This window comes from Pinus tabuliformis, chromosome 9, assembly GCF_031772625.1.
Source record: "Pinus tabuliformis cultivar Carrire ecotype Pingquan chromosome 9, CPIR1, whole genome shotgun sequence".
Classification (NCBI taxonomy): Eukaryota; Viridiplantae; Streptophyta; class Pinopsida; order Pinales; family Pinaceae; genus Pinus; species Pinus tabuliformis.
Window position 1 is genome coordinate 1,359,479,960 of NC_142307.1, and position 144,179 is coordinate 1,359,624,138.

Sequence of the window (144,179 nt, forward strand, 5' to 3'; positions counted from 1 at the left end):
GTATTCGTGTCTATGATGTAGCGCATCAGTTGTTCGGTCGCCAGGTGTGGGAACTTATCATGGTCTGCCAAGTCCCAATCTTCAAGCTTCAGTATCGGCACCCGTGCCAAACATGAACCGTCGAAAGCAATTTCATCTGGTAGCAGAGGGGTTTGCAGGGGATTTTATGGCCTTGCCCTTCTCCTGTGCAATGGGTTTTGGTGGGTTTTTCCTTGGCGAGGTGCGCACCAGTATGGCAGGCTACTTGCCCTTCTTGTCCTTCCCGGTTTCCTTGGTTGGGTTGGCTTCGTTCTCGGTGACTTAGGGACCTTTTTCAATACTTCAGCCACTTTCAGAGCAGCTACTTCTACCTCTATGTCCATTTCCTGTGTCGGATCCTCTACTACTTGTTCGGTATTTATAATTTCAGGGGGTGCTGACATGATCTTTTGTAAGAATTCCTGTGTTTTCATCGGCAAAGTCTCAAATACCCCAGTAGCTATCAGAAGCTCGTATTTCTCACAATTCATATGTGCCTCAGAGCTCAACAAATTAATTCTAAAAATGCCAAGTGTTTCTTGCTAGACAACCACTTGTAATTTATAGGGCATTTTGAATTTAAATCCGACCGTTCCCCCCAAATTCGGTTCATTAATGCCGAATTGGCGATAGATTTTCAAGGATCTGAGCCATAAATTTCATCTTAAATGTCAGTCACCCACTCCATTTGGCCTTACTTCTATCGTCAAATCATGAACAGTGACTTCAACGGTCACTTTCCCGCTGACCTGCGCGATTTCTCCCTGGGTAGCGCAGCTCCCTCTGCGTTACCACGGACCTTGTGACACTTCCTTCCTTCGCACCATCCTCCAATCATGCAACTCCCCAACCCATGCAATGTAGTTTATAGTCCCACGCCTCCTTTCAGCTGCCTGGAGTGCTAAGACTGTGCAACCTTCATTTAGTCACATGGCCGGACCGCCAGTGTATGGCTTCAAGCAACTGCCATTCACCTTTCCTGGGAAGGGTTCTCCATTTAATTTGACTAGTTGTATTGCTCCTCCATCGATAATTTCCTTAATGATATAGGGCCCTAACTAGTGCATTCAGAATTTTCTTGGAAATTTATCAAACTTACTATCATATAGCAAAACTAGGTCATTTACCTTAAATGTGTGCAGCTTAATATGTCGATCATGCCATGCCTTTTCGCGTTGCTTTTGGACCTGTTGGTGAAATCCAGCTAGAAATATCTCTTCCTCCAGTTCATCCAGCTATGTGAGCCTCTCCTCTAGGGCTTCGTGATCCATCATACCTGTGAGCATGGTTATGCAGAGACTAGGCACAATATACTCCATAGGCATTACTGCTTCAACCCCATAGACGAGCCTAAAGGGGGTTTGTCCAGTCAACTTCTTGCATGTCGTTCAATAAGCCCATAGTACTGCAGGTATGCGTAGGTCCCAATCACTTCATTGAGCATTGTAAACCTTGTTCAGTGCATTTTCAAGCACATTGTTGAATGCCTCCACTGTCCCATTAGCTTGTGGGTGATAAGGTGTCCTCTTCTGGTGGTATACCTGAAATTCCTCCGTCGGCGCGCTGATCGTCTCATTTAGGAAGTGCATACCGCGATCACTCATCAAGATCTTTGGACAACCAAATTGCGTCAATACACACTCAAAGTGGAACTTTGCAGTAGTCGCACCTGTGTAATCCTTCACAGGTTGTGCCTCCACCCAACGAGTCAAATACTCCATCACGGTGATAATGTACCTTGCTCCTGTCTTTCCTTGGGGCTGAATGGGTCCATGAAATCTATCGCCCACTTCTCAAAGGGTTGCAACGTCATATATGGATTCAAAGGCATCTCATCCCTCTGCGATGGCCTGCCAGTCCTTTGACACACATCACATGCCTTGCAATATGCTTTTGAGTCCTAATGGAGGGTTGGCCACAACAACCTTGCACATAGAATCTTCTGCGTGGTTGCTCTTCCTGCATAATGTCCTCCCGCAGCACCCCCATGAGCATCCGCGAGGATGCTGCTTCTTTCGAATTCAGGTACATATCGTTGCAATATCTCATCAGTCCCCATCTTGTACAGATGCCCAGCAATGACAAAGAAATCTGTCGCGCACACCACTAATTCCTTCTTTTGATGGACAGTGTATCCTTCCAGAGTAGTTCTTATTGTTAGGAAGTGCATTATATCCTCAAAATGGCCATCCACGATGCCCACTGCAAATAGCTATGTGTCAGGCAATCCTTCTTCCAAGTTAGTGGGTTCCTCCCCTGTTTAGATGTGCGACATATGGTCTGGTCCCATGTTCAATCGTCCAGGCTTTACAACAACTTCAAAATCATACTCCTAGAACAATAAGAGCCACCTGCAGATTCTCCCCCCCAACACAGGCTTATTGACCAGGTACTTCAGCACGGAGTGATCTGTATACATTTTAAAATGGCCTCCTAGCAAGTAGTGCCTAAACCTTTAGAGCGCATACACCATAGCTAACCCTTTGTGTTTGGTGGTGGAGTAGTTCTTCTCTGCTTTGGATAATCTTCGGCTTGTGAACGCGATAGGATGGTCCAAGCCTTCTCCGCTAGCCTGTGTCAATACTACTCCCAGCGCTATACATGACGCGTCGACTTATACATGAAACTCCTTCTTCCAATCCGGGAAGACTAGAATCGGCGCGATGACTATCATTTATTTTAATATATCCAAGCTCTTCTTACAATCCTCATTCCAGCAGAATGTGACATCCCTCTTCAACAATTTCTCCATAGGCGCAGTGATCTGGGCATAACCTTTGTTAAACTTTCTGTAATATCCCATATGTCCCAAGGTAGCACGAAGCTGCTTCACACTCCTTGGCACTTCCAAGTTCAATATCACTGCTATCTTTGCGGGATCTACCATCAGTCCCTGTATGCAAACCACATGCCCCAACAGGTTCCCAAAAGGAACACAAAACAAGCACTTCTTGAGATTGAGCGCGATCTGGTATCTTTGAAAAGTATCTAGCATCAGGCGCACGCTTTCTACATGGTGTTTTACCAGTCCAAATACAGTCCAATCATCAAAATATACCTCCAAGAACTTATGAATAAATTCTTTGAATGCAACAACAACTACGCGCGAGAATATCGCAGGCACATTCTTCAATCCAAACAACATTACAGTGTACTAAAAACAACCCCACTCAATCGCGAAGGTTGTCTTGCTCCTATCTTCCGGTGCGATTTTGATCTGGTCGTACCCAGAGAACCCATCAGTGAAGGAATATGCTTCCTGGCCACCTACATTGTCCAACACTTCATCAGTGAACAGAGTCGGGAAAGGATCATGCACACAAGCATCTTTCAGCTTTTTGAGATCCACGCATATCCTTATTTCATCCTTTTTCTTCTTCTCCTGTACCACCATTGGGCTTACCCAGTCAGATTCTTCCACAGGCTCAATGATGATTGCCACAAGCATCTTGTCTAGCTCTGAGCAGACCTTCTCCTTATATTTCGGATTGAGATGGTAAGGTCTTTTCTTAACTGGCTTCGCCTTGGGCTTCAACGTTATCTTCATCATTCCTAGGTCCCCGACTATCCCCTTCAGATCCATGAACTTGGTGGGGAATAAATCCTGGTATTTGCGGAGCAATTTAGTGACCTTATCCACCATCACGTCATCCCAATAGTCTCCAATCTTCGTGAATTTGGGTTTTGCCTTCATACCAATGTTTACTTGTTTTGTTTTCAACGGCATGGTTATATTAGGGTTCTCAATTTGTGGTGCGGTGACCTTCTATTTTTGGAATGTTAATCCTCCGTGGATCCTTATCTTCTTCTTCAACGGTCACATTATAGCATTCCAGCGTGTGACTTAGCTGAGTAGTGCACTCAAGCTGAATCAGGTCCAAAGGATCTTGTGGTATCTGAAAGATAACTGCTTTTACTTCTTGTAGTGCCTCATCAATATAGTCAAACCCATCTTCAAAACTGAATGTCATCACAAAGCCCTCGCGCAGAACATCCCATTCACCTGTACCATGGCGGAGCTCAGTTTCTACGTACCAATTCATTGGGACAACATCCAGGGTATGACAGAACAAGTGCACCCATTCAGGTTGGGGCTTTTCTCCATAAGCCTAGGTCCATTTAGCCAAATGTGTGTGTGGATCATCCTGCCTATCATACTTGTCTGCCATTTGTATCTTAGGCTTCCCAAATCGTGTTCTCATCATCCTCCTACATTTGTGCCAATCATCAAACCTTCCTTTATGCGTACCCCACCATCTTGCAGGCACAACGCGTAGTGCCCAATCCAACGCCTGGAAGCGCTACTTTTCTGGTACCTCTCTTTCAAATGCATCCAAAATGATATCTACCTCATTTAGGCCATCATAAGTAGGCATATTTCTCACCTCTGAGGACACATAGTGCAGCGATCGGGTCATCATATTGAAGTTCAGTGTAGTCACTTTGGGTAATCGATTCTTCTAGTGTTCTAACTCTTCATCGGAGTTCGAAGTACAGAAACTCTCGCGATCCCATGTAATTCATCCATCCACGGTGGGATTCACCCAATCTTGATCTTGCACTGTTATCTTATAGATACAGTCCAGATCGTCATCGCTCTCATAATTGCGAACTGGTTCAATACAGTGCGATCCTTCAGCCGGATCTAGGGTACTATTATGCGCAGTGATTTCTTCTCAAATATCATCTTTCTCTTCTTTAGGTTGACTACCCTGTTCATATCAGTAGCCCAGTCAATTCCTAGGAGAACAAGATAGGGATTGCTATCATCCACTATCTCTATTACTTAAAAATTAGCTAGCACGGTCGCACCTTCAATATCCATAGTCACCCCCTGTAGCTATCCCATGGGGATGATCTTCTGTTGATTCCCCATCCTCAGCTGAATCAAAGACCATTACAGCACGAGTCTCCCCATCAGTTCCCAAGTTTGCTTTGGTAGGACGTTTGCGTCTGACCACAGGTCCAAAATGACCTGATCCATCTCATACTCTCATATCTGTGCGGTCAGCCTCATCTCCCATCCTGTCCTTGTCTTATGTTTGTCAATGTTTTGTAAAACGCACGACTCACCTGGTGCAATTCCAGCAAATCTATTGATGAGCTCTTGTAACCCTTTCACAACCTTACTATCACGCTGTAACTTCATACAGGTCTCTAGGAAAGTTGTGAGAATAGAGGGGTCCATCTCTTGGTCAGGTTTATCCTTACTTCCTGAGGTGGAGGCCTCAACGAAGCTCTTCTTAACTTCCATGAAGGTTTCGCGTGCACGCTTCAAATCGAACTCAGCCTCCTTTGCCAAAGCATTGTGGACCCACGCACTATCTTTTGGTTGTTTCCCTTTGTCATCTCCCGTCATGATTCCACTTCTAAGCACTATATTTACATTTGGATCTTCTTCGCGTGGCTCAGACCTCATCATCGATAGGTTCTAAGTTGGCAGAGGTGGTAGCACCCCTTTGTCACGTATCCTAGCTATCAGTGTAGGACAGTCTTCCGTTTCATGGTCAAATAGCATGCAATACTTGCACGACAAACATGTTGGGTTAGTGCAATCACGGTCATAGTGTCTTGGTCTTCCGCAAATGTAGCAGATCAATTGTCCTCGACCTCTGCCAAGTCCTCCTCTACTTCGGCCTCGTCTACGCCCCTGAAATCCTGTTCACGCCATCCCTGTGCTCTGGTCAGGGCGTCATGTTTCGGCCTGAGCCCTATAAGCGGTAGTTCTATCCATCATCAATTCATAACTCCTGCAATTACACTCATCATGCCTACCAACCTACAAAATTTGTAGAACAGTTGTTGCATTGTCTGTACAAACTTCTGCGCAAATGATAGTTATCTATGGCATGTTTTCCTACTACCTGACATATGGCACACCACAATGCAGAACCAAAGATAGGTCCTACTTGAGCTTCCGGCCTCAAAGGCATCGGTCCTCCTCCTGCAATATAGTTCACAAAGACTGGGATATGGTCCTTGTCATGACCCTAACTCTTGCATTTCAAGCACCATACCTCCTTGCACACCTCTGGTCGAACTGTCTTGTCCTGCTTCAGACTTTGCATCTCAAGGCATAGATTCTTTAGCTGTGCATGGATCTGCTAAAACCCCAGGTTTGGATCTTGCATCGGATTTTCATGTAATCTCATGGCAATCTCCAAGGCCTCTGCCTGAGTCGTTATCTCCTATTGTGACAACACAACCCTTAAGTGTGGTAGTAGTGAAGCCATAAACCATTCGTGATGTTGTCCATCTATCAAATTCATGTTGGCTTTGAAGATTGTACACTTCAAACTCTAATCTAGTTCCCAAGGTGTTATAGACATTTTTGTGCCTTACAGCATGAAGCATGAAATGTCAACAATCTGAGGGATCCAAAGTCCCTAAACATGTTGTTCCTACCCCTAGAGGAACAAGGTCAGCAAACCACAGCACTAAATATCAGTTCTCCACCTGAAAACACTCAAAAACAAGCTAATTCTGGATCATGTCAACTGCTCCACTGAGCATCTGCGCTGAATGTCAACTGCTCCACTCTGTACCTGCGCTGAATGTCAACTTTAATGAAGGCTACCTGCGCTGGGCGAGATTGGCCAAGTGGCACAGTCATTCCTCAAGGTGTCAATGCCCAGGAAGCTTCCAAAATGACACTTGGATCAGGGAATTCGCCTAGTGATGAGTAAGAGGGTCTAGATCTCCAAGTGGAAGCAAGAACCTCCAAGTGGACTCAAGAACTGAAGAATAACTGAAGTGGGAGAGGACACTAGTCAGCTCCATGCCAAGCTCAAGCTGACTCATCCTTTCTCCAAAACTCCTATATATAGAGCTCTCTCATGAGGTCTAAGGGGGCTGGAATCTTGTGAATGTAAGGAAGTGCTGTTGGTTTGAGTATAGAACTATTGGGTGATTTGCTTGAAGGAGGTGAAGAGGAGATTTCTTTCTGCTGGGAGGTGATGCTGGATTGGGCCTTTTATGGTTGTATCACTTCCTGAACTTTACTTCTTCCATTAATAAAGCATTTGAAGTTCTTCTATATGCATGTGTCTTAATGGCGTATTGATACTTGTATATTTGATTTATTCTAATCCTTGAATCAATTATGAATGTATGCTTCTTGTAGTTTCCCTCTCTTGTCATTTTGCAGGATCTTGGTGTAGCTGGACCAGTGAAAGAGAAAGGAGCTGGGAGCAAGCAGCAAAGAGAGAAGATTGGATCAATCATTAGCGGAAGACAACGGTTAGTGGATCCCTTTCTCCCCTCTCTTACATCTCATAAAGAAGTAATCTCGAATAGCTTTGCTTTGATTGTTGCTGAGGTACTATCACCCTTAGAGTGGGATAGGGTCATTCCGTATTGGATACTTTTCCCAACAAAAATTGGCGACTCCGCTGGGGAGCGTATCTTGTTGGTTGTTTGTGTTTTTGCTATTCATTTCATAAACACAGGGAGTACCGAATCGAACTGCATTTGGATCTTTCAAATGCAAAGTAGAGGGCAGCTACTCTAGCTCAGTTTCTGGGCATGTTCATCATTTGAAGAGCTAATCCACAAGGACTCTAATAAGCTCTTAGTGATAGCTTTTCATCCTCCTTGTCATCCCTTAGTGTGTACTTGACTGATAGCTTCTGATTTGGCCAAAAACTGTGAATTTTTGAGCAATCTGTGACCCGGAAACCAAGAGAAACGAAAGTTTCGTTCTTCAGTGCAGGCTGTGTGAAGGCTGTCTGCATTTCAGCGCAGTTCCCGAAGGGGCTACCTGCACTGAATGTCAAACTGACAGTGTACTACCTGCGCTGAACCAGTCTTGCCTTGTGCTACTGGGGTTTCCTGCTGTTTCTTGCCCTGTTTTCACCCTTGTTTTTGCAGCCTGTTACCAGTCAATGTACCTATCTGAAACCAACTTTCCTTGCCACTATTCCGCCTCGGTTGTATAAAGAAACTGTGTTTGTTCTTTGTGTATTTCTTATATCATTTACAGTTTCCCATAACGAAAGTGAACTAGTCTTGCTGTGGCCTCTTAGATCTAGACCTGTGATAAGTGTCGTTTTGATCTTAAGAGTTAGTTTATTTGCTGTTCATAGCTGATTGAGCTTTTGCTTTCGTCATATGGTTTGAATTTATATATTTCTAGTGTCGAAACAAGTAAATCTTAAGGTGTCTTTTGATTTTGGACAAGCTTGTTTGCTTTCACTTGAAATTAAATTCAAAATTATACAACAACTTTCTTTTTGTATTGCATCAACATTAAGAAAGAGAAAAGAAATACCTGCATTTTGCATCTTTGCATTTGATAAGTTTGTATGTTGATTTAGGGAAAAAGTGCATTAGTGTGTGCTCTTTGATCTGTGTGAAAAGATGTTGTCTTTCTTTTCCCTCAGTAGTTAAGATTTTCATAAGTCGAAAAGATTGAAAAAGCTTGCTTCTCATCTTAGACTGCATTTAGGAATTTGTATCAAAACATCTCGTGGTGAACCTTGGAAGGCAAACTTTAAAAAGATCAACTTAAAATATATTGAATGAACCTAACAACGCTTTGAAACATAACGCAAACACATAGAGGTCTAAGCTAGAGACGTGTTCCGGCGTCGTTAAACGTAGTGACTGTCGATCTCGACGAAGGTGGGTGATTCCTCCTGAGAGTCGGTGGCACTAATACGGACTTGTGCTCCCACGTACCGTCGCGTATATATTGGGAGACCCCTATAGGCATATATCTTTTATCCATAGGAAGCCGTGTCGGCCGCCCTACTGATCGCAATGCAGTGAACACAGCATTCACGAAGATCGACCACCCGTACCGTAAAACGTATTCTGTGGTTTTGCGAAAGGTTTGGCACACCCTCTGCCTAGATCTCCAGAGCAGTTTCTTTTGGCCTTTTTCAAACTCTATAACTGAAAAAGTCCAACCGAGCATTTGTCACTTCGGGCTCGTTAATACATCGAAGGAGACTAGAGTCATCTTTAGCTTTTTCTCGACTCTTAAAAAGTGAAAAAGCAAGTTGTGTCTAAAAGCGTCTAATAAAATTCATTCAATTCGAAAACACAAATTTCCCCTTTTAATATTTTGGTTGATCGAGTAATCCGCAATCGTGGAAGAAAGTCAATTGAAACCCCGTCGTTCGCGGAGGCTTACGAGTCAACCGTCTTTGTCTCCGGAATCGAAAAAAGTACGGACAAAGCGAACTCGTTTAACCGGTTCAAAATCTCCTATAAAAGTTAGAACAAGTGTTCCAACTACATCTGAGGTTCCGGTTACTCCTAACATTTCTGGAAACCCTGCCTCTATAGAAGAAGTTCAACAGCCACAGAAGGACAGTAATATTGATCCTAGTCTGGGGGCAAATACTTGTGTAACTGAACCAGTTCCATCTGTAACCGGTCCAGAGAGTTTTGTGCCTCAAACAACTGTCGTTGTCGAAGCAACCACTTCTTTGGCACCAGAAATATTTTACGGACCTGACGGTCTTCCTCTTCCACCGGGTTTGGTTGCGATAGAGGAAATTGCAGAGGATCCGCAAGCAAGTACTCCAACTCATTTTGGAGTCGGGGTCACTCTATTTCCTTCATCAGAAGTTAATCCACCACAAGTGGAAGTTCCTGTAGAATCGCTAGGCAATCTATTGGATAGATTTAAAATGTCTGAACAACCGTCATCATCTAGGACTGTGTCAAATGACACAGCGACAGCAGAAGCCCCTGCCGTCACTCCGACAATGTTTGCCGGCATACCAGCTGTCCCGACTAGCTCTCAACCGCTAGAAGGAGTCCACCAAGGGACTATTTCGACAGTGTGGTCTGTTCCAGTTTGTTCATCCGGAGTAATACCCGGCCACTCTTATGTTGAGACTCGCCAAATTGATCCATTTGGAGGTCAATCTAGGCAATCAATCCCCTTGAGTTCTGGATTGATACCGTATGGGGGGCAGTATGCCCTTTCATTACCCCCTCCGGGAGGGTACCCATACGTGAGTTCACAACAATGTTCAGGTTATACTGGAATTGCATCAAGTAGTTGGGTACCTATGCTACCTCAACAACCAAGGGTTGTATATTCTATGCAACAGTGTGTACCCGTGACGAACATCCCAACCACACCGGCTATTGTAACCGTGTCACAAGTTCAAGCGATACCTGTTACATGTCAACCTCAGATTTCTCAGGTTGTAATGCAACAGCATCTTGAACATGGGTCACAACCACAATCGCCAACTGGTGGGGCGACACAGGTCCAAACGGGTACAATTACCCCACACCTCGGTCCAATAGTTAGCATAGCACAACAGAACATGGCGTCACAACCGTGGCTTGTGCAATACCAGCAACCGCAATTCCAGCAAGTATACCAAGGTTCTGAGCAGCAGATATTTGCGAACAGTGGACAACCGTATATCCAAAACGGTCAAAACCAACCACTTTACAGTGGTCAAGTCCACCAACCGTATCAGTCATACCAACATCAATTACATTATGTTGGTATGCAAAGGCCCACTGCTCAAGCAATTCCATCGTACCCTGGTTACGCTTCGCCTAACCTGAATCAACAGTTACCATTCGTGGCAACTTTAGAGTTACCCGATTTACACCGGTTAACCAACGATCCGATTGCTTATGCCCCTTGGTGGCCAACGATTCCTCATAAACTTCCATCTGACATTCCTAAATTCAATGGAAATCCAGGTGAAGACCCATCGAATCACGTGATGACTTTTCATCTGTGGTGTTCGTCGAACACCCTAAACGACGATTCGATAAGGCTTCGCCTTTTTCAGAGGACATTGACAGGTCCAGCGGCTAAATGGTATATTGAATTGCCAAGAGCCTCTTTTGACAATTTTAGTTCCCTAGCTACGACCTTCTTAACCCATTTTCAATTACCGATAAGGTATGAAACGGGAACAGAAATATTAACCAACTTCAAGCAGACAACTGCCACTCATATATCTGATCATATACATGAGTGGCGTCGTCGTCGTAGGATGGTGAAAACGTACGTTCCCGATCAGCTATTAGCTGAATGGTTTATAAAGTCGTTACTTCCGGCTATTACGGAAGATGTGGCCAAGGGGGGAGTCGTAACAGAGGAGCAAGTGATTGCTCGTGCGCAATATTTGGACTTAGTTTATACTCAGTCCGGCACACTCTATGACAAAATACCTGACGCCCCTAGACAAGAGTTTTCAATTCCTCCCCCTCCTAAATCAAATAGTGACTCTCATGCCGGTGACGGTGTGATTGGCACGGCAAATGCGAAATCGATAAAGGCTTCGTCAAAGAAAGCCCGTAAGAATTCGGATCAAAATGCAAAAGAAGAAATTCTTGCTTCGGAAGTAAATGCTGTATCGGAAGATAAAGGCAAAGAAACCAATCAACCAGGAAGCAAGAAGAAACAAAACAGAGAGAAGAAGAAGAAACAGGGTGAGTCATCTCCTGGAAAGAATTCTTCGAACTCTCCCAGGAAAGGAAAACCAAAAAGTCCATGTTTTATATGTGACGAGGATCATTGGACAGCAGACTGTCCATACAAAGCTGAGATAAAAAGATTCTTTAAGAGTCCGAAAAATCCAGCTGTGTTGACTGATCCGTTTCCCAATCCAGGTCAAAATCTGGTTGATAGTGGAAATGCTTCCCGGTGCCAGGTGCTAATGTTGTCGACCTCTGAGCAACAGGATGATGCTTTGATTTCGACAAGAAGCAAAGATTGCGGGGATCCGCAGTTGTCGAACGGCAAAGGAAAAGATCAACCAAGCAGATCGACGACAACTTCGGCAGAAGTTATCACACCATTCATTACAGGAAGCATTCCAAAGATCCATAGAAGCAATCATCCTCTCCAAAATATCGGAGTCATTTTCCTAAAAGACCCTACTTTGATGGGTACTTTTGCCTTACCGCCTCCAAGTAATCTGGTGGAAATGGCCGCAGTGGAATATGAAACCTTCTATTTCTAATGGATCTAAAACTTCGAGGATAGTTCCTATCTCATGTCAACCTCGTTAAAAAATGAAATAAAGAATCAAGAGGATAGTTCTTTACTGTGTCAACCTCATTAAAAAATGAAGCGACCCCCTAGAGCCTAGGGGGCATGTGCCTCGTTTGCATTATTATGCTGGGGGCATACAAAATATGATCGAGCAGTTTTACCGCGGAATTTATGCTCGTTAAAAAATAGAAAAGCGAGATCCGAGCAGTTTTAGCACATAGTTCATGCTCGTTAAAAAATAAACATAAGATTGAGCAGTGTTTTGGCGCATTCAAGCTCTTTAAAAAATGAACCCAGTACCGGTAAATAACCATTGTGATCGTAAATTTATTAGCCATAAAAAGCCTTGGTCGTGTTTGCACCTGCCACCTCCATTTCATTTGGCCAATCGTTCACCTCCATATGATTGTTTACCCATTTTGAGGAACAGCTGCGAAGAGTGATTTCACCTAGCCATCCTTGTGACACTGCCGTGATTGGAAAATTCCAACTTGTACCTGGAATCTGCTGCTATCCCTGTTTATCACTTGTTCCTCAAAAGACGAGTCTTCTTTGAGCTCTTTTCTCCTGACTCGTAAAATATGAAAAGTTTGCCAAGTTTTGGCCTTCCAGCTCGTTAAAGTGACCGGAAGAGCTATCCCTCCTCTAGATTTTAATCTTTTTGGACCGGAGCGCTTGTTTTATTCGACTCGTTAAAGTTATCGAAAACTCATCCCTTCTGTATTGTTTTATACTTTTTCGGACTTAAGGGATTAGATGACGAAAAAGGAATTTTGGAGTTAACTTTCTGTACCTTTTCAGACTCTCTAAAAATGAAAAGGACCGAGTTTTCCTTGTCGTTAGACTTGTTAAAATGATTAAATAGCGACAAACTTGTCTTTAGACGAGAACGAGTTTCCCTATCGCTAAGCTCGTTAAAACATAGCGATGGGCTTGCCTGAAGGGCAGGTTATAGAACAAGCATATGTTATCCTCCTCAAGCTTGACAAAAATAAAGAGGTACTGGTCAGAAATGACTGGGGAAAAATTGGGAGAACCTCAAAGCTTAATGGTAGCAAGTCGCTCTTGAACATGACACTTTTCCTCCGTATCACATCGGGTTGGGTTGTTTCATTCACCGGTCTCATCACCATGGTCTTCGCCAAACCATCCACATTTGGGGTAATGCTACCGATCCATCGCATCAGTGTCGTTATATGTTCAAGAGATGTTGTTCAGAAAGAGTCAACCGTGTCCCATCCACTGCCATACATTATCCTTCATCCATCCATGATCGCCACCCTGAATCATATTTCACAGATTGTTTTCACCTCCACTAAAATCATTACCTCCGTTCCGTGTCACTGATGTGGGATTCATTAAGGCCCTCCTTTGACGGATCGCTTCTTGTCGACTTCAGCTCATTATCCAAGAAGTTGATCTAGGAACACCCCCCTCAGTACTTTGAAGCTTGCATGCCTCAATGGCAAGTTTCTCACTTCCGGCGACAGGTATACATCAATGACCTTCGACCGGAAGATTTTGCGTGGTGTTCGACGCCAAGTCCTTTATTCACACCACGTGAATTGTACTTCAGTACCTTGAGGATCATTATCATTATCGGTGATTCCTCTCGCGCTTGTTAACGGTTTACATTATTGACCGGTAATCAAGCGATGTCTCTCCATGTTCGACTTCAGCGCAATTCTCACATGGATCGACTTGTACTTAGAGTGAAGATCGAACGAGTTTGAAGACCCCGGATCTAGTTTCATCCATCCGGGCTGCGATATATATTCAGGATATAAAAACATTTGACATGTACATCATTGCAGCAGATGATCATCCTACTCAAAGGATGATAATTTCAGCAGAGAATTATCAGTCTACCATCAGACGATCGTCTGTTCTATGTACCAAAATGAATTTATAAAGCTGAGCATGGGAATGCCCGCCTCAGCTAGATCATGAAAGCAGAATGAAAAATAACGTATTGTATTGTATTTTATTATAGGTCACCTCTCAGCGATTGAATGAACTTCGGATCCTCCTGATAAAGCATTTCACCCGATAAACGACCTCATACTTTAGGGGGCAACTGTTATAGACATTTTTGTGCCTTACAGCATGAAGCATGAAATGTCAACAATCTGAGGGATCCAAAGTCCCTAAACATGTTGTTCCTACCCCTAGAGGAACAAGGTCAGCAAACCACAGCACTAAATATCAGTTCTCCACCTGAAAACACTCAAAAACAAGCTAATTCTGGATCATGTCAACTGCTCCACTGAGCATCTGCACTGAATGTCAACTGCTCCACTCTGTACCTACGCTGAATGTCAACTTTAATGAAGGCTACCTGCGCTGGGCGAGATTGGCCAAGTGGCACAGTCATTCCTCAAGGTGTCAATGCCCAGGAAGCTTCCAAAATGACACTTGGATCAGGGAATTCGCCTAGTGATGAGTAAGAGGGTCTAGATCTCCAAGTGGAAGCAAGAACCTCCAAGTGGACTCAAGAACTGAAGAATAACTGAAGTGGGAGAGGACACTAGTCAGCTCCATGCCAAGCTCAAGCTGACTCATCCTTTCTCCAAAACTCCTATATATAGAGCTCTCTCATGAGGTCTAAGGGGGCTGGAATCTTGTGAATGTAAGGAAGTGCTGTTGGTTTGAGTATAGAACTATTGGGTGATTTGCTTGAAGGAGGTGAAGAGGAGATTTCTTTCTGCTGGGAGGTGATGCTGGATTGGGCCTTTTATGGTTGTATCACTTCCTAAACTTTACTTCTTCCATTAATAAAGCATTTGAAGTTATTCTATATGCATGTGTCTTAATGGCGTATTGATACTTGTATATTTGATTTATTCTAATCCTTGAATCAATTATGAATGTATGCTTCTTGTAGTTTCCCTCTCTTGTCATTTTGCAGGATCTTGGTGTAGCTGGACCAGTGAAAGAGCAAGGAGCTAGGAGCAAGCAGCAAAGAGAGAAGATTGGATCAATCATTAGCGGAAGACAATGGTTAGTGGATCCCTTTCTCCCCTCTCTTGCATCTCATAAAGAAGTAATCTCGAATAGCTTTGCTTTGATTGTTGCTGAGGTAATATCACCCTTAGAGTGGGATAGGGTCATTCCGTATTGGATACTTTTCCCAACAACACAAGGCGTCTTGCCTGGTTGCATCGTGATCTCCTTGAATCCCACAATCGACTGCGCCTCAGATTTAGGCCTACTGAACTCTCTCTTCAGTGTTGTCTGGATGTCTTCCACTCCAACATTTGGGTTATCATTAGAGTACTTGATATACAAGGTTAGTGCGTGATCTTGCAGAGCACTAACCAGTGTCGCCTTCTTTATATGATCATCTGTAACACCTTGAGCTTCCCATACAACTTTCACAACGAACCAGAATTGGTCCAGGTCCTCAATTCCCAAGCCTTTGAACAAAGGAAGCTTCATTGAATTTGCCATACTAAACTGCGGTGGAGGTGGAGGTGGTATGGGTGGAGTTGGAGGTGATGGTGGTGAAGTTTGAGGTGGTGTGGACAGAGGTGGTATTGTCGGGAATCCTTGTCATATTAACTGAATAGCACTTCGCGGAGAAACCTTTTCTATCCCTTCCTTGTCACCTCGTGGAGGTGAAATCAATGGGCTATATTCAAGGCCCTTTTGTCCTTCATTCTTGTAAGTTTTTTTGCTTCACACATTTTTGAACATCAAGGTAGTTGTATAACCCATTTTTTTCACAATAACATTTTAATCCAGGTATTCAAAGATTTCACGTACTTACCTTGCGGTCCTTTGAAAAATCATTGCTCCGCGTCGTTGTAGCTGACTGAGTTGTGGACCGTGAATTCAGTCACAAATCCTCCTATGACACAATCGAGTTAGTGATCGACATCGTGGGCGATCTTGTCCTCAGATGCTTCCAATTTTTGTATTAGCTCTAGGGTCCAAACAATAGGACTATCAAGTTTCCACCTTCCTTGGCTGTATGTTAGCTTCGCGATCCACTCATATAGATCAATTGGGAAGGAGCATAAAAAGATCTCATGGATCTTGGTATACAAGTATCTGTACAACCATTGTTCCTTTTTCAGTTGTGGGTTTCTGTTCTCTTATGTTGCGAATCCGTGGATCTTCCTATCCAACCAGTCTCCGATCTCTTTCTTAGTAGGATTCTAGTGATATGACATCACACATCTCTTATGCATATTCTAGTACCAGCAAGGGAACAATTTGTTGGCTTGAGGGGGCCTGACCCAGGTTTAGCGTAAATTAGCCAAACAAATCCCTACACTACTGGCCCTTTCGGCATCAGCCTGCAGAGTGCAGACCGAAGTCTTACCCGAAGCAGTATGCGGGGATGCTGGAACCAAGTTTTTGCACCCTGAGATGGTTGTGATGTCATTTGATTCCCTTTATCCCTGCCTTCGCACAAGTTGCTTCACTCTAGGGCTTGTGAGACAAGCCATCTATTCCAGCCTTCAATACCTCCATGAAAGGGTACAATCGACCTTTGCACAGCCCTAACTGGCTACCCAGGTACTTTCGCGCTGCTATGGCAAGGTGCCATGGAGATTCCCTAATTAATCTAGGACACTTTCTTATCTTATCAAACAACTATAGTTAACACCACGTAAACAAATATTCGTAAATACATTCAATTATTCAATGTAATTTTAGTCATTCGCGCATCATATAAGCATAATAAAGGAAGTTCATACATAAAATATCCAGATGTATCAACAGAACAAAGACACAAAAATTACATAATATCTTTCTTTATTAATATCTTCCAAGTCTTTACAGACTTTGTCCACCCTGTGCACACAGCTGCAAGGGTCAGCGCACTCAGCTGCAGACTTCTACCCTAGGCCTCTGCGCACTCAGCTGTAGAGCCTCTACCTATGCTACGACCCAAGACTTAGACCCTTTTCTTTAGAGCTACAACTCCCTTACCTAATTCGTCCTTCTATATCTCTAAAACTACTTAGAGCTTAGCTCTTTTTAAACAATCCCATGGTATGTGGACCATGGGTAGATCTCTTACAACTGACTTTACTTTACAAAAATAAATGTGGACTACCCTTTTTGACACATGACACCTTCGTGCTCCACGACCAAAAAATGCGAAGTCTTTACAATTTTATTACAAAATTTGACTCAAACATGGGCTTTTAGCCCCAAAACTGCCCTTGGGGGATCCTGCTCCCAACACCACCCTTCAACAATATATAATCTACATTTAGGAAAGGGATAATTAAATTCAAAACATGAATGACAAAAGTGTGATCTAACAATGGGTTCGGTGTCATCCCATGTATTGATTTGAATTATTAATTTGTTAATAATCACCATCAAGTATGCTATGTCTTGTGATTTCATGGAAAATATTTTATGCTAAGGTCCATGTTATCTAAAACCATCACCCCTTGTTCCAAAGCCACACCTTTGTTAGCAAAAGAATCCAACTCAGAGTTTAGATGGAAAAATTTCAACATTTTCAAATTGTTGAATTTGAAGGAGAAACCTTGCCTCTAGAGGAGAAGAAAGAACTTTATAGTGACAATAAATCTCCCACATCTACTAGACAACAATCATTGAGTCACCAAAAAATTGTTATTTATTCAATTTTATATTCAATTTCCAAGTGTAGACCTTACCAAATCACTAGGAACACAACTTGATTATTTCTTGCCACTCTGAATCCCCATGTGAATTGTATCACTATTTGTCCTTCGGGCCAACAATCACCCCTCCCACTCCAGGCCACCCCTAGAATAATTCAATTTTTCAAACCTTGAAATATGGAGATTTATTCTATGTAGAATGTGAGCTTGGAACTCATCATAAGTCTCATTGCGGCTTTTGAATCGGCTGGATAGCAATCATTGAATCCCAAAATACCATTAAATGACGAATAAGCTGGTCAATCCCAATTCTAGTCCTTTCCATAATGCTACATATTCCGCTTGGTTATTATTTTAAGCCCATAATCCCCAAGAAAAATGAATCTCCCTTTCTTCATTGGGGCGAAAGATAACACCTCTCGCTCTTGCCACCCCAGGATTTTGTTTTATATATTAATGGCATAGGGAAAACATATATATTTTTTTATATAAAAATAGTATTAATGGTGAATAACACTAATATTAGATTACACGATATATATTATAAATTCCCTATTAATATCCTAAAATATATATTAATAGGGTATAGGGAAGGAGAATCATTTCCTCTAGAGGAGAAAAGGGCTCTTTAGAGTGAGAATAAATCTCCCACATCTACCAAATTACAATCATTGAGCCACCAAAAATAATGACTTCTTGAATTTTCTGTTCAATTGCTAGGTGTAAACCTTTCCAGAGTGTGAGGAAAACAAATTGATTATTTGTTGTGACTCCCAATCCCCATGTGAATTGTATCACTATTTTTCCTTTGGGGCCAAGAATCACCCATCCCGCTCCTGCCACCCCTGGAAAAAATCAATGTTTTCAAACCTTGAAATCTAGATATTTATTTTTTGTAGAATGGGATCTTTGAACTGATCAAAAGCCTCCTTGAGTTTTTGCACCTACTGGATAACAATCATTGAATCCCAAAGACCCTTAAATGATAAATACACATGGCCAATGCCAATTCAAGTCCTTGCCATAGTGCCAAGTATTTTGCTTGGTTATTAGTCGAAGCCCCTAACCCCCAAGGAAAATTAATTCCCCTTTCTTCATCGGGGCGAAAGATAACCCCTCCTGTTCTTGCGACCCCAAGATTTTTTCTTATATATTAGTGGCTAGGGAAAACAAATTTTGTTTTATAAAACTAGTATTAATGGTGAATAAAATTAATATTAGATTACATAGTATATATTAGAAATTCCTTATTAATGTCCTACAATAGATATTAATAGGGCATAGGGAAAGCAAATTTTGTTTTTATATATATCAATTGCTTTACAAAACTATAATATTATATCTAGTTACTCAACCACTCAGTTTTATCACATAATCATCACATATTTTTTTTGTGGCTGGGAAGAATGTAAAAAAGATTAGACGAGGATATAACCGTCCAGGGGTCGATGATGGGAAATTTTGTTGTCCTTGAACTCTTTGTAGATGCATACATCCACGAATAATTTCATATGTTACCTCTGGTAAACATTGTAGGAAGAATGGGCACATTAAAGGGGGGAACAAATATCGTCCGATGATATGCTATTTATGAATCATTATATATATTTTATTTATATTAATTCTATTTTTAAAAAAAATTATTTTTATAATATTTTTTTGCATACTAATTTCATATTATTGTTTGTAATGATTACAAAGTCAAGGTTCCCCTTAGGTCCTATGACCCGAATGTGCCAAGTGGTGGTACTAGAAATGATGTTCTACAAGTTGAGGAACATGGAGTGAATATTTAAGATCATGATAATGATCCTATGGAAGAATATGACAATAATAATATAGTTCAAGATTATGGGACAAATGAATTGATTCAAGACATGTTCAACAATGATAATGATGATGTTATTTTTCATGCACCTGTGCTAGAGAAGGCAAGGACACCACTTTATGAAGGCTCAAAAGAAAATATTCTCTCTGCTATATTATTGTTGGCAAACTTAAGGGTTCTGAATGATTTGGCAAACACTTGTATGACACATATCCAAGGTGCAATGTAATATTTTTCATCACATGAAAGGTTGATTTTTTTCCCTTTTTAGTGTTAATTAATGTGTAAAATAAGAATGAAATATTTATGATTAATATTATTTATACTAACTAGTGATTTTTTATGTTGTACTAGATTTTTAGGTGAATTTATGTTACCATCGTCAAATAATTTACCTCACACATATCGATATTTATATATATGTTTGATTCTTATTATGTTTCTTTCAAATAGTTTATGGTAGATAATTGAGTATTGGGAATATTGAGAGTAATGTGGTGGGGGGGCGGGGGGGAGGGTGGAGGGGCCATATGAGCTTCCACCTTCACGTGGTTGCCCTTATTCAGTGGAGAATATTGTATTATTCTTGAAACCAAGAGAAGATCATTATTTTCACCGATCCCAATCTTGTTGACAATATGGGAGGGTTTTGAGACTCAAATACGACTCACAGAAATAATTCAACAATCAAAAAACAAAATTATAACAGAAATGTCAAGGAGATGAAATTATTTATTACTATTTATCATTTGCTGGACTACCCTGACTAAGGACCAATACACCATTTAAAATTTACAAATAATTAGTGGCCAAAATGATGCTCTAATTAAATGACCTTGCACATAGTGACCTATGAATGGAGCCAACATTGAATGTTTTTCAATTTGTGCTCATACACACTAAAATTTGACATGGCTATAATATATTCATGCATTGATGGCGTGGGAGGCTTTCAAGACTCAAATATGACTCATAGAAAGAATTCAACAATCAAGCGAGATCACCCACATTTCGCCATTGTGCTTCACCATGAACAAGGAGAAAGAGGTATTTGCAGAGATTTGTCAAATCTGAAAGTGTTATCAGTTGATTGTATACTTTATTATTTTTCATTCTCTCTATTCTCTTCAACTTTCAATGAGTCGATTTCCAAAGGTCTACAGAAGTCTCATGAGATGGTCATGGTGTGACCTGTGTAAATTTTAATCCTTATGAAATATACACTCTATTTTCAAAATTTCAACTCCAAACCACACAAACTATACCTACTATGCCTCCTAATGAAAAAATGTTATAACCCATAACCCTTATATCCCTTAATTATTATCTACATTTACCCACATCTTATAATCAATCATCTTGAAAACTTGTAATGTTTAATGATTGTAATAACCTATATCCACTCTAAAAGCTATCCTATAACCCCTATAACTACTAACTAACAATATATATAAGCCATAACCCATTTACATCCTAACAATGTATATAACCCATAACTACTAACTAACAATGTATATAACCCATATGACATTTAATGATTGTAATCACCTTTTACCATTCATAGATGTCCTCCCACCATTATCATATATCCCCTAATCTTGTAACCATTAATCCTTATCCCTTAAACCCTAACTAGTAATACGTATAACCCTTAATCACCATCAATCCTTTATCATTATCACCCCTAACCATAATACAACTAACACATAGCCTTATCACCACTATGCCCTAACCCCTAGCCAATGTAATCCTTATATTTAAACCCTTATAACCCATCACTCTTATAATATTTGGTTCATTTTAACCTAAATCCACTGCCTTAGATAACACCTTAACCACTATAACCCTCCAAAACATATAATTCTTGACCCTTATAGCACCAAATCCATGATGTCATTATCACAATCCTTGAACCTTTAACCATTGTAAGATTTACCAACTATAAGCTCTAATTTGTGTTATTATTAACCATTATAACCCCCCAACCCCTATAAATTAACCAAACCACTATATCCCCTACAACTCCTAAATCCTAACACCTAATGACTATATCCCCAAATCCCTAATACTTGTAGCCCATACTCCTATTACCTAACCCCTTAAACCTAAACAACATAAAACTTAGTCCAATAACACTTGAACTCTAACTATTATAGATTTTATAACCCCTAATCCTAATATTTATAAGCCATAATCCATATCAACCCTAGTCACTTAGCCAAAAAACTTAACCATTATTACTTCTATAGACCCTCATCACAATAATCCATTAACCCCATATTCTTAAAACGTCTAACTCATATGGACCCTAACCTATATAACCCATGTTATCCTTGATCTCTAACCATTATATGGCATAATTAATAACCCTTCCCTTCCTTTCATGATCTCTAAAGCTTATAAATCCCTCTATAAGCCTTAAGTAGTGGAAACTTGTTGATGGTGTTGGACCCGCCAACATTCAGGGGATCTCCCTGATATGAAGTCCCAACTAGACCTCACAAGAGTTTGGTGTAGTATTCCCACCCAGTACGATGGCTTGGTTTCCATTATCTTAGAGATTTTCCTTAGCTCTTGTTGTTCAGCACATGACAATGTTATTCTTGTAACTTCAAGAAAGTGAGGTGAGTGTGCCTGGTGGGTGCTTAATGTAACTATGTGTTTGAGTTCTCTTATTATCAAAAGGGGGGGGTAAAGTGAGCCTCTTGATGAGACGAAATATTCCCAACCCAGGAAGAAACACATGCAAACAACAACAAGGATCTGTCCAACATCCAGCAGAATAGTCCACAACGGATGTGGCAGTCATGAAAACCAAAGTTCAAGGGAAACACATACACCATCCAACGGAATAGTCTACATGGGATGATGGTCATTAAAACCAAGAAAACACAAAGATGTTCTATCTAATGTTTGACGGAGTAGTCCACACAGACGGGACAATAGTGATAAATGATACAACATATATTCAACAATATGAGTACTAAAATAACCGAAGTAGTTCAACTATCTTAGTAAAGGTTAAGAAAACATGCATTACAAACATTTAAAGAATAATATTACAAACGGATACAAAACATGTGTGAAAACATGCTAGCCTGAGACAGGCTTCTGAATTAAGCAAAAGATCCAAGACACATATGTACACCATACATCACTAGTTCCAGTAGTGGTACATTGGAGACATTGCTCGCTCCTCAAAGAAAATACTACAAACTCTCAAGGCTATGTAGGAGGAGCCAAGGTGAAAAGTCTTTTGCTCATACAATGAGGGGGTATATATAGCCAAGGGGGGTCAACTAACCCTTGTGACTCTTTGACTTCCCTCATGACTGTTTGAATTCCTATGACCTTTCGACTTTACATGAATCTTCAACTTCATATTTGGGCCTCTTGAACTTCCACTTTACATCATTGATTACAACAAGTATGACCCATATTAGTGATGTGGCCGAGACATGACACAACTCGACATGACACTACTAACATGTATTGGTTGATTGTGGTGCCTATGTCGAGTTTTTGTGCTGTTGAGTGATGGTATTCTCTCGGTGTAACATGTCTTCACCTCCACATGGCAAAGTGCACGTGGTATTTGATGGTCTGGGTCTCTGCTTGGTGGTGCATGTGTATGTGTTCCTTTCACTCGCTACTCGATGTGCTTCATGTGTTCATTCAACTGAGAGTAAGTATTCTAGCATGTGCTCATTCTCCATCTCGTTTGTATTTGTGCCATGTCTCATCGATGTACCTGTTCCTACAATCACTCATGATGAGACGACATCAAATCCAACAATCTCCTAGTCTAACATGATGCATTGTTTTATGTTTTAGTGTAGGTGACCGGGAGAGGGACAAGGCATTGAAATTGCGCAGAGCATAACTCAGGTTGGGGTGTGAGGATTTGAAGCACTGTCGGGAAAAATTGTGCAAATGTCATTGTGAGGCATATTTGTGCAATCTAGGACAATAGTGACAGCTGTGGGGAAAAACCTAGCTGGGAGGCAGAATCGTGCAGTTTCTGGGAGGAAAACTAGGTAGGGTGTCAAGGAATTGCTAGGCCAATCTATGCAATTTTCAAGGGAAGCACTGGGCAGGTCATCCCACTGGGATCTGCACAATTTCTCTGAGGAAGATAGTGCGGGTAGTAGGAAGCACTGGTAGGAAAATATGCGTAGTTTTTTAGAGGAGGACATGATCGAGATGCAGGAGCTGTTGATAAACATTGCGCAATTCTGGGAGACAGTTCGGGCCCGGATATAACTGGGCAATTTATGGGTTGATTGTAGAGCGGGGCAGAAGGGTAGGTGATAGACAAGTTTGCGCAATTTTCTGAGGGTGAAAAAAGCATGCCAATAGGGAAGCTGACCTGTTAGATCTGCGCAATTTCCCAGGACAATGTAGTGACAGGCAACAAAGGCCTTTCCCACATGTCTGCGTTGTTTCTGTAGGTAGTGCAGGGTAGTTAGGTTGGACAAGTTCTATACATTTTTGGATATTAGTGCAGTCGTGGGTCACAACTCAAGTCATTTTTTCTGGTTGATCAGCGGGAGGCTTGATGGGAGATCTTGTGGGAAGCACAGACTTGATTGGGTTCTGGGAAAACTTCTGCACATTTCTGGGAGACAGTCAGTTGGATCATTTCTAAAATTTCACAACGGAGTTTTCCCAGAGGACAACCTCAAGCTCAAGATCGGGGTCTAGTTGAACGAGGGTTGTCCGATTGACAGGTTTTCAGGAAAATGACTAAGTGTGAAAGAAAGTGTACTTGTCCATACATGACAATATGGTCACACACTTAGCACGACTCGATGAAATGACACCTCAAACCAACAAGACAAACATGTTCTCAATGAGATTGACTCAAAGGTTAAGAGCGATAAGTGCGAAAATTGAGATATGTCTTCAAACGACCGTGACAACACTAGCACAATAGTGCTTACAACTTTGTGTTTGAGTGTGACCAATGTCGACAGAGAGAAAACAACTCATGCACACAAAGACAAACCTTCAAAAATGCCAGAGAAAAATCGCAAGCATGACATAATGATCAACATGCCAAAAGATGACAGGTGGTCGATTAAGGAAAAAGGGTGTGAAGACTCAACAAGAGCTCATGGGATGAGCTTGAGTGTTTGTGACCATCAAGGGAAAAACCAAGGAAGGGTCTGAAATTTGGATGCAGGCTAAAATTTTGGAGGGTGTTGTAGCCGCTACAACACTTGGCAACACACTGGTTGAATACTAACTTCTCTGTTTCGGTTCATTTACAGCACAGAGCCTTGACCTTTCAGGAAGAATTGATTCATTGTGTAGGTTACTTTGGCTTCCCCACTTACCCCATGGACAGACACAATTCACCTTGTACCAACTCAGTCAAACACGACAAATTTTCAGCTAGATCACAATGTTTCAAAATCAAAAAGGGTAGTTTGGTTCGCGAGCTTAATATTTGCAGAGTATAATTTTTCATCTTTGGTGTTGCTCCACTGCCAACAGGTCTGGACAGTGCCCGAATAGAGTCACGCAGGAACAAATGCATTGTTTCACTGCCAATGATCCTGGTCAGTACCCCAGTGGAGTTGCATGCTTCACCTCTCTGTGTAGGAAGCCTTTCTCTTCTTTCACCTTTGTATTTTTTGAAAGAGGACTGTGCATAGGAAATTATTTATTTTTGGGGTGGAAGAGGGATCCCGAATTATTGAGAGCAAAAGAGGTTGTTCCTTCAGAGAAGCATGTAAGACCTTTGATTTAGGTTTGCTTGTTTAGATTTGTCCCCTTCTCCATTTCTACTAGTTGGATTAAGCTTGAACACACAAAGCAGAACACTGAGTACATGCATGGGGTTTCCCAGTTTGGACACAGGTTCATGGTTTGACCAAAACTTCCCTTACAGATGGATCATATTTTTTTTGTCCATGCTTCATCGACCAAAAGTTACAACCACGCAGAGAGAAGATGGACACACTAGCCAAGTGTTGCAGTGTCATAAGACTCTTTAAATTTAGCCACATACTTATTCAAAACTCAGAACACAGTATAGGAAAACACTTATTCACAAAACAAAATGATGAGATAACCAAACAAAGCAAAAACAACAAAGAAGAACAACAAAACAAAATAAGCATGCTATGTACATAGGCGAGGTGCGACCTTAGATCAATTAAAATAAAACTTTAAATCTTGGCCATTGACATGAAGGTTGTCAATCCTCTTGTTAAGTGATTGAAAGTGATACGTGTGTTGGCCAAGTTTTTTGTGAACCATGTACGAACCAATCCAGAAGGACTGGAACTTTGTATGTTTGCCTTTGTCTTCGTGGGGTTTATCCCACTTTAAGACTAAGTCACCCACAGTGAAGCTAGCGTTCCTTGCAGATTTATGATTGAACCATCTCTTGATACGGTTCTGGTGGAGTGAAACTTTTTCTTTTGCTTTCATCCGTTCTTCCTGTAACTTGTGTAATGTGTCCATCCTACACTGAATCAATAGACATAGCTTGTCTCAGTATTCTTAGGATAACTGGAGAGCAGGAAAGTATATATTGGGTGGAAGGATGGCTTCTTTTCCGTATATAAGGAAGTATGAATATGTGTTGAGAGAGGGCTTCGGTGTAACTCGGTCAGTCCAAAGTGCATTCACCAGAGCAGAATGCCAGTTTCTCTGCTAAGAGTAAATGGTCTTTTTTATGATTCGAATGAGATTCTTGTTTGTAGATTCAACAAGACCATTTCCCTGCGGGTAGTATTTAGATGAATGTTTAAGCACAATACCATATTTCAATGCAAAATCATAAAGTTTTAACAAAGAGAAGTAATTTTCATTGTCAAAAACAAGTGATACAAGAACGCCAAACCTTGAAATGATGTTTTGTTGAAGGAAGTTGATGACTTCTTGGTTATTCACTTGTTTGAGCAAAACTTCTTCCATCCACTGCGTGAAGTAATCTGTAGAATTCATAATGTAGCGGTGTTGCTTTGATGAATTTGGGAAGATTTCCCAATGATGTCTAAGCCCCATTGTTGGAATGGTTCGTCCACTACAACAGGCTACAATGGGGCTACTGACCTTCGAGTTCTGTCGGCGCATCGCTGACAAATCGGGCACTTGCGGGCATAAGCGTGGGAATATTTAAACATTGTGGACTAGTAAAAACTAGCTCTCATGATTTTATGCGTAGTTGTGTTACCCGCGAAGTGACCTCTAGCTGGTACATCATGCATGTCACGTAACACTATCTTTGAATCTTGTGCCTCCAGGCACTTGAGAAAAATTCCATTGTTGTGCTTTCTGTAAATCACTTTTTGCACCAACTAATAAGATAAGGCTTTGAGGTTTAGTGTCCTCTTCTGTCCCATGGAAAATTGAGAGGGAATGGTGTCATTCTCAAGGAACTAGCGCACTTCTTCATACCAAGAGTTTCCATGAAAAGTGGGTGGTGCTCGCTCTATATTGTTCATGTCCATTTCTTGCTCCCAACTGACGAGCTCTTGTTCTTCCTCTTGCACGTGTACTTCTTCTGCTGCAATTCTACAAAGACCGTGACCCTTGATAGTGTGAACTGGCTTGATATCAAGATCATACTCTTGCAATCCTATCATCCAGTTGGCACGTGTTTCACCCAGCTCTTGTTGAACGAGAAGCGCTATGATTGTTGGGTGTGACACAGAGACTATGCAATGATTTTTCAGCGCGAAGGGTCTAAAATGTTTCACCGCTTATATACAACATATGCTTGCTTATCCATAGTGAGATAGTTGATTTCAGGTCCCTGCATGCTCACTCTCATGAATGAGATGGGATGTTCGTTGTTCAACTCATCCTTATGTGTGATCACTACAATGAGTGAGTTGTCGGAAGTGAATGTATAAAGAAAGAAATCTTTGCTGAAATTTGGGTTGTACAACGCAAGTGCATCTGCTATTTCCTACTTGATATGGGCGAACACATCCTTTTCCTTCTTCCCCCAGTTGTAGACTACATCCTTCTTGATCATGTCTTGGATAGGTTTGACAATCTGCGCATAATCTGAGATGAACTTCTAGAGGAATTTGATCTTCCCCAAGAAGGACTGCATAGCTTGTTGACTGGGTGAGGAATCTATGTGATAGTCCAAACTCAGTCCAAATCAACCTTGATCCTACTCTTGGCAATGATATGCCCAAGGAGGTTCCCCTCAGAAAATGCGAATATGCTCTTCTTGGGATTCAAGGATATCATGTAATTTCGACATCGCTCAAAGATCTTCTTGAGATGGTTCAGGTGGTTTGATCCCTTTCTGGAAAAGACTGTCACATCGTCAACATAGACCACCATGCTCTGTCCGATGAGCCCACATAAGGCGATGTCCATAGTGCGCTAAAAATTTCACCTGCGTTTACCCGCCTAAATGGAATTCTTCAGTAAGAGAACATTCCCCACTTGGTACGGAATGTAGTCTTAAGTCTATCAAGTTCTACTACCAGAGCCTGGTTATATTCGAAAAATCCATCAAGGAGAGAGAACATTTCAACTCCGGATACTATCTGCAAGATGTGCTCCATAGATGGCACATGGTAGTTATCTTTTTCCGAGGCCCTATTAGGATTTCGGAAATCTACGCACAAGAGGATATCCCCATACTTCTTCCTTATTGGAACTAAGTTTGAAACCCAAGTAGAATGATGAACCTTGTATATGATCCAATCATCCAACAACTTAGTCAATTCCTTTTGTATGAGGGTTTCAAGTGACAGATGGAATTTTTTGAGCTTGTGTTGAGACGACTTGACCCCTTCTTTAATCGGAATGATGTGTTGGCGTGTCATACATTTTCAAGTCATCGTATTTCCACGTGAATACATCATGATACTATCTAAACAGGTGGACAAAGGATTTTCGCTCCTCTCGTGTGCAACACATACCGAGATTTACAAACTTCGGATATCTTTGTATTGCCAAGTTAATATTTTCATGCATCAGTGTATAACTGTGGGTTTTGGTGTTCTTGGGCCCTTTAAAGCGGTTCTATAAGTCATAGAATTTCTCAAGCGAAACCACACCCTTGGGGATGGGTTTTCCTTTGCTGTCATCAGTTATGTCTTGCAGAGACTACTCATGCACATCTTCACCTATCACTGTTTCTTTGAAGACTTCAGTGTTGGCCATGAAATGTAGTATCTGTTCATCATCATCAAAAACACACAAATTAGTGATGTTGTCAGGGATAGATGGTTTATACAAAATTTCAACCATCAATCTATCCCTAAGTGGTGTCATCCTAGCAATTGCATTTGCTAGAACATCTACAACCACATTGCACATTTTTGGTATAGATATGATATTAAAAGCTTGGAAATTAGAAATAAGTTGCCATACCTCTTCTTGGTAACTCTTAAGACAAGGTGAGACATAGTGTATAGTGTTACATACCTGCCATACCACAATATTTGGATCACCTACCACTTTCAACATAGAAATGTTGAGGTTGAGGGATTTTTGAAAACTCAAGACGAGTGCCTCATATTCAACAGTGTTGTTTGTGAACTCAAACTCCAAGCGGGTTGAGACTAAATGTTTTCTTTTCCTTGGGCCGATAAAAACACACCTAGTTCCAGAGCCATCCTGTGTTTTGGGTCCATCAAAATACAAGGTCCACAATTCATTTGTACAAGGACCGCTTGCCATACTAGTACTGCTAATACTATTACTACTATTGTTACAAAGTGCTTTACAAGTTTCATTTTCACCAGTTGGGCAAGGAAGGAGACCCAACTGTGTATCTGGTGGGGTGGGACTCAGCTATGCAAGATAACACCTCAGCTACGTTTCCATAGAGAAATTGCATAATAGAAGTTATGTGAAATCCAACGGTTCATTCTGACCATTCAAGGGAGTAACATTGTGTTTCATGTATCTCTATAACAACACTCGAATCTGGTTGTTTCTGTCTTGGTATGGAAGCCATAAGTGTGACCAGTTTGTAGCAAAATATCCTTGCAGCTTGCTGGACTAGTCTCTGCTGAGCAGTAAGCCATATGCTTTCAGGATGTCCATGATCACAATGTTGATGCACATTGAACTCATCCATTGAACAATAACCGGATGATCACATCCCAGAGTTCACCAATGGATGGTACACATGTTTGGTTAAGTTGGATGATCTGCACAAATGTATTGCTACATTGTGCACTGATCTGTTTAGCAATGGAGAGTGACATGACATTGACTGATGCATCGAAATCAACCAAATAGTTGTGGACATTGAAGTTGAATATTTCGAATGATAACAAAAATGGTGGGAAGAGGGAGTTCGCTTCTTCCATGCGAAGCATGTTGAGTATAGATGCGAGTGGTCCGAGAGACTTACTTGGTCCCTTGATAGAAGAGGCAACATTGTCTGTGGAGGCTTTCCCTAGTGTGCACAAAAGAATATCCCACAAACCTATGAGTTTGGTAAGCTCATACAGAGAGATTTTCACATGGGTCTTCTTCATGTCTTCAATAATATTGTAATCCAAAGCGGGAAGACTCACCGAGTTTTCCAGGGGAAGACTTGTGTTTGTATTGTCCAATGGAGTGTTTTGAAGTGTGCTGCTCATGGATGTATCACTCGTTGGAGTTGTCTTCCCATACTTTCTTTGTGTTTTCTCTATTGAGGATGCCTATGGATCAATTTTTCTTAGCATTTGGTTAAATTTCTCTTTCGATATCTCAATCATAGTACGATCGCCTTGACTTCTCACGTTTTATCGACCATTCTATTTTGGGGGCTCCTTCTTGGTGGTTCTTTTCTTCTGGGCAGCATTTATACATTGATAAATGTTAATCATGTGCCCAAAACTTGGAACTTCATCAAATGCAATATCCTCTTCATCATCTTCATATTACGGCTGAAACTGCTCACTAGAATTAAAATGATCATTCATCCTTGAAGCCACAAATCTGATAACTCGGTTCCAATCTCCATAGCTCTTCTCTGAATGTCGTGCTCAGTGGAATTCATAGAAGCTATCCATCACAATTAGGTCCATTTGGAACACAACATTTTAACTCTGCGCAGCTTAGCCGAGTGGCTATTGCTGCTACCTAATGTCACATTCTTCCTGTGCACAAAACTAGAAGGCATGTTGCTCATTGTTGTCTCGGTTGTCCATTGCTTGAGTTCTTCTACTTCAGTTGTCAAGGACTTGAGGAGACGAGTAAGGGTCTCAATTTCACATGTTTCCTTTTCCTTTACCTTACCCACAACAGTTTGAGAACTCCTGCCTACGTCTTTGGATTCCTTATCTATTTCATCATCTACAATGACTCTGATCCCATGCAGGTCTTTCTCCACATCAATTTCTTGGAAATTTTCAGAAAGTTTTGGTTTCACAGCTCGCTTGAATAACTGTGCAATGCTAGTCAACAGTGAGGACATGTAGTAGTCAACTGTGATGGAGTCATGAGTCTTAGTTTATGTTGTGAACTTGTTCAGGATATGGTTAAACCTCTGGCTAAATTCTTTCACTTTCTCTTTCGACTCCATCTTAAGACTACCCAATTCTTTCTTCAACATGACGGGGTTTTGTCATCAGAAAATTTCTCAAGGAATATTATCTTGAACATCCCTCAGTTCTGAATGGGGTTGACAGGAAGGTTGTGGTACCACACAGCTGTTATGTCATCCAAGGTACATGGAAATAGCCTACATGCAACATCATCACAACGTACCTCGAGTGTTTGCAGGTGTAGGTAGAATGTGTCTCTATGGTCTTCTTCCTTCACTACTCTGTTAGGGTCATACTTCATTAACAACTTCTCGTGCCTTGGAATCTTGTGCAAGGCACCTTGGAGTGCCAATGGAACCTGTGTCATTTATTCTAGATTTTGATCAGCCATATTGTCTTCTTCTTCGTACTCTTCCTCTTCTTCTGAATCAGACAGTTCAACATCTGAACTTTTTGGTTCGTCTCAACCTCTGCTTCCTCCACTACCTTCCCCTCTGCTGCCTCCGCTAGAACCTGAGCCCAAGAGTGTATTGTTAACTCCTTCGCCTTGTAGGGAAAAAAGAGGTTCCTCTTCATTCTCAACAACTTTTGCCATCTCTTCAAGAGTGGAAAGGATTACTTCTTCAACATACGAGACTACCACTCCTATGGGTGTAGTATTTTGCTTCCTCTGCGAAGAGGGAAGATTGTGTACTCCTGAGATCAGTCCAACATCTTTGGAAAAATGACGGGTGATGGGACAGACAGAGTGAAGGTGATGATATGAAATTTCTTGTTCGGCTCTGGGAGGCGAGGAGTAACCAACTTTAGAGTTGCGCATGGGAGAGAGGGAGTTCGTGTTACTACCTTGACCATATGATGGATACGTGGGGTTGAGTGGACATTCAGCCATAAACAAATGGAGACCCTCCTTCTAGCGCTAAAAAATGTTGATGGTGCTGGACCCACCAATATTCATGGGATCTCCCTAGTATGAAGTCCCAACTAAACCTCACATAATTTCACGTAGGCGTCCCATCCGATACAATGGACCAGTTGCCATTATCTTATAGATTTTCCTTATCTCTTGTTGTTCAGCACATGAGAGTGTTATTCTTGTAACTTCAAGAAAGCGAGGTGAGTGTGCCCAGTGGGTGCTTAATGTAACTCTATGTCCGGGTTCTCTTACTATCAAAAGGGGGAGGTTAAGTGAGCCTCTTGATGAGAGGGAATAGTCCCAACCTAGGAAGAAACACATGTGAACAACAACAAGGGTCTGTCTAGCATCTAGCGGAATAGTCCACAGTGGATGCAACAGTTGTGAAAACAAAATTTCAAGGGAAACACGTACACCGTCTAGTGGAATAGTCCACACTGTGTGACGATCGTTAAAACCAAGAAAACACAAATATTGTTAGTCTAATTTCCCGCAGAGTATTCCACACAAATGGGATAACAATGATAAACAATACAACACATCTTCAATAATATGAGTACTAAAATAACCGAAGTAGTTCAACTATATTAGTACGGGTTAAGCAAACATGCATTACAAATGTTTAAAGAATAGTCTTACAAACAGATACAAAACATGCGTGAAAACGTGTTGGCCTGAGATAGGCTTCTGAATTAAGAAAAAGATCCAAGACACATATGTACACCATACATCACTAGTCCTAGTAGTGGGACGTTGGAGCCACTGCTCACTCCTCAAAGAACAAACTACAAAATCTCAAGGCTATGCGGGAGGAGCCAAGTTGAAAAGTCCTTTTCTCATACAATTAGGGGGTATATATAGCCAAGGGGGTCTACTTGACCCTTGTGACTCTTCAACTTCCCTCATGACTATTTTCCTTCCTATGACTTTTTGACTTTACCTGACTCTTCAACTTCATATGTGGGTCTCTTAGACTTCCACTTTACATTACATTGATTACAACAAGTATGGCCCATAGTAGTGATGTGGCTGAGACAACTCATAACACAACTCGACATGACATTGTTGATATGTATTGGTTGATTGTCATTCCCATGTCGAGATGCTATGTTGTTGAGTGATGGTATTCTCTCAGTGTAACATGTATTCACCTCTGCAATGCAAAGTGTGTGGGGTCTTCGATGGTATTGGTATTTGCTTGGAGGTGCATTCTTATGTGTTCCTTTTTCTCGCTGCTCGATGTGCTTCATGCTTTCGTTCAGCTACGAGCAAGTATTCTAGCATGCACTCCTTCTCCATCCCATTCATCGTCACACCTTTTTTTCATCGATGTACCTATTCCTGCAATCACTCATGAGGAGACAAATCAAATCCAACAATCTCCTAATCTAACATGATGCATTATTTTCTGTTTTGGTGCAGGTGACCGGGAGAGGGACAAGGCACTAAAACTACACAAAGCACAACTCGGGCTGGGATGCGAGGCTTCGGAGCACTGTCAGGAAAAACTGCGCAGATTTCACTAAGAGGTAGATTTGCGCAATTTGGGATAGTAGTGACAGTTATGGGGCAAAACCCTACTGGGAGGCATAATTACGTAGCTTCTAGGAGGAAGACCAGGTAGGGTGTTGGGGAACTGCTGGGCCAATCTACACAATTTTCAAGGGGAGAACTGGGCAGGTCATCCAACTGGGATCTACAAAATTTCTCCCGGGAAGACAGTGTGGGCACCAAGAAGCACTGGCAAGAAAATATACGTAATTTTCCAGAGGAGAATACGATAGAGCTGCAGGAGTTGCTGATCAACATTGCGCAATTCTGGGAGACAGTCCAGGCCTGGATATAACTGCACAATTTGTGGGATGATTGTAGAACAGGGTAGAAGGACATGTGACAAATAAATCTGCACAATTTTCTGAGGGAGAAAAGAACAGGCCAGCAGGGAAGCATGCTTGTCAGATCTGCACAATTCCTGGGATGGTGCAGTGACAAGCAGCAGAGGCCTGCCCCACATGTCTACACAGTTTCTGTAGGTAGTGAAGGGCAGTCAAGCTTGATAAGTTTTGTGAATATCAATGCAGCCCTGGGTCACAACTTAAGTCATTTTTTCCAGTTGACCAGTGAGAGGCTTGATGTGAGATCTTGTGGGAAGCGCAAACTGGATCAGGTTCTGGGACAACTTTTGCACAGTTCTGGGAGATAGTTAGCTGGCTCATTTCTGGCATTACACAATGAAAGCTGCCCAGAGGTCAACCTCAAGCTCTACGTAATTCTGAGAAGTAGTGCAAGGTCACTGAGATTGAGGTCTAGTTGGAGGAGGTTTGTCTAGTCGATAGGTTTTCAGGAAAATGACTAATTATGAAAGCAAGTGTACTTGTGAATACATGACAATGTGATCACACACTTAACATGAATTGATGATAATACACCTCAAATCAACAAGACAAACATGTGCTCACTGAGACTGTCTCAAAAGTTAAGAGTGACAAGTGCGACAGTTGAGATATGTCTTCGAACGACTGTGACAACACTTGCGCGTCAATGCTTACAAATTTTTGTGTGAGTGTGACCGATGTCAACAGAGTGAAAACAACTCATTCACACAAAGACAAAACTTCAAAAATGACAGAGAACAAACTTGCAAGCATGAAATAGCAATCAATATGCCAAAATATGACCGGTGGTCGATCAAGCAAAAAGCGTGTGAAGACTCAACAAGAGGTCATGGGAAGAGCCCGAGTGTTTGCGACCATCAAGGGAAAAACCAAGGAAGACTCTGAAATTTGGATGCAGACCAAAATTTTGGAGGGTGTTGAAGCCACTACAACACAACTATAGTTAAAATACATAATCTTTATAAATCCATATACCTAAAAATAAAAAAAATTATTTCAAATTGTAACTATAAAACTAAAATAAAAATTATGATTTTTATTTAAATTTTAAATATTAATCCTATGATCGTAAGATGGATTTAATGCAAAAATTCATATGGTCTCTTTGAATGAAGCTCATGGTAATTGGAACAATGGAAATAAATGAAGGGTTCCAGGTGGAATTCCACTTCCCTAAAAATGTCTTCTCAAATATCCATCCATGTGGTTTCTATGAACTCTCCACGTTACATCCCTTGCATGGAAATGACATTAGTTGGTACAAAAGTCCAGGAGGGAGGTGTTTTTTTAATGAAAATTTGACTCTTCACCTTATGTTGAGAATATGTATAAATTCCTCGGAAGCTATGAATATTAATTCTCTAGAGCAATCCCCCTGCACGAAGATACTCTGTATGGCAATGGAGGATGATTGTAGATTTCATTTGAGGGTAGAATTGATGTTTTCTTCTCTAGGGTTTTCATCGATGACAAGCGCAATAAATTTGAAATTGCTCCATCTCCTTCTGGACCTCTACATTAGTTTGTTTTCTAAGTAGTTGGATAGTTGACATGGCTACTGCAAAGAGCTAGGATGCAGAAGGGAAATTTTCCCGCTAGAATAAATCGGTGGAGAGGCTATTCAAAATTCTGATGGGAATGTATGAACCTACCATCAAAAGGCTGGAGTTCATGGAGTGGGAAAGGAAGGAGAGGTCTAAGCTTATGGACATGTTGATAGTGCTAGACGCCACCAACATGTAAGGTGATCTCCCCGATGTGAAGTCCCAATTAGACCTCACACTGTTTGGTATAGGATGTTGAGAATAGCAAAAATAAATGCTAAAAATAGCATTGGGTATATTCCAATTTTAATTTGTCCTTGAAATAAAATTGAGAATTAAAATTCGAATTTAGTCTTACCAGTTGCTTGAAAAATAATTAATTAATTCATCTTGAGTTAATTAGTTGGAGAAATTCGAGCTAGAAGTATTTGTGAAGTCATGCAACAGTTATCCCTTAAATTAAGGAAGTTATACCTTAATTAAGGAGATAAGGATGAGTTGTATTTGAGTTGTAATTAGTTAGCTCAGTTAACTGAGTTAAGTCCAGTTAAACTAGTTCCAAATAGTTTGAGGAACTAATTGTGAGTTCAGTCAGTTATTGCATGCATGCATGTAACTAGTGTACTCTAGATAACTGAGGATTCTCTCATAAATAACTCATGCATATCAGTTCAGACAAAGACTTAGTTGAGATTAAAGACAGGGACATTGTACTATCAGTTGGAGGAATTTTCCTATAAAGGAAACTCATCCATGCAAAAGGAATAAGGTTCCTTGAGGATTACGCAGTTTTACAGGGTGTGAGATCAGTGTGAGTGATCGGTGTTACACTTGGTACCAATAGGATCACCCAGGAGAAACAACGCAAGGAAATAGGAGGCTTGGAGGGTAGAGGAGAAAGCTTGTGAGAAGCTTTGTTTACTTATGAGCATCCAAGAGGATTGTACTGAGAGCTGGTTAGCTATGGGAGCTAAAGCTTTGTGTAATCTTGATGTATTTCCACCTTGTATGATAATACAGATAGCATGGTTTTTTAGCTGAGGCTTTCCCCAGAGTATTCTTCTATGTTTCATGTGCATTGATTCTTCTTTTGGTTATATGTGTTTTGCTTGATCTTGCTCAAATCTATTAATCTTCTGCAAGTTTTATTGTGGAAGTAGATTAAAGTATTTTACTTTAGTTATATTGCATTATCAGGTTAATCTACAGTGAGAATTTCTACATGGTATTAGAGCAAAGGTGATCGAAGTTGTGAACAGTATACTGAGAAGGGAAATTCGAAGTTTGAAGTTCAATATTGAAGGTACAAACGAATTCATCTCATACTTCAGGTTGGTCAATGGTGTTCTATGGCTTGAGACTCGAGTATGCCTTGGATGGCAGCTCGAATTACATAGCATGGAAATATCGCATGGAAGCTGTATTAGAAGACTATGGTTTGAAGGATCTCATTGATCAAGAAATCCCAAAGCCGGGTTCAACTAATGCACAAGAGTTTTCTGAATGGAAGAAGTGTGTGGCGAGGGTGAGACAGATCATCCTTGAGGGAGTTCGAGACCATATTTTCTCGAGTCTCCATGGGAAGGAGACTTCATTTTCAATGTGGAAGACATTGAAGGACCTATATCAGAACAGTAGCGACCAGAGTAAATTGGTGCTCAAGGATAAGCTTCAAAGAATCAAGATGGAGAATCGTGATACTATTTCCACATATCTGAACAAGCTCACCACCTGTGGAGATGAGCTTGGAAGTGTGGGAATAACTATTTCTGATGATGACATGGTGAGCCTCACTCTCCTTGGCCTTCCAAAGAGCTGGCATAGCTACTAGGACTCTGTGAATGGAAGGGAGAAACTAACGGATTGGGAACGAGTGTCGTCGGATCTCATGCAGGAGGATATCAGGAGGAGCACATGAGATGGTTCTTCATCTAAGGAGGATGAAGAAAATATGGCCTTAGCGAGTAAGGCAAGGAAAGGTAAGGAGAAGGATTCTCATCCAAAATTGAATTCTTCTCATGGAGGGAAGAAAGGTGACAAATCTAAAGTGAGATGCTTTAATTGGCATGATATGGGTAATTATGCGACTAATTGCCCAACAAAGAAATCCAAGAAGGGATCCTAGGAAGGATCTGAAGGTGAGGCATTAGCCTCTCAGTTCGAAATAGACTTCACCCTCATCGCATGCATGGTGTCTTCGATGATGGATTATGGTTGGTTTCTTGACAGTGGAGCCTCATTCCACATGACAGGTGATAAAAAAATATTTAGTACCTTGGAGGAGAAAGACCTTAAGATACTCATAGAGATGGGTGACGATGAAAGGTATAGTTTTTCAGGAGTGGGCATGGTTTCTTTTCAAAGGGAGAATGGAGCTCTTATCACCTTGAAATATGTGAAGTATGTCCCTAGACTGAAGAAGAACTTGGTATCGATCATGATGTTGTAGGAAAAAGGCTACGACGTTGTCTTCAGTAAGGGAAAGGTTTTCCTTAGACACATCACCACGAGACAGGTGAAACATATCGGTTCAAGAGTTAAGAACCTGTATGATCTTGAGGTTCAAGATGGATGCAAAGCCTTGAGGAGTAAGGCTAGTGTTAGAGACTTGGTGGTTGAGACGGGGAGTAAATTACCTCTCAACATGCAGCCCCAGAAGAAGTCTCAGACAATTGTGGAGGAGCCACAATTGGAGATGTTGAGAGGAGACCGAGTGGAGGCATCCACTCATGCAAAGACCTCCAGTAGGGGGGAATTTTGAGCCAAGTGGGCAAAGGGAGCACATGAAGCCATACCTCCAGGTGTGAGGTGGGGCGATGTGAAGTGATAGTCACAAGAAGGATGAAATTGGGTAGGGTTCATTGAGAGGTTTTATCTCATGGATGATACCTTGCTACGGGAGCCCAAAGTAAATAGTAGAGGGAGGAATCAGTGGGATTGATGCAATCAGAGATCAAAGTGGTAGAGGCTAGAGCAGTCAGATACTGAAGAGTGCATAGAAGGATTGACAATAGTGTAGAAAGGCAGAGTCAGCAGAAGCGCAGAGTTTTCAGTTGACAAAGGCAATAGTAGTCAGAGAATTTGATGACAAATGAATCATTCTGATTCAGGTTGGATATTTTTTGTTTCTGGAGTTTCCGGAGCAACAACACTAGGGAGAAGTGTTGCATGTAGAACATTCCAAAGGTTCAGGATTAGGATCGAGTTGAATTCCTTTCTTGCTGAGAGGGAGTGTTGAGAATAGCAACAAGAAATGCTAAAAATAGCATTCAATATATTCCAATTTTAATTTGTCCTTGAATTAAAATTGAGAATTAAAAATCGAATTTAGTCTCACCAGCTACTTGAAAAATAATTAATTAATTCATCTTGAGTTAATTAGTTGGAGAAATTCAAGCTAGAAGTCTTTGTGAAGTCATGCAACAATTATCCCTTAAATTAAGGAAGTTATCCCTTAATTAAGTAGATAAGGATGAGTTGTATTTGAGTTGTAATTAGTTAGCTCAGTTAACTGAGTTAAGTCCAGCTAAATTAGTTCCAAATAGTTTGAGGAACTAATTGTGAGTTCATTCAGTTAATGCATGCATGCATGTAACTAGTGTACTCCAGATAATTGAGGATTCTCTCATAAATAACTCATGCATGTCAGTTCAAACAAAGACCCAGTTGAGATTAAAGACGGGGACATTGTACTATCAGTTAGAGGAATTTTCCTATAAAGGAAACTCATCCATGCAGAAAGAATAAGGTTCCTTGAGGATTGCGTAGATTTACAGGGTGTGAGATCAATGTGAGTGATCAGTGTTACACTTGGTAACAGTAGGATCAGCCAGGAGAAATAGTGCAAGGAAATAGGAGGGTTGGAGGGCAGAGGAGAAGGCTTGTGAGAAGCTTTGTTTGCCTGTGAGCATCCAAGAGGATTGTACTAAGAGCTGGTTAGCTATGGGAGCTAAAGCTTTGTGTAATATTGATGTATTTCCACCTTGTATGATAATACAGATAGCGGATTTTTTTAGCTGAGGCTTTCCCCAGAGTATTCTTCTGTGTTTCATGTGCATTGATTCTTCTTCTGGTTGTACATGTTTTGCTTGATCTTGCTTAAATCTATTAAGCTTCTACAAGTTTGATTGTAGAAGTAGATTAAAGTATTTTGCTTTAGTTATATTGCATTATCAAGTTAATCTACAGTGAGAATTTCTACGTAGGAATCCCATCCAACTATACATTCTGGCCACTATTCGAAAGGTTTCAAAGATATTCCTTGGTTACACACACAAGAGATCACAACAACGCTCTAGGAAGCAAGTATGTAATCTTTGTGAGACACCCAATGTAAGGTGCATGGGGTAACTTCCACGGCTGGGGAAGGAAAATGAGCTTCCAGTTAGAAAAGTAATAGTATTATCCTAAAGGGGACTCGAGAACGAAGAGAAAGGATTATTGATTACCTACAGATTATTCCACATAATAAACAACAGTCATGAAAGCATAACAAAATCTATTCAATAACAACCATATCTAAGTAACAAAATATTTCATTAGCCTTAGTATGTAATTAAACCAACACATACTATAAACATAAGAAGAATAGTACTACTACATCCAAAATACATGTATGAAGAGATGTTGGTTCATAGAGGTTTTGATTATGAATGAATGATCCCATGTACACCGTTACATAGATCAAAGACTAAATCTAGTAGTGGAACATGAAGACACAACTTGCTTCTCCAAAAAATGATCTATCTCCTATGCACTACAAGAGAAGCCAAGGCAAGACTCCAATAATCCAATCCCTTAATGTGAGTTATGAGGAACTATTTCTAACTAATGAAAACAACATTTGAGCTTCCCCATGACTCTTAAACTTCTATGAATGTTCATATCTTATGACTCTTTACATTCCATATGTGTCTATTCACATTCCACATGTGTCTCTTGGACTTCATTACATACCATTTATTACAAAAGACAAATTACATATGAGACGGTGGCTATATAAGACAAGACTGATAATATAAAAAAGTCTTATCAAATTGAAAAATCATTTGCTTCCTCATGGAGCTCATTAGTGATGTATGTACGCCATGCTCTAAACTCCATAGAGATGGCTTTGACCTGAATTGGCAAGTCCCCTGCATAGTGCATCTTCACCTCCAGTGCCTTTGTCAAAATCATCTTTGAGCTTGACTGTATATTATTCCATAGTCATGAGAGTTTCATATGAACTTTGACTGGTGCGATGGAATATTGTAGAATAATGCCTTTGGTGATCTCCAGGCCTTCCTACTCTGATACTTGCTTGATATATTCTATGTACTACCTGATCTCCTGGAAGATGATTTCCTTGCCTTTGACTTATTCAAGTGATCCTATTAAGGAAATCCCATGTTTCTGTGCTAGAGACTCAAAACCATTATGTTGTCAATTATAAGTGGAAGTAGTGCTAATCAATTGTTATCCAAGACGCATGTAGTTCTGATGGTGGAGCCTCAACTGAAATTTGTTTATCTCAACAGAAATCCTATCCTTTCTTTCCAAATTCTGGGGGGCATCCAAATACTTGGTCCCCCATTCCTGATTTTGGTCAATCGATCTATTTTCCACTTTTAGGAGTTTTACCACTTCTTATTATTTCCTCTAAATGCCAACGAGAGGAGCCACCACTTGTTGTAGAAGTAATATCTCATCATATAACCGTGCCAAGGTGTCCTCCATTGGCCCCAGTTCCTCTTTCATGGCTGACTTCCATTCTAGAGTCTTTAATTTATGTGAATATATCCATTGGTTCTCTTCCACAAGGTGTTCCACCTGTTGCTTCACCATATCTAGTTCTTTCCTTAATCTCGTATTCGGATTCAACAAATATTTAGACTTTTTCTCCACTACTGTAGAAAAAACAAAATTTTCCACCATGATTCCTTGGGATTCCTTTTGGTATTGGTAGTTATCACTTTCTCTGTGGATATTGAGATTACGCTCTGAGGATCATTTGAGAAGTATCTTCGTCTCTACTGCATGATCCTCTTCTTGTGTTGATCAAACGTAACATTTCACACATCCATGACTTTGTGTTCAGGTGGAGGTGTGATTCCTATTTCTCCAAGTAGAATATGATTAACAGTAAGAGGAGGTTCTTCTGGAGAGATTTTTTCATCATCCATTGGTTGGATGGTATCCTCTTCCTCCAGCTCTTCTTCTATATTTTGATTAAACTATTCTTTTTCCAGTCTTTGTGCCGCTTCTTCCTCCTCGGACTTCCTTTGCGATTCTTCTTCTATTCTTCTCATTTCATCTTCTTCTTCATGTTGCTTCCTAAGAAAAGCATCTTGCTTCCTCTCCTCCCCTTATTCTACTTCTCTCCTTTCTTTTTCTTCTTGAATAACTCCTGATTTTTTATAGGGATATATTGTTCTTTGCTTTCATAATTTCATTTCTTCATTAACACATTATGTTTACCCCAAAACATCATAATATTATTCATATTTACATCATTATTCATCATCATATGCAACTATATATAAAGAACAATATCATCATCATCGATGCAGTGGAACATAAAGGAACAACATAATAAAATCATTCACACATAGAGACACCGGGATTGTTCGAAGACCAGGGAAAAACCCACTATGGGGAAAACCCTTGCAAATTATTCTTCTTAGATTTTCATCAAATGATTCAAAAAAGAGAGTATAATGATCCATATCTTCATCTATGAAGCTAACCAGCAAAAACAACTATAACATCCATGAATGAACCCAACAAATCTTATACTCAAAAAAATATGATTATGAAGATTGTAATGAATTGTCATTGTCTACAGTCAACTGCCAAACCCTTCAGTCACTGAGTGAAATCTTTGGAAGAATGAGATTTCATATTTTAGGTCTTGGTCGCATCAAGGAGGTGTCATGCGTGAAACTATATCTTCCCAATCACTCCCTTAGGCCTAACATGTGAGCGGTTGGGGTCAGATATGGATTATGGACACCCTAAACCCCCAATTTCATGGATGGAGAGGTATCTATGCGACTGGAAGGCTCCAACCACGCGGATGAGATTTTGTGCGTATGAATATGGTCGCATACTTCGTGTTGTGCCTACGATTTAGGTCCGAAACAATAAATCAAAGATGCGAGCTTCAAACCTTGCAATTTTACCTCGGAGCGAACTTGATCCTCTGCGGACAAGCCTCAGACCTGTGTGAGCCAAAAACCAAGATAGAAGAGCGTCTGATCATTGTTTCTAAATGAGGTAGATGGAACTTTTGTTTATAGCCTTTCAAGGTGGTCCACTTTTCTTTACATCCGACCTTATCAAATATGCACATGTGGGATTTTCTTCAAAATTAAACTTTTCCTTATCCGTTTTGAGTGATCTTTAGGTCAACTTTGGTCCTCTCGAAAAGAAGAATTCAAATTAAATAATTATCTCTATCAAGTGAGCTATCCAAAGTGGAATTTGACCGTAGTTGCATATTTTTAACACTCCCTCTCAACTAGGGAATATTCCACCTGCATCATTTCATGAGTATCCTGTCATCAGATCATATCCAATCTTAAGTATCTTATCATATCGTATCATCACTGATCATATCAATTCATCTTTTTCTCATTCCTGCTTATCTCTTGATTTTCCCTGCTCATATGCTGAACATTATCGAATCTAGAAGAAGAATAATTTATCATTGGATGGGAGCCTAATATACCACCCTCTATTGCTCGAGCTACTACCCATAATCTCCACTAGCGGGCTACTACCCAGAATCTCTGTCAGTGGGCTACTACCCAGGAATATGGGCTACTACCCAGAATCTCAACCTGGAATCATATCGAGGAATATATCTCAACCTGGAATCTCATGGGGGAGCTATTACTATGACCCCATATTAAGCAATAGGTGATATAGGGGAGCTTCTGCTCAACCCATCCTATTGCCTACATATCTTCCCAGCAATGAACCTCAATAGTAATGTGGTATAACACCTGCATCATAATCTAAGCTTGGATGGGATACCTAACTTACCAAGAGGTAAGGATCACACGTCTCCAAGCCTCCTTAAACTGTTGGCCAAATGGGGAGGGACAATCCCAAGAAGCCCTGCTTGTGGGTATGATGCCAACTGGGGCATATTCTGCAAAGACAAAGATAGGGTGAGCTACTACTCCAACCCTATGGGTAACAAATAGGGGCGATACCCTATTTTCCAGAGTTTCCTCAACCCCATGAGCCCTCTATCTCAATTCGTCACCCTGGGAGCTCAAATAGGGGGGAATAGTTTGCTCAGTGTCCTCGATCAATGATGCTCTCTGTCACATCATTATGTTTATATCAGGTATCATCTTGATCATCATGTAGCAATAACAACATTCTCCTATTCATGTAGGACATCAAATCAAATATCATTTTATAACATAAACAATCATATATGTATATCACAAAAAATGGATACCATAGTTATCCTTCCTCTTAAGGAGGTGCCACCCACAAGCTTGAGCTTTTTTCATACATCAACACTGTCTGAATATATGAAGGTAACTCAGTCCCAACGATATGCGGGATTCTCTGCCAATCGACTCCCACTTTTTGTCATCATAATGTATTCATGTCATATCCAGATCTTGTTCATATGACTCTCTAAGGAGCTTCTTCATCCTGCCACATAGCTAGCCATGCTAGTAACATTGTATTCAACCTCGGTCGTGATATGAACCTTTCATCCAAGATATCTTGGCAAATCTCATACTAAGGCAACATCCAAATGTGCTCATCAATAATAATCCCAAACATCATCAGTACATCCATGCAGCCACATATCATAGAATGAATATCTTAGATAAATATTAATCGTCCCATGCAAGTATCTTGAATGGAGATTGGAAGAAACTCAATGTATATGATGTTGTTCAATCATAAATTCATTCAGGTCCTATGTATATCATGTATATATACAAACAAGTGTTCAAAATAGAACATCAACGCTTCAATCAACTATCAGTTGCCAAGTTTAGTTTAATAATATCTCTTCAAAACTTCTTGAAATTAAATCAGAGTGTCCAAGGATTTGCATTTCCACTTCTTCAATAGATTTGAAATATATATTTTTATTTTCCAAACTTCAGAATTCAATACATCATGCCATTATTTGTCATTTCGAGATTCATAAGCCATCTCCCTCTTACTTTGATCATCATAGGCTCATTTCTTATTAAGAGTAGATGATCAATATATAAAACCAAATTCAAAATCAAAGTCATAACTTGGAACACTTCTGAAGCAGAGGTTTGGATCAATACATCTTCTTGGATTCACCAGATAACTATCAATGCATACATATCTGGATTGGGGAGCTTACCTCATACAATTTTCTCTACAAATATAACAGTTTACCAAAGAAATATGCTCAACCTTGCATGAATCAAAACTAATATCAAACTCATCAATATCATTAGTATAAAATTCTTTAGAACATGTGACAGGTAGAGAGCTTGTTAAGTCATGACTTCATCTATTATCATGCCAATAAGTTGTCATTTATCAAACAATCTCAATCTAATTTCATCAAGTCATCCTCATGATCATAATATAAGTCACTAGATGCAAATGCAGTTACCAAGAATAATTTATGCAAGTTCCATCCATTCATTGTCAGATTACTTCACACTGAATTACAATTTTCAATACTTCAACCAATGTGCTAAGAACGAGGAGGCCAATACAAAACCATTATCGAATACCAATATTAGTCACTGAAGGTCACTATGCCCACATAACATTGTCATCAATGCGAATCATAAATTTTCAAAACAAATCATCAGTCATCAAGTCAAATCCCAAATTCACTATCATAGTGAGATCTACAGTCCAAAACATATCTCAACATCAAGTCAAAGTTCTAAGTCATTATCAAGCATCATGTACAAACTCCAAACATTTCTCATCTATATCAATCAACCAAATCATGTCAAACTCTTGTAGCACAAACTTCAAACGTAATGACATATCTATATGGATGTCCTTGTCACCTGAAAACACAAGTTCAATCTATATATTCATATTATAGTATACATTCAAACTTTCTTGCTCACATATGTAGAACTGTCATCATTTAGTTGTACTTATGATTTCATGCTCAAAACATCATTTTTGTGTCTTGTAGGCGTAGTCGCACCCATAATCCTTCTTTGCGAGTGGTTGGGAAGCTACAGTTGCACCCTTGACCTTACTTCCATGCGGCTGAAAGGATACAATTGCACCTATAAACCTGCTTCCATGCAATTGAGTTTTAGTGTAAGGGAAAAATCTCTCTTCTCATATCATAACTTTGTTGCAGATCAACAATGTCAGATATTTGTCTATTCATGCCCATAAATCATAATTCAACAATAAAGAATATACATATAATGCCAATGGTAATAGAAGTAAGGATATTATGGATAGATTCTCCCTCTAAATGAGAATCCACTTTAGTCATGTTCATTCAAGTCATCAACCTGACTATAATATTGTCATGCATCAACATACCTGTTAGATTATAAAGTCAGACTATGTCCACAAATTCATCATGATCATATATGTTAGCATCAACTAATTCACCATGACATCATGACATCAATCTTTCATCAAGGGTTAGTGTAAAATATCTAAAGGAGCATACATCAAGAATCATGATCACAACATTACTTCTATGTCACATAATTCAATCCATTAAGTTAGGGCATTCAGTTTTACCATATGCCATAATGACTAAACACATCGAAACATAACCATGGTCAACAAAAGATCCTGAATATCAATATGATTGTTACACATCTATCATCATGTCTACCATGCTTTTCACAACAAATATCAATAGTATCAAGTTACCATCTACTAGAATCAAGGTGCTAACCTTCTTTATGGAATCAAGATATCCAATATGATAGGTGTTAGTCAAACATCAAGTATACCACTATATCAAAGATCAACATTAAGTAGCCTTATAGAATCAAGAAGCAAGATACTTGTTAAATACCAAGTGCACCATTTCATCATAAAAACCATGAATCCAAATCACTTTCATAAGCATGTGTGAGCCATTTTTGAAGTGGACATACTCAACATACCATTAGGGCTTACCTTGCCATCCAATATTATAGCTAAAACATAACATTGAAACAATATACCATGTATAATTTGTAGTATTCAAATACCTGTGCACCTTTTCACTTGACATAGGTAACTTGTAGCACTTTCTCATCTTTTCATCAAGAGCCTCTTTACCTTTTCCATCTCTAGCTTTTCTTTCCTGCATCTCAAATGCTCCTCAAGAAGGATCCTCTTATCACATCTCATCAAGGAGGTTAGAAGCATCCAAATACTCAAATATACATATATGAAGTATAAGTAATGATCAAAACAATAATTTAAACAAAAGTAAGGACACAAAGAAGAATCATAAATCCAAAGTAATTATCTTCAATGAGAGGTGATCCTTTACCTCTTGAATCAACCCTCAAGAGGCATCATTATCTATTCATCAACTATATCACCAACCAGGGCAACTAGAGACTATCCCATCTAGGGCATCATCAAATCTGTCATAATTGCTTGAGAATATTCACATTGACCATGCTAGATTTCACATCTCATATCTTTTCCATAAACCAGGGTTTCTCTCAAACCCTAACCTCAGAATATTCATCAAATCCTAATACACAAATCGCCTAAGGTTATCTTTAAACCCTAGAGTTATTTTAGTTCTCCTCCATCTTCTCTTGCTTCCATTAAAGGTGTCTCCATGGGGGCGATCTCCATGACTTTTCTTCAACCAACCTCTGATACCATGATGATTTTTCATAGGGATATATTATTCTTTGCTTTGATAATTGCATTCCTTCATTAACACATTAAGTTCACCCCATAAAATCATAAAATTGTTCAAATTTACGTCATTATTCATCACTGTATGAAACTATTTAGAAAGAACAATATCATGATCATAAATGCAATGGAACATAAAGGAACAATAGAAGAAAATCATTCACACATAGAGACACCAGTATTAGTCGGAGACCAGGGAAAAACCCACTATGGGGAAAACTCTTGAAAATTATTCTTCTTAGATTGTCATCGAATGATTCAGCAAAAGAGAGGACAATGATACATATATTCATCTAGGAAACTAACCAACAAAAACAACTATAACATCCATGAACTAACCAAAGAAATATTATACTAAAAAAATATAATTCTGAAGACTGTAATGAACTATCACTATTTGCAATCAACTGCTGAACCTTACGGTCACTGAGCGAAATATTAAAAAGAATGATATTTCATCTTTTCGGTCCTAGTATCACAGAGGAGGTGTCATGTGAGTGACTATAGCTTCCCATTCACTCCCTTAGGCCTAGCATGCAAGCGACTGGGGTTAGATATGTATTGCAGAAACCCTAAACCCCAAGTTTCATGGATGGAGAGGTGTACGTGTGACTATAAGGCTACAGTCGCACGGTTAAGCTTATGTGCATGGGACTACAGTTGAATACTTCCTATGTTGTGCCTGTGACTGAGGGCTAAAACCCTAAATCATAGTTGCAATCTTCAAACCCCTTTAATTTTACCTTAGAGCGAATTTGATCCTCTGCAGACGAACCTCATACCTGTACGAGCCAAAAACCAAGATAGAATAGTGTCTCATCATTATGTCTAAATGAGGTGGAGGGAACTTGTATTTATAACCTTTCAAGGTGTCCCACTTTTCTTTAGGGTCGACCTTATCAATATGCACATGTGGGATTTTCTTCATAAGTGCACTTTCCCTTATCTTATTTGAGTGATCTTTAGGTCGATTTTTGTCCTCTCGAAAAGAGGAATTCAATGTAATCATTATATCTATTAGGTGAGATTTCCAAATTAGAATTTTACCACAATGGCATATTTTTAACACTCATGTGTTCAAAGGACCAAATCTCTGTTTTTTTTTGCTTTCTCATGTCGAATCATACTTGATCCTCTTCCTGGGCATTACACTCCTAGCTTGAGGGGTTATTTTTTCTACATCCTATACCTTCATATATTGAGCTAGTGGATCTTGGCTTGAATTGATCTCCATCCCTAGATTTATCTTTATAGCTTCATTGTAGCAGTTCTTCACCTTCTCATCTTTTGCGATAGACATTGATTAATATAAACGATTGAAACCGGTCCATTCACAGTGTTGCCTGCACACCCTCTTGGGATAATTTCCATGAAATTATTTAGATGCAAAGTGAAAGTGATCCAACTCTTGTATTTCTGCAGTTGTTGCCTTATGAATCTTTAGTTCATACAATCTGATCCTTAAAGGGAAGGTAAGCCAAGGGGCTTTCTCTATATTGTGAAGGACTCCTAACAACCCCTTGTCCACGTGATATGCTACTTCCTGCATGATCACCTTATTGGTCACATATCTCGACATGAAATGAGGGGAGATATGACATCCAAAGCATCAAATGTATGTACCCTAAGGTGTTGCAAATCAATTTGTGATATCCTATAGTGACTCCTTCACCTTATCGATCATGCAAAGAGGATCAATCTCGAATATCATGTGGAGTATTACTGCAAAGAAGTGATCAACCAATCTTTCATATGCATCTCTGAAGATTGATTTTGAAAGCACTCTACAGTGGAAGTAAACTAGGAACTTGTTATGAGGGGTCCAGTTCCAGTACATTCCTAGGAAAGTATATTGCACACATATTCCATCTAAAATAAATGCATACATATAGAATTATGATTCCTGATTCACCCTCAAATATGATTTTTCTTGTCCCACATGACATTGCAACTCAAATGACAATATATCTACCCAATCAAGATCTTACCAAGGGTAGCCACCATATTGGCCATATATATCTAGTTTTCATCAAATGCTTTAACATTCATCCACCCATTCAACTGAAAACACATGGAAATAAGATACTAATATAAATCTCCGAGAATCCTGGTTGGATAAACTGTGGATGGGTAGTCGCAAAACTTAGATGGCTCTTAACACCAAAATTTGATGATGTTACTTGTGTCGAGATCAACCCATCTGATGTAGAAGTAATTATTTTCATATTCTATGGGCCTAATCATCTTGTATTAAGGTTGCATGCCTTCTCCATAATAGGTGGCGAGTTGACCACCACTTTCACTACGAAGCACGAGATGAAAGTCATCCATGTGTGTAATAATACACTCAATCACTTCCGCAAAGGGGATAATAGGGAATTTTCATGTGATCCTATGTATTCTTAACTACTTACTATTGATATATACTTCCAAGTCCTCCAAGTTCTCAAGAAACTTTTTCTGCATGAATGTGTCTTTTATGCCACCCCATGTGACCTTAGTAGACTTATCAATGAAGCACTGTGTGTCTGCATATATGAGAATGGTTGGTTTTGTCACTTCTACTGCTTCCTCAATGATTTCTTTTGAGGTTTCTTTGGAGAACACTTTACGTGTAGCAAGAGGCATCGCTGCAATAGATGATGAAAGAGTGACAATACTTGTAGCTCGAACCTTTGTGGAAGCATACTCATGGTGAAAATATTAGCTTTATGAAATATCTTAACTATTGCAACAATATCTTAGAAAATGATATTCAAAGAGCCATTAAATATAATTGAGAACATAATCTATCAATGAAAGCACATAGCTACTTGCATGCATAAGAAAATAGGCATGTAAACAGGGAGGGTGTACTTTCAAAGCATGAAGGGGTTTTAGGAGTCATTCGGGGCTTTGTAGTGTGATCATGCACTCAAGCAAGAGAATGAAATCATCAAGAGTGCAAGGGGACACTCCAAAGAGATGAAGGGGTGAGTCTTTAGGACTTCAGACCTTCATGGTAAGTTCAAGTGCTCAAAGAGACAAAGAGGGTGCACTAGTGCACTATTAAGGGATGAAGAAACAAGTCTTTAGGCCTTCAAGCCTTCAAGGTACACTCATGCGTTCAAAGACAAGGAGGATGCATTAGTGCATGCTGAAGGAACGGAGGAAAAACATTCAAGCCTTCAGGGTGCGCCCCTGTGCTCAAGGATGGCATAGTTCTTTGTGATGAAGGAGTGCTCTCAAGAGGCAAACTTATCTATGCTAGGCGCAATTTTCAAAGTTGATCAGGCTTCGGGTTCCATAAGTGCGCTTTGTCAAAGAAAAGCTCAAGGGAAAGTTTGGCAAAAATATTTCATGACAAAAATATGGAGAAGTAAGATATACAATCTTTTATAGATGTTGTCACAATCACGGTCAGAATATGAAGAGTCAAGGAACATGCAGAGTCTCAGCTTGCGAAAACAAAGTAACACTTGTAGAGGCAAGATTGAATAGAAATGTTAGTAAACAAACTAAGAAACAAAGAAACCCCAACAAGGAAAGCAAGATCAACAGTGAAATCATGAAAGACAATGAATAAATTCAACATGCAAAACTTACTTGAAACCTGAATCTATGAAGAGTTTCTTGATCCACAAATGTGCGCCCAACCCAGATGAGAATTATTATGAAAATGAGTGATTAGTTGGGATAATTTAAAAGATATTACATGAAAAACTATCTCATTCATTATCACCACTTGTTCGCGAGTGAATGAGTTAGCCGAGGGAAGTTAAATGGGCTCCTATTTTCTAGGAGCGTGCCCACATGCAACAAGGAAGCTCATGCATGCATCCAAGAAGGGAACATGACTTCAAGATGAAGGAATGCGCTCAAGGAGGGTGCACGTGCTAAGCATGAAGGAGTGCACTCAAAGAGGGTGCACTTATTTAACCTAAAGGAGTGCGCTCAACCCAAAAGCAAGTCTTCGTGATCTTCAAATGCATTTTTTCCTTTAAAGGGTGTTTTTATTACTTTGTTTTCTTTTGCTTGCTTTTGAGTGTTTTTTGAGTGTGTACATGGTGAAAAGGCTAGTTTCTAATTTAAGAAAATTCATGAGTCCACCTAACCATGAACGAGATAACACAAGCACTTCTAAGGGTTAGGTGACGACACTTAGGAATCATTGAATTAGGACGATGTAACACTAGGTGAAAACATAAGAATAACAAAACAAACAATGTGACGACACTAAGGGGCTTGAAACGATATTCCATGTAGGCTTCAAAATTGACTTAGACAAAAAATTTGGAGGGACATTGTCACAATGAAAAAACTTGGTGACACATTGGGAGAACCCCGACTTCTCTGAAATGGTTTCATTCAGGCACAAAGTCTCAATTATCTAGGATGTATCGATTCAATCAGTGAGTCACCTTAGCTCCCCACTCTTACCTAGTAAAGATATAATCTTCCCAGTTCCACTGCTCGGTATAACACATCACAAAGCAAGCCATTTATTTATCCTGTCGATGTAAGTAAGGGTAATATAGCATCACAAGTTAAAAAAATCAGAGTATGAGTTTTACATATCTGGAGTTGCTTCATTGCCAACAGGCTTGGACAATACCCCAACAAAGTTGCTTCAGGAACACAAAAGTTTCTTCACTTCTAGCGAGCCTAGAGAGTACCTTGGAAAAGTTGTTTGTTTCACCTCCCTGCATAAGAATCCTTTCTCTTCTTTCACCCTTTATTTTTCTTTCTTTTTCATGGGATTGTGCTTAGGAAATTATTATTTTCAACGAGCGGAAGAGGGATCCTAATTTAGTGATAGCAAAAGAAGTTGCTCCTTTAGAGAAAATTATAATACCTTTGATTCTTTGTTCGCTAAAAAATTTCCCCTTATCTTACTCTATTCATATGGATAGGCAAGAACGCACTATTCATAAACAAGACCGAGTGCAGGAATGAGAATCCTAAATGGATACAAGCATCATGGTTTTCTTATAGCTTCCTAGCTAAAGGATCATATTTTCCATTGAAAAATCATCCAATTAAAATATGTAAACCGAAACAAAGAAGAGGATAATAGATATGCCAAGGGTTGTGTGTTACCACAACTTTCCTTTCACAAAATATTAGCCACATCATCTTGAAGCTCAAAACCTTTTTTATTTAAGGACTAATGAAACTAAAAAACCAAGCAAGAAAAAGAAAAGAAAAACATGAATGTAATGTGTTGTCACCTTCTACAAAAAGTGTTCGAGCTGTGAAAAAGAGTGGAAAGGAGGAGGTAGGTTTGATGCCATCTTCCAAGCCATAGAAGCAAAAAAATCCCAAATCAGACCCTCTCCAAAGGAAAGTTCTCTGAAAAAGCTTTCCAATGGTATGTGGAAGTCCCAAAATGGACTTCTGGATGGAAATAGAGAAAGTTGAAGTTATGCCTCTCAAAACCAGAAGACAAAGGGAAGACTTGAACAATTCTAAGTTCGAGTTCGTGTCCATCCACCATGTTTCCAATCGAAAATAGGCGATCGGAAGCAGGGGCATATGGTACATTGGAGATTTGGAAAGGAGTAGCAGCAGAGGTTGGATAAATTGTACAATAAAAAATCATCGATATCTCCTATCAGTGATCAGAGGTTCCAAAGTACAGTGCAAATTGTAGTCAATGGGGTCTAGTGCATATCGCAAATCGACAGTTGGCAAAATGGTAAAGCAGGGCTTGTTGCAATGTTACAAATTTGCGATGTGCGATTAAACTACCAGGAAAAGTGCCTTTAGTGTTAAAGTACCGGCAGGGTCGAAAATAGATTAACAAAGGATTTCAACGAAAAGCCAAAGGCAGGCAAGCCTTTTCTCTCTCCTCTAGAGGACCACATAGAAGAATAATATAGGTCCCGATAAATCCACATCACGTCTGACGTCATCATGACGTGGCAGTACTGAGGACACATGGCATGCAGATCTAGAATTTTCAAGGGTCATAAGGGGCCAAAACAGGGTGACACATGTCACCACTCACAAGGTGACACATGGCAGAGGATGACATCAGGCCCCGCAAATCGGCTATCACAATATCGGAGGTCCCACAATTCAAAGTTCATGGAATATCGGCGGTTGCAAACAAAGTAATATCAATGATCACAAACAAAGTAATATTGGTGTTTCATAGAGGAGTGTATCGGAGTTTCTTTTGATATGCATATCGAAGAAACACCTAATACTATGAGCCCCAAAGTGATGCATACATGTGGCATAAAGTGGGTGACATAAATAGGTGTGTGTTGTGCGTTTCGACCAATGGTTGGGCGGAAGGTTATTAAATTTTTTTATGAAGAGGGAAGAGTTTATCAAAGGTTTTTATGTGTTAAAACTTTCAGGTTGGCCCTCCCTTATCATCTTTCCATGTGGGCCAAACCACGTCGTACGTCGCATGTCGCAAGTTTTGGGAGGGTGCACCAAAGGCAAGGATTAGAAATCCCTGATCTCCGATCTCCAATATTGCAATAGGGGCCCATGCACATATGTGGTATGGTCCTATGTATTATACATTGGGACCAATTATAATGCAGTATTCCAAAGAATCGGCCCCCGTCCCAGGCTCCTATCATATAGTTTTCACCTAAGCCCTCGGGGCTAAGGTAGAAGGGGCCAATCAGAGATCAATGTTCATTTTTACAAAACCTATCGAGTTTAAAGTTCCTGAATGGCCTAAGCTCCATTACAAATGTATAACTGTTTCAAAGGGCATGTTGAGTTCCAGTGCATTGATAAAGAAGGAAAGGGGATGGATGAGTTGGAAACTATGCTTAGGACATGTTATGGCCATCATGGGAGATCACTCCCGGTTCCTGTAAGCGAAGAACTAAAGTTGTTAAGACTGAAAGTGACAGGGAACCATCCAAGCAGGAGGAGAGGCACATCAACGCAGAGGCGTGGCCTGATCTGAGGCCATCACAGAGATAGATTTGATATATTTCCCTCCCATCATCATTCTGTTTTCCTTTTCTTATTATTCTGTAATTTCTATATTTCCAATAATGGAATCAAATCCGAATAAAATCTTTTTGGGCAGTAGGCCTTCGCATGTCTAGATAACTAGTTTGTGAGACAACTAGAGCTTAGGCCAAGATATTTTGTAAATGTTTTCTCTCCCTCTCCTTATAAAAGGGAGGAAGAAATAATTAATAGAGGTTTTGGAATTCTTCACCCAAGGGGACCAAATTCTGTGATTCCATTTTTTGGTTCTAATTGCCTCTTCATGAGCGACTTGAGTAATACACTGTTGAATGTAAGGAACTGGTTATTTGGACCCTTCAAGGATTAATGAAACTATTATGGTGATTTCAAGAAGATTAATGTGTAATATGTTTCCTCCTTGTATATAATTTCATGTATGTTTCTCTTCTACTGAAATTGTGTAATGAAGCTGTCAGTTTCTTTCTCGCATGGCTATATGTATGTTGTTGAGTAATAACGATCCCTATGTTAATTAAAGATTTATTTATGTACATTTATGAGGACACATTTACGTATGTTGATCAATGAAAAGTGTTTCCATGAGGTATAGAGTAAGAAACCTTAATTAGCGCTCCACAATTCCTACCATTCCACCTCTTCAGTATTCCATCCATCTCACGAAATATTATTGCTAAGGATTATGTGTTCTCTCCCGCCCTCTACATCGATTTCCCTTTGTTCCTTCCTCCTTTTAACCTTTACTACAATCCCAATATTAAGGCCACTTATTGTTGTGTGTTAGCTGCCAGAACATGACATTCCTCTTTGTGATTGGCCCAAATTACCCCTTGTGCATTTAGATCCATGTATTGGCTTGAGCTCTACCTTAATGAAAGACTATTGAACCAAGCCCCTTTTATTATATTTTTTCAAACCAAGTGACAATTGGAGTGCAACACAAATCCCTTACTAATAATATTCAAATGCACTCCTCTCTTTAAGATGTCCTAGGCACTGGTCTATAATCAACCCAAAGGTTGTCTGTAGGAAGCTTTCATATCTCCTGAAGCACTTATGCTACAATTTCTATAAAAAGTGACAACACAATGCATCTAAATAAATGCAACCTATACTTTCCTAAACTAAAGAATACAAAGTGAGGTCATGTGAAATGGAACTTCCAATGAAGCCATAGAAGCTAGTCCCGACTTTTGGGTAAAAATATTTGATTGTGTAAGACCAGAGTGAAATGAGGTGAAGTGAAGAGGATAAACAATGAAAACATCCACACTGAAAAATAGAAACAAAAAGTGGAATCACAATGGTTTAGCACACTTGACTTCTCTATCAAATGAAATACTCCAAAACAATAATACCTACCATTTTCATGACCATACAAGACTCGATTAAATGTATGAAACTACATGATATGAGACATGGGTTTTAGCTGGTAAGATTCTTCGAGGAATGTGCAATAGGATTGTGGAAACAACATTTAGGGAAACTTTGACAAGAAAAGCTAATCAAAGACAAATCCATATCATAAGAAATATCAATAGGTTGACCACAATACGTGCTTTCGTGCGAGTTGAAATCTTTGATGGATGATGCAGAAGGTAGGTCAGATTGAATAATCTGACATTCATTAAGATCACTCTTTTTTTCCACATTGGAGATTAAAGTTTTGCTTGAGTTTAGATGTATTAATTGAAGTTCAACAGTGACATTAAACTTTCTCCCTTGAGGGTTAAAATTTTTTACCTGAATAAAACGAGAATCCGTCAAGAGAGAGTTGACATCCCATGAGACGACATCAACAACAAGATCTTGTGAGAAAATCTTAAACTGGCCAAAACCACAAATACAACCATGGTGATAGGAACCTGACATAACCATCAACATAGGCTAAATTTTCCTACTGACCTGACTTAACTTTGAATTTTGAGAAAAATAGTCAATTTCTTATCTAAACAAGAGTCATCATTCAAATCATGAGATACATAAGGGAATTGTGTTGAAAAGTGTGCAACAAGAAATGCTTGTTGAGAATGCAACAAGATGATGGAGCTTAGTGGAAAGGAGTCGCCTTCACTAAGTGGGCCCGCAGGCAAATTATGGCGAAAAGTCTATTTTTGGATCACAGCAGGAGTGATCACAACAGGAGTGATCACAGCAGGAGTGATTACAGTAGGAGTGATCACAGCAGGAGTGATCAAAGTCTATTTTTAGACTACTAGTCAAAAATAGAAAAGTCAAATATTATTGTCTCATAATAATATTTAGACTATAAACTTTATCTTATCCTCTTGGAGCACTTCAGTTTGAGCTACAGATGTGGCACATGCAGCTGTCAGAAGGAAATACGTTTTCTTATGTGTTAGTTGAGCTATTGCATGCAGGACATCAGTTAGAACTCATGTGGTTGAGTTCTATGGAGTTGGATGAGCAGTTAATGGAGTTGTGTTCAGTTTGACTTAGTTGAACTAGTTGTATTTAGTCTAACTGATCAATAGACTAAGTGATGAGTTGTGTGAATTAGTTATTAATTAATTCACTAATTATTAACTCATAATGCAACTGAAGAATACATCAGTTAACTCAGTGCATGTACAGTTCAGTGGAGATAGGTGTTAGAGGTTGAGATTGCTATCAGTTGTGCATGAGATTGTGCACATGCATGGGATTGAGTTATGCCAATGATCTCTGTGTAGTGTGGGCCAATACCAAGTGAAATATAGCTTGTGCTCACGTGATTTACAGTGTGTGTGATTTTCACAAGGTAAATAGGAGTTTGGATCAGCCATTCTCATTCATTCTCAGCAGGTATTGTGCAGTGGAGGCAGGCAAGCAGCGGAGGAGATTTGGAGATCAGATCTGAGCTGTATTGTGTGTAACAGGTGGAGATAGTGCTGGATACTTGTGAGGAGTATTGTACTATGTATTGTTACATGTTCTCAATCATTAATAACACTATAGTGTGGGGTTTTCAACTGTAAGATTTCCCTGGGATACATATTGTGTTAATGTGTGCATGCGATTGATGTTTCATTGTTTTTGATGCTGCTAAATTGATGATCAACGTAGAGGAGGTTATGTATTATGCATGTTTTCCGCAATAGTGTATAATCTGGATAATCTCTGTGAATAAGTGTTTATTATTCAAAGTTTCTACATGGTATACACGGTTTGCTTTGAGGCTGGTCGAATAACCCCCGGCTGGGAGAAGAAATGAAACGGGACGAGACAGGAGGGACAAGCGGCCTGGTCGAATAAAGAAATGACCTCGAATGGAAGAGGAGGGCAGGTAGCTTTTTTTATCCAAGTGATTTCTAATTGATTGATCGATTGACGGCCTACATAAATCTGTGGAGTGGTGGGGCGTCCCAAGGACGAACGACTGCCTACAGTGACCTACCTAACGGGGGCGTGGTGGGAGAATGAATGAAACCGAACGAACCGCAGACCTTATATCTTCGATCTTGCTAACTGTCCGAATCTCAATTGCTGCCCGGCTCTTTATACCTCCTTAGATCAGCGACTCCTACCTACCGTAAGTAAGTAGTTAAAGAAAGGTGGGTTGTTCTGTACGTGGACGCACGGGAACTTCTGACTGAAGAGAATAGGGGTGAGAAAGGAGCTGGGCTTGTAACTGATGGATTCTATGGATCTGGAGAGGACAATCATTCATTTTGGGCAGGATGATGGAAGCATGCATGGTATAGAGATGGGGCCCGCCCCCCCCCTACGAAATAAGAAAGGGGTGTTGAGGCCCTTTTGAAAGGTGTGGCGTACTATTATTTGCACCCTAATGACTTCAGCGCTCATTATTGCATCACGCTCAATATTGCAGCTGCATTGAGTGAGCCGCATACGAGTATAACCAATTTCATTCCTGAGATGGCGTCAAACCCAGGAACACCATGAATAGTGGTAACCATGACTGGGAGCTCTTTGATTTGTAGAAAAAGTTCTATAGGATATCAAAGCGAGGATTGATCATCAGATATATTATTCAGAAAGTGTTTACATTTTATTTCTTCAAGCAAAGTCTGTGATCGGGCCAGGTAGCCTCTGGATTCATCCTTCTTTTGGAAGGTGAGATATCTGGTGAATGCCCATAAGTCGATCTCTGTACGAAAAATACTTTGTTCTCATGAATTCTATATCAAAGGCAGTTGAGTTGTTGAGCTGGTGGAATTCGAATTTGTAGCAGTGTTTTCTTGGTGTCAAAGTTGAAATGTCTTTCAACATATTGTGATTGGAGTATGCCCTTGAGGGCAGCTCAAACTATATTGCATGGAAGGATAGGATGGAGGCAGTATTAGATGATAATGGGTTGAAGGAGTTCATAGATGCAGATGTCCCAAAACCTACTGATGCTGCTCAAGTCGGGGATTGGCAAAAGAAGATAGCAAAGTGTCGAAGGATTCTGTTGGAGGGCATGAGGGATCACATTGTGTCCAGCCTCCATGGAAAGGCTTCTACATATTTGATGTGGAAAATGTTGACAGAATTATTCCAAAGCAAGAGCGACCAGAGGAAGTAGACGCTCAAGGATAAACTCAGAAACATCAGGTGTGAGAATGGAGACAGTATGCCCCAGTATCTCATGAAGTTCACCCAATGCCGGGATGAGTTGGGAAGTGTGGGGGTAATTGTTGAGGATGAGGATATGGTGATTGTATCACTCCTTGGCCTTCTTAAGAGTTGGCATAGCTACCAGGACTCGGTGAATGGAAGGGAGAAATTGCCAGGATGGGAGAGACTTTGGTCGGATCTTGTGCAAGAGGAGATTAGACGGCGCACCAGAGACAGTTCTTCATCTATGCATGATGAGGAGAAATGTGCCTTAGCAAGTAAGGCGAAGAAGGGGAAGGGGAAGGTTTCTCTTTCCGAATCCAGTTCTTCCAATGATGGGAAGAAGGTTGACAAGTCGAAGGTGTGATGCTTTCGTTCTCATGAGTTGGGCCATTATGCTACTAATTGCCCAAAGAAGAAGTCCAAGAAGGGATCCAGGGAAGGATCTGAAGGTGAGGCAGCCTCACTTGCTTCATAGTTTGAGTTGGACTTCACACTCTTCGCATGCATGGTTTCATCCATGGTGGGAAGTGGTTGGTTTCTTGACAGTGGAGCTTCTTTCCACATGACGGTGACAAAAATTTGTTCAGTACTTTGGAGGAGAAAGATCTCCAGATACTCATAGGGATGGGTAATGATGAGAAGTATAGTTTCTCAGGTGTAGGCACGGTTATTTTTCAGAGGGAGCATGGAGCTCGCCTTACCTTGATCGATGTCAAGTATGTACCAGGACTGAAGAGAAACTTGGTGTCAATCGCGATGCTGGAAGACAAAGGCTATGATGTAGCCTTCAATAAGGGAAAGGTTTTCCTTAGACACATCATCACTAGACAAGTGAAGCAGATTGGTTCACAGGTCAAGAACCTGTATGCTCTTGAGGTTCAAGATGCATGCAAAGCCTTGAGCAGCGAGGCAACTGATGGAGACATAGTGGTTGAGAGGGAGTGTATATTACCTCTCAACATGCAGAGCCAGAAGAAGTCTCAGATAATTTTGGAGGAGCCACGATTGGTGCAGCATCTTCAGGAGGTTGTGGAGCAGCCACAACAAGGGAAGCTGAGAGGAGATCGAGTAGAGACATCTACTCATGCAGAGACCTCCAGTAGGGGGAAATTTTGAGCCAGGTGGGCAGAGGGATCACATGCAGCCATACCTCCAAGTAGGAGGTGGGGTGATGTGGATTGATTGTCCCAAGGACGAGGGGCAGGATCCTTGAGGTACCCAACCTCTTGTATGAGACCTTGCTACGAGAGCCCCAATGTGTAGTAGCAGGAACTGACTGATTGTGTAGAGACAGATGCGGATGGAGTGGCAGAGAGAGCGACAGTGCAGGGAATCCCAGGACAGCGCATAGCATGCAGGCTGCAGCAATGGGAGAGGCACAAGTGTTTTGCACAGTGCTAGGTGGCACAAAGAGGTGTTCAATGGTGCGAGATGCATGGAGATGTTGCAGTAGCGCAGATATCAGAGAGGGAGCACTTGTCAGCAATAGGTAGAGCTTCAGCATCAGAGCATGTTCCTAGCCCAACAGAGTGGTCAGTTGGGAGTGTTTTTGTTCCAAGTGTTATTGGAGCAAAGTGGATCGGGCATATGTGTTGCATGCAGAACATTCCAGAGTTACAGGATCGGGTTTGAGAGGAATCCTTTCTTGTTGAGAGGGAGTGTTGAAAAGTGTGCAACAAGAAATGCTTGTTGAGAATGCAACAAGATGATGGAGCTTAGTGGAAAGGAGTCGCCTTCACTAAGTGGGCCCGCAGGAAAATTATGGTGCAAAGTCTACTTTTGGATCACAGCAGGAGTGATCAGAGTCTATTTTTAGACTACTAGTCAAAAATAGAAAAGTCAAATATTATTGTCTCATAATAATATTTAGACCATAAACTTTATCTTATCCTCTTGGAGCACTTCAGTTTGAGCTACAGATATGGCACATGCATCTGTTAGAAGGAAATGTGTTTTCTTATGTGTTATTTGAACTATTGCATGCAGGACATCAGTTAGAACTCATGTGGTCGAGTTTTGTGGAGTTGGATGAGCAGTTAATGGAGTTGTGTTCAGTTTGACTTAGTTGAACTAGTTGTATTTAGTCTAACTGATCAATAGACTAAGTGATGAGTTGTGTGAATTAGTTATTAATTAATCGACTAATTATTAACTCATAATACAACTGAAGAATACATCATTTAACTCAGTGCATGTACAGTTCAGTGGAGACAGGTGTTAGAGGTTGAGATTGCTATCAGTTGTGCATGAGATTGTGCACATGCATGGGATTGAGTTATGCCAATGATCTCTGTGTAGTGTGGGCCAATACCAAGTGAAATATATCTTGTGCTCACGTGATTTACAGTGTGTGTGATTACAAGGTAAATAGGAGTTTGGATCAGCCATTCTCATTCATTCTCAGCAAGTATTGTGCAGTGGAGGCAGGCAAGCAGTGGAGGAGATTTGGAGATCATATCTGAGCTGTATTGTGTGTAACAGGTGGAGATAGTGATGGATACTTGTGAGGAGTATTGTACTATGTATTGTTACATGTTCTCAATCATTAATATACAGATAGTGCGGGGTTTTCAGCTGTAAGCTTTCCCCGGGATACATTCTGTGTTAATGTGTGCATGCGATTGATGTTTCATTGTTTTTGATGCTGCTAAATTGATGATCAACGTAGAGGAGGTTATGTATTATGCATGTTTTCCGCAATAGTGTATAATCGAGATAATCTCTATGAATAAGTTTTTATTATTCAAAATTTCTACAAATTGAGGTTAATCAGATAGATTTTCGAGATTAACACAAAAATCCTCAATGATAAGCATGTCATCTTCTTGATCAATAGGAGCCATACCTGGAAGCAAATCTTCAATGATTGCATAAGACTCTATTTCAAACTTTAAAAAATATGAATCTTCTTATGGGAACAAAGATCCATCCATGAGACTTGAACAATCATCACCATATAATTCAAAAAAAAGGAAATCATTAGGGTCATGGTTGTCCAAGGATTCCACTTGATTAATGGGTTGAGGGTCGATAAGAGGAGTATCGAGATTTAGAGATGATTGATTTATAAGGTCAGACAAATTATCATTAGGGGAAATATGTGAAATAAAAATCAATTCTTTATCAGCAAATTAATCTTCCAATTTAGTGACCAGTTCAGTTTGAAAACATAGAACATCAAAATGAAGGGGGACAAGGAAAAAAAGGCCTATCGAATTCTTCCTTAGGATGCTGAAATTATTTTTTATCGGGAGAACATGATGAATTAGATTCAAAATATTTCCTTGACATCCTAACTAAGAAATGAACCTTTCATCCAAGAATTGCTAGTCCACATTCTCATCCATGAATTCATAAACAAGATGGAAGAATCTATCAGCAAAATGCTTGATTGATTCATTAGATTCCATTTTAATCTAATCGATTTCATTAAGGACATACTAATATTCATATTTGTTGAAAAAATGATGAAGCTCAACCAAATGCTTAAAATATGAGATAGACGCAGTGGGTAAAGAATAGCACGATTGCTTCGCACGACCATCCAATGTAAGGGTAAACAATAATGTGAGGATTTCTTCAGAATACACATTACTTGAGAAAAAAAATTGAACAAATTAAATTACATAATCAAGGATGGTTGTTGTACTCTTTCCAACAAATTCCAAATGTGACAAGTCAAGAAAAAATTCCACAGGGATTGAATATCCAAAGCTTTGGAAAAAAAAACCTCGGGATCATGTTTTGGGATGAAGCCATTAAAGGTAAAAGATTCAAATAGACCTCAAAGGCTCAACTTATCATTTGGACCTCCTTCTAGCACAAAAATATTGATGGTGTTGGATTCCTCCAACATGTAAGGGGATATCCCCGATGTGAAATCCCAATTAGACCTCACACCATTTGGTGTATGAGTCCCATTTGGCTATGCAGTTTGGCCACCATTGGAAAGGTTTCAAATATATGTCATGGTTACACACACACACAAGAGATCACAACACCTCTTTGGGAAACAAGTATGTAAGCTTTGTGAGACACCCAATGTAAATGGGGGAACTTCCATAGTTGGTGAAGGAAAACGGGCCTCTAGTTAGAAAAGTAATAATATTATTCTAAAGGGGGACCCGGGATTGAAGAGGAAGGCTTGTTGAATACTTGTATATTAGTCCACATAATAAACAACAATCATGAAATCATAACAACATCTATTCAATAAAAACCATATCTAAGTAATGAAATCGTTAATTAGCCTCAGTATGTAATTAAACCAACATATACCGTAAACATAACAAGAATAGTCCTACTAAATCCACCATTCATGTATGAAAGGATGTTGGCTCATAGAGATTCTAATTATGAATGAAAGATCCCAAGTACATTATTACATAGATGAAACACTAGATCCATACTGGAACATGAAGCCACAACCTACTTCTCCCAAGAAATGTCTATCTCTTATGCACTACAAGAGAAGCCAAGGAAAGATTCCAAGAATCCATGCCCTTAGCTTGAGTTATGAGGATCTATTTATAACTAATGACAATGATCTTTTAGCTTCCTCGTGACTCTTCAAATTCTTTGATTGTTCATATCCTATGATTCTTTACATTCCATATGTGGCTATTCACATTCCACATGTATCTCTTGGACTAATTACATACCATTTATTACAGAATACAAATTACATATGAGATGGTGGATATATAAAACAAAACTAATAATAGGAGAAAGTATTATCAAATTGATAAATCATTTGCTTCCTCATGTAGCCCATTAGTGATGTATGTTCACCATGCTTTGAACTTTGTTGACATGACTTTCACCCGAATTGGAAAGTCCCCTTCATAACACATCTTCATCTCCAGTGCCTCAGTCAATATCCTCTTGGAGCTTGACTGTACATTATTCCATAGTGATGAGAGTTTCATATGAGCTTTGATTGGTGCGATGGCATATTTTAAAATAGTGTCTTCGGTGATATTCAAGCCTTCCTACTATGATGCTTACTTGATCTGTTTTATGTATTGCATGATCTCCTAGAAGATGATTTTCCTACCTATGATTTATTTAAGTGCTCCTATTGAGGGCATCCTATTGAGGGCATCCCATGTTTCTGTGCTAGAGACACGAAACCATTATGCAGTCGATTATAAGCGGCAATTGTGCTAATCAACTGTTCTCCAAGACCCAAGTAGTTTTGATGGTGGAGCCACAGCTGCACTCTATCTATCTCAATAGAAATCTTGTCCTTTCTTTCCAAATGTTATAGAGCATCGAGATACTTGGAAGCCCATTCTTGAAGTTAGTCAATTGCTATGTTTTCCACTTTAAGGAGTTTTATCTCTTCTAGTGCCTTCTTCTAAATGCGAACAAGAGGAGCCAACACTTGTTGTAGAAGTACTATCTCATCATATAAACGTGCCATGGTGTCCTCCGTTGGCCCCAGGTCCTCCTGCATGGCTCACTTCCATTTTGTGGTGTTGAAGTTGTGTGAAGATAACAATTGATTCTTTGCCTCAAGATATTTCTCCTATTTTTTCACTGCAGCTAGTTATCTCCTTAATATCAAATTCTCATTCAACAAATATTCATAGTTGTCCTATCTTTCTATAACAAAAGAAACATTTTTCACCTTGATTTCCTTGGGATTCCTTAAGGTATTGATAATTATCACCTTATCTGTAGATATTGAGACTAGGTTCTTAGGATCGTTTGAGAAGTATCTTCGTCTCTGCTACATGATCCTCTTCTTGTGTTGATCAAACGTGACATTGAACACATTGATGACTCTGTCTTTAGGTGGAGGTGTGATTTCCATTTCTCCAAATGGAATATGACCACAAATAAGAGGATGTTCTTATGGAGAACCTAGTTCTTTATCCATGGGTTGGATGGTATCCTCTTCCTCCAACTCTTCTTCTATCTCCTAAGTCAATTGTTCTTCTTCTAGTCTTTTTGTTGCTTCTTCCTCCTGGGATTGCCTTTTTTGTTCTTCTTTTATTCTTCTCCTTTCCTCTTTTTCTTCTTATTTCTTCCTAATAAACTCCTCTTGCTTCGTATTCTCCTCTTCTTCTACTTCTCTCCTTTCTTTTTCTGCTTGAATAAATCCTATGTTCAAAGGATCAACCTTCTATTTCCTACTGCTTTCTCCTATTGAATCATACTTGATCATTTTCCTAGGAGCTACACTCTTAGATTGAGGGGTTATATGTAATGCCTTTTGTACTTAGATATCTTGAGTTGGTGGATTTTGGGGTGAACTGGTCTCTATCCATGGATGTGTCTTTCTAACTGCATTGTACCAATTCATCACCTTCTCATCTTCTATGGAAGACATTTATGAATATCCCCAATTGGAATTGATCTATTCACAGTGATGCTTGCACACCCCCATGGGATCATATCCATGAAAGTACTTAGTTGTGAAGTGAAAGCGATTCGGCTCTTATATTTCTACAACTTTCGCCTTATGACTCTTTAGTTCATACAATCCAATCCTCAAAGGAAATATGGTTCAAGGGGCATTCTTCCTCTTGTGAAGGGATTCTGACAACCCCTTGTCCAATTGATATGCTACTTCTTCCATGACAACCTTATTTTCCACATATCAAGGCATGAGATGGGGGCAGATATGAAATCCAAAGTACCGAATATATGTGCCCTTAGGTGCTACAAACCAATCCACGATATCCTATAGCGAATCCTTCACCTGATCGGTCATGTAAGGAGGACTAATCTCGAATATCATATGGAATATTACTACAAAGAAGTGCTTAGCCAATTTATCATATGTTCCTCTGAATCTTGATTCTGAAAACACTCTAGAATGGAAGTAAATTAGGAACCTTTTCTGAGGAGTCTAGTTCTAGTACATTCCTGGGAAAGCATATTTCCCACAAATTCCATCTAAAATAAATGCAAACATATAGAATCCCAATGCCTAATTCAACCTCAAATATGATTTTTCCTGCCCCACATGGTGTTGCAACTCAAATAAAAATATATATGCCTAATTAAACATCTTACCATGGGTAACCACCATATTGAGCATATATATCCAGTTTTACTCAAACACTTCATCATTCTTCTTCCCATGCAATCGAAAACACATGGCAATAATATATTGATATACATATCTAAGAATCCTGGTCGGAAAAACTACGGATGCGTGATGGAAAAACTTAGCAGGATCTTGACGCCAATATTTGATGATGTCACTTATGTCGAGATCGACCCATGTGATTTAGAATTCATTATTTTCATATTTTGTAAGCCTACACATATTTTAGTAAGTATTCATGTCTTCTCCATAATAGGTGGTGATCTAACCACCACTTTTACTGTGAAGCATGAGATGAGAGTCATCCATGTGTCTAATAATCCACTCTATCACTTCCGCACAAGGGATAACTTGGAATATGCATGTGATACTTTATATTTTGGAACGCTTGATATTGATATATATTTCCAAGTTCTCTAAGTTCTCAGGAAACTATTTCTACATGAATGCGTCTTTTATGCCTCCCCATGTGACCTCACTAGACTTATCACTGAAGCACTGTCTGTTTGATTATATGGGAATGGTTGGCTTTGTCATTCAACTGCTTCCTCAGTGCTTGATTTTGAGGCTTCTTTGAAGGCCACTTTACGTGTAGCGGGAGGGATGGCTCTAACAGATGATGAAAGAGTGACAAGACTTGTAGTTCGAACACTTGTTTGAAGCACACTCATGGTGACAAGATTAGCTTTATCAAATCTCTTAACTATTGCAACAATATCTTAGCAAATGATGTTAGAAAATTATATATTACAGAGCAACTGAACATATTAAATATTGCAGAAATATAAACATAGAAAACGCATAAAACAAGAGAGATATAGATATACGTGGTTCACCGAATTTGGGATACATCCACGAAGAAACAGCCAGTCCTTCCTTTTATATTATCCAGCAAAATGAAGAGATACAACCTACAACAGATCCGTTGTAATTCCATCTTCACTCTCACACAATATCCTCTCTCTTTCTCGCTCAGAATACACATCTACATAGATGCAATACAATTCCCTCATATATAGTGAGGAGCTGCCTTCTAGGGCAAAAAAAACATAAATTAAACATAACTTCTACCGTCAAATTTCCTCCTAATGAATGACCTAGATTGACTATGAAATTACAACATTTTACAAGGCAATTTTACATCTATTTTTAGCTTCAAGGGTGTTGCCCCTGATCCCCCGCCAGGGGGGGGGCTCTAAAGAATCGTCGTCGCCCCCCCTAGACAAACCTGGCGGTGCGCAAAAATAGGTGGAGTTGCTGCCCCATTACGAACTGGAGTCCAATGCGGTGATACCTTTGAATAAAGAAGATAATCAGGCTCCACACCCAACAATCTCCCACTTGGAGACTGATTATACCAACTCCATCACTGCTTCATTTGCTGGAAAATGATTTCACTTTGGACTTGGTTGTTTCTCATCTTCATCATCACACTTAAAGACCAATTGACACCGAGCAGAATCTCAGTTTCTCCATGGTTACAACTTTTGTTAACAAATCTGCAGGATTTTGGCTAGTGTGTATCTTTTCTAGCTTTAACTGTCCATCTTCCAACATTGATCGTATGAAATGGTACTTCAGTTGTATATGTTTAGTCTTGGAATGAAATGAAGATTTCTTTGCAAGATGTATGGCACTCTGGCTATCACTATATAACCTGCCCAACTCCTACTTCTTACCCAATTCATCCAAAAACCTTTGTAACCAAATCATTTCTTTACTAGCCTCTATAGCAGCAAAATACTATGCTTCCATCGTTGAGAGTGCAACAACACTTTGCAGTTTTTAAACCCAACTGACAGTTGTTCTACCAACAGTAAACACATACCCTATGGTGCTCCTCCTGTTATCTCTATCACCCACCATATTTGCATCAACATATCCCTATAGAGCACTGCTTGAACCAGCAAAATGCTTGATTTGCGGTACCTCTCAAATACCTGAGAATCCATTTCACCTCCATCCAATGTTCTTTTCCTAGATTGTTCACGTACCTTCTTACAACTCTCACTGCATGTGAAATATCAGACCTTGTGCACACCATTACATACATTAAGCTTCCAACTAATGATGCATATGGAACTTTAGACATATAAGCCATTTCTTCCTGAGTCTTGGGACACACCTCCTTACTTAGTTTGAAATGGCTAGCCAAAGGTATACTAACTAGTTTTTCATTATGCATATTAAATATTTTCAACACCTTTTATATGTACCCACTTTAAGACAATATCAATTTTCGATTCTTCATATCTCTAGTTATTCTCATGCCAAGGATTTGTTTTGCAGCACCCAAATCCTTCATTGCAAATGAGTTTTGAGAACATTTATTTCCTGCATGTTAGAACCTGCAAAAAGCATGTCATCTACATACAATAACAATATAATATAACTATCATCATTTTTCCTTTTGAGATAAGCACAATGATCAGAGTGACATGTAGTATAACCTTGTCCAGACATAAACTTGTCAAATTTTAGATACCACTGCCTTGGAGCCTGTTTTAAGCCATACAAGCTCTTCTTCAACCTGCACACTAGTTTCTCCTTCCCTTTTACCTCATATCCTTGTGGCTTCTGCAGATATATCTCTTCCTCCAAATCCCCATGGAGAAAAGTTGTCTTTACATATAATAGCTTAATATGAAAATATTCAGCTGCTACTAGACTTAAAATAGTTCTGATTGAAGTCATTTTAACAACAGGAGAAAATATTTCATCAAAGTCTATACCATTTCTCTGTGTAAACCCCTTCACCACAAGTCTAGCTTTATACCTTTTTCTACCTCCATCTTCCTTCAAAGATACAGTGATGATTTTCTTAATTACCTAGTGAAATTTCCAATGAACTTTGTCACTAAAGCTAGTATTCTTCAACACATTGATTAAAGGTTGATTTATCCATGCAAGATAGACTAGGATTGTTACTTTTGAATTAATTCTTCTTTTACGGTTTCAATTGCAGGCACTGCTATGGAATAAGGTTAGCTTCATTTTCAATGCAACTTTTACATTCTGTCATTAGATTAGTGTTTACATTCTTGCAAGTAGCATAGAATTTACATTTTGTAAGTAGACTAATGTTTCCATTTCTGAAAATAATAATCTTTACATTCCTGCAACTAGGATTAGCACTTACATTTGAGCAAGCATCATTACCATTTCTTGCACATAGAGTAACATTTCCATTTTTTCAATTAGTTTAGTCTTTAATCTCATGATATTCACTTCATTTCTTTAGATCAACAAAAGAAAGACACATTGTGATCTGGATCTTGGGGGGAGGCCCCCAAGATCTAAAAGATTGAAATGGATTTTAGGGGAGAGGGCCCCAAGATCTGCAAAATTGAAATGCCAGAAGAAAAATAGGAGAATGCCAAATAAACAAAACCACAAAGAATTTTTTTATTAAAACAGAGAATAATTGTAAAAGCTATATTGTGGCAGACAAATTTTCCTTTTACAAAATACGACTTGTTACTTATAGTATTTTTTAGTTACAATACCACGAGTTAATTCCATGGGTGAATTAATACCATGGGTGGATGCCACAATACCATGGGTGAATGAATACCATGGGTGGATGCCACAATACCATGGGTGAATGAATACCATGGGTGGATGCCACAATACCATGGATGAATGAATACCATGGGTGGATGTCACTTACAATACTATGGGTAAATTCCATGGGTGGATGAATAACATGGGTGGATTAATACCATGGGTTGATGCCATTTTCTATTTGGATCACATTGCATGATGCACATATAATGCCAACACGTCTTAAGTGTATACGAACCTCGGATTGATAATTTAAGTTGGTAGCCTTGGGAGTGCATCATTCTTGATGCAATATTGGGGCTCATCAACTATATTGAAGAAATTTTCAATTTCTATTTAAGATTTTCCAATCTCGTAATGATTGTTTTACTATCTCCCACAATGATTATCTAGATAAGCCTTGAAATAGTCACTAATGGACACCAAACTAATTAATTAAATATTCTATCTTCCACCCCCAAACGAATTGAAAAATAGATATCATCAACAAGATGATTGTGCATATCCTAAGATAGTAGTGACTTGAAGCTTTCATGTCATGTATGTGGATTCTACCACTCTCCACATGAGATATTTAGGGTTAAATCTTCAGTGGATTTGCATGAATAGTTGGAAAGACTTGTGGAGAAGCATGGCATTCATTGTCAGTAGAGTTGAGTGGAGTACCAAAATCTTGGCAAAGATTCAATGGTATGACCATAACATAACAAGAGTAGTTTATTTTTAGTACAAAGGTGCAATAGAAATTTATGCTTCTAAATTTGTGGTAAAATGTCATCAAAATTTGACAAAGGCACTTCATTTTTTAAGGAAGGACCATAATTTAAGGTTGATAGAAGAAATACCAATGTGGTTTAAAGATGTGTATGGTGGAAGGGCTATGTTGCTTGCATTGTGGAGATGGAAGTGTAATACTTGTGGGGGATTGGGGAGTGTGTGGAATGGTAGGAGGATCTAATGGAAAATTCAATGTCATAAGTTGCTTGAAGGACTAGGGATGGTAAATGTAGTGAAATTTGAAAGAAAATAGCGAAAGAGATAGAAAATATAAACAAAGATTCGAGAGCACTAAGAGCAATAATAAATGTAACAAATCCACACCAAGAAAGAGTTGTTGATAAAAGGAGATGATCCAAAACTACATCCAAAAAGCAAGATGATGCAAAGGACAAAAGGATAAATGAAGAATATTTGGCCAATCCCTAAAGAAATATTAAGAAAGTGTCGTGTAGTGAAGAGAATAAGAGTTTATAGAGGAGGAAATGACTTCAGAAGAAATAATCACATGATCTCAGATGATGCAAGAGATGTAGAAACATGGATTATAGGTGTAGAGATGTTATTAAAGCCTATAAACCTAGGAATATATGAGCAATAGTAGAACTGGGAAGAGGAATTTGAATATGAAATTGAGTTTGTGTCATTTGTATATTAACCCTATAGATTGTCATACTACCTACAATCCATCCCATGTCCAAACCCCTAGACCTTTTGAAATTTGTCAAGATCATGAACTTTGCTACAAAGATTGCAAGTGTGTGGTTCATCAATAATTGAATTAATCTTTATAAAGTGGCTATGAATAGTCAGATTTGACATCCCAAGGGAGATAGTAGTTATCTTTAATATTATTTAGTTATGTAATTGTTTCCATAGGAACGATATCAATGTGAAATAGCTAAGTCCCTAAGGATTGTTTTTGGTTCAAATTCATCAAAGAATGAAAATAACTCAAACAAATGGCTCATCTATGATTTCCTTTATTCCATAATAGAGGTCATGAGGACATAGAATAACAACAATTCCTCTATGATGCCATTTGGAAAGTGCCAAGATCCCAAAAATCTAGGTTATTGGTGGAATCAAATAACATTATGAGAAAGAACGCTACAATGGTACATGAAATGACATGTGAGTTCCCTTATGTTGCATGATGTGATTTTGAGCTAAAGGTAAATATTGTGAAGGAGTTTTAGAAGCCAAATCTAGAATAGTAAAGTGTGGCAGAATTGAAGGAGATGAAGAAAAAAATGGGAGAGATTATTTGAAAGTATTACTAGTGGTTGCATGACCTGCTAAGTTAATCAAGTTACAACATTTAGGAGGTGTAGCATAAATAGTGGTTTTTCAGTGGGTTCTTACCTCACCTACAGATGTCATTGTTGCAATAATGGATGTTGATGCACAAGGAAGAATTAGAATTTATTATATGACTAGAATGTACAAGCAGATTTGTAGAGGTCGCAGTCCATGGATTAGTTATCACATTAACATGGTTATAGTAATAGTTGATTATGTTATCATAGCATATTAAATAGCTGGTGAAAGCTAGGTAAGTATACAAGATGTAATATGGTTCCCATTGTGTAAGAATAAAAATCGCCTATGAAATGATTGCCCAATGACCCAAAGATATATCATGGAAATGGCTTACATATTTTTAGGTAGCATGTTGGGCAAAGTAAATGAGGGATTCCACAAGATATGAAAGAAATGAAGTCATGGTCCACATATTTATCCACTTGCTATAGTCCTATCCTAACCTCCCTACTTTATGTCACATAAGAGTTATTTAATTAATGTATGCAACCTTATTCTTTGAATAAGGCCCATTAGATGGTACTGGATATATATTTAATGTAAAAAGAACCATCTTTATTAAATAAGGCCCATTAGCTAGTTGATACTCACGAATGATGGGATCACAAGTGCTTATGGCTTTTCTATTTGAGTATATACTTAAAAATATAGGATACTATGGAATGTTTAGTCAAATATTGACGTAGTTGGAGTTTTGCTCAATGAAAGGTCACCCCATTGTAAGAGGCATGTGAATATTATTTTCTTTATTCCGAATATTATCAATAGAAGGGTTTAATCTACATATGGTTTAAAATATAAAGGGTTTAATATACATATAGTAGCATTTTCTTTGAAACCACAAGGTAATTAAAAAATTCAAAGTTTTTTTTCCATATTGACTTTAGGGACTTTATAAATTATTTAATAGGACCATAATCTTTGCTAGTAAAATACATGTTGCCTTGAAAACCCCAAAAATAGGATTAGGTTTTTAGAGAAAATAATTTACTCTTCAATAGAACTCCTTGAGGTGGTTGACTGAAAATGGTCATAATTGTGGCTATACTTCTCCAATTGGTTTTGATGACCATAATTATGAAATTCAATAGCCAATATAAATCTATTAATATTGGTTTGAATGGAATCTAATAACTCTAGAAAAAGGTATTTGATCTACAAATTGTGTAACCATCCTTCTAAAAAGCCCTAAAATAACTTATTTTCAACCAGTGATATTTTCACTTCCCAAACTCTGATTCAAATGAATATCTGTTTTTTCAATAGGAATTCATATCTACAACTTGTTTATTCAAATTTTGCTTTGGAAGCTATTCGAATTTATTTATTTTCATGACTCGTATTTCTCTCTTTGAAAACTTGCAAAATAGGGAAAATAAAATGCTTTCCCTTTTTTATCCTAAGAAAGAGCTATGATACCAAATGTTATCTACTCAATAGGTTTGAAAATATATAATATAAATTAACTCAAGAATAACAAACACACAAAATAGATAATAAAATAACTAAACACTCAAGGATTAGAGAGAACCATTGAGTAGCTAACACCATATATTACTCATTAAGGAAATAACTCCTCAAGCCATACTTACATGCTACAATTACAATGCATTCACCCATACTAAATTACATTTCATACACTTTCTTTATATAGTAATATCTACCTCCTAGGAGCATTTTAGAAAAGGAGCCTTTTTGTAAGACTTCTTTCCTATTGTTTTCACACTATTAACTATATTATTTAATAAAAATCATCTTCATCATAGAAATACACATCTAGCTATGTATTATTATGCCCCTTGGGATCTATTATTATTCCCCTTGAGTACCTCCCTAGATACCCCATTTACCCCTAAATACACTACACTTTGATTCCACTTGTAATAAACATTTTAGACAATAAACCATGATAAAAGATGTATATACATAATGCACACTAAATAATTATTATGATGAGTTACACAATCACAACTTAGATATAAGGAAATTTTCAAATAACCACATACAAATATAATATTCACAACCCAGCAATTATAATAATGCCTCTTTTAACTCTCATATATACTAATGTTCACTCATTACCCATATAAGCCCACTACTTGCCAACCTATTTGTATCTTTAACTCTTAATTTTTAAACTATAATATATTACAAAATTGTTGTGTATGGAGCATGATTGTTCAGAGGTCTTTGTTTCAGCCGGAAGTATACCCCAGGAAGTCTTGTACACCCCTCCACGCGAGGGGGTGCGGGGGGGACTTGTCCCCCCCGCGGGGGTCCGGGGGGCCGATCCCCCCCGTCTGGGGGGTCCGGGGGCCAGCGATCCCCCGGCGGGGGCTCGGGGGCAGTGCCCCCGAAGCTAAAAGCAAATGTAAAATTGCCTTGTAAAAGTATAGTAATTTCTAGTCAATCTGGGTCGTTCATTAGTTGGATGATCTGACGGTAGAACTTATGTTTAGTTTAGGGTTTTTTGCCCTAGAAGGCAACCCCTCTCTTTGTATGAGGGTATTGTATTTGAGGCTGTGAAATAGATGTGTATTCTGTGAGCGAGAAACAGAGAGGTGAGACTGTGAGAGAAAACAGAGGATATTACAGCGAATTTGCTGTAGGTTGTGTCTCTTCATTTTGCTGGATAATAGAAAGGAAGGACTGGCTATTCAGGGTGGACGTAGCCCAAACTGGGTGAACCACGTATATCTATGTCTCTCTTGTTTTGTGTGTTTTCTGTGTTTATATTTCTGCAATATTTTATGTGTTCCATTGCTCCGTAATATATAATTTTCTAACAAAAATCACTCTTTTTAACTCTTTCACAACAACAATAATAAGAATAATAAGAATAATAAGAATAAGAATAATAATAATAAAACATTACTTTTTTCCTGGTAAAAGTACCAAAACTTTATAATTAATCCAAATATGTGTCAGTGTCTACAAATCCATGTACAAATCCATGTCTTATTTAGGACTTTCTCATGTATATAAAAACCAATGCACTTATTAATGTTCTTCCTCATATCATTCATTCTTTGATATGACAACACCAATAAGGCTTCTATTCCTAGTAAAAACTAAGTAGTCATCCATTTTTGCTATATTCACTTATAAAGACAAGTCATTATGATGTGTAAATTGCCATTATGTAAATGTACCCCTTAGTGGATTATCAAGTGAAGTTATCCTTTAATTTTCTTCTAATATTATTTCCATGGATGCCTTAAATATATTCAAGTGTTTCTTTCTCAAAAAAAATCTTGACATAATTATTCTAATTCGTCACTGTGTTTTTCAAAATCTTACATGCTATACCATTATAGTATTATATTATTCATGTTTCCATATGTGACTTACTATCGATGTGATGTATATAAAAAGCACCCCTAAAAATCAGTTTTTCATTGATTGTAGGGTTAAGATAATGAGCATATTGCCTAATGAATATTTTTTTAAATTTCTATTTAAAATGCTCAAATCTCTTCAATGTTATTTATGTAAGATCTGCCATCATTAAATCTCATTAAAATTGTCATCTTCACTAATATTATTTAGGAAGGATGCCAAAAACCACTATTGTAGTTTTCACTTAAATCCATAACTCTAATATTAAATATAGGCATGCATCCTTAACAATTTTATGTTGGCATTATGATACATATGTTGTACTTGATGGCAACCCACTCATCTCAGATGATAAATTATAGTGCAGAAAAGTTCACGCACTTTTATGCAGAGAAAAGTTTATTTCATGTAGAGAAAAGTTCACGCACTTTTATGCAGAGCAAAGTTTAGAGAAAAGTTCACGCACTTTTATGCAGAGAAAAGTTTATTTCATGTAGAGAAAAGTTCACGCACTTTTATGCAGAGAAAAGTTTATTTCATGTAGAGAAAAGTTCACGCACTTTCATGCAGAGAAAAGTTCCTTTCATGAAGAAAAAAGTTCACGCACTTTCATGGTTGGCTCATGGTATTAGTCCGACAGTTTTTGATGCTATGGTTTTGGTCCGTGGTATTGCATCCAAAAGTGTTGATCTCACGCACTTTCATGGTTGGTTCATGGTATTAGTCCGATAGTTTTTGATCCTATGGTTTTGGTCTGTGGTATTGCATCCAAAAGTGTTGATCTCACGCACTTTCATGGTTGGTTCATGGTATTAGTCCTATAGTTTTTGATCCTATGGTTTTGGCTCGTGGTATTGCATCCAAAAGTGTTGATCTCACGCACTTTCATGGTCAGTTCATGGTATTAGTCCAACAGTTTTTTGATCCTATGGTTTTGGACCGTGGTATTGTGGAAGGCCTAAGACTATAAAAGAGGAAGGAGATCATTTGGCAAAGGATCATCGAATGAATTGAATATCTAATAAGTGCTAGATCTGAAATATTTGTGATTGGGTTATGGTGCAGATCTGGATCTGAATGAAGGAGGAACCTTAGCGCATAAAGAAGGATAAGTTCTATTGATGGGTCATAATCTTTATAATAGTATCTTTGCATGATTTTGATCTGTTATATGAGGCGCATGCTTGATCTATAAATCTGACAATCTGGGTTAATTAGTGTCCGAATATTTGAAAGAAGGAATTATCCTTTATAGATCTGCACGCAGGTTTCAGGTTGTTGAAGTAGCGTATATCTTTAAATTATGATCTAGCTGCCTCTGTCTATTGCTGCAGCATTCTGGGTTCAGAATTTGGTGTGTGGTTACTGTTACTGTGTTCTGGGTACAGCTGTCAGAGAAGTGTTTACTTGATTCAGTGCTAATTGAGAAAAGGAGATTGTTTGATGCAGATATACTTGATGATTGATGTTCATGGATCCAGTCTGAAAATTTATGAAACGTGGTCCCTAGAAGAAAGAGAAGGTTGTAGCCTTCAGTAGGCCAACACCTACGTACTAGTATCTTGGCTAGTACAAGAGATAAGGGGGTTGTAGCTCCCTTCCAGGAGAAGCTGGAGAACGAGAGAGGGTTGTAGCTCTCTGCAGGTTGTAGCCTGCGTATTGGTAAAGGACTGCACCAGTACAAAATCATTGTAAAAGGAGTTTCTAATTGAAAGAAGATAGAGACATATTGCAGCAGGTGGTTTTCACCCACATTGGGTTTCCACCTTATATCTGGTGTTCTTTTGTGTGACTATTTGCTTTTCTTGTTCCTGCTCATTATTTTATGATACTGACATACAAAGTAATGATCAATATTTGAAGAATTATTCAAAGTATAAATAAGGAAGATAGATTGAAAAGAATTTGATAATACTAATTCACCCCCCCCCCCCCTCTCAGTATTATTTCCAACATTTTAATTGGTTGTGAATATTTAATCTCATGCAACCCACCATGATATGGCTCCTCTTCTAGGTTTCAATCATTGTTGTTGAAAGCCACCTTCATCTGTTGGAAATAATACTGAGGGGGGGGGGGAATCAGTATTATCTAGCAATTTACCAAATCTCCCTTATTTGATCTTTTGAAATATTCTTGTATATCAGTACCATAAAACAATGAGCATGAATAAAGAAAATAGACAGTCACACCAAAGAACACAAGATGTAAGGTGGAAACCCAATGCGGGAGAAAAACCACCTGCTGCAATAATGTCTCTATCTTCTTTCAAGAAATTCTTTTTACAATGATTTTGTACTGGTGCAGTCCTTTACCAGCACGCAGGCTGCAACCTGCAAAGAGCTACAACTCTTTCTCGTTTTCCAGACTTCTCCTGGAAGGGAGCTACAACCCCCTACTTCTTTTCAAAAAGATCGACAAGTATACAACAGATACAGTCTACTACAGATATCAGATCAGTAATTACAGAAACAACCCAGAACACCTTATGAACAGAAATATATAGTTAACAGATCATCTTGAGACAGGGACGCATATTTTCTTTCTGTGGCCTGCGACTGGACGCAGTATACCTTATGTTGTTCTGCGTGCAGACGCACTGTTCCTTTTGCTTGTCTGCGACCGACGCACACATCAACACTATCGCGCCGCGTCTTTCGCTTCAGAGATGCACCCAATACCACAGTCGCGCCGCGTCCTTCGCTTCAGAGACGCACCTGATCCTTTACTGTACTGCGTCCCGGCGCACTTTCCCTTCACTGAATCTGCGTCCCTTTAGATATAGAAGATAAGAGGACTTCAGAACCAACCCAAACACTCAGATCCACAGATCTGATCATGCGCCATATAGATCGTAGTCCATTAGAAGATTTACCCTTAAAGATATGGACTAGATCACACCAAGAGATGATCAACCAAGATGATACTTAATCCAAATGAACTCCTTGGCTTTATATAGGCAAGCTTCTCCCCAAAGCGTGGAACAATACCATGAGCCGACACCATAGAAACACGCAACCGTCGGCTAGATACCACACAAGAAACCCCCCACGAGCTTTTCTCTACCTTGAAATGTGTGCACTGGGCGGACGCACCTTCTGAACGGCTGGCCGGCGTCCCTGGACGCGGGTTCTGTATGGAATACCTGCGGGGACGCACTTGCTGAACAAAATTTCCTGCGTCCTTCTTGATTTACCACCTGAAAGCGTTTGCCATCAAGTACAACACCTGAATCATAATGCCAACAAACTCCCCCTTTGGACTTGATGGCAACCACATAATCTTCAGCTTCATCATTCTCCCCCTTTGACATCAAGAGCAAAGGGTATGCTCCCCCTATGCTCATGCTTCTCCAGAATTGTAACCAGAAATCCATCATGAAGGAGACAGAGACATATTGCAGCTATTTCCAAGATCTCCTTCTCCAGAATGCCAACAATGCATTATGTGCTCCCCCTGAGCCTATACCATCAATAGGAAGATGGTCAACAGTGAGATGATGCATCAACAACCCCCAGCTTTTGCCTGAGGTATTCAAAAGTGTCCCTGGGCAACGGTTTGGTGAAAATATCAGCAACTTGTTCCTTAGAAGGAACATACTCCAACTTGACCTTCTGTTCAAGTACTTGTTCTCGGAGAAAATGGTACTTGATTGGTATGTGCTTGGTTTTTGAATGCATAACCGGATTCTTTGAGATGCTGATTGCACTTGTGTTGTCACATAAGATAGGAATAGGAGGTGTACAAGTGATTTGATAATCCTGCAAAGTCTGCATCATCCAAAGAAGTTGGGTGCAACAAGATGCAGCCGCAACATATTCCGCTTCAGCTGTAGACAAGGCAACTGAACTCTGTTTCTTGCTGAACCAAGATACCAGTCTAGAACCCATAAAGAATGCACCACCACTTGTGCTTTTCCTGTCATCCACGCTTCCGGCCCAATCTGCATCTGTATAAGCATGAAGAGTGAGATCTGTATCTCTAGGATACCATAGGCCATAATTTTGAGTCCCTTGAAGATATTTGAAGATTCTCTTTACTGCTTGAAGATGAGTCTCCTTTGGATTTGCCTGAAACCTTCCAACTATTCCAACTGCATGCATGATGTCTGGTCGGGTACCTGTCAAATATAGTAGACTTCCAATCATAGATCTGTAGGTTGGTTGATGAACTGCTGCAGATTCGTCATTTGCACTGAGACTACATCCTGTAACCATGGGTGTACATACTGGTTTTGCATCTTCCATGCCATATTTCTTCAAAATCTGCTTGAGATACTTGGTTTGAGATAAAAGGATTCCTCCTTTCTTTTGTTGGATTTGCAAACCAAGAAAGTATGTCAGTTCTCCTAGCAAGGACATCTCAAATTCTTTCTGCATGACTGAGGCAAAGCTTTGACTCATAGCTTCTTCATTACTGCCAAAAATAATGTCATCTACATACACAACAAGTATTAGTAATTTGTCATTTTCAACTTTTATATAAAGATTGCTATCTGCTGAACCTTTTGAAAAACCTTGTTGATGAAGATATTTGTCCAACCGGTAGTACCAAGCCCTTGGAGCTTGTTTGAGACCATAGAGAGCCTTTTTTAATCGGCATACAAGATTTGGATCGTTTCCAAGGATGAAACCATCTGGCTGTTCAATGTACACTTCTTCATCCAAGTCTCCGTTCAGAAAAGCTGATTTCACATCCATTTGAAATACTTTGAAGTTCTGACAACTTGAGAGAGCAAGAAACATTCGGATGGCCTCAAGTCTTGCAACAGGAGCAAAAGTTTCTTCAAAGTCTATTCCTTCTTGCTGTGCATACCCTTTACAAACAAGTCTGGCTTTGTTTCTAATTACTTCTCCATTTTCATTCAATTTATTTTTGAAAACCCATTTTGTTCCGATAACATTCTTATCCTTTGGTCTAGGAACCAGCTCCCAAGTATTGTTCTTTTCGATTTGCTCAAGTTCTTCATCCATTGCTTTCACCCAACATTCATCTTTGCATGCTTCTTTCACATTTTGTGGTTCAGTAGAGGAGAGTAATGCCAAATAACTTGAAGCTTCTGCAACTGTTCTTCTAGTTTGTATACCTGCTTCCTTTTGTCCCATGATCTGAGATTCTGGATGGTTCTTTTGAACATATCTGGATGGAGTCTTTTCTTCTATTCTTGTTCTTTCTTCTGCTTCTTCGTGAGGTCCGTCTTGAAATTGTTCTTGCGGTTCTTCTTCTTCATCATTCTGTCTTTGAGGGTAGCTTTCATCTTCTTCAATGTCTTCACGATGTATTTGCCTAGGAATGTATCCTTTCTCATCAACCACTACATCAATGCTTTCAACAATTCTGCCAAGTCTTTTATTGTAGCATTTGTATGCTTTGCTATGTGGAGAGTAGCCAAGAAGAATTCCTTCATCTGCTCTAGGATCAAGTTTGCCAAGCTGCTCCTCAGTATTTTTGATATAGCATTTGCTCCCAAAGATTTTGAAGTGATTTACTGAAGGAGTTTTACCACTCCAGAGCTCATGAGGAGTTTGAGTGCTGTTCACTCGGACATTTGTCTTGTTGAGAATAATAACTGCCGCATGTGCAGCTTCACCCCAGAAGGTTGCAGGAGTTCCTGATTCATCAAGCATAGCACGAGCCATTTGCTGGACTGTTCTGTTCATTCTTTCCACTACTCCATTTTGCTGAGGAGTTCTAGCTGTAGAAAATTCTCTCCTTATTCCATGTTCATCACAGAAATCGAAAAATTCATTTGAAGTAAATTCTCCACCTCTGTCGGATCTAAGGCACTTAATTTTGTGACCTGATTCATTTTCAGCCAAGGCTTTGAAGGATTTGAATTTTTCGAAAGCTTCATCTTTGTGCTTCATAAGTCCCAACCAAACAAACCTGGAGAAATCGTCAATAAATAATATCAAGTATTCCTCTCCTCTAGGTGTTCTTTTTCTGAATGGTCCACATACATCTGTATGTACTAGCTCCAGAGGCATACTGGCTGATCCTTCTTTCTCTGGAAAGTTAGTTCTAGTCTGTTTTCCAAACTGACATGATCTGCACATGGTGTTGTCAGGAATTTTGATATCTGGAAGATCGCGAACTGCCTGATATTTGCAAGCTTTCCTTATTTGTGAGAAACTTAGATGTCCCAATCTTCGATGCCATAACCAGTGCTCTTCATCCTTGCTTAAATAGCATTGTTGTTGTTCTTCATCAAAAATGTATAGATTATTTGAAGTTCTTTTTCCTTTGAGAACTGTTTTACCTGTATCAAGATCACGAACAAGACATCCATTTGATCTGAATATAACCTCGGTTCTTTGATCACACATCTGGCTTACACTTAGAAGATTATGTTTTAGTCCATCAACAAACAAAACATTTCCAGCCTTAACATCTTCTTTTAAAGGAGCAATACCTTTTCCTTTTATAGTTGCAGGAGTATCATTTCCAAAAGAGACTTTCTTTCCCTTTTCTAAATTAGAATAAGATTCAAGTTTTTCTTTATCACCTGTCATGTGCTTTGAACATCCACTGTCAATGTACCATAGATTTTCTTGTCCTTCTGCATAGAATGCTATCCCACATCTTTCTGTTTGAGGTTCCTTTATTTTCCATGTTTTGGTGCCTGAGGTTTGTTCCCTTTTTTGTTCTTGTACCTTTCTTTCCGGAAACCTGCGTCTGCATTCAACATCTTCATGTCCAAAATTATTGCAAATAGAGCATTCAACTTCATTTTCAAGAGCTGAAAAATTGTTATAGGTCCTTTTTGTATTCCCTGTCATGCTTCTTTGTTTTTGAGCTTCCCTAGTCATGATTGTTTTATACGCAACACATTGGGCTGCTTTGTGACCAAAGTTATGGCAAGAAAAGCATTGTCCATTGAAGAAGTTTCTGCGATTATTGAATCTACCAGCCGACTGATTGTAATTTCTATTTTCATCTATTCTTGAACCAAATTGAGAAGGTTTTACCTGTGGCTGGTTGTGACTTTTGTTCACCCTTAAGCTGGATTGCCCCTGATAGTTTGAAGTTTGTCCCTGCTTTACCTGATGATCTTCCTTGTGTTCTTGCTCATTTCTTCTTGCGGCATCAAGATAACTTTTTGAAGTGGAAGCTTGAGAAGTTTCTCCATTGTAGCCCAGACCTGTCTTATTTAGAGGAGATCGCTGCACACTGATAATCTCATTCAACGTTTCAGATCCTTTGACAAACTTGAGATTAATAGTTTTTGTTTTCTCAATTTCTTTTCTAAGACCAACAATTTCACCTTCTAATTTTTCAAGATGTTTTTCCTTTTCATCAATCTGAAATTGTAGAGTATCGATAATCATGTTCTTTTCTTCTATACATCTCTTGAGTCTAGTAATTTCATCATAAAGGTTATCCACATCTATAGCATCCTCATAATTATCATCTTCAAATGCCATTAACAATCTATATTTGTTACCTTGTTCATCTTCATCACTGTTTGATAAGCCATCGCTATCTTCATGGGTGTAGTAGCTTTTCTTATTTGTACCCTGTTTCTTGTTCCATCTAACTGGTTCCTTTCCTTTATCCTTATAAGAGCATTTTGCAGCATAATGACCTACTCTTCCACAAGCAAAACATTTGAAAGGTAGCTTACCTCTGAACCTTCCAGAACCCCTTTGAAGATTTCTGACAAAGTTTGATTCTTCTTCCTCTTCTTCTGGAACATGACATGCTTCATAGTGATCTTCTTTGCCTGATGCTTTAAAAGCAGCTTCCCTTCTATCTGATGGACCTCCCTTTCTCATTTCATAAGCAGTTAGAATTCCATGCAGCTGAGACATAGTGAGAACACGGAGATTTTCCTTTTCTTCTACTGCAGATACTTTAGATTCAAACTTGGGAGATAAAGATCTTAGAATCTTTTGAACTACTATAGTCTCTTTTATTTCTTCACCCAAATTTTTCATACAATTAACAATCTCATCTACTCGAAGAAAATAATTAGCCACACTTTCATCATTATACATCTTGAGAGTCTCATATTGAATCCTGAGAGTTTGAAGTTTAGCTTCTTTTACCTGTTCATCTCCTTCATAGCTAGTGATCATTTTGTCCCATATCTCTTTTGCTGATTTGAAGTGCATGACCTTCATGAACTCTGTTTGAGATATACTTCCTAATAGAGTACTGACTGCTTTTGCATTTGTTTCATACTGCTTTTTCTCAGCTGGATCTGTAGGAGTAACTGAAGGAAAGGCATAGCCTGATTCTACAATGTTCCAAACTTCTGTACCAAGAGATTGAAGATATGCAGTAACTCTTACCTTCCAATAATTGAAGTTTGTTCCATCGAAGACGGGTGGCCTGATTGATGCTTCTCTCTCGTAGTTGCTCATGATGAACGATCTACCTTCAAGCGATCAAGCTGTTCTGAAGGACCTGCTCTGATACCAATTGTTGGAAATAATACTGAGGGGGGGGGGAATCAGTATTATCTAGCAATTTACCAAATCTCCCTTATTTGATCTTTTGAAATATTCTTGTATATCAGTACCATAAAACAATGAGCATGAATAAAGAAAATAGACAGTCACACCAAAGAACACAAGATGTAAGGTGGAAACCCAATGCGGGAGAAAAACCACCTGCTGCAATAATGTCTCTATCTTCTTTCAAGAAATTCTTTTTAAAATGATTTTGTACTGGTGCAGTCCTTTACCAGCACGCAGGCTGCAACCTGCAAAGAGCTACAACTCTTTCTCGTTTTCCAGACTTCTCCTGGAAGGGAGCTACAACCCCCTACTTCTTTTCAAAAAGATCGACAAGTATACAACAGATACAGTCTACTACAGATATCAGATCAGTAATTACAGAAACAACCCAGAACACCTTATGAACAGAAATATATAGTTAACAGATCATCTTGAGACAGGGACGCATATTTTCTTTCTGTGGCCTGCGACTGGACGCAGTATACCTTATGTTGTTCTGCGTGCAGACGCACTGTTCCTTTTGCTTGTCTGCGACCGACGCACACATCAACACTATCGCGCCGCGTCTTTCGCTTCAGAGACGCACCCAATACCACAGTCGCGCCGCGTCCTTCGCTTCAGAGACGCACCTGATCCTTTACTGTACTGCGTCCCGGCGCACTTTCCCTTCACTGAATCTGCGTCCCTTTAGATATAGAAGATAAGAGGACTTCAGAACCAACCCAAACACTCAGATCCACAGATCTGATCATGCGCCATATAGATCGTAGTCCATTAGAAGATTTACCCTTAAAGATATGGACTAGATCACACCAAGAGATGATCAACCAAGATGATACTTAATCCAAATGAACTCCTTGGCTTTATATAGGCAAGCTTCTCCCCAAAGCGTGGAACAATACCACGAGCCGACACCATAGAAACACGCAACCGTCGGCTAGATACCACACAAGAAACCCCCCACGAGCTTTTCTCTACCTTGAAATGTGTGCACTGGGCGGACGCACCTTCTGAACGGCTGGCCGGCGTCCCTGGACGCGGGTTCTGTATGGAATACCTGCGGGGACGCACTTGCTGAACAAAATTTCCTGCGTCCTTCTTGATTTACCACCTGAAAGCGTTTGCCATCAAGTACAACACCTGAATCATAATGCCAACATCATCAACTTTTGATAAAATTTGTACTCTCTAAAGCATTAGTCCTTTATTAATTTTAATAGTTTGGCCGACAAATGTGTGATATTGCAACATCATTATCATCTTTAAACAACTATGTTTTTTAATGTCATATGTTTCATAATCTCATAATGTTTAATAGAGTTTTGCATATTAATTTGTGGGGAATGTGTTAAGAGCTTCTTTATAGTCTATTATAGGAGATATTCACGTTAATTTAAATTGTTGGATTTACACACTAAATAAAAAATAAAATAATTTTGATTTAATTAATTTATTTTTTAAATAAGTTTTAAAGATTATTGTAGGAACATATTTAAGATATATGAAATTGAGAATAGCAGAGATATAGAGGAACAAAAAAAATTATAAAAGAGAATCACCCAGATTAGGATAGGTCCTCGAATTGACCTTTATTTCCTTTCATTTTTGAAACCTTGACACAACCTTCAAAATACATGTTTATCAAAACAATTTGAAGATTATCATCGGGTGTTCAAGGTGAATCCTTGTTAGAGTCCAAAGACGCTGCCTCATTAGCTCATTTCAATGTGCTTGAAGAAGCATTATTATTCACTATCTTTGGGGTTGCTAAAGGAGCATAGTTCACAATAGGATCCTCCAGAGTCTTTTTGAGGATTTGAAGTCTCGAACTTGTCCACCAAATGCATTTCATCATCAAATCCTTCATCATCCTTCTCTGAAACAAAGGAAGCCTCCTCATCCATAGGAGGCAGGTCACAGAGCTTCCAATATTTAGCACTAAAATTTTGAATGTTCCACTTTTGGTGAGGTTTGAACAGAGGGAAAAAAATTGTAAATGTCTTATTTGATGATAGAAGCAACAAAAAAAATAGTATTCTCATAGTCCAAAGCTTGGGTCCGATGAAAATCACTTATTTTTAAATTGATTTGGTCTGATAGCCCTTTACTAATATTGATCTCAACACATATTCTGCCATAGGTGTAAACACCAAGTTGCCCATGAGAAGGATCAGTTGCAAGGAAGCAGCCCAGGGATTCTCGAATGCCCTAAAAGACTGTGTAGTGCTACAAGTGAGCAAATAAATTAGGAAGTTGGACTCATATTGGCAGCTTGAGAATGACTGCTCTAGAAGGGTCAAAATCTGGAAACTAAGGGTTTAGGGATAGAAATTTTTGGTAGTCTTCGGATCCAACAAACACCACAATGAAGAGCCTTTGGAGTAGAAAATAACCTTGCAATTCTTAGTCCATGAAAATGAATACATTGGTAAAGATTGATTGAGCAAGGCCATAAACTGTTAAAACGACAGATTAGTTGGTTCGACTCTGCATAGATCTAATGGAGGTCCTCAAGATCAAGGTGAGATATTTATAAGCAGGGAACTTCCTCATATTTTTTGACCAAACACGGCCCAAGAACTGCCTCGAACTGAGCTTCCTTTGGGGAGAGCTAAGCATGGACAACATCTTTATAATAAAATGTTTGAGAGAAAGAAGGTTTACCCATAAGCCCCCCCCAGATAACTGAAGGGTCATAAAAATAGTGGCATCTTTACCAATATTATAAACTGAAAGAGGGGAAGAATCATCCAACTGTTTGCCTTCAAAAAGTAGGTGTTGCATGGCATAGGGAATACACACCCAAAGCTCCAAAGAAAGCTTGAGGTCCCATACCAAATCTATGGAGTAGACCCCAGGGAGCGGTGAATGCCCAAAGAGAAGCTTCATAAGGATCTGAACAGAAATTTGAGAAATTGGGGGCCAAGGACACAGGACCACAAAAGAGTATGGGTAGCGGGCTTCTAACACCATAGTCGTGACCACTTTTAACACCCTAGAAAACAGTCGATGAAGGAGAAACATATGATAAAGTGGCAGAAATGAAGTCGGATCCTTTGGCTTTGAGTGCCACATTTATGATTTATTTTTGCAAATCATAAGAAGAGGTAGTTGAACCCTCTAGGATGTTGGAATATTGTTTTGTGTTCCAACCTTTGCCACACTGAGGTACAAGAATAAAGTCGGATATTTTAGCTTTAATCATCACATTTACGAGTTGCCACTACAAATCGTAAGAAGAGGCAACCGAACGCTCCAAGTTGTCAGAATACTGTTTTGCATTCCAATCGTCACAATGATGTGAAATAATAGATTTAGAGAGGGCCATGAAGGTGTCCCTTGTTGTCTCCTTCAACAACCCTCCTTTCGAGAAAGGGTTGTGTATATAGCAATTCCCTCGGTTGCGCACACGTTAGGGTTTCCTCTGAAGATGTTGTTGTTGCGACGGTTGCCATAACTTTCTCACCCCTAACCTCACTAAGCCTTAAAGACTTTTAAACTTACCAAGTAGGCAAAAACCACTTGAAATATACATAATTTTTTTATTTTCAGCTCGACTACTAAGTAGGGAAAACCACTTGAAGTGTACATAATTTTCTTATTTTTAGCTCAATCAATTAAAAAAAGACATATAAGATATATTTAATGTCAGTTCAACTAATTAATTAATTAATTAATTAATTAATTATATATATATATATATATTTATTCAAAATGTCAACAAACAATTTTAAATGAGGAAATTACAGAATAATGAAGAATCTACGAAAGGAAGGATTATAAATAGTAGTTATAAATTAAGATCAAATTTATTATATAAATTAAAATAATAATTAATAATAATTAGCTGAGCATGCAGATAAAACTATGCACCATGTATGCATTGAGGATTCCCAGGTCATCGCTAGGATTGATCACTTTCATCATAGGAAGTTGTGGGAGGCCATTGAAATTGAAAAGCATGTGAGGAATCTCAATAAGGATGATGGTTGGAAATTAAGTAGGAGTTGGGTTCCTGCCCTTTTGTCATGACTTCTCTGTTTATTTTAATAATAAATTTTATTTACTTTATTTTTCGTCTTATTATTTTTATTTTCATTTTTCATATTTTTTTCATTTTATTTATTTTGGTTTTGTTTTTATTGATCCCTTTAGCTCGTTTCTTCTTTAAACTTTTCAACCATTTTCTATTTTGTGGCTATTTGTATGTTCCCTCTTTAATTATTTTGATTCTCTATTTTAATCTTAAAATTTAATTTTATTAATAATATTATTATTTTGTTTTAGATATTAATACATGCACATTATAAATTAGTTATTTTTTATACCTTATTTCTTTTATGTTTTTTAACCAACGATATTTATTTCCCTTCATATTAGTAATTTATTATTCATTTTATACTTTTCATTTATTGCATTTCCTAACTAATTAACTTTTTTGATCTTATACCTGAATTATTTAATTTACTAAACTGAATTTCTAACGTTTATCTTTGGGACATGAGGCATCTCTGTTATTTATACATAATGACAGATCTGGTTTTTCATCCGTGTCCTAAGGATGAACCACAATAGATGGTTTGAAACGTTGACTCAAAAACAAAGATGTGATTAATCCAAAATACATTATGATAACGATATGGATCACAGAAGTCTGAAATCAACCATTATAGCTTCATATTTAAATGTAATTAATAAACTTATAAAAATTTAATACTTACAATGAAATCTTTCTCTAACCGCTCTCTTTCTATATAAGATCAATGTTATGCATATCACATAAAAAAACTAAATTAAAAAAATAATAATAAAACATGTCGAAGAAAAATGACAAGTGCATATATATGTAACTATATGTATTATTATAATTTTAATAAAATTAAAAATAAGTATTGAAATTTATACACGTATAATTAGTATTTTTAAAAACTAGTGTAGATTCATCTTAACGTTGTAACTATAAAGTGCCTAGCGGAATCAAATATTTCAAAGTGTAAATTTTTTTTAAAATAAATTAATCCAAAAAAGAGATGCATCTTAAAAAATTCATCCTTCTCAATGTTTAATAAATCTAAAATTAAAATAAATCTATATTGATTATTTTACAGTCTCTCAAATTCCATTATATTAACTAATCTAAGAATAAACTCCTATTTTAATACCTCCTTTAATAAACAATTTTTATATGCTCTGATAAACTTATTAGCATTCAAAGATCATGCCATTCCACTCCTATTTTAATACCCCTTAATAATCACATTTTATATGCTCCAGTAAACTTATTAACATTGAAAAAGCATGTATTAATACACATAGGATTTTCCATTTCCCTTTTAATATATTCCTTTTTTATAATGACTTATAATCCTCCACTTTGTAATTTTTAACATAGAAAAAGCATACCAATATGGGTGGTTGTGGTCGAAATGAATCAAATCTGCACAATTGCAGGGAGAAAAATAAAAATTCTCTATTTTGCATCTAAAGCACATGACACTCCTGTGTCGTTTTTGATGTTGTTGTGTTCCTAAAATGTTGCATTATAGAGATGGATGTGTGTGTTGTGTTATAGATTTCGCATTCAATTGATTGGTTGTGGGGATCCTTGAATTTGTTTTTACTTACACAGAACCAATTAATGTTTAATGTTGGGCTATGGCTTTACTCTGGCTTTACTTTTTTATGATGTTATATTAAAATTAATTGAGTTGTTTTAGTGTGATTTTTTTAAAGTTTTTTTGGTAGGTTTTTTCGGTTTAATTTCTTAAAAATCTGATAAGAATTTATTGAAATCACAAGTTTGATGGATTATCTCTGCACAATCAAAGTGCACTAAGGATTTTTCAGGGTGTTGAATCCATATATAGAGTCAAAAAACTAGTTTAAATAACACAAATCAAGATTTCACCTCAAATTTTTCTTCCACCAGATTCCAACATAAGAAAATCTAAAAAATCATACTAAAAACAACTCCAACTCCCTTTAATTGAGTGAGATATATTTTATAATCCTCATCTTCATGATTTGCATTGAAGTGAAGCTTATTTTAGTCTTTATTTGGATTATTTTTTTTTTCATTAAAACACTTTATCTTAATATAATATACATATTTAAATAGGCTGCTGCACTTGTTTTGCTTAGCATTTTGCATCTAATCCTCAATGTGGGTCTTACACAAAAGCATTTTCATATTTAATGCAATGGCCCATTGATTCCATGGTCTCATACCTTGATGATGTCACACTGAGATCAACTCCCTATAATTTAGGGAGGAGATGTGTTTTATAATCCTCCCGATTGACCAACATTTATTGAAGTGGGCCTTTCCATGGTCTCATACCTTGATGATGTCACACTGAGATCAACTCCCCATAATTTAGCTAGGAGATGTGTTTTAGAATCCTCACTATTGACCAACATTTATTGAAGTGGGCCTTGTTTCAGTGTTTGTTGGGCTTATATTACATTTTTGTCATCGAAACACTTTATTTTTATATGATTGTTAGAGGAGAGGAGAGAAGTGTATAGACTTTATATATATATATATGTTTTGTTAGCATTTTATATCTAATCCTCAATAAGGGTCTTAGACAAAAGCACTCCCTTGTTAATAGTTTATATTTAATTCTCAATGTGGGTTTTATTGAAAAGAACACTCATATATATATTTATTTGTTTATTTGTTTTTGTTAGCTTTTTACATCTAATCCTCAATGTGGGTCTTATTGAAAAGACCCCATATTTAATGGGATGACCCATTATTTTTCTTTAGTACTTTCCTTTATTTGAGTAATTCAAGGGATGGATCTTGTCGTTGCCTTTTCTTTTAGTAATGGAATGAAAAGCAATGTTATGGCAACTTTGAAATTACGTGTAATTGGTTTCTAGAATGTGTTGATGATAAAAGTATCGATTAATTTTATATATGACTTTCTAGTTTTAAATTTCTAATTATTGATTATGGTAAGAAAGTACTGGTTAATTTTATACCATTATGACTTTATGGTTTTAAATTTCTAATTATTCATTAGCCGTCAACCATTTAGATTATAATTTACAAGCAATTTTTTTTATTGTATTTTGAAAATAAATTTTATATAATATATTTTTAGATAATGGATTGCAATTTTAAAATTAATTTTGAAATTTATTAATTTTTTTTTTATTTCTTCAAAAAAATAATAAAAAATATTAATCTCAAATGATTATTTCAATTCTTGTAAGAAGTTATATATATTGTTGTATTAGTATACTCAAATGTTATTTACTATTATGTTCATGTATAGTAGCAATAAATTTTTCAATTTATTTAATTTCTTTTGTCACAAATTTAATTATCAAAATTAGTTTAGTTTTTAACTTTATTATTATTATTTTTAAATTTCTTTAAAATATAATAAAAATATTGATCTCAAATGCTTATTTCAACTCAACTCTTACTATGAAGAAGTTATATATATATATATATAGTATGCTCAAAAGTCATTTACTACTATGCTCATGCATAGTAGCAACAAATTCTTCCATTTACTCAACTTCTTTTGTCACAAATCTAATTATCAAAATCATCATATAAGTGAAGGATTTACACATGTTGTTGTATTAATATGCTCAAACTTCATCTACCACGTGTCGTGCTCATGCATAATAGCAACAAATTCTTCCATCTATTTAGCTTCCTTTGTCATCACTCCAATTATCTAATTCATCTTATAAGTGGAGTCACACATGTTGTTGTATTAGTATGCTCAAACTTCATCTACCACTTCATGTCATGTTCATGCATAGTAGCAACAAATTCTTGCATCTACTCAACTTCCTTTGTCACAACTCCAATTATCCAAATTGAGTTATAAGTGAACTAATGTTCATATGCATCCATCATGCCAAAGTAAAGTGGCTAAATAATTGACAAATTATAGCTCATAATTTTTTAAACTTGTATGGATTGTTGTTAGATCCTCTTGACATGCTTATTAGTTATGGTTAAGATTGCAATTATTATATCAATGTCAATGTCATACATTCTTCATTAACTAACTTTGTACAACATAACAATATTTTGATCTTAATTTTATTGAGGTTATTCTCATTAATGAATTTTTAAACCTTTAAAATGTCTCTTCACCAAAGTTAACACTAATAAGAAAGGATAAGGCTAGGCAACATGGGAGGTGATGTCACTACCGGGGAATATGTATATTTATATCTGCTTAATTTAGCTCAATGTATACATTTACATCATTATAATTAGTTGTGTGGCTTTGAGGTCCGTAAGGCATGCTTAAACATAAATGTTTCAAATATAAACAACATTAGTAGTGTTAATACTAATTTTGTGTTCATGATCTTAATAGGTGTCATTTAGTTCACTAGCATAAGTTGTAACATGGTTTTCAATGAGTCAAAAGAGGGCAGATATTGTTGTGATTACAACAAGGGGCCTACAAGTGCCATTAGGCCTCAAATTGTATAACATTTCTACCTATAAATTTATTTATTTATCAATTATAATTTGTTCTAATCTTAATTTTTCTTGCACCAACTACCATAAATCACCTTATTTTGTGATTTATCTTTGTGTGACTTTTTCATGCTCTCCGCAACTTTACTTTGATAAATCATCAATTACCACTAGAGTCTTCGCTCATGGTTTTTTGTTCCAATATCACCATTTTCCATGTGATGAATCCTTTTCATATCATGTTGGTAAGGTAAATCCCCTCTGCGGACAGAGGCGATCCCACTAGCCTATCACAGAACTAGCCACAAACAAACCACGCTGCTACGCAAGTTCCTAGTTATGCATCAAAGGTGAATCAAGAAGACTAACTTGGAGTCCAACGCTATGATTGAAGCAGAGTTGATATCCTCGCTCCCTTGCTCCAACAGATCATAAACGAACACCTGCACATGCAAAGGAAGAGACAGATACCAACATAGAAACTACCAAGGCACAACTATATTTCAGTCAGAAAGGAAATAAATCAACATATCACCATGACAGATAATGAGATTGGAACTATAATAGCAGTCGCTCATCAATTAATAAACAGGAAAAGTTACAACCATTGTTCTGACGTCGACCCTTCTCCTGGCTGGGTGAGTAACTATATGTGTCTTGACATGCATCTCCTCTCCGACAGCATAACCTCTCTAGCACTCATTAGCATTCCTCCAAGAACTCAACATCTAACACTCCATGACCAATAATCATCACTACTATAACTCAATCACCAAATCACTAGCATAACACTAACACCAACACTCTAGCTTGTCCAATGCATAATGACAAGCTTATATAGATGGAGAAGGGAGGAGGATGCAATGAACCTGGACACCTTTCGCGGATTAGCAAAAGCCATAAAGATGGATAAAGCTCGACAAAAGACTGATTTTCTATCCTCAGAAAATCTCCATGTAATGAAGGAAACAACAGTCGGACGTGCATTAAGGAAAAAAGCACGACTAAATTTGGTTGGCGCGACTATTGCTCTAAGACAGAGCGCCAATGGTCGCGCCCCCTTTTGAGGATCTCCATCATTGGCGCAGGTAAGATATTGTGGACTTGCGCCAATGGAAAAAGAGAACTTTTTAGGGATGATCTGCAGAAGGTGTCTTCAGGGAACATGGAGTACATACTCAGGGGAACATAATGCAAGTGTTTTTAGACTTTGTCACTTCTTATAACTCCCGGGACGGGTCCTCCAAGGTACGACAAGAGGAGTAACAGGGATGGTGACAAATTACTGTGTAACAGTTAGATCCTCTTGACATGCCTATTAGTTATGGTTAAAATTGCAATTATTATATCAATGTCAATGTCATACATTCTTCATTAACTAAATTTGTACAACATAACAATATTTTGATCTTAATTTTATTGAGGTTATTCTCATTAATGAATTTTTAAACCTTTAAAATGTCTCTTCACCAAAGTTAACACTAATAAGAAAGGATAAGGCTAGGCAACATGGGAGGCGATGTCACTACCGGGGAATATGTATATTTATATCTGCTTAATTTAGCTCAATGTATACATTTACATCATTATAATTAGTTGTGTGGCTTTGAGGTCCGTAAGGCATGCTTAAACATAAATGTTTCAAATATAAACAACATTAGTAGTGTTAATACTAATTTTGTGTTCATGATCTTAACAGGTGTCATTTAGTTCACTAGCATAAGTTGTAACATGGTTTTCAATGAGTCAAAAGAGGGCAGATATTGTTGTGATTACAACAAGGGGCCTACAAGTGCCATTAGGCCTCAAATTGTATAACATTTCTACCTATAAATTTATTTATTTATCAATTATAATTTGTTCTAATCTTAATTTTTCTTGCACCAACTACCATAAATCACCTTATTTTGTGATTTATCTTTGTGTGACTTTTTCATGCTCTCCGCAACTTTACTTTGATAAATCATCAATTACCACTAGAGTCTTCGCTCATGGTTTTTTGTTCCAATATCACCATTTTCCATGTGATGAATCCTTTTCATATCATGTTTGCCAATGCATAATTAAGCATGCATGTAATTTAACAGCATGTGCACATAAAATAATTAGTTATGTGCAATATTAGATTTTCACTTACAAAAATAAACATTAGAATTTTGAAATAAAATTGACTTACTTTAGTTAACTTAAATGGGTCCCTCCTAAACATAGTCCTTTGTTGGATAAAAAAAACCTCCCTGCGCTTATTTTCCCTCTTCCTTCGATGGAGGCCCATTAGCTCCTCCCCTTCCCTCCTTTGTTGTACCCACCCCCTTCAGTGCTTCGGGATCAAATTGAAATGAAATCATCACTCTATCTGAAGACCATCTAGCCTAGGACCCATCTATGATCTCATTTGAAATCCTACTCAAGTGGGTAAATCCCTCTTGGATTCTTCCCCTTGCTCGAAGTCATAGGCTCTGGACCTGACAATGATATTAATCTCCTCCTATTTAGCCCATCCCAAGTCTTGATTTCCATCTGTGGATGAGGCCGTGGATGAAAGCTCTAACGAAGCAATAGAAAAATACTCAACTCCAAGCAAGGTCATCAAGAAATCTAGAAGGAAAACAAACAGACAAACCAAAAAGTTGTAGTGAACAAGGAGAAGAATTTGGGCATTAAATCCACTCTTAAAAATGTCATTAAGCAAAGCTCAAGAATAAGAAGGATCAAATTAGGCCCTAAAACCACTAAAAGGGATAACCATAAAATACCTTGTAAATAAGGAAGATAATCTACTAGAATTGTAGAGTCTTAGACTGCAAAGCCAAACAAAATCTAGGTATAAATCTTCTCGAACTAAATTCCCCCAACGTCTACTCCAGGAAACAAAAACGAAGGATTGTGATTGTTGGGATCTAATAAATTTCATATCATTTAGTTTATAGAGTCTCTATTCATGAGTCATATTCCCATTGTTATCACAAAATCAACCCTGAAAGACTGCTGATCAGGTAGACCTTGAGTAACTATTTCAAACCTACTTTTGGCTGAGGCTTAGCCTCCTCAACCTGAGAGGGCTCTCTCAAAGGATTAAAGATTTTGATAATTAATAAGATGGCTAACTCTATGAAACAAATGAAAAAGTGTAAATGGTTGGAATACAATTAGAAAATATTCATTGGGCTTATGGAGTCAAAATTGTTTCAGTATGACAATATGGTTAGCCTTACATGGAAGTCAGGGTATCTAGAATTCAACATATTGAGAACACATCAAAAACATATAGGACAATACAGTTTATAAATGTATGAAGGAAGTTAGAGCACAATCAGTGATTTCTAAGTAATCACACATTCATACCACTGCAAATACTAAGAAGAGGACAATACAAGACATTCTGAACATTGAATTCCTTCTGATTCCTGAGAAGCAAAGCCAAATACTGTATTACTAAAAACAGAGTCTTACACAAAGCACAATATCCAAGTTTCTCTGAAATCTTCCAACCCTTTGTACATTAGATTTTCTCCTATATATAGAGCTCCTTACATAACTGAGATTCCTCCTCCAGCATGAGGGGAATTCGAATTCTTCCTACTATGACACCTATTGACACTTAAAACTAACTATTAAATGTAACTGACTGCTAACTGGCAGTTCTAGAGACCTAAAACAATTAGGAGTATAACTCCTCATCATGTTGGTAGTAGCATTTATTACAATCCAAACTCGTTCTCTGACAAATGGCCTTCTTCAGTTTAGCTTTGGTGGAGGTTTGAAACTCCTTGCTGGCCCTTGATGCCTCATCCCTTTACTGTTCCTGGAAATTAGGAAGCTACTCCTGTTTTTCTGCTTTTGGTCTCCACAAGGATCTTCGAAATCCATTATCCCTTTTGTTCTTCTTAATTGCATAAAAATGCATTGGATTATCTTGTTCTCCATACATTGTAGACTTTTCCCATATACACGTGGTAAAACAAAACTTCTTTAATGTTGCCTAAAGCCTCATGAACAATACTAGCTATGAAATAATGATCACTTATATAACATATAGCTTAGAGTTCATAGATGTCCTTCCTTCACTTGATTTGCCTTTGCTGGATGCTTACACTTTGTAAATGCTCCTTTTCAGAAACTCCTCTTCAAAAAGATTTCCTTTTGTCTCTCAAAATTGGTCCACCAAATCATAATATGCAACTACAGCAGTTTCGTAGCGCGCTATGAAACTACTGTGTAATTTCAAAAACACAGTTTAAGGCCAAAATTCAACTCTCTTGATCTTTATTTTCCTTGAAATGGCTTTTCCATCTGCCATGAAGTTGTTCAAAACTGGAAACATAGACACCATTCTTTAAGGTAAACTTCAAAAGGTAATCTATCAAAATTTAGGACTTAGCCTTACTTGCTATGTGATTTCTCTTAGCTAAGAATGTCCTTCATGCTGGCTTAGTTGTGTCTTCAGATCTTTGATTTGCCTCTTCATAATTCTGATTCCAGCTCTCAGTTTTGCATTGACCTTTCTGATGTATCTTGCTTCTTTTATTGCAGGGACTGTCCAGGTATAGTATTGAGCATGACAATTGACCACTTCGGGTATTGAAATCGTTTTATCTTCCCACAGGGCCTCCATTTTATTGAAATAAGCTTCCTTTATTGCATGTTTCCTTGAGGTTTTTCTCAGTTTGGAAATTTCAAGATTTTCCAAATTCAATTTCGTCTTCAACTCTTCAAAACTACATTCCTCTTGTTGAGAGATGATTGCCTTACCTCTGTCGTTTTTATGCAGCTGTGATGATGTTTCTAATGCAGTCATAGGTCCTTCATGAGATTTTGTTACCTCCCCTATTTCACTTGCTTCTAGTTGTGCCTCTTGTATCTCTTTTGAACACCTTGTCACAGGTCTTCTTGGCTTAAAAACAAATTTAGAAACCTGATCATCAAATTTGAGCTTTTTAGAGGTTTTGGCCCTTTTGGTTTTGTCTTTACTTGTTTCTATCAAGTCTGCTCGAACCAGAGGAGATTCTTCAATGTCAATAGCTTGAAGAAAATCATTTAGACTTCCTTTTGAAACCGGGCTTCCCTCAGTAACCACTGTCTTGCCTTTTTCTTTAGCTAACTGGCTCCTGGTTACTCTTCTCTGGACCGTTTCACCTGTAGATTGCTCTTGTACCCCCTCTTTGATCTGAGCTTTCCCTTTTTGTGACTGTTGGGGTGTGTCTTGGATTACTAGTGGTCTTGTGGGCTCCTTTACCTGTTTCCTAGCTTTCAATTTCACAAATCTCCTTGATCTCGTTTCTGTACGATGACTAACTGATGGTGGAGAAATCTTCGTAGCCTGAGGGCTGAGGCCAGTTTCATTCTTGAAGCCAGACATAAACATGAACATGGACCATTCCCTATCTATTTTCTGGAGCTCATGCAAAACGATCAATTTGACTAAGCCGTGATGAAACAACGAGGTCTCACAGGCTTCCTTCTTCGACTAAACCTTGTCACACATTTTGCCTAGGCTACGAAACAAATAGAAAGGAAAATCAAGAGATATCTTTCCAGTGAAATGAAGCAGAAGCTTGAAGTGATAAGAATACACCTTATGATACCTCCCCTCGCAGGTGAAGTATCTCTGTATGCAGGTAAGTAAACTGGCATATGAATCTTTGACAAAACTCTTGGGCACTGACTTGTTTAAGTCTGAATCAATGAACTCTAGCTTCAAAAATTCCTTGCAGGGAGACATATCAAAATTGAAATTTTTAAACCACCTCTCCTGTCCCCTTCGAATTTCAGTGACTGTAGATATAACCTCTGGAGAGATTGGCAATTCAAGCACCCCAACTTTCGAATTCAATCCTGTGAAATTTAAAGCAAATTCTCTGGTGACTTGCATATGGCCTCCTTGAAGTTTTTCACAAAACCTCCAATAGCCAACCTGTTTGAAGGCTTGTTCAACTTCATTGTTCTTTAGGATGATATCTAAACCTTCAGGTTCATTCCTCAAACACCTGTCTGACCTATGATCTCTTCTTTCTGTAGATCCCTCCCTAGAATTCCAGCAAAGTGAAGATTTGAAAAAGATTGCACTGTCTCGATCTCGATCACTGCCTCGCTTGATCTTCAAAGAATTCTAATTGAACGCCTGTCAATTTGCTTCTCATGCATGAACCCAAACATAATCATAGCTGTAAATACTTGGCTCCTTTTTGAAACTTGTAACTTGAGCGTACCAAGACACCTAACGAACCTAATGATGAGAATAAGCGGTTGAATGTGATAGGTAATGTGTATGGGCTGACAACTGATGATGTAAGATTAACTGATTTTGATAGATTTGACAGCTAGATGAAATTTGCCATGGATCTGCACGAATCCCCGATTTCGTAGCGCAACCAGTGCAAATTCTGGGTTTTGCGCTACGAAAACTCCTAGACAGTTTCGTAGTGCATAAGAACCTTGAAACAAGTTTGATAGATGGAATTTATGTGTGATGTGGAACCAGTAATAGGCAAGAACAGAGTATTGACCCTATTTGACCATACCAACAAGACTCTATTCAAAATCTTAGACTCTAAAACAACTAGACCAAGACTGACACCAATCTTTGAAATCAAACTGATGCTCAGAATTTTGAAAATTTTCTTAAGTGACAACACCCACATTTATGATACTTTTCGTAGCCATTATAGCATCAACTTCCGTTAAATGAACCTCTTGTGGTTAATTATGATGTATTTCTTATTTTTTTAATGATTAAATGTCTTTAATATGGTTTTATCAATGATAGTTTACTAATGTGGTTATGTGACCAAGATGCATGTTTGAATATGAAAATTTATATTTATCTAATGGATTAGTAACAATTTGTTAGTTCAGTTCTTTGTTTAGTACCATTTCAGTAGTTCGATACTCAATTATGCACCTACACGAATGGAGAAAAAAAATCAAAATTATAAAATATGTTTTTATTTTATCTAGCATGGTAAATTAGGTGCCACATGGACCTAATATGCAGGTACAATCCTTAGAATATACCCAGCTCACACGTGTGGGATCCTAGCACATGATTTAAACTACAGCTAAAAATAGGTAACAATTTTGAAATTGCCATGTTTTGCCTCGATTTCCATGCATATGGTGGTGAATCTCAAGAATCTGACAAATGTGTTTTCGCACAACATAGAAATTTTCTTGGTTCTCAAACCATTTCCAAAAATTCAATACAGTTTCAAAGTTACATTTGGTTCTTGGAGTAGTTTTGTACAAAAGTTCTGAAAAACCTAGATTTGCAAAAGTATCTAAACATCCAACTTCGGGCATGATTTCTAAGGCCATGGAATTGAATCAGTAAATTACAAGAGAGGTTTTTGTTAATATGGCAAATTAGGCTCCATAAAAACAACTCTCCAAAATACATCTTGGTTGAGGATATATGGTTGGTTCCTTAACACCAATTTGTATAAAATTAAAAAAAATCATATTTCTGAGATTTCCCTCTAAAGTTGTAAATTCATTTTCTGAGTTTAGAGGATTGGATCTTATCCTTACTCACTAGTTTTAATGTATAAATAGATCCTCATAGGACTGATAAAGGGGATCGTGAGTTTGTAATTGAATTTTTGTGAGGGAGAGAAATCATCATTTGGAATTCTTTGTAAACTATATTTTTTGTTGAAGGTTAATAAAAATCACAATTGATGATTCATTGATTTTCTGAAGCATTTAAGCTTGTGAATTTTCAGCTACCTTTTTGGTGTCAAAAAGCGTCCACCGATCCAACTTTGCAAGCTATTGCACATGATTAGTTTAAATTTCTTGTTTTTGTACTTGTTCTATTATGTATGCTAATATAGTTTTTTTATTTGGTACTTATGTTACATTCAAGCTCATATAGTGAAAACAAAGTGTGGAATGTGTATGGTTAATTAGATTTGTATATATGTGAAGAATTGATTCTCTTTTATGATTGATCCTGTGTGAATTTAATAGATGTGTGGTGCACCAAGTTTCTTAGGCCGTTACAGACAACTTACTCTACGGTAGTTTTATAGATTTACTGATCTTTGTTTATTGAATTTCTAGAATTGTTTCCTTTCCAATTCCTTGCAGAATGGTTTTGAGATTTATGTTTCAAGTGTGTTACTACAAGAACAAGTCAAGATTCCATGTTTCGTAGTTCATGATCTAGTAAATGGAAAGCCTTGACATGATTTAGTTAATATGCATAAACAAAGTAGTTTCTAGATTGCATGTTATTCATTGCATTTCTTTCCTTGAGTAGTGTTATTTAGTTTTGAAGGGCATGTGAAGAATAGAATAGGAAGATTTCAGTTTCTACTGTGATTGAAGCATTTATCTTTGAACCTATTTTACATTATATTTTAGATCTAAGAATGTGACTAGTGTTTGGTTAATTTATTATTTAATATACTTAGAATAAAATTTTCTTTCGTGCTTTTAAATTTTGTCTTGTATTCTCAACTAGATTAACTTAGGCTCTATTCCTGTGTTTCATGTGCTTGCATCTCTAAGTCTTACGATACCAGATTTGATAATTAAGTGTTGGAATTAGAGTACATATGATCCCACCAAAAATTTTGGCGGCGTTGTCAATGAGGTGTTAAAAGGATTAGAGCATAGTTTCTTTCACTCGTTTTTTTTGCATGATTTAGCTACAAGGAGAACTTGGGGGCAAAGATAAAAAAGTAAGAAGATAGGTAAGAACATGCGTGTCCACTTTGGTTGTGTTGATCCAAAGCCTTGTAGTTTCCTTCGTTTTCTTTACAAGTGTGTTTTCCTTTAAATTAATTCATTAAAAGAAGATAAGCCTAACTTGTGTGAACAAATAACTTGGTGACAACATGGGCTTAGTAGCATGGTGTCGCTTCGAGTACATGATTGGTTTGCTTGAATTTGTTTTAAATGTGTTTTATTTCCATTTCTTAAGGATTTTTAAGAACTCCATACACTAATCCATATGGAGGACAGGGATTAGCAACCAGCAAAGAAGCATTCAAGGATGATCAATAGTTTGGCAGAACTCTCTCAAATCCTAGTAGTAGTTGGGATCTCTACATCTCAGGAAGATCAAATCTTGACAAAAACCAAGAAATTATCTTCCTTCCCGGAAATGATAGAAGAACAACAACTCCATGAATCACATCCATGTGAAGATATTTCCTCTTGCAAACTTGTTGAGGAAACTGAAGAATCATGGAGTGTATCCAGTGGTAGCAACCATTAGAACCTAAGATTGAAGAATTTTTTAAATATCTATATGTTGATCCTCTAAGCACATAAGAGGATAATCATCTAATGTTAGAATATCTGCATGGCATGATAAAGGAGGATATGTCAAATGAGCCAAATAATGAGGTAAACCAAGATCATTTTGATTTTATTGAAAGTTGGTTTCAAGAAACTATAATACCATATCATTCCTTCATTCCTCATTAATTCTTGATATCATCCTACAAACAATTGGTCCTTCATACTCAGGTATGCTTTGAAAGTTATATTTTAAACTTGAGTATGAATGCATTTTTATACTTGTTACGCACATGGTTACATTGGAAATAGTCTTATACTTGAGGAGACGAATTTCTTTTTCTCAATTAGAGTAGGATAATAAATAAGTGTTGCATATAGTAATTAGTTTAGTTTTAAAATATAGTGCATCGTCTTTCTCATTTGTTTTTCATTAGTGGGGACGTTAACAACTAAAAAGAAACTAGTTGAAAATGGGAGATTTATGTTCCTATAGCATATTTTTGTTGAGGTCTCACTTAGCTGCATATTGTTTTAATGAATATTTCCACTCAGTCTTATTTCCAACAACAACATGGTTCAACTATTACTTTGCTTTCCCACTTATTATTTCTTTCTGATAGTTAGATTTGTTTCTAGTTTTTCTTTTCAATAGAGTAAGATATGACCATTATGTTTGGAATCTTATCTAAAATTGGAAATGATTGCATTGCAACATCGTAAGGTACTACATACCAACTATTTGGTACCATATTTCAACCAACCAGTAACTAGAATTTTAATTTACAAAATTTTCGATTTGTCATGAATAAGACCAAATATTCAAGATGATAATTGCACCCATTCAATGTACGCTTCATTCACTAGATATAGAAATTTTTCATCTTCATGACCAAATCTATGTTGCAATACAAAGTTAGATTCAAGGATCTTGTTCGTTTAGGATGCTTAAATACTTGAAGAATATTGGTACTCAAAAGAGGAAAAGACATCTTTGTCAACATAATGGAACACTTAGGGGAGTATTTAATGACATCTTTCTTTTTACCTTAAGTTGTTAAAAATGATGCATTCATGCTTTATCATTACATATATGTTTTAAGACTTCTATTTCACAAAGATAATTGAATAAGCAATCATTTTTATTAAAGTTGAATTGAACGATAATTCCAAACTATTCATAGTTGATATATCTTTTCTATTTTGGAATTTCATTTTACTTATTCATATAGAATTTTAATTATCAATACGAAACAATTGCTCAAAATATGGTTACCAAATTATAAGAAGGGGATTAAAATTAAATTAAAAGGTTCATACAATGATAGCAATGAAAAAAAAATGAATATTATAACCAGAAAGCCGAAGCATGATCTCCAAACATCTTTATTAAGACTTGCAGAAGATTTGATGAAATCTCTGCTCATGGTGGAACGCTACTTTAAAAAGGGAAAGCATACATGGAAACTATGATTAGTATGACTTTAGGTGTCTTTTCATTATTCGTTGGCAACCTCATCCATCTCACATTAAAAAATGGCTCATTCATGTTATGTCCTTTGAGTACTTATAAGTAACCTATTGATCTAGGTGGATGTTGGTGGCCACCCACCTATCCCATTTGGACCCCCACAATTGTCTCTTTTAGTTTTTCAATTTCCGTAATTGTAGCACAATTTACTATTTTTAGCAGTTTTTCGGGTCCTGAACTTCCAGAGCCGTTTTGAGGCCCTAAACGACGTTTTTTGGGAAATCTGGAAGCAACATGGGTCCATGGACCGATGTTTCTCTTCCCAAAGTTGTAGTGCTTGGATAGATATTTCTAATGAGCTATTGTATGTGTCAAACGAAGATCGGGTGCCAAAGTTACGACCCCAGGAAGTTGATGTACCAACTTACCCAAAACAGGGCCCACAATTTGGTGTTTCATCTTCTAGGGTTAGGTTTTGGGATGTTAAGGGTTTTCCATTGTTTCTCGACAATAAATAGACCTTCAAGCCTCATTGTAACACATTTCAGAGGCATGTAGTTGTCACATCTCTTCTCAGAGATAAGCTACCATCGCTCTAGCGGGTTTATTTCCATTCCTATTTGTAAGCATATTTCAGTATTTTACATTAATGAAGTGAAGTATTATTTTCGTTGCATCTTTGTGTATATGGTTATCTTTGTATTTTGCTGCATTCTTGTTTAAATCTGGATCAGTGGTATCAGAGTGGTCTGCTTTTTCTCTATTTTTCTTTGCATGTCCCCAACGAGGTCGAGATATAAGGAGTTAGGGCTTGAACTGGTCTAACCTTTGCAAGACCATCCCCACAAACCCCGACGGCCTCCAATGGCGGATGAGAAGAAAGATGAGGGGGAGGGAGATCCTATCAAAATCTTGCTCGAAGAAGCCCTCGAGCGACAAAGGAACGCGATGATGGACAGCTTTGCGCAGATCAGCTTCCAACAGCTACTCTGGAAATGCCACACCGTTTAAGGTACAAGTTAATTTTGAAATCCCCATATTTGAAGGTCAAATAGATGCGGATGATGTAGATAAATGGTTAAATCTGCTAGAAGGGTATTTTTCTGTTCATGAATTTTCGAGTCGGGAAAAGAATGTTTTCACTCTTCTCAAAGTAGCCACCCATGTCAAGGACTGGTGGGAAACCTACTGTGAGCAGAAGGATGAAAGCACAGGCTCACTATTTTCAGCCGCACCCACTTGGAATTCATTCTGGGATATAATCAAGGAGCAATACTACCCTGTCAAAAGCTATGAGGACAAATACATAAAGTGGACCACGATGCGGCAGGGAAGAGACCAAGATTCGCACACAGTTGGGTATCAAGGATTCTGAGCTGCATCTGGTACTCAAATACTATGGCTACCTACACACGTATATCCAGTAAGAGATGGAATTCCTAAACATCTCCTCGCTCAGCACAGCGTACCGATACGCTATCAAAATCGAGCAAAAGTTTAAACAGAAGAAGCGAGACTTTGGATCTGTGAATCCGAAGACCAAAAGACAAAGCCAAGGCGGGGTGACCCAAGACAACCCATTGAAGCCGCAAGAAAATAACAACACCACAAAGTCAAAGAAGGACACAGGAAAGTGGTGTGAGTTCCACAAGAGTCCCACTCATAACACAAGTGAGTGTCAGACCAAGCAGTCAATAGTGGCTAAGTTGAAGGCTTCATAATCAAATGCATGTTCCGACCCTGAGTCAAAACCCGACAAGGGGAATGGCAAAGGGAAGTAGATCATTGATGCAGAGCCCAGTGTCACCGTTGCCACCACCAAGATCCAGAAGAATGAGCCCAAAGATCCAGAGGAGGGGGAACGTCTTTTCCACTCACAGATGTGGGTGAAGGGTTCGCCACTACAATTCATTATCGACAGTGGCAGCCAAAAGAACCTCATTTCAGCAGAGGTCGTGAAGCAATTGGGCCTACCGACTACACCACACCCATAGTCGTACATTATCGGGTGGCTTCACAAAGGACGAGATCTCAGAGTTCGCCAGAAATGCCGCCTTCCCTACAGCATCAAGCCCTTCACAAAGGTATTGTGTGATGTTACACCTCTGGATGTTTTTGATGTATTATTAGGCTAGCCATACTTATGGAGGCGAGATGTTGTGTATGAGTCAAGGCCTCATGCTGTCATTATTTCTTTGTGTAATTCATTATACAGGATACCGGAGGTAGCCCCACCTACCACCACCTCTTTTATCATTGCTAAGAAAGGCAGCAAGCTCATCTCCTATACTAGGAAATTCATCTATCTGGTTCGCTCTGAAAGTAAGGGGAAGATCGTCACCACATCCATGACCCCCGTGAAGGATTCCTCCACGCAACAGCAGTAGCAAAGGGATACGATCATGACAAAACATAGGAACAACTTCTCCTTACCCACAGGGGTACCACACAAGCTTCAGGTGGGCAACAAAGTCTAGTTGCATCTGCAAAAAGAACGCCTTATAAGAGCCCATCAGAAGCTCCGACCATGCCGACATGGTCCTTACACCATTACCAAGGTTGTGGGAAATAATGCTTTGCAGTACAGAAGTCCTCCATTCCTTAGCTTGCACCGAGTGTTTAATGTGGAACGCCCTCGACCATGCTTCCCACCATTACTGGACACATCAACGATTGCAAAACAGCTCACCAGGGACCAAGTTCAGCAGATGGAGGAACTCAACGCAATGGGGACTATTGCTTCCTAAGGGGGGAGGAATGATCTAGGTGGATGTTGGTGGCCACCCACCTATCCCATTTGGACCCCCACAACTGTCTCTTTCAGTTTTCAGTTTCCATAATTGTAGCACAATTTACTATTTTTAGCAGTTTTTCGGATCCTGAAATTCTGGAGCAGTTTTGAGGCCATAAATGACATTTTTTGGGAAATATTGGAGCAACATGGGTCCATGGACCGATGTTTCTCTTACCAAAGTTGTAGTGCTCAGATAGATCTTTCTAACAAGCTATTGTACGCGTCAAACGAAGATCGGGTGCCAAAGTTACGACCCCGGGAAGTTGATGTACCAACTTACCCAAAACTGGGCCCACAATTTGGTGTTTCGTCTTCTAGGGTTAGGTTTTGGGATGTTAAGGGTTTTCCATTGTTTCTCAACAATAAATAGGCCTTCGAGCCTCATTGTAACACAGTTCAGAGGCATGTAGCCGCCACATCTCTTCTCAGAGATAAGCTACCATCGCCCTAGCTGGTTTATTTCCATTCCTGTTTGTAAGCATATTTCAGTATTTTACATTAATGAAATGAAGTATTATTTCTGCTACATCTTTGTGTATATGGTTATCTCTGTATTTTGTTGCGTTCCTGTTTAAATCCGGATCACCTATGTTTCTAAGACATTAAGCAGGTAATCTAGGTCACTCTGAAAGGTATCATCCTATGTCTTTAAGGGACTTTATGAAGCCACCCCCCATCTACCAATTTAAAAAGAAATATCTATATGTAAACCTAAAATGGTAGGAAACATGGGACTAGATCCTTAAGTGTAAAATAGGTTTAAGAGGTTAACACATCTAGGCTATTGACGCCTGCTGGCAGCGGGTACTGGCCTATGATATCACTAGGAAAACCCATCGAGGCTATGGATGCTCACGGGAAATGGGGCATTCTACCTAAACAAGTGTCAACCAACCCAAGGCTTTTTTGTCTACACATATGATGGTTACTCTATAGTGTTACAATCAAAAGGAAGCATGTGTGGATGAAGTCAAGGGTAAAAATGAACTCCATAAATTTGTTGTTAAAGAATGGCCTTAAGGTAACCTTGAGTCCTTTGTCATTGATTTTTCATACTATATCTAATATTTAATTACCTTACAAGTGGGACCTATGATTACTGGGAATTACTAAAAATCAACTGCAAAGCTTATCTGTAATGCTTAGATGATTGTAAGACTTTGGGGTTTGATTAGTAATAACTAATTTTCATTGGTTCATCATTTGTTGTGATCATAAAAATCCTCCTTCTTTTCTACAAAGAAGGAGAGTCCCTTAAATTTATAAAAGGTTTCTTTTTCTTAAGCATAAAATGTGTAGATTCAAAACTGCTCATGAAATTTACTAAATCACAAGACTTGAAGCTATTCTACTCACCTATGGAATTTAATTCACGATCGATAACAAAAATCATTAACATGCATCAATATTCAACACACATACACATAGATATATCTAGGGGAAAGCAACTGCTCAAAACCCCTTACTATTTGTATTTCATTAATCAAAGAATCTGGATGAATACAATATGTTATGCTCAATCTTGAGCTCAACCTACATGTGTATCTTCTATCCTCTGCCTGACTGACTAACCTTGGCCAATGCTTAGCCAAATTTCCAAGCCTCCAAGCTCCTATTTCCTTCCATTCTTCCATTGGGAATTAGGCCCCTATTAATTAAGAAAAACCCTCAATGAGAATTGTGCATTCCTTTAGGCCTTCCTTTCACTGCATGCATGACCTGTACAATTTGGAATATTCTACAACTAATAGTACATTGCCCTTGAACTCCAATATCAACTAGGTAACTTGAATTTTGTGCATGTATGACTTAATTTAGGTTGATTGATCAGTTAACTAGTTGATCATTGAGTACACACCACACTACTAGACCTCCCGCTAGTTCTTCCAACAATTGGAACTAGTTTAACTAACCATAACTCAATTTAACTGAATTAAATTGTTACAACTGAAATTAACTCAACCTAGGATCCTAACATTTAGGATCAATGTACACAACTCAAGTTCATCCTCGAGCTTGAATTAACTAATATAACTGAGTGATAATAAATCAGTTCACTTATTCAAGGTGTCTACTCATGTGTAATTTTGATTTTCTCCTAATTTAATCAAAGCCAAAATTAAATTAGGATTTTCTTGATGCATTTTCAACACTCCCTCTCACCAAGAAAGGGATTATCAGATACCCCAATCTTGTTTCTATGGAACTAGAATTTTCCTCTTGACAAGGCCTTTGTCATATATTTGCATCTTGTTCCTCTGTTGAAATGTACTACAACAACATAATTTTCCTCTGCACAAAATCTCATAGATGGTGATACCATATATCAATGTGCTTGGATTAATCATGAAAAATTGGATTCTAAGAGAGTTTGATACAACTTTGATTGTCACAGTAAAATCGTTGTAGGATTCATCTTCTAACCAAATAACCCAACAATAATCTTTCTCATCCAGATAGCCTCACATGTTGCTTGACTTGCAGCCATGTACTATGCTTCTGTTTGGCTGAGTGCAACTAATATCTATTTCTTGTTGTACCAAGAAACTGTTGTTGACCCAACACTGAAAATTCCTCTTGAAGTGATCTTCCTGTCGAATGGACTCCCCGCCCAATCTGCATCTATGAAGCCTTGTAGCTTCACTACCTTTGTATGTCTATACCAAACACCGAACTGAGTAGTGCCTCTGAGGTATCTCAACACATGTTTTGTTGCCTTCCAATACAGTTTGGTTGGCTTAATCATGGCTTTACTAAGCTATTTAATTGCATAATACATGTCCAGTCATGAGTTCACCAAGTACATGAGTGAGCCCACAAGCTGCCTATAAATGGTGGACTCCACTTCCTCACCTGAAATGGCATCCTCTTTCCTCCAGTTTCTTGCTAGTGTCTCCATGGGCTTGCACCTATCCATGCGGAATTTCTGAAGTATCTTGTTGGCATACTTTCCCTGAGAGACAAACAGTTGCCCATATCCTTGCCATACCTCCAAACCAAGGAAATAATTCATGAGGCCCATGTCCTTCATCTCAAACTCTCTTGCAAGGTCCTCCTTGCAAGATTTGATTCACTACTCATCACCAGTAAGGATTAAGTCATCGACATATAACACCATAATCAATAATTTACCTTCTACCACAATGTGATAAAGGTTTGCATCTGCTTCACTTTTGGTGAAGCCCAAACCACTGAGATATCTATCGATCCTGGTATACCAAACACGAGGTGATTTCTTGAGTCCAAATCCATTTGGTTGCTCAATATACACCTCTTCCTCAATAACTCCATTGAGGAAGTTTGTTTTCACATCCACCTGGTGGATCTTCCACCCCATTTGTGTTGACAGTGCTACAATTGACCTGATAGATGAGTACCTTGCTACTAGAGCAAAGGTATCCTCGTAGTCAATTCCCTCCACCTGAGAGAACCCCTAAGCCACAAATTTGGCCTTATGTTTCTCGATGCTCCCATATGTTGAATGCTTTAGCTTGTAAATCCATCTCAAACCAACCACTGATTTATTTGCTGGTCTTGGGACTACTTCCCAAACATTGTGTCTAACAATGCATTCATATGCCTCTACCATAGCATCAACCCACATTGGTTGGTACATTTCTTCCTCGAATGAGGTTGGTTATGTCTCAACTAGCTCACTCATCAGAGCCGTGTACCCAGTGTACTAATCCAGTGACTTCCTCTACCTGCAGTACGATGTGGGTGCTCCAACATTCTCTATAGCATCCTACAATAATCTATTATCTTCCCTGGTTTGCTTCCTTCCTTCTTTGGATGTCTATGCTTGAGTGGATGTATCCACACTCTGCTGCTCTGCTTATGGTTGCTCCACAACTTCCTGAGGCTCCTCCTTTGGAACCAAAAGCTCATGATCATGCTGCAACTGAAGCTCCCTCTCAAGGGAACACATCATTTCCTTCTCCTCTTCGAATTTCACATCTCTTTTGACCACTTTCATCCTAAGATATGGAAAGTAAACCCAATATGTGTGAGGTGTATTAGTGTACCCAACAAATATGCCCAACTATGTTGTCGGATCTAGCTTTTTCCTTGCTTCCTTGGACACATAACAGTAAACTAATGATCCAAAGATCCTGATGTATGGCACATCTAGTTTCTTCCCTAAAAAAGCTTCCTCTGTTTTACTCATTCCAAGAATCCTGTGAGGACTCTTATTTTGCAAATAAACCATTGTGGTTCATGCTTCAGCCCACAAGTGTAGTGGTAGGCTTTGGTAATGCAACATCGATTGTGTTTCTCCCACAATACTTTTGTTCTTCCTCTCAGCCACCCCATTTTGTTGTGGGTTATGAGGTGTTGTCAACACCTGTCGAATGCCTTCTTTTGTACAGAAAATTTTAAACTCATTCGACACGTACTCACCACCATTATTGCTCCATAGAGCCTTCACTTTCCTACCAGTCTCTTTCTCAACAAGTTCTTTAAACTCAAAAAATTTATAGAATGTATTGTCTTTCTTTTGCATGAATTAGATCCAACACTTACGTGAGAAATAATCTACAAATATAACATAATACTTGTGCTTGGTAGTGGAGGCTATCGAGAAAGGTCCACAGACATCAGAGTGAATCCTTTCAAAGATTGCATGTGCCCTGCTATCCCGATCATTGAAGGTAGATTTTGTGTACTTCCCCAATGTACACCATTTGCATGTATCACGCTGCTCTAGTGCTCCATTGGGGAGGCCTGTAGAAATCTATTGCATGATCTTCAAAGCGTCATGATGCAAATGGCCAAGTCTTCTATGCCATACCTCACCAACATCTTGACTTTGCACCTTCTCTGCTTTTGCGCTCACTGTTTCACAGTCTTATACATCTAATTTATAGAGGTTATTCACTCGAAAATCGATCTACTTCACTTGTCCTTTGGCGATGTGTCTCAAGAAGGTCTTTCTTTTGTTGACTGTCACATCGGATCCACAATCCTCCAACACTGTGATAGAAACTAGATTCTTCTTTAGACCCGGTACATACATCACATCCTTAAGCCTGAGAGGGGAGACAAACTCCCTCCTAAAAGTAATTGTACCGATGTCAGTTGTGTTATACCTTCCATCATCTCCCATCTCAATGTGCATCTGGAGATCCTTGGCCTCCAAGTCACTGAAAAATTCTTTGTTGCATGTCATGTGGAATGAGGCACTGCTATCAAGATACCAAACACTTCCAATTATTGTGCTTTCCATGCATGCAATGAAATAAAATCAAGTTTGAACTATGAAGCCAAGGCTTCACCCGATGCTCCTCCTTCGATATTCTTTCTTTTTTTCTTGTGTGGACATTTCGTGGAATAGTGCCAGAATTCGTAACAATGAAAGCACTTGATTCTAGACAAGTCCTTCTTCTTGCCCCCTGACTAGATTCTGCTTTGGATTGGGATTTCTTCCCTTTCCCTTTATTTTCCCTTCCATCCAAGGCATAATTCTACTCATCCTCAATCTTGGATGAAGCCCCGTCTCTATTTCTCCACCTTATATTTTTTTGCATTAGATCAGACCATAACTGGTTCCAGCTTGGCAGTTTCTCTCTATCATTTACTAAATCTTGATAACTATGCCAACTCTTCGGAAGGCCCAAGAGGGATAGAGATACTAGGCCTTCTTCAGGGATAGTAGCACCGACCCTGCCAAGTTCATCACGACATTGTGTGAACATGCTTAGGTACTGCGGAATGGTCTCACCCTTTTGCATCTTCATACTTCGAAGCTTGTCCTTGAGTGCCAGCTTCCTGTGGTCACTACTATTTTGGAACAATTCTGTCAGCGCTTACCACATTGCATATGGATATTCTTTCCTGTGGAGATTATATACAATGTGGCCTCGTACTCCCTCCTATATGATTCTCCTTGCCCTAGAAACACAGTTTTTCCATTCTTCTAGATTATGACCATCAGTTGTTGTTAGTTTCAGAACATTAGTATCTATGTATTCATTCAACCCATTATCCTCCAGTACTACCTCCATCTGGTCCTTCCATGCAACATAATTTGAGCTTCCCTCAAGGGCATACTCGAGCCTTAGTCCATTGAAAGTCATCTTCTCAATCCTAAATAAATCCTGCAACCCGATCTACAATCTCGAACCTCCTGCAATGGAAACTTTGAATTCTCTTCTCTACTGTGAATCTATCTCATATACCATGTAGAAATTAATGTGTAGATTCAAAAATTCTCATAAAATATACTAAATCACAAGACTTGAAGCTACTCTACTCAATTGTGGAAGTAAATTCACAATCAACAACAAAAATCATTAACATGCATCAAGATTCAACACACGTACACAGAGATATATGTGTAGGGGAAAGAAACTGCGCAAAACCCCTTACTATTTGTATTGCATTAATCAAAGAATCTGAATGAATACAATATGCTCTGCTCAACCTTGAGCTCAATTTGCACCTGTATGTTCTATCCTCTATTTGATTGACTTACCTTTGCCAATACTTAGCCAAATTTCCAAGCCTCCAAGCTCTTATTTCCTTGTGTTGTTCCCTTAGGAATTAGGCCCCTATTAATTAGGAAAATTCCTCAAAGAGAATTGTGCAATTCCTTTAGGCCTTATTTTGACTGCATGCATGACCTGTATAATTTGGAATATTCTACAATTGATAGTACACTGCCCTTGAACTCCAGTCTCAAATGGGTAACTCGAATTGTGTGCATGAATGAGTTAATTTAGGTTGATTGATCAGTGAAATAGTTGATCATTGAGTACACACCACAACACTAGACCTCCCACTAGTTCCTCCAATAATTGGAACTAGTTTAACTGACCATAACTCAATTTAACTGAATTAAATTGTTACAACTAAAATTAACACAACCTAGGCTCCTAAAATTTAGGAATAATTGTACACAACTCAAGTTCATCTTCAAACTCAAATTAACTAAGCTAACTAAGTGATAATAACTCAGTTAACTTATTCAAGTTGTCTGCTGATGTGGAATTTCTATTTTCTCCTAATTTAATCAAAGACAAAATTAAATTAGGAATTTCTTGTTGCATTTTCAACAAAACTATTAAGGATTAATGAAATCATATATAATAAGTGATTTGGAAATTTTTTTATGCTTAGTGTTAGTTTAGCATCATTTTAATAAATATAAGATGACTTATATTTGTTCAGTATTTATCTCATTAGTTCCATTGTTTTGTTTTTCAGGTTCATCTGTATTAGAGCCATCTCAATAGCCCTCGTCACTTCTTTAGTACCTCACCTTGTTTGCATGAGGACATGAAAAATCTCAGGCATGGGGGAGTGGTTGTTGGGACCTTTTCAGCATCTTGAATTCATTCTCTTCAGCTTCCTTTAGCGGCTAATATCGGCACTCATCGACTCCAACTCTTCAATATAATTCCAAACACTTGGCCTTACTCTGGCTCATCTTCTGCTTCATACAAAGTCCATTGCAAACTGTGGTACAAGTCAAAATTCAAAAGGTAGCTTGAGGTAAAACATGTTTAAGACTGTTTAACTCATTAAAATTTAAGGAATCTTGATGATTAACCACTTCCTATTCCATAAATCTTTATGTTTCTTAAACCACCATTAAAACCCCATTTTCTTCTACATGAATACAAAGCTACATCTATAGTTTCTTCTCTTTGTACATCATAAATCATTCACAAAATTATCATATGAATTCTCTCAATAGGAGGATGAAGTCATTGTTGTTTATCTAAGAAAAGAACCACAAAGTGAATAATGGACTTACAAAGTTTCCATCCCTTATCCTCATCGTCAACTTATATAATCCACCATCCCTTCCTACTCCATATTTTGTTTATCCTCAATTTTTGTTGTCTTGTAACATATCAAGTCTATGATGGTATGAAAGTTCACCTTTAATCACCTACAACAAGAAACAATGTCATAGGTGAGGGTTTTGTTTGCATGAGGGCATGCAAAATCTTAGGCATGGGGGGATGTTGGGATTTGAATATTTCATATCATTCAGTATATAGAATCTCTATTCATGGGAGATATTCTCACATTTATGATACTTTCTATAGCCATTATACCATCAACTTCCGCTAAATGAACCTCTTCTACTCTGTGGTTAATTATGATGGATTTGTTATCATTTTAATGATTAAACGTGTCCTTAGTATGCTTTTATCAATGACAGTTTACTAATGTGGTTATGTGTCCAAGAAGAATGTTATAATATAAAAATTTCTATTTATCTACCAGCTCAGTAACAATTTGGTCATTCGGTACTTAGTTAGGTACTAGTTTAGTGGTTCACTACTCAATTCTGCACCTACACGAATGGAGGAAAAAAGTCAAAATTATAAAATATGTTTTTCTTTTCTATAGCATGGTAAATTAGGTGCCACATGGGAATAATATGCTATTACAAGCGTTGTAATATACCCATATCACATGTGTTGGATCCTAGCACATGATTTAAGCTACAACCAAAAATAGGTGACAGTTTTGAAAATTCCATGTTCTGCCTCGATTTTCATGCATATGGTGGCGAATCTCAAGAATATGGAAAATGGGTTTAGAAATTTACTTTTATCTCAAACCTTTTCCAAAAATTCAATACGATTTAAAAGTTACAGCTGGTTCTTTGAAGCAGTTTTGTACAAATTTCTAAAAAACCCAGATTTGCAAAAGTATCTAAACAATCAACTTCAGGCACGATTTCTGAGGCCATGGAATTGAATTAGGAAATTCTAAGAGAGTTTTTTGTTTATAATATGTAAAATTATGTTCCATTAAAATATATGTCCAAAATAAATCATGTTCGAGGAGATATGGGTAGTTCTTTAACGCCAATTTGTATAAAATTACAAAAAAAAACAGATTTCTAAGATTTTCCTCTAAAGTTGTAAATTCATTTTTTGAGTTTAGGGAATTGGATCTTATCCTTACTCACTAGTTTTTATGTATAAATAAAGCCTCATAGGATTGATAAAGGGGATCATGAGTTTGTAATTGAATTTTTGTGAGGGAGAGAAATCATCATTTGGAATTCTTTGTAAATTGTATTTTTGTTTAAGGTTAATAAAAGTCATAATTGATGATTCATTGAGTTTCAAAAGAATTTAAGCCTGTGAATTTTTAGCTACCTTGTTGGTGTCAGAAAGGGCCCATTGATCCAGCTTGGTAAGCTATTGTACATTATTAGTTTAGATTTCTTGTTTGTGTACTTGTTCTATTATGTATGCTAATATAGTTTTCTGATTTGGTATCTATGTTACAGTCAAGCTCATACAGTGAAAACAAAGTGTGGATTGCGTATAGTTAATTAGATTTGTATATATGTGACAAAGTGATTCTCTTTTATTATTGATCTTGTGTGAATTTAATAGATGTGTACATAAGGTTTATTAGGCCATTACAAGCAGCCTACTCTAGGGTAGTTTTATAGATTTACTGAGATTTGATTATTGAATTTCTAGAATTCTTTCCTTCCCAATTCCTTGTAGAATTATTTTGAGATTTATGTTTCAACTATGTTGTTGATCCAAGGGATCAGTTTAGTGCTCAAAATTCAAAGTGTTCAAAAGTGCTTGAAACATGTACCAGTGCGTAGATCTTGGCGACCTGAATCAAACGCAACTTGTTTCTATCAAAACTGATACTGTATGCTCCTGATATCGCGTTCTGTTCGAATTTCCAAACAATTAAATTTCTTGTAAAATTGAGTTGTAGATTCGCCCAATCAGTAGTCTGTACGCTGACTAGGAAGGTAACTGGGCAGTTGAATGTGTATTTTATGGGCCAATAGTTTGTTGACAAGTGTTTTTTTCTTATTGTCTCGTGAATGGAAGATTTCCATTAGTTTAAGTTTCGTTGACTTAGCCCTATGAGGAGAGCCACATGGGCCAATTGTTGGTTGCCATGTGGCCTCCTATTGGCATTGTAAATTTTTCTTGAGGGTCGAAGCACCCCACAAGAATTGAACATAAGACCTCTGTCAAGCAAGCACAAGTCTCAACCAACGCACCACAGCAATGTTACTTAACCAACAAGGTTTCGAGGTTATATTTAAACTACAATACCAGTGAAATTGGGGGAAGGGGGGTAGGGCTAAGCCCTAGCCCATGGTGACACCCCACACCACATGACCGACAGAGGAGACAAGGACTCGGGGCTTAGCCCTAGCCCCAAACCTTGGTCACATTCCATGTAAAATTTCGCAAGCAAACTGCGAGCATAGTTGAAAAGGGGGCCAGCCCCAAGTCACAAGACCCCTCATGTAACCGTAGGCAGGAGCATAGCGGAGGGGATAGCCCTTAGCACTCGGAGTGGGGGCCAACCCAAGGGCTTATGGCTCGCAATATAACCAGACCTCCGACATTTTGTGCGCATGTGAATATTTCAACACACGAAATGGTCACATTCACCACCAATGTGCGCAAGTGCTAAGCAGTTGGGGGCTTGGCTGGAAGGGGCAGGCGATTAGCCCAAGCCCCTGGGTACGTGGCCCCATATGACCTCAAATTTTGGAAACTGAGATTTAATGGACAAGTTAATTTTTCGGCAATTTCACCCGTCGAGCAGGATTATAATCCAGGTTTGTGTGCCAGTTCCGAGTTTGGAGAACTCAAGCCATATTTGGATCGAATTGTAGAATGGTTAGCTAGAGAAATTAGAAGAAAAGCTTGTAAGAGGCATTATTTTCTCATTTTTTGGCCAAATGAGGTGCAGAATGAGCCCAGATGGAGGTTTTTGACAGTTTTGGATCCATTGGAGACATTTGTTTTGTATTATAGGCATTGTAAAGTCATCAAAACATAAATTTGAGCACTTAACAAAAGAGGCCTTGCGTTGGAAGCTCCTTTATCATGTTTTTTGTTATGTGTTTCTGATATAGTATTTTGTCTTTGTTTTGGTTGTTAACTAAGTTTTAAAAAATCATTTGTTTATGTGTTTAGTAAATTGATCCATTAGACAAAATACATAAAATTTCACTTGCAATTTCTATATCACCTTCAAGTTTCATAAACAAATCATTTTGGTATCAGAGCATCAGGTTATTGTGAAGGTTTGATTTTATTTGCAAGTGTTTTTTTTATGCTTATAGGTTTGAAGTTTAAAGAGGAGAAGGAGAACTTTTGGAGCCAAGATCTCAAATTGTTTCAAGGAAAACAAACACACCTCAAGCTTCAATAGTCATGTCACATGAAGAAGGTCCTGAAGGAATGTCTAAAGATGAAAGATCTTTCAGAAAAGTTTTCTTTGAGATGTCTAAAACGGTAAAGGTTCTTTATGAATATAGTAATTCAAGGTTATATGGAGAGAGCTAAAAACCTCCAAAAGGAGATGGAGTAAAATAAGACAAGCCTCCAAAAGGGAATAGAGGGAATGGTGACAAACCACCTCCTTCACCTCCATCCTCATCCTCATCTTCATCCTTGTCTTCTTCTACTTCTTCAACCCTTTCACAAACACTTCCAAATTCTCCAAAAATACATGGTAAAACTCCTTTGTTAAAGCTTGATATAAAGTTTGAATTGCCTATGTATGATGGAGAGGTAAATGTTGAGAAATTAGATAATTGGATTTGTCAAATTGAAGTGTATTGTAGGATACAAGGAATCAAGGATGATGAGACCAAAATTCAGCTTGCTTCTCTTAGATTGAAAGGTGCGGCACTTATTTGGTGGGAATACAAAACTCAAGAGGACATGAAGAAACATTGTAAGGTTTTATCCTCTTGGAATGATTTTGTTGTTGCAATAAGAAGGAAGTTTTATACATTATCATACATGAAAAAATCTATTACGGATTGGCAAAACTTTAGGCAAGTTAAAGGTCAAAATGTGCAAATATATACTCGAGAATTTAGGAAAAGAGATTTTATATTGGGTATAGATTTGTCCTCTCAAGATACTTTGCTTGAATACATTGGAGGATTACATAGTTACTTGAGACACACCATTCTCATGTTTAACAGTACAAAACTAGATGAATTTTGTGTACAAGCAATTATTTAGAGGCATGTTGTGGTCACCAACAACCCCCCTCTTTGTTTGGTATTAGCAATAACACCAAGCAAATGGGGACCCTTAACAAAAAATCCAAAAAAAACATTTTATCAAAATTTTTTGTATTTTAACTCCCTAAAGTTGTATCGCATCGCGAGAAGAGATTCAAGTGTTTTCCTATGCGCATAATAAGCTGCGAAGAAGCGACGCGAAATTTATCGCATCGCATATATTGTGAAGCGCTCTTAAATGAAAAATTAAGGAATCGCCGACGGCCGATATGCGACGTCGCATATCGCAACATCGCATAAGCGGCACACAATGATTGGATGACTAAAAGCGATTTACGATTTGCGATCTGCGATCTTGCGATCTGCGATGAATGCGACCATCAATTCCTGCGATGACACATCTTGACGTCGCAATCCTCGATACTGCGATACGAGTCACAAAAATCACTCATCGCAAAATTTCCTCGACATAGTGTTCAAGGAAAGTTGTCTGTAGACTAAATTGGGCGCGCGCCTTAAAAGAAATTAATGATTGTACGCCAAAGTATCCAAGAAGGATTGTGTTGTGTTTTTCGAAGAGTCAGTTCATTATGAGTGTCATGATTATGCATTCATTAGAGCTTAAAGCTTTCATGTCAATATTTTCGTCATTACTCTTTTCCTTTGCGTAAACTGTAAGACAGCAACTAATATAAATCAATGTGCAGGAAACATCTAAGGAAAAGGGGAAAGCGTCAATACTCGGAGAACAGAGAAGAGATGCCTTTGCAAACGGATGCCGCATGCAGCAGGACCGCGGATTCCAGAGTATCACTCAACAGATACTGATGGAAATAGACTATCCAAGACTCAGAGTCAAAGGCGCACAAAAGCAGCATGTTTACAAAAGATCCTGAAGCTTAGACTGGGTAAAGCAAAAAGAAAAACGCTAAAGAGGGAAAACGCTCCAGAAAAGCCTGGAACAAAGAACGGAAGCAGTTTTCAATACAGAAAATTGTTCAGAGAGCAAAGTCCCTAACTTATTCAGTCATTCGCACGGCCGGAAACCAAAATAGCAACAGCACAATCAGTTTGAAATAAATTTGGGTTATACCAAGTATACACATAGTGAATACACCAAGCCAGAGGAAGATTTTCGAAAATATCTTCTAGTTTGTCAGAAAGCGGTGCCAGCTCTTGTTATTTCTATTTTCATAGCTCAAACGAAAGGAGAAGACAACCAGCCGACTCTTCCCAGGCGAATGTTGCATCACTTACAGCACTAAGGAGCAAATACAGAAACGGTTAGAAATTAGATTTAATTTTTAGAAATAAATTTGCTTTAGTAGAAGGGCGGTCATTTGAAACCGTGTCCTAAATTTATGTAATTAAGATTAATTAGTTAGCAGTATTTAAACCCTTCTCAGGCATTTGGAGAAGGGTCCGGAAATTTGTCAAAAAACTTGTCCTCAGAACATGCACTTTTGCACCCTCGGAGGGGGTTTTTGATGAATGGATGGATCGAGATTTATCAATGTTTGCATTTAATGTCTGCTACTGATGTTGCACTTTTGTACTCTTAGTAGATGTTAGAACAAGTAGAGATAAATCGTTATTGCTTGAAGCTTATGAGTGGAACCAGTCATAAATGGTACTTTTATCTCTTGACCAATTTCTGCTTATATTCTTAAAGTGATATGCAGTTTTCAGTTGTTTATATGTTAATGCATGAATGTGTGGGTTACCATTTGGCACTTCTGTACGGTGGAGTCATTTATTTGTGCTTGACATATGAATAACTTATTATGCGATATGTTGTTCACAACTGTTTTGCTTAACTTTTTATGCAGAGTGGTTTATCTTAATTGATTTCTATTCTTATGATAGTTGAATGATCTTTATTACCAGTTATTGTTCGAAATCTCTTTAGATCGCATAATAGAAGAAATACACCCCGGGTTAGCGTAGATTAGATGTGTTGTTTCTTATTAGATTACAGTAGCATAGAGTTAGTTTAGAAGTTTGAATTTAATTAGCTTAAAATACTCCTAGATCAGCATCATCCAATTCTACACACACACACACACCCCTTAGATTGGGAAACTGGTCCCATTATCCCCAGTCGGACCCGCTATACCAAACTGATAAGGAGCTGCCAACCAAGGTCCGGAACGGGTGGGTATCCCCCTTGTTGTCGACCCGATTTTCGGGGCTTCAACATATTTGGCGCTAGAAGGAGGGCCCGAACTATGAATGGCACCTAAATCAAAATCTAAATACCATTCTGAGAGTAAATCGCCCTCATCAACTCCCTGGACTTCCCCAGTACGTTTAAATCCAGAGTCAGAAGTCGCTCGAGTCAACCGCTGCTACATACCCTAATATTTCAGACCAATTTACCATTGAATCCCCTGAAGTTCAAACTCTGATTCGTAAACTCCAGGGATTCTCTATTTTTACTCAAAGGTCTGGTAAATCTCAAAGCAGCGTGACTTCACAGTACAATCCTACTCATCCCCTGACCAGATTAAAGAGCGAAAAAATTGGCATCCAGCCAACTGAATTCCCTCTCCCCACCAGGAAAAGAGCAAGGAAAACACCACCAGAGTCTGACAGTGAGACTCTTTCATCTACGTCGTCCATTTCAACTCCCTCACCGCGAAGTCAGCCACCCACATCTTCATTCCAAATCGCTCATTCATCTTCCACAACCCCTCCTCTTCAATCATCAAAGATCATAATATCTTCATCTTCCCAGCATCAAGGATCATCCTCTGCACTTTCATTTACTAGCAGCTCAACAATGGCCCAGTCTCCATGGAACAATCCTGGGGCAATTTTAATGCCTCCACCCCTGAGCCCAATACCGGCCCATCCTGAGAAATGGCTACCCAAATTCAATCCAGAAGCAAGCATGCTAGCTGAAGAGCATATTAATAATTTCATGCTTTCTGTAAATCTCAACGGAGTTACCAACGAGGATGCTGTCGTCCGGCTTTTTCCCTACACAATGCAAGGAGCGGCCGGGTCATGGTACTTTTCATTACCTTCCGGGTCTATCACAAGTTGGGACTTTTTTCAAAGTCAATTCCTTACCAAGTTTGGTGATGACAGATCAACAGCAACGTTGATCAATGACCTATCCAATCTTAAAGCCGAGGCTAGAGAACCCATCAAAGATTTCAATTTACGGTTCAATAAAATCCTCAACAAAATTCCCGCTGCTTCCCAGCCCAGCGAAGAAGTGAGATGTGAATGGTATATTACAGCCTTACCATCAAACTTGGCAATCTTCATGGATAGGGCAAAAAAGACAACCTTAGTTGAAAACTTGACAGAGGGGATAGCAGTAGAGAAACGCGTAGTAGCCCTGGAAAAAAGATCTGCGATAGAGGAACGCAAATCTAAGAAAGTCTCCTACAAGGAAGACCCCAAGAAGAAACAAACAAAAGATCCTTTCGATTTAGAAGGATTACAAAAAGTGTTAAAAACCATGTCCAATGAGATGATTGACATAAAAAAACAAGTAGCAGAAACTTCTTCAAAAAAGCCCTACAGAGCTTTCAAAAGAAATCCTTCAATGGATGTGAAACCACCCAACGCTATCTCAAACGTCGAATCCGAAGAAGAGGAAGAAGAAGAGAATACCACTGAAGGGCAGACTGATGACGAAGAAGTTGTGGAACTACAAGGAATGTGGGATTTCATCCTCCCACAAGAAGAAGATCAAGAAGCATTTCCGGTTAGCACACGAAGCAAAAATCAACTTGATCCTCCCCAAACTACCCCTAAGCAGAAGGTCGCAAGCCCTGCAGCAAAAGATAAAGTCGCAACAAAGAAAACAACCACTAAAGCGACTCAATCTAGCCCAGTCCAATCAGATCAAACACCTCCATCAAGAACACTCATTGTGTCGGATGAAATGGAGTACAACATTATCGATGACATGAAAAAGACTAGGGCTAATATCACTCTTTACGAGTTGAGAAAATTGAAACATCAACAGAAGATAATGATGAAAGAATTACATGCCGTGCCTACTACATCTTTGCCTACAGCTGTAGCCTCTCACAATATGGGAAGACCTCCAACCAACACGATCAATAAGGTTGACCCAAATGACATCGCCTTGATTGGAGGAAGATCAAGGTCTCACACTCCCCCTTTTCTTCTCACTTATGAAATTTTCAATAAAAACGTGCACAATTGTTTGGTAGATTCTGGTGCTTCAACGGATATTTTACCCAGATCAATATGTGCCAAGTTGAATGTTCAACCACAAAAATCCGCAGTGCGCATAGTTCAACTTGATCGATCTCAAGTCGAGGTGATTGGTGAACTTAATCAAGTGACCATAAGATTGTCGTCTAACCCGAAGGCATGTCAGGTTATTGACATTCTAGTAGCTGATATCCCTGAATTCTATGGTTTAATTCTTAGCAGGGATTGGTCCGAAAAACTCCATGGATACTTCTCAACCCACTGGTCGCACATGTGGTTACCCTACAATGGTAAACTGAATCAAATAAAGGTTGAACGAGAGTTACACCAGAAATACATAGTGACAGAATTGGAGTGAGAAAATGAAGCAATAGCATACAACAGCAGTATCATAGGAAATTACTCAGTAGATTCTTTCCTCGGCAATTTCAATTCTCATATCTCACCTTACTTAGAAAATTCAGTTTTGTCCCAAGTCGAAAATTTTTCCCAAACTGATAATTCAAAGTGTGTTAATTTTTTAGATAACCCTGTAAATACATCTTTGTTTTGGAAATTATATTTGATGGCTCTAAATCTAACGAGGGAGCAGGAGCAGGATGCGTTCTGATTAGCCCAGACGAAAATAAGACCATGCTTACGTGCAGACTTGAATTCAATTGCACAAACAATACAGCGGAATACGAGGCCTTGGTGCAAGGCCTATACAAAGCAATCGGTTTGAACGTTGAGTACCTTCAAGTCTTCGGAGACTCTGAGATTGTCGTCAAACAGGTACGTAACACCATACATTGCCTATCAGGTCATTTGAAACACTATCAATCTTTAGTACAAGATCTGACTGCACATTTCATAGCATTCAATATTTCGTCAATCCCAAAACTCCAAAATGCGAGCGCAGACCTGTTAGCTAACGTAGCCTCTAGACTTATTCCCTCCAAAGATTTTAGTCCAGATAGATTCTCAATAGAATTAATCTTTAGACCGTCCATCCTTAACAACATTACAAACTGGAGAGTATTCAATGACGATCCTGATATTGTAAATTTCCTCACTTCTGAAGGATCCTACTCAAATCAAATAATTGACGAAGACCATCATGATCTCCAAATACAACAAAATAGCACTAATAATGCTATACCTAAATCGGTGGTTAAGTTAGAAGACTTATATGATTTGAAAAGTCGGTTTAAAAGGTCTACCAATTCTAAACTCTACAGTTCGACTCTGAACTACGAATTAGTAAACCTAGGAACCGATGAGAAACCACAAAACGTTAATCTAGGCCACGGCCTAGCCCCTGAAGAAAAATTAGCATATATCCGTCTTTTGAGACAATATAAAAATGTTTTTGCCTGGAATTACGATGAGCTGAAGACATACGACACTTCTATCATTCAACATACTATCCCTATGATTGACAATGAAAAATCTGTCCAACAGAAACTCAGAAAAATCCACCCCAATTTAGAAAATCAGATAAAAACCGAGCTAAATAAGTTGTTGAGAGCCAGAATAATTTTCCTCGTCAGACATTCCAAATGGGTTTCCAATATGGTACCCGTTAGAAAGAAAAACGGAGATATTAGAATCTGTATCGATTTCCGGAATCTCAACAAAGCCTGTCAAAAAGACAATTTTCCCCTCCCACCTATGGAGCAGATATTACAGGCAGTAGCAGGCTCGGAATTAATGTCTTTTTTGGATGGATTTTCAGGATACAATCAAGTGCTGGTACATCCCAATGATCAATTAAAAACCACATTCCGAACTAAATGGGGCACATACGCATATCGGAAGATGCCATTTGGTTTGATCAATGCCGGTGCTACATTTCAGAGAGCCATGGACATCACATTCAAAGGTTTAGTCAATAAATCTGTAGTGATTTACCTGGATGATATAACAATGTACTCCAAGAAGCGAAGCGACCATCTCAAAGACTTGAAACAAATCTTTCAACGATGTTTAAGGTATGGGATTTCACTTAACCCAAAGAAATCTTTTTTCGCATTGAGTGAAGGAAAACTTCTAGGATTCATAGTGTCAAAATATGGTATTCACATTGAACCTGACAGAATCAAAGAAATTTCTGAAATATCCATGCCTCATAACAAAAAAGCCATGCAATCTTTCCTTGGTCAAATCAATTTTGTGAAGAGATTTGTCCCAGACTTCTCACGTATTGTTTCTCCTTTGCAAAATATGATTAAAAAGAATTCAAATTTTAAATGGGGTCAAGATGAGCATGAAGCATTCAACTTGATCAAACAAGCTATCATTAACGCTCCATCTTTAGCGACCCTGAATTTTTCAGAATCTTTTACCTTATACACATTTGCCTCAGAGAAATATTATGCTGTGATTCTAACTCAAGCAAATCAAGAGAAAGCGGAAGCTCCAATCGCATTTTCTAGCTCGAATTTACAAGGTGCTGAACTCAACTATTCAGACGTGGAGAAACAGGCATATGCTGTTTTCAAAGCGATCAAATATTTCAGACCTTTCTTACTTAAAGCCCATACTAAGGTCATAGTACCGTTTCCAACGGTAAGAAACCTTCTAATACAGAAGGATGTGGGCGAAAAAAGAGCAAATTGGATCACCGCTTTACAAGAATACGATCTTGAGATCAAACCAGCAAACATTGTAAGAGGTCAAGGCTTCTGCAAAATGTTGGCTGGAGCATCGCAAATTCCTGAGAACTCATCTGAAGAGGTACATACGTATGAGGTAAGCCTAAACGACGCAGAATCATTATATGCTGACACCATTTACTATCTTAAGAACGGGTATGCTCCATCACACCTGGATCATACCAAGAAAAGAGCTCTGAGATTGAAAGCTAAACAATACCAGCTCATAAATGATGTTCTGTTTAAAAGGAATTACGATTCTGTGCTTCTTAGGTGTCTTGAGAAAACTGAAGCCGAAAAGGTTTTGCAGGAACTCCACGATGGACCAGCAGGCGGACACTATGCTGGAGATGCTACTGCACATAAAATCTTACGTGCAGGATATTATTGGCCCACGTTGTTCAAAGACTCACACAGTTACGTGAGGAAATGCCAAGTCTGCCAGACTGCTGCAGGGAAACAAAAGAAACCGTCCATGCCACTACAGCCGGTTAACATCGAGCAACCATTCAGTCAGTGGGGCTTGGACATAATAGGTGAGATCGTTCCTCACTCTTCTAAGCAGCATAGGTACATCCTCACGGCAATAGATTATTTTACTAAATGGGTAGAAGCAGTTCCTCTCAAGACGGCTAATTCTGAAAACATTATTGAATTCATAGATCAATTTATAATCACTAGGGTTGGATTGCCAACGGCCTTAATGTTTGATAATGCTTCATACTTTTCTGGAAATACAATGACTGAGTTTGCACTTATAAGAGGATTCAAACTGAAATATTCAGCCAACTACTATCCGCAAGGTAATGGATTGGCTGAATCAACAAACAAAAACCTGATCAGGATTATTAAAAGAACAGTTGACCAAAACCAAAAGAATTGGCACAAAGCGTTGGTAAATGCTTTATGGGCAGATAGAATAACGAAGAAAGCTTCAATCGACACTTCTCCCTTTAACTTAGTTTATGGGAAAGAAGTGGTTCTTCCAACTCACTTAGTCATCCCCTCTTTGTCTTTAGTACAACACATCGATGAGGTATCTACCTCCTCCATACAACTAAGACAAATGGAAATAATTAAATTAGAAGAACAACGAGAACAAGCTAAGAAAACCCATGCCCATCACCAAGCGCTGATAAAATCCTCTTTTGACTCAAGCATAATGACCAGAAAGAATTTTCAAATGGGAGATTTAGTTTTGAAATGGGATAAGGCTCATGAAGAAAAGGGCAAACATACGAAATTTCAGAAACTGTGGCTTGGTCCTTTTCAGATTGTAGAAGTCATAGGCCCATCGACGTTTGTGTTGCAGGATTTGGCAGGTAGAAGAGATTCTTTGCCTGTTAATGGACAGATTCTTAAAATGTATTTTCCATAGAAGATCACTCTTCTATTTTTGTAGGATAGTTTTAGTTTTTATTGGTTTTTCTTTTTCTTATAAATAAAACCAGTTGTAGATGGTCACTAAAAGGGTTCATGAAAAAGACACCAATTCTCTATCAGATTTTGAGCTTTTCTCTTGTACAAGTAGCAAAAACTTTCGAAAAATCTGATTTTTATTATTGACAGGTAGAGTTAATTTTAGCCTAGACATGATACTAGTTTCAACTTCAAAAAAAAAAAAAATTGATGAAAGCAACCTTTGGTAAGAAATTGTTTTATATCAGCACAATGAAAGGTATCAATAATAAAATAAATATTCTCTGTAAAGCTGCTGTTTTCAAACTCTATTATTGTCGTCCTGAGATTTCTTAAGGAAAAACAATGACTTCCTCCCTGCTAAAGGAAATCGCAGCATTCAGAGGAACAATCCGAGAAAACACTATATCTCAAAGAATAAGAGGTCTCATCACGAGCTGGCTTATCATGATCACAGATATTATAACTTGCTGACTTTGCCAATACTGTCTACCAAAACAAGGCAATGACTCAAGATTGTTGCAATCAAAAGACAAGGGGTCTCATCACGAGCTAGCTTGTTCAGCAAAAGTGTAAATCAAGTGAATGACTGTGTCATAATTTGGCCACCAAACCAAGACATTGTTCTTTAGAGAATAAAAAGGAAAAAGTGTCAAAAAGGGTTTTTCTCTGAAATGTTGTAAATAACCTCAAGCAGGATAAAGGATCATTGCTGGATAACAGGTAACCCTGTCGAGGCTATGGACGCTTGCGGGCAGCAGAGGCTCTACCTACGACAAATGAGCATATTTTAAAAGCCAGCACGCAGAGAAGACCTTATTTTATCTTTAAAAAAGACCAAGTAATGTCTGGTGTGAATACAAGAACTAAGCCTGAGGAAACAAACAATTGGAATATGAAAAGGTTGAGACAAAGTATCATTGATAGGATAAGGCGTAATGTACTCTATCTGTCCATAACAAAATTTAGACATATGCAATTTTTTCTGCTTTGGAAGTTGAAATTCAATAGAAAAGCAGAGATAACTGGTTCTTCACAGTGAATCGCCATTGTTGTGGTCACCAACAACCCCCCTCTTTGTTTGGTATTAGCAATAACACCAAGCAAATGGGGACCCTTAACAAAAAAATCCAAGAAGCGACGCGAAATTTATCGCATCGCATATATTGTGAAGCGCTCTTAAATGAAAAATTAAGGAATCACCGACGGCCGATATGCGACGTCGCATATCGTAACATCACATAAGCGGCACACAATGATTGGATGACTAAAAGCGTTTTGCGATTTTCGATCTGCGATGTTGCGATCTGCGATGAATGCGACCATCAATTCCTGCGATGACACATCTTGACGTCGCAATCCTCGATACTGCGATACGAGTCGCAGAAATCACTCATCGCAAAATTTCCTCGACATAGTGTTCAAGGAAAGCTGTCTGTAGACCAAAATTGGGCGCGCGCCTTAAAAGAAATTAATGATTGTACGCCAAAGTATCCAAGAAGGATTGTGTTGTGTTTTTCGAAGAGTCAGTTCATTATGAGTGTCATGATTATGCATTCATTAGAGCTTAAAGCTTTCACGTCAATCTTTTCGTCATTACTCTTTTCCTTTGCGTAAACTGTAAGATAGCAACTAATATAAATCAATGTGCAGGAAACATCTAAGGAAAAGGGGAAAGCAACAATACTCGGAGAACATAGAAGAGATGCCTTCGCAAACGGATGTCGCATGCAGCAGGACTGCGGATTCCAGAGTATCACTCAATAGATACTGATGGAAATAGACTATCCAAGACTCAGAGTCAAAGGCGCACAAAAGCAGCATGTTTACAAAAGATCCTGAAGCTTAGACTGGGTAAAGCAAAAAGAAAAACGCTAAAGAGGGAAAACGCTCCAGAAAAGCCTGGAACAAAGAACGGAAGCAGTTTTCAATACAGAAAATTGTTCAGAGAGCAAAGTCCCTAACTTATTCAGTCATTCGCACGGCCGGAAACCGAAATAGCAACAGCACAATCAGTTTGAAAGAAATTTGGGTTATACCAAGTATACACACAGTGAATACACCAAGCCAGAGGAAGATTTTCGAAAATATCTTCTAGTTTGTCAGAAAGTGGTGCCAGCTCTTGTTATTTCTATTTTCATAGCTCAAACGAAAGGAGAAGACGACCAGCCGACTCTTCCCAAGCGAATGTTGCATCACTTACAGCACTAAGGAGCAAATACAGAAACGGTTAGAAATTAGATTTAATTTTTAGAAATAAATTTGCTTTAGTAGAAGGGCGGTCATTTGAAACCGTGTCCTAAATTTATGTAATTAAGATTAATTAGTTAGCAGTATTTAAACCCTTCTCAGGCATTTGGAGAAGGGTCCGGAAATTTGTCAAAAAACTTGTCCTCAGAACATGCACTTTTGCACCCTCGGAGGGGGTTTTTGATGAATGGATGGATCGAGATTTATCAATGTTTGAATTTAATGTCTGCTACTGATGTTGCACTTTTGTACTCTTAGTAGATGTTAGAAAAAGTAGAGATAAATCGTTATTACTTGAAGCTTATGAGTGGAACCAGTCATAAATGGTACTTTTATCTCTTGACCAATTTCTGCTTATATTCTTAAAGTGATATGCAGTTTTCAGTTGTTTATATGTTAATGCATGAATGTGTGGGTTACCATTTGGCACTTCTGTACGGTGGAGTCATTTATTTGTGCTTGACATATGAATAACTTATTATGCAATATGCTGTTCACAACTATTTTGCTTAACTTTTTATGCAGAGTGGTTTATCTTAATTGATTTCTATTCTTATGATAGCTGAATGATCTTTATTACTAGTTATTGTTCGAAATCTCTTTAGATCGCATAATAGAAGAAATACACCTCGGGTTAGCGTAGATTAGATGTGTTGTTTCTTATTAGATTACAGTAGCATAGAGTTAGTTTAGAAGTTTGAATTAAATTAGCTTAAAATACTCCTAAATCAGCATCATCCAATTCTACACACACACACACCCCTTAGATTGGGAAACTGGTCCCATTATCCCCAGTCGGACCCGCTATACCAAACGGATAAGGAGCTGCCAACCAAGGTCCAGACCGGGTGGGTATCCCCCTTGTTGTCGACCTGATTTTCGAGGCTTCAACAAGGCAAGAGGGGAAAATGTTTCTAAGGAAACTAGTGAGAATTCATTAAAGTCTGGAGAAAAAGGAAAAGGGAAGTTTAAAGGCAAGGATAAAAAGAATGCTTCAGTCAACAAAGAAGGAGAAAAGCTAACATGTAAGCATTGTTCTAAAGAAGGCCATGATGAAGACCATTGTTGGAAATTTTATCCTGAGATGAGACCCAAAAAGTTTAATAACAAGGAGAAAGAAAAGATTGTTGCAACTACACAACAAGATCTAGGATCTAAATCCGGAGATGAAACAACAATCACAGCCATTGGGTTGAAAGATAAGGATTCAATTGCAAGTACTAGTTCTTCTAGAAAACCCATTGAAACTCAAAATGAAAGAGAAAGAATAGAGTCGTTCCATATTAGAATCATCACAAAAAAATAACAAGGTAGATACTTTGTTTGATAGTGGTTCACAAGCAAATCTCATTTTAGAAGACATTTTCAAGAAACTAAATTTGGAAACCATTCCTCATCCTAAACCTTATCCTTTGGGTTGGGTATGTGACAATGTGAAGTTGCAAGTGATAAGAAAATGCATACTTAGATTTTCCATCACTGCAAATTTTATTGATGAGGTACAACTTGATGTGGTGCCACTTGACATTTATGGTATTGTTTTGGGAAGCCCATACTTATATGACAGGAAAGCCATCTTTCATCGTCATGAGAACAAGTATGAATTCTTTAAATATGGGATTGAGTACATTGTTAGAGCACATAGCAAGAAGTTGAACTTATCTCCTGTGAATGTTGGACAAATTAATAGGTTTGTAAATGCTAGTCAGAATTTTACATTGTTGATGATTAAACATAAAGATTTTGATGAATCTAAAGTCTTTCAAGGATATGAATCAAGTTTGAAATATGATTTCATTGATGTTCCTGATACATGTGATAATATGTTTCAGGAATCTAACATGTTGCCTCCTAAAAGAGGAAAGCAATATGAAGTGCAATTGTAGCAGAATGCATCATTGTTGAACATTGGTATGAACAAGATGCCAGTGTTAAAGAATGCAAGGGTCAAAAAGCATATGAAAAAGTTATTTGAAAAAGAGGACATTGGTTCTATAATATATTCTTATGGGCTTCACAATGTTTTGGCCTTGAAGAGGGATGGTGCACGGCGATGGTGATCACATTTGGTAAAGAGTCAAACCAAGTGCAAGGCTAGACATGATAAGCATCGTTATGACTACGGTGTTCAAGGTGAAGTGAACTTGAAATTGAATAAATATTTTTTGATTGAAGATTGAGGAGAGAATGTTCAGATTTATTTAACATAATTTTTCTCTTCTAAACATCTTGAAGATTTGCAGCAAGGTCCTATCCTTGAAAGAGAAACAGGAACTTCGAGAAGAAGGTATGGGAAGCACCTTCATATGGGGTTCCAAGGTACAAATTCAGGAAAATCAAAATGAATTGAGAAGGGAAGGGTGAGGGAACTATACCCTCAGCTGTTTTTTGATTGAAAAGGGATTTTGGAGGTCCAAAAGCTTCCAATGGGGAGGAGTGATCCAAGGGATCAGTTTAGTGCTCAAAATTCAAAGTGTTCAAAAGTGATCAAAACTTATACCAGTGCATAGATCTCTACAACCTGAATCCAACGCAACTTGTTTCACTCAAAACTAATATTGTATGCTCCCGATATCACGTTCTGATCGATTTGCCAAACAACTAATTTTTTTATAAAATTGAGTTGTAGGTATGCCCAGTCAGCAGTCTGTACACTGACTAGGCAGTTGACTGTGTATTTTATGGGCCAATGGTTTGTTGACAAGTGTCTTTTTCTTATCGGCTCGTGAATGGTGGATTTCCATTGGTTTAAGATTCGTTTACTTGGTCCTATGAGGGAGGGCCACATGGGCCAATTGTTGGTTGCCATGTGGCCTCCTGTTGGCATTGAAAAATTTTGTTCAGGGCCGAAGCACCCCATGAGAATCCAACTCAAGACCTCTGCCAAGTAACCACAAGTCTCAACCAATGCACCTCAACAATGTTACTTAACAAACAAGGGTTTGGGGTTATATTTAAACTTCAATATCGGTGTTATTCAAGGAAGGGGGATAGGGTTAAGCCCTAGCCCATGGCCACACCCCACACCACATGACCGGTGGAGGAGCCAAGGGCTCGGGACTTAGCCCTAGCCCCAAACCTTGGTCACAACCCACGTAAAATTTGGCAAGTGGACCATGGGTGGAGTTGAAAAGGGAGCCAACCCCAAGTCACAAGACCCCTCATGTAACTACAGGTGGGAGCCTAGCGGGTGGGACAACCCTTAGCACTCGAAGCGGGGTCCATCCCCAAGGCCTATGGCTAGCAATATGACTAGAATTATGACAGTTGGCATGCACGTGAATATTTCAGCACCCGACACGGTCACATGCGCCACCAATGCATAGAGGTGCTAATCAGTTGGGGGGTTAGCCCCAACCCCTGGGCACATGGCTTCATATGACCTCAAATTTCGGAAACTAAGCATTATTGGACAAGTTAAATATCCAACAATTTCACCCGTCGGGTGAGCTTGTAGGCCAAGTTTGTGCGCCAATTCTGGGATTGGGGCGCTCAAGCCAAATTTGGGTCAAATTGTGGGATGGTTAGCTAGGGAAATTAGAAGAAAAACTTTTAAGAGGCATAATTTTCTCAATTTTTTGCCAAATGAGTTGCAAAAAGAACCCATATGGGGGTTTTTGATAGTTCTGGATCCATTAGTGACATTTTTTTTGCATTTTGAGCATTGTAAATCCATGAAAATACAAATTTGAGCACTTAATGAGAGAGGCCCTACAATGGAAGTTGGACTAGGAGATGTAGCCCAGGAAAGGGGTGAACTCCTTTATCATGTTTGTTGTTATGTGTTTTTTATATCGTATTTTGTCTATGTTTTGGTTGTTAACTAAGTTTAAAAAAATCATTTGTTTATGTGTTTAGTATCTTGATCCTTTACCCAAAATACATAAAATTTCACCTGCAGTTTGTATATCACCTTCAAGTTTCATAAGCAAATCAGTTGCTACAAGAACAAGTCAAGGTTCCATCTTTCGTACTTCATGAGCTAGTAAATGGAAAGCCTTGACATGATTTAGTTAATCTGTAGAAACAGAGTACTTTCTAGATTGCATGTTATTCAATGGATTTATTTCCTTGAGTAGTGTTATTTAGTTTTGAAGGGTGTGTGAAGAATAGAATAGGGACATTTCAGTTTCTATTGTGATTGAAGCATTTACCTTTGAACCTATTTTACATTATATTTTAGATCTAAAAATTTGACTAGTGCTTGGTTAATTTATTATTGAACAAACTTAGAATAAAATTTCCTTTCAATATTTTAAAGTTTGTTTTGTATTCTCGACTAGATTAACTTAGGCTCTAAGCTTGCATTTATTGTGCTTGCTTCTCTAAGTCTTACGATCCCATTTCGATAATGAAATGTTGGAATTAGAGTACATATGATTCCACCAATGGTCATGTACTTCAAGATTTTTTTTCCCGTACTAGTAAAGGCTTAGCAGTAATTTATTGAGGAGCTTTGGGCTGACCTTGTATTGGAATTTGTCCCTCTTCCATTTCTCCTCCAATGCCTCATATACACATTGGTTGCAAGTAAGTATTCTTCATATCCCTTCTGGTGAAAAGGTAAATGTGATTAGTATTTTCATGCCTAATAATTATCGAGGAAAAATATCTTGTTGGCACTCCTTAATCGATTTATCAAATCGAGAGTAGGATATAAATAAAATAATATATGGCAACTTTAACACCACATTAAGCCATCAAGAGAAATGAGGTGGAAATATAGTAAGAGTCTATGGAATATTTTATCTCATCCTTATATTTAGTAGATGTAAAACCAACCAAAGGAAAATATACATGTTCCAATATATACTCAGGGCTAGGTTACATTACAGCAAAGTTGGATCAATTCCTGGTTTCTGGTGAGTTACTAGATCAAAGCAATTCTCTTTTCTTGTACACCCTCCATTGATTTGGTTTGGATTGTAGACCTATTTATCTTAGTATTTAGAACTCCTTGGATCTTGGTCCTTACCCTTTCAATCCAATCACTTATGGTTACAAACTTCTTATGTTTTACATCATGTGGTTCAATCTTGGTTTAGGTGTATCAATGGATGCCTAGTCTTCATTTGGGAACAAAAACTCAAAAAGTTAAAAGATGTTACCAAAAAATGGTTCAATCTCTGAAATAGAAGTATTCTTGCAAAAGAATGCTTTGGAAGAGATTTAGTCCCTAATAGTGCTCATTTGAAATATTCACAAAATAAATGGAGATATTCTTCAAGTATTAGAAAGCACTCCAAGACCAAGAGGAAATTTGGAGGTTGAAACACAACATCCTTTGGCTTCAATCAAAGGATAGCAATACCAAATTTTCTCATAAACAATCCAAAGCAAGATAATGGAAAAAAATAGTCAAATAAATAAAAATGGAAGATGGTGAGGTTCACATTTCTATTTAAAATTTTGAAATATTATTAAATACGATATGTCAAGGATGTACTCCACTCAGGCCGCATGGAAGCAAGCACAAACTCCACTTTCTTATATCTTATTCCAAAATATTTGAATCCCTCCTCCTTCTCTATATTTAGACCCATTTCTCTTTGTAATGTATCCTACAAAATCTTGTCCAAAGTAATATCCAATAGAATCAATCCTTTCCTCTCTAAAATAATCTTTGCAAATCAAGGGGGTTTTGTTGAGAAAAGGTATAATTCTGACAATAGTATTCTATTGAAATAAGCTATCCACTAAAAGAAATCCCAAGGGGTAAATGGGATGATAATAAGAATTGATATGGATAATACGTTCAATCAAGTCCAACGTAGATTTTTCAAGGATGTAATGATAAAATTTGGGTTCGGTGACATAATCATCAATTGGATCTTTGCATGTATAAGTGGTCCCTAGATATCTCGCCTCATTTATGGTAGACCATCCTTGTTCTTTCGAATTTCATGTGGTCTGTGACAAGATTTCCAACTCCCCCTTAATCATTATGCTAAATCCTTGAGTAGAAAGTTGGACTTTGAAAGGAGGGCTAATAACATTCCTAGATTAAAAATAGTCTGAGGGATAAAGAAAATCAACCACTCTCAATTCACAGATGATATCTTGTGGCTGGGAGGTGCTTCCACATTCATAGCCTCGAGATTTTAATATATAATTGACCTTTTCCCCTTAATTTGTAGGGGTCTAGTTGATAAGGCCAAAAGTTAAATCTATGCTTGGAACATTAATTCTTTATTCCTATCAGCTGTAGCCAAAATTCTTCAATTTCCTTTCTTAGAAATACGGTGTTTCTTTAAATACTTAGGTGTCCCCCTCTATATCGACTCTCAAAATATTGAAATGTGGCAGCCTATTATCCAAAAAAAAAATCACTTTGTGGGGACCTCAATGGCTTAATCTAACAGGTTAGCTAGATCTTCTAAAGTTGGTTCTCTCAGCCTACCCCATTTTCCAATTCTCCTCCCTTTTATCCTCTATAAGAGTTAAACAATCAATTTATAAATAACTAAGAAAAATTGTGGGAAGGAGGGAATTGGAACCACAAAATATTTCATTTAGTGAATTAGAACGTCATCAAATCACCAAAATCTCGTGGCGGTTGGGCATAAAATATAAATCTTTCCTTGGGAGCCAAACTTTTATGGAGACAAATTACAAGATCCATTGATTAGTGGAATAAATTCATGAACAAAAAATATGTTAATGGGTACTATCATCGATGCTTGGACCATCCTTCCCCACTTTCAAGTAGTTCACAAATCTGGAAACCTATGTTTATTTCTCAATTCCTCGTTCATAATCAATTATTATCGGTACCTATTAATGGGAGGAAGACTAATGTCTATAATGATAGTATTTTGGCAAATCCTTTGATCTCATCATGTCACTCTCTTCTCCCCCTCCATGATTGTTTGTTTATGCAAAGTATGCTCTCCTTTTTTTATCTATCCCTTTGGTCCCCTTCTTTCGGTTGTTGGTTGGGGTGGAGATTTGGAGAGATTCATACCCACCTTAAAACACTCCTTGAATTTATACCTCATTTGTGTAGTTATGATCCTTGTTCAAGATCAATCAAATATTCTAGATGTTAGGGTTCACAGGAATTCTTAGTCAAGTGAGGATATGAGGAGCTTCTCTTTCAATCTATTATCCCTCCAAAATTTGGTCTATAGAACAAGGTCTAGAGTTTATATGGGCTTCCAAAAATCCTTTTTTTACACTTCCTTATGGAAGATTTCACATTGTATAAAATCTAGCCAAAAAGAGTATTTAAGGCCCCTCAAGATGTGTGTTATGTCATCAATCAGAGGAATCTACCTCTCACTTGTTTTTAGAGTAAATATATTCCAAAAATATTTGGAAGTTGGTTTTGTAAGGTTTGTTCTCCAAGACTACTTGGCCTTCATATATAATAGTGTTGATCAATAGTTGGACCAAATGTTAAATGAAACATTTCAAAATAAGACAAATTTAAAGAGAATCTTTGTATGTTGGAAAATTTGTATTGCTAGAAACAGAGAAAATTTCTAGGATGAAAATCTAGTCCTTGGGAAAGTGGAAGCAAGGATCTTATCATTGTTATCAAATCACTTTGATTCTAGACTCCACTCACAATCCCCTTGAGTCCCAAAAAACAAAGAAAAAAATTTTTTCTCCTCCCTCATCATAAAAATTTCCAAGGTTGTGTATTCATGTGCTAGATCATCTTAGGAGCTCCATCTCCCCCCTCCAAATTTCCTAAAGTGGAAAATCTATGAAAACTCTCATATCTTATTCTTTGATGGTGCCTCCAAGAAAAAACCCTAACTTGGCAATTGTAGGATGTTTTCTTTACAAAACAAGAGGATCTTTAGTTTTTTCATTCTTGTGTAATATTGTTGTTACAATGAATAACTAGGCAAAAGCTTATGCTCTAGACCAAGGTATTCTCCTCATAGTTTCTAGAAGCATTTAAATATTAATTACCATGGGAGATTCAAAAAACAATATTATATATCTTCAACTGGGCTCTTCCCCTTTGGATATTAGTCTCAAATTAATCATCCATAGAATAATATAGGTTATCCACGGCTTCAACCAAATCAAATTTTGTCATACCTTGGGACCTAACAATTATGAGGCTGATAAGAAAACCCATAAGGCCCTTCAATTGCATAAGGGAATTCTTATGATCAATAGATCATGCTCCATATGTCAAATCCAATAAAGTGCAAATGTCAAATAATAGAACAAAAAGAGGTCTTTATTATGTCACCAATTGATCTTCTTTGTGCAAACATTAAGTCTCAACGACTTTGCAAGCCTTAACCCTACCAAGGAATGTCATCTATGTCTTTTTTCCCTTGCCTCTTCTTGGTTTGGACTCTAGTCTCCCATGCTATGGCATATATCGTCATCCAGTATCCCAATCATTGTTTGTGGTGGATGCCCAATTGTTCTTGTCATCTCATTATGACCAATCTTCCATATTTATAGTTGTTTATTCTTCAAATTAGTGTGCCCCGTAAGTTATTTGTTTCCAATTATTGTTGTTTATCATTGTTGGTCCTTCCTCAAATATTATGTATCATTGTTTTACTTGCAATGGCATCCCAAATATCCCTATCTCAGTATCCTGGAGATTCAAATGATGCTTTCATTCAACATTGCAAGCTACAAATAAAAGTTAACAAATTAGAAGCTCAAATAGATATTTTATAAGAAATGCATGCTAGAAAATAGGGAATATAAGAAGAAAAAGAAAGCCTATAGACTAGAAATGGACATATTTGACCCCATTCACCATATAACTATAGCATTTTGTGCATTGACACTTCCTTTGAGATGAAACAATTGGAATGGTTTTTCCAAGCCATAATGCCAATGCATATGGTGGTTGATTCTACTAACTAGAGATATCTCTTAAATTCCCTACCTAGATGAAAGTAAAAACTAATATAGAGGTATAAACATGAGTGCATGAGCTATATTTAGTCGTGGACATGACATAATCCAAGGAATTGGATAGAATGTTAGAAGATAAGAAGGCATCTCCCATGATGGATAATATTTTTGTGATGGGAGAAGATAAGGGAGTGGCATAATATTGTAGCAATTTTGATTTGGAATGGATCATTGGATAATTTCCATTAATATTGGTACTTTTTGGGTGGAATAATTAGAATAATTATATTGTAGTGCCCATTTTAGTCGTAGGTCCCAAGTTGGAGTTTTGGGGTCTGAAACCTTCCAAAGACATTTTGAGGCATCAAATGACATTTTTGGGGTCAAAATTTTGTAAGCATGGCTCGTAAACCCTCTATATTGTTATACACACTAACATCTTTCCAATGATGCAAAAATCATCTCAATCAAATTTTGTATGTGGAATCTATACCTCACAAGTTAACCTACCTTATTGAGCACAATGGTACTAAGTAGTGGACGCCACATCAACCCTTATTACTCATGTGTGGGGCCAATCACATCTGTACTTTCAAGTATATTTTATAAGGTTTAAAATATTAACATTATTTAAGGGTTGAGACATGTAAAACCCCTAACCCTATATGACTATCAGAATATGTTAAATACTAGGTCACTTGTAAAAGAGGGGGTTCCGTTATTTTAGCATTATACTTGTTCCATGTTTGAGCATAGCATCCAGGAGTGAGATTTGAGAGAAAAAAATAGGAGGAATAGTATTATGTAGCAATTATTCATGCCACAACGTCATAGGCAAATCCATATTAAGTGCCCTTTTCCTTGCATTTACAGTTTGATAACTGAAGAAAAGAGAAAAGAGCATAGGTCTCACATTCTAACAGAGCTTTATCCCACATTTGGTTTCCCGGATACATCTTGTATTCATTTGTGTGGATGGTGTGTACATTTACTTCTTTCATTTCCATGTTTTATTTATCTTCATAAATTTGATCATTAATAGTAATAATAAATTTGGGATCTACGAAAATAAATTTAATATAAAAAATTTAATATTGGAAGATATATTTTGATGAATTAATCTGTAGGAATATACATAGTAATTTAGAAATACAGTTGCATAAAATTATAGTTATGATGTGTTATAATATCAACTCCATAATCATAGAGTACACCTATGATTGAGGATGCATACCCCATTAGAAATTTATTCTATTAAGTGCATGGGTTTTACCATTGCTAATACTTCCCTCTATTCTTACAATTATGCTTTCTTTTCATTTCATGAAGAATGATATCTTATCTTTTACTCTTAGATCTAAAATGTTAATTGTTGGTGCGCCCATGTGTACCTTTGGGTTCTTTTCCAATGCTAAGCTTATTGTGTATCACTCCACCGTGATGGGCTTGGTCAAATGTAAGAGGTAACTTTATGAATTGCTTAAAAGATTGTTGCTTGATGTCCCATTTTGTCACCAAACCAAATCCATCCACATATATATATATATATATATATATATATATATATATGGTGTTCAAGAACATAGTCCTAAATGTAATATTATTGTACAAAATTCCAACACACATCATTTCAAGGTACATGATTTGCACCAAGAACTATTTCATTATTTTGTCATCTATCAATTTAATTTCGAGCTTTCCTACTTCATGCTTTTGAACTTGAAATGGTATCCATACTTTTGTTTGTATATCTATAGGAATCGACAACTCGGTTGGTCTCATACTCATGTGACATGAGGTTGATTCCAATTGATACCACTATAACCTCTAGGTGCAAATGTATGCCCCTTCCATAGACATGGATAAACCGAGGGGATTTGAACCTTGAACCTGTTGGCATTATGGTATAGGTGTTTTCCTTGATGTCAACTCACATATATGATACCTAGAAATGATTCAGCGATGTATGATGGCAATTCCCAGTGCAATAGGTCAATTCAGAGGCAACAGCAAAGGATTACAGATCAGACTCCATAAATTGAAGAAAGAGAACGTTTTAAGAAGTATACGTTGGTTCACCTAGTCCAAGTAGCGCATACAATCAGGTACACAGAACAAAAGGAGCGTATACATATGCACACACTTTCACAAGAGGAAAAGCGTGTATGGGATGGAAAACTAAGATTAAAGAATACCAGGGGTTCCTACCATGGTATTGACCCATGGTAATGAGCACAGCAAAGAATATTGATACCATCGAAGAATACTAGCAGTATAACTATGGTTTTGGTCTGAGGTATTGAAAAAGGCTCTAAGTATAAAAGAAGGAGAAGATCAAAGGGCTAAGTGCGCTAGTAATGAATATCTTATGAAGATTTAGTTCAAAAGTAAATATGCATGTTATGGGTTTTTGATGATTTGCTTGATCTGAACTAAGTATGCACCAGAGTATATGATGATGGATGAGATCTAATGATGGATCAGGATCATAAGACCTAAAATGACTTATCATTATGTAATGGATAGTCTAGATCTGATTGCTAACGCATGTTTATCCTTTATATGTTATGATCTGGGTATATGTGAAGTCTGGAATAGTTGTGAAGTTATAAGTTATTATTTGCAGATCTATACATTGGTTCGCCTTTGGTGAAGGCGCGTATACACGTTGGTTCGGCACTTCGAAGTAGCATATACATTATGACATATATTTTTTGAAGTTTCAGTTGGTGTTGGTTTTTGATGCAGCGTTCTGGTTTTAGCTCTGTGTTCTGGTGATAGTGATCTGATTGTTCAGATTGATTGATTGTGATTTGCTTAAGTTTTGATGGGTTTCAGTGATTGGTTGTATTGCAGTGGTGATTGATTTTGAGCTTCAATGTTACTAATGGGTCCAATATGAAAATTTGATGAAATGTGGCCTACATATTTTATTGTTGTGTACCAGGGGTATCCAGTCTAAAAATTTATGAAACGTGGTCCCCGGAGGAAGAGTGAAAATAGTAGCCTTCTATAGGTTAGTGCCTACATACTGGTAAACATATCCACCAGTACAAGAGCTAGGGGTTGAAGCTCCCTTCTAGTAGTAGATGGAGAATGAGTGAAGGTTGTAGCCTTCTGTAGGCCGGCACCTATGTATTGGTAAACATATCTGCTAGTACAAGAGCTAGGGGGTTGTAGCTCCCTTCTAATAGAAGCTGGAGAACGAGAGAAGGTTGTAGCCTTTTGCAGATGGGTTCCTACGTACTGGTATGAGTCTACACCAGTACAATATTATAAACATTTTTTCTTTATATTAAAAGAAGACAGAGACGACAGCAGCAGAAGATTTTTCTCCCGCGTTGGGTTTCCACCTTAAATCTTGGTGTTCATGTGTGTTTCTTATGTGTGATGGTTTATTTTTTTATTGTTGCACCTGGTTATTATTTATCTAATGGTTAATAAAGTACTAATGCACTAGATGAAGACAAACATATGATGGATTAACTAAATTATAAGTTCATTGGATATATGCTAGTTGTCTTAAGAACAGTTGCATTCACACAGAGGCTCGATTCAGTAAAGTCGCATATAGAAATATGAATATGATGGAAAATTTATTGATGATTTATAAATACTGATTCACCCCCCCCACCCCCTCTCAGTGTTTCTCCCAACAATTGGTATCAGGGCAGGTCCTTTGGCAGAAGCTTGATCGATTGAAGGAGATCCGTTGAGACAATGGAAAAGAAGCAAAAGAAGAAAGCAACTCAAAAGAAGAAGAAGACTCAAAGAAATAGTGACATTGGAGGAAGCAAATATTCAGATTCAGAATCACCTCAAAATGTAGATGAACAAGTAAAAGAATCATCAGGTATTGATTATATGTCCTTTGGTGGTCCCTTTCTCCGTCATATTGAAGATAGTGAATGTGTTAGAAGAAGGCTCACAGATAAAGTTATAGATCAACAAGATATGTTTGATAAAAGGGAATGTTCCTACAAAGAAGAGATTACCATATTAAAAACTTTTTTGGAAGAAGAAAACAAAATAAGGAAGCAGTACAAGGAAAGGGAAGATCAATGTCAAAGACTGCAGGATGAAGTAACATCATTGAAAAATGAAGTGAATGAAAAGGATACAAAAACCAAAGGAACTTAAAGAAAGAACTAGCTATTGTGAAGGTCTTGAAACTAAGGTTGTCTCTCTAAAAGAAGATCGTAAAAATTCAAATAAGCATAATGAAGAAATACTTCAATAATTTGAAGAACAAGAAAATGAGATTCTCAAATGAAGACAACAAGTGGAAGAAGGAAGAAAATTAGAAGAAATCATGAAGAAGCAGTATCTGGAAAAGGAAGAAAAATTTCAGATTAAGGTAAATATCTTAAAAGGTAAATTAGAAGAAAAGATAAATTGTTATGATTTCAAGATAGTACTAAGATTTTGGATAATACTCTTAGTCAAAGGTCTCCTACCATCAAATCTGATCTTGGTTTTCATGAAACTATTAAAGGTGAATCTAGCTCACCAACTGAGGCAAGGAACTCTAATGCAAAATCTGAAATGATCAACAAGGAGATTGTAGTGTTGTTCTAATCAATCCTAATTGACCGAGACTGCAACATTTAATTGTCAGCCCAGGGTAGGTCTTGTCATTTCAATGGAGTTTGCATTGTTTGCGCTGATACACTACAACTAAGAATGAAAAATAGAAAGAACAGTAAAAGGTGTCGCTGAATAAATTGCAAAAAATCAAATCATTCATGTAGAAATTAAAACACTCCACAGAATTGAAATCACACTTCGCAATTACCAGAGTAAGGGCGTGCCACACAGTAACTAATGACTACACCATCTAGTCACTATCATTTTGTTTAATCAAACCAACGTAATATAATCTGGAATAGAAGTGGATGTATTTCACAATTTGTACAGCAATAGTAGAAAACCATATGATAATAAAAGAAACAATAATGTACACTACTTCTACCCCTACAATCCCTGTTAAAGAGGAGGGCCCTTCCTCCCCAACAGGGGCACAGGGATAACACGAGATTAATTAACGAATCAGATGAAGAGAAGTAATAGCATCACCGTAGTGATTTAATATTAAAAATACGTCAGAGTTACAAGAGCAGAGTAACAGTGCTTTTCTATATGTCGTGCTTATACATAGGAAATCGAGTTTCTTTTATAATTATTACATGCCCGAAATTAGGAATAGATCAATCATGAGAATCTCACAATTCTCATGATGATCAAAAAAAAAGTAGTTACAACCTATTTCTAAATAAAAATAATTCTCAGATATATTGGTTAGGATTACAACCACTTGGGTATGTTGCTTCTAAAATAAACAATTCCTAATACCCAACAGTTGTTATGTGGAATAGTACCCACAACTTGCCAGCTCTAGTGCAACAGCATCCTGCGAGTGAAGAGTGATTCGGGATGTAAAGGAAATCACTGGCGACAACACCCTTGGTGTAACAGCGGTCCTCTGTATCAACACATAGTGTAACAACAGCATGTAACAGCAACATGTAACAGCATACAGGGTGTAACAGCGAACTACTCTTCCCTTCTCTGAAATAGATTAGCATTGCTTGTTTACTCCATAGCCTTGTTCCTATGAGAAACACCTGAAAAGGAGAAGAGCTTCCAAAATACTCCTCCAATGCTCACCCCAGTTAGCCACAAAAAGGAATAAAGTATCGTATTATTCAGCAAAATATGGAAAAATAACATGACAGTGGAATAGGTTGTATAAAATGAGAAAAAGGGTGATTAATCATGTAAAGTTTCATGGGCCAGGAGGATAAGAGGGTCAAAACTGGGGAAAGAAGGTGTAGAAAATAGGTAAAAAGTCACACCCAACATCTCCCCCAACTGAAGAAACTACATGCCCCCATGCAAAATCTCAGCTTCTCTTGCTATACCCCCGATGCAAGTCTATAAAATTGTAAGCACCAGAAATGTCTTCACCCGAAGCTCTATACCCTTGAGTGGCCATCAACTGTTGTGGCCAGGATTCTTCTTCATAATCACATTGGTAGTAGTCTAGCTGATACTCTTCTACTGGTAACCAAATCAAAGAAAATTTAAATCTGAGCCCGATCCATAATGCCCCCAATGTCTGCACTATCCGAACATACTCTGGCACCCGTATAACAGTAGTCTTGAAATTTCTTTATTCAAAAGGATCCCCTTCTTGCAACTCAACGCGACAGGCTTTGGTGCATTTAAGACATCTTGCTAGCGCTCAAATTTTCATCTCTGCATGCAAATTGAGGCAAATCCTCACAATCCTTTTCTTATAGTTGCCTGATTGTTCCCTGATCTCTAGGGTGCTCATGAACAACTTAAACTCACGCCTGAGTTCATAAACCATCCCCAGTTTTGCTCTGATCCATAATGTTGTCCTTTCTTCATTAATTTCAGTTGATTTCCGTTGGCATTATGATACAAGTGTTGTCCTTGATGACAACTCACACAGATGATAGATCATAGTGCAGTAGGTTAGTAGCAAAGAGTTGATGATCAGACTACAAAGAATGAAGAAAGAAGAGTATATACACAGGTTCACTATATACAAAGGCGCATATACATGCGGGATTGCTGATCAAAAGTCACGTATGCGTATGCACGCACTTTCATGCACGGAAAAGCATGTACATGTGGGAAAGCTTATTTTTGGGTCCGTGGTATTTAGACCTATGGTTTTGGTCCTTGATATTGCGTCCAAAGTATTGAACCCAAGTATTGGGTCCCTAGTATTGGTTCTCAATAGTTTTGGACCATGGTATTGAGTAAGGCCTAAGACTATAAAAGGAGAAGAAGATCATTAGGCCAATGCATTGAGAAAGTCTTGAATATCTGATGAAGTATGAGATCTAGTATGCAAGTTAGGGGTTCATGATGCTTTGCTTGATCTGAGCTAAGGAGGAATCTCAGCGGTTGATGGAGAACAAGATCTAAGGATAGATCGGGATCTAATGGCTTGGAATGAATCATCTCTATATGGTTTGATCATGTTTATTCTAGATCTGTATACTGAAGCATGTTAGATATATCTAAGTAGCGTATACCATATGAGCTATGATGTTTGAAGTTACAGGTGTTTCTGGTTGTTGATGAGTTCTGATGACTGTTTACTAGTGTCAGTATTCTCCATATTCAGATTGGTTGATTATGTTTAGCTTCAATATTGATGGATGAGATCTATAATGGATCAGGATCAGAATGAATTATCTTTATGTGATCTGATGAACTAGATCTGGTTGCTAACATACGTATTATCTTTGTATATGTAATGATCTGGGTATGTCTGAAGTCAGGAAGTGCAGCAAAGTTATGAATAAGTAATTAATGACATATACGCTGGTTCGCTTTGGTGAAGTTGCATATACATGTTGGTTCTGCACTTCCAAGTAGCGTATGCACTCTGATGCATGATTTTTGATGATACAGTTGGTTCTAAATATTGTTGCAAAGTTCAGTGTTCTGCTCTGTGTTCTGGTGATTGCATTTTGTTGACGGGGTTTCAGTGATTCAGTATTGGGTGATTCAGGGATTGATGATGCTAGTGTTGATTGATTGTGTGCTTCAATGATATTAATGGGTCCATTATGAAAATTGGATGAAACGTGGCCTTCAAATTATGGTGTTGTGCTTCAGGAGTATCCAGTCTGAAAATTTATGAAACGTGGT